Source organism: Glycine soja, chromosome 19, assembly GCF_004193775.1.
Source record: "Glycine soja cultivar W05 chromosome 19, ASM419377v2, whole genome shotgun sequence".
Taxonomy (NCBI): Eukaryota; Viridiplantae; Streptophyta; class Magnoliopsida; order Fabales; family Fabaceae; genus Glycine; species Glycine soja.
This window is the reverse complement of record NC_041020.1, coordinates 48,036,506-48,140,204: the sequence shown is the minus strand read 5'-3', so window position 1 is coordinate 48,140,204 and position 103,699 is coordinate 48,036,506. Positions and strand designations below refer to the sequence as shown.

The window sequence follows — 103,699 nt, the reverse complement described above, 5'->3', positions numbered from 1 at the left end:
GTATTTTCCATGTGCTACATTGTGATGCAAAAGGGACAACTCAACATACCAATTACCAAAAGTTTCTCAAATTACTATTATCCACCACCCATACAAAATTCTGGGTGTTGTATTTGCAAATTTATGTTGGCATGCAATGATTTGCAGATGAAGATGCATATCCATCTAGTAATGATGGAATATATGTTGGTTTTCATTCCCCACATATCACTCCATACTTATTTGATTTTGAACTTTGTTGGGCACGCGCTTGGATAATTTGTACGTCCATAGTGCTAACTAAGCACATCAATCTGTTTATATAAACACTCCACTTGTTTTAACGTAAAACTAACGTCAATTTCTTCGTCAAACTATGTGGAGCCTGCCTATCCCACTATTTGGTGTTAATTAATGTTCTGAGAATGATGTTCACGGTTCTTATTGGATTTAATGCATGGGAAAATTGAATAAATGAAGAGAGAACTATGGCTATTTGGCATTGGGCAAAAGTGGGGTCTATGCATCCGCATCCGCATCCACTGAGCCGAATAAATGATGACAAATTGAATATTGTTTGTTATGGAAACAAAGAGGCCAACAGAGGAAATTAGTAAAACGTTAGCATTGGTTTCATCGTTGACACTAGTAATGTTACATAATTGCAATATGATGGTGAGTAAACGTGTGGCCACCGAAAAGTCCATGGTCACGCGAAAATGAATTTTCTTGTATTACATTTGTAGTAGTAAAATTATACTTTTAATCTCATGTTTAAAGTTTTGATTTAATTTATCTTTTTTGACAATTTCGTCTATCTTGTTTTTTTAGTTTCATATTAGTGTTAACACATGAACATGATACATAAAGAGAACAAAAATAATTTTTTTTTAATAAATTATACATGTTTCTTTTGAGATTTAAGAAAATTTCACATGTCTTTTTTTTTTTTTTTTTTAAATTCTACACATATATCTCCTGATGTTTAAAGAAATTATATGTCTCCATTTTATTTTTAAAATTTACGTGACCCTTATAAATGTTGTTTAAATATTTGACGGTAACAAATCATATACATCGATAATTTTGATTAAAAATGACTTAAGATATATTTTTCGTCCTCATAAATATGAAAATGATCGAAATCTGTCACTACAAAAAAAATAATCTATTTTTTATACTCGTAAAATTTAAATATGTTACTTTTTATTCAAAGTTAGGTTTGGATGCATTCGAACCTATATATATGTTATTATAGAAGGATCATATTATTAAACTTTTTTACATCATTTTTAATCTTTTAATAATCAAAATTATCAACGCACATGATTTAGTACTGTTAAATGTTTGGATGATATTTAAGAGGTTTGTGTACCTATTAAAATTGATTCTAAGATTCAAAATCATCATGAAAATTTTAAAAAGTAAAAATAACTATTTGTTGTTTTGACTTTCAACATAACTGATACTTCTTCGTAATTGATTCAGAACTGGTGAGTTTGTGATCCATTTCATTGTGTAAAAGGAATTATGTGTATTCATAGAAAGAAAATACTGGATAGCAATCTTATTAGCGATCAATGAATGAGTAGTTTTTATATTATTATTTTAGTTTATTTAATGATTATTTAAAATTTTTTATATATCACAGTAGTAGTTAAAAACAGTCGAGTATTTTAACAATGTTGCATACTACATGCTCTCTTTTTATTTTGTCATTGTCCTCATTTGTTTTCAATACCTAAGCACAACTGATTAGACACAGAAATTCTACCGACAGGGATGCTTAACCCATATGGCCATATAGATTATCGCAGGGATTTGGGTCCACCATATCTTTCCTGATACACTGACGCAAATAAGTGAACTTACCACTTACAAAGAGACATTGTCTGAAACATTTTGTTTAGATCATACATATTATTTGCAAAGAAACTTCTATTCAAGTTGGATAGAATTTCTATGGATCTAAAACAGTTTTTTAATATGTAATACAATTGTATACTCATAAGGTAAAATTGAGATCACTGTTTAAATTAAAATAAACTTGGACCATTTGATCCACATTGAATAAAAGCTGCAAAATCAGAGGTTATTTGAGGACATGATTGTAATTGTATAATTATATAAGAATAATCATATAATTGCCTCCTTAATTATAATAGGGAGAAAATATAATTAGAATAACCTGTTAATATAAAACTGATCACACGAGAGGTAATTTAAGTAGCAAACAAAACAAACAATTGGTTTTGCAAGATGAGAGGATAAATTTGCCAAAAAGTATTTGTAGGGAGGGACAATCTCAATAGCAAAAACTAATCTTACACCAACGAATCGAAAAAATTTAGGTAATATAAGAAAACTTTACTCTTGATTTAATTCAATAACAAAATAATGTTGAACAATGAACTTAGTTGCAAAACTAAAAATTTACATGCACATGCAATATTACTTTCAACACCATCATTATCCACTACCCTTTAAGAAGTTTATTTCGTTCATTGGAATGTAGGTGAGAGGGGACCATGAGAATTGAGATCTAGAAAACTCACCGAGCTTTCCACATTTTGCTTTGCATGAGGGTCCCATTACCTTTTTGGAGGGGTAATGTCAAAAACAACTAAGAAACCAGCATAAGAATTCGGTGCAAATTTATTTATAGTTGAGTGGGTTTATATTTTGATTTTTAACTGCAAATTGCAAGACACAACTGGAAAATTCTCACATGCCAAATGCCCAACGAATGCTAAATAACTTGACGTGTGCTACAAAGACTCAAACCTGCCCTACCCTGCCAATGTGTGTTGTTTTGTTGTTCTTGTTTTAATTTAACCTGTTTGTGTGTGTGTGGAACTTTTGGTTTGTCTTTTTGTTACCTAAAACACACCCTAATGGAATGAAGGTTGAACAAGAACAGCCATAGGATCCTTGGCATTAACTTGTACTGCACGAGGAATCACATTAGCCGTGTCTAGTAACTAGGTTAGGAAAAATAAAAAAGGTTATGCTCTGTGCTGTCCAGCCAAAAAGTAAAAGTTAATTCAGGATACAAAGTAAGTGGTGTACTTAACCGGGATAGAGAATAAAAGTATCAAACACGTTTCTGAGTGTGAAATCAGAAATGTAGAAGCAGATAGATACAGAGCTCCTGGATGGTTTTTTTTTTCCTTTTCTCATGAGGGACTTAATTGAAATTGGATTTCCAATTGAAGCAAAGGGTGGCTTTTAATTATATTTAAGGAAAGGATACTAACTTTTGTTGTCTTACTCTGCCTTTTGAAAAAACTCATACTACGGTAAGTTGGTTCTTTTTTCAGTTCAGATCCTAATCCGTGGGCGCATATTGATTATTAATTGCGCTTCGACTTATATAGAATGCGTTTATGTTTACGCCTAACAATTTCACACGCAAAGGGGAGAAACAGTAGGCGTAAACAAAATTGGTTTTCCTAACTTAAAGAAATACTAATATATTAAAAATAACGGTGTAAATGTACTTATAATATTAGCTATTAATTTTTATTTTATTTTTAATTCCTTAACTGGTAGTACTACTTTAAAGATAAAGATCAATGTTCCAGTTAAATTCTCTATCACTATTGTTCAAGTAATTAATGCGTTAATGACGTGCACTGCATTGATTATCCTTGACAGGATGACAGTAAGCATTATTCCTAGTTGAGTGAAAGAATTATTGAACTAAAAAGAGTCTAATTAACCAGTTAAAAGTTAAAACGTGTACGCCAATTATATAAACTGTGTCTCGGATTATTATGTTCAAAACTGTCTAATGCCCAGTGTTATCATGTTATATTATTGGATAATCAATGCATTGGAAGTAGGATTAGTTGATTAGTTTGTTACGGTATCAAACATTTATTAATTAAAATATCAGTTGTTTATAATTAAATAAATTTTTACTTAAATTCTTAACAATATATTTATTTATTTATACTATTAACATGATATTTTTTTTGAACAAACATTACATGCATTTATTAGTAATCATAATTCTTGACTTTATTGAAACTTTAATTTAGTACCCCATCTGTTTTATAATAATAGTAATGTAAGAAAAATAATAAATTCAAAATAATCTAGGATCACAATTATAATGATACGGAAAAATACTTGATTTTGAAAACACTCTATTTTACTTTGGATATGAAATTGGGACCAAAGATAACATTTTATCCTAAAGTGATATGACCCAATGAGAAAGAATTGGTTATAAATAGAAGTCTTAAATACCTCTTGGTTATTAAAAAAATATTCATTCCCTAATTTACAAAATATTTAATCTAATAAAATTTGAATTAAAATTTTGATGGTCTTGGAATTAAATAAAAAGAATTTATTACAATAAATATTATGGTTCTAACACACTTCCCCCTTGAAGCTAGCTTAAAGATATCTCCCATGAACATCTTGTCAATAATACTATCAAAGTGTAAGAATATCTGCAATTTGATCCCTACTTAGAATGTAAGGGATGCAAATATGATCATTTTTCTATTTTCTCCTTAATAAAGTGTTAATTAACTTCTACATGTTTGATTATCATGTACAATTAGGTTGTGAGCAATGAAAATTGTGTCTACATTGTCAAAATAAAGCTTTATTGATCCTAGACTATTATTAACTTCAAGACCCTCTAACAACTTATTAATTCTAACACTTTGTAAATATCCTGTTTCGTTGATCTAAAATTCAGCATACTGTGTGACACAAGTGAATAGACACAAGTGAATAGAGTAGTATTTGAGGGGAGATGAATTTTTCCCTTAACTAGTATTTTATTTCCTTAAAAATTAATCTCATTAATTTTTACTATAGAAATACTTTACTTTCAACAAAAAAAAATCTAAAATCCAGCATTTATATATTATAAGTCACGATATTTGATTTTACTCGATTTAAACATAATTATGAAAATATTACGTATCAGTTTAATGTTAGTATCTCCTTGCTAGAAATGACCATCACATTTTAAAAATTTAATGTAAAAAATTTGAAAATAAGTGATGCTTTATTTTTCAAAAATATAAAATAAGTACAAATAACGAGGAAATTACATGTCATAAAAAAAGAAAAATTCATAAAAATATTTTAATTATTTAATTAAGAATGATAAACAAATTTATAGTATAAAAATTAATCATCATTGTAGTGGGAAATATTTTCATATAAATATGATATTTAAAAAAGAGATATTCTTCCTCTTTGTGCAATCTACAGAACACATATATAAATAAATTAGTTGGAAGGGGAAAACATAGAAATAGAGAACATGTTGCTTTGTTCATTTTCAAGGAATATCCCTGTTGCTGTCAAGGAAGATCCCAAATCCAAAATTACAAACAAGGTTTATTATTAACTCCGGCTGTAACTCTGATTAGGATTGGAACTAAGTATACGGATGACGATTACGCATCAATATACTGTCCAAAATTCTATATCATTCTTCCTCCTGTTCTTTTCTCGACCAAATTGCACCATATTTTTCTATTGCAATAAAATAATTATTTCAGTAGTGATTTAATATCATTTATTTCATTTTCTACTAATGAAATGGTTTCCTATGATTGGCTTAACCAGTAGTCACCATTAAATTTTATTCCACTCCGGATACCATCTACTTTTTATATATTTTATATGTTGATTAATATCAATTAATCAGATGTTAATGGTAAATTAAGGTTTTTGGGTGGTATTGGTCCATATTAGGAGCCATTCAACCCTAGGGAGACGTGTGCGTGTATGAAAATTTTAACAAACATTAAGCCATCGCTGACATACTCTTTAATTTTAATTCATAATTTTACGCACGCAAATCTAGAGGATGAGGGAAAGCAGAATTTGATCTCAATAATTGCATTCAAATAAAAAGGATTTTATTATTAGTATAGCTTCTTTTTCTTTTTTAACCAATTCTTTTTGTATTATCTACTAAACAGTTTTATTTTAATTAAAAAATTAAAGTTCGTTGCTACTGAATATGATTGAGTAAATATATAATCATGGTCGCGACTCGCGAGCTACAATTTTTTTTTTTTTTAAATGAGCTGCAATAATATATGTTCAGAATTGAGAGGAAACGTTCCTTCATTTACCTGCCAATCTTATACTGTAGGATTTTGATTCATTAGAAACAATAATGCCCGAATCTGCAGAACGGTATAAGAATATTTCAATAATATAAACGTTATAAAAATGTTCAAGTTTCTTCTAAATAATTAAAAAGATTCCCACTGTTGGGGTGTCCATATTTTGTTTCAAAATCTGCATTATGCCTATCTTCCACCATGTGGGGGGGAAAAACACATGACTGAATAATTTCCTACTTACACGTACCTGGTCCAGAAAAACAGTCACATGTGTACTACATGAGGACTTTGTTGGTACAACATTATAGATTTTATATGTACATTTATATATTTTTTATCCTAATTGTATATTTATATTCTTTTATAAAAGAAATAACATTATGATATTATTGGGGGAACAAAAAAAACATTTTTTAACACTATAAAAAAATAAAAATTCAATCGTCATATGTATATTTAGGGTAAAAAAAAATAAAATTGGTAACATTCTACCCTCACCCTTTATAATAACTATCAGATATAGTAGAAGTGTAGAAATAGAACATAGCTTAATAGAGATCCATTTTCGGTAAAAGGAAAAAGGGGCTGCATAACGCTTTGGAGCCAAGAAACTTGTCTGTGACTAGATGAGGTTGAGAGAGGTGATGGATCACTCTGGAAGATTTCTTCTCTGAGTTAAACACGTTAATAAGAGTTATATTATTAGAGATACAATTTTTTATTTATTTTTCTATATGACGTTAATTATCTTATAACACATTTTTTTTCTTTCTTTTTTAGTTTTTTTCTCTCTGGTATATATATATATATATATATAAAACAATCATATTAGAGTGATGTGTATCATTATGTAAAATGACAAAGTGATCCTATTTGAACCAGGTGAATCATAACGAAAAATACTGAATATTTAAGGTAACTAGGTAAGTATATTCAGAAATTCGAGACTAATGATTAAATTAGAATAAACTATGTCAGTTGATGAACTTGGTAGTATTGTTAATTTGTTATATGTTTTTATTGAAGAAAGAAAATAGTAGTAATAGGCATAAATACAAAATTATGTGCAGAGTTAGCTGGTATTGTTTGTTTGTAAAATGTCTTTGTATTCGTCTCCTTAGGCCATAGTCATAGATAAAAAGGAAGTGAAGAGACTAGAACCAAACAAAAGAAAGGTCCATTATGGATTACTCTGATGATCTCTCTACACCTTTGCTTTCTCGAAGTCTCAGCTTGCCTTGTCGGAATTCCCTCCTGTTCCGGTCATCACACTTCTTTCTCTGGTCACTCCCTCAGATTCACCCTCTCTAGCTAGTTCCCAACAACAAACTCCAAGGTCTTCATCCTTTCATTCTTCTTTCTTTCTCACTTTCTTCTTTCAAAACTAAAAAAAAACAACCAAATGGGGAGTTTTCAAATTGAACCAGAACCTTAGCAACAACAAACTTCTCTCTTTTTTTTCCTTAGATATTTTGTTTCTGTCCTGACTTTGATGAATTTGGGTGGAGGTGTCAGGTGTGGGACAAAGTCCTCAACGTGTTTTCCCTTCTTTCATTATTATTTTGCAGAGTTAAAGCAGATTCTGGTCCTCTTTTAAAATTGTGTTTAAACATGTTCCGGTGTATATGGGTTGTGACCTGTGACATATCATGCGTCTTTGAAATTTTGTTTTTCTCAGATGTTGATATTTTATTGTTTTTTCTTTAATTAATGTGCATAATCTGTTTTTAAATTTGCTTCGGATGTTCAACAGAGCAGTATGTTTTTTTTTTTTTACATGACAATGAATCCAACTAGAAAGCAACCCAGAAAGAAAAAACAATTTTTATTTTAACTTTTATGTCCCAATTCAGTTACCAATACACAATTCGATTTTGATCTTTGCGTTTCTACATCATTAAATAAACCAATGTATGGGCATGTAATGGGACCTATATATTAAGGATCCTTACATTATTTCCTTTCTCTTTCTCTATTCATATTTACTTTGTTGTGTGCGAATATATTTTATTTTTAATTCCTCTCGGCATAGTGAATTAATTCCAGGTGCAACCCTGGAATTCAACGTGAGAATGAATATTCTTAGTTCTGCATAATCTGTAGTTTTAAGTTTAAAATTTGTCATAAATATTAAATTCTGAGATTCTCAGCTTTCTGAGTCAGAAATTGTCCTTATGTTCAGTCACGGCACCCCCAACTTGTTTCAAGTTTCAAATTTTATTTCATAAGGAAGTATATAGGAAAATGCAAAGATACAAATAAAGAAATTGAAACGGTTCCTTCCTATGGGCTGTTGTAGAAATTCTCACCTGCTTCTCATTCTTTTTGTGCCGTACATACGTGTATGTGTATATATAAGTTTAGTAATCGTTATCTAATTTCAATACGCAGGTTCCACACTACATAATACACTTTAACGGGAAAACCAGAAAAGGTGTCGTGTAGGGAATCACATTATGGGGCATTTTTCCTCAATGTTCAATGGGTTGGCACGGTCTTTTTCAATGAAGAAAGGAGGAAAAAATGGGAAATGTGGAGGGAGGGAAACTGCTGATGCAATGGCAAAGGAAGCTAAGAAGAATGACATGATGTTGTGTAGCTCAGGCATTGTTCATGTCGATGGTTCAAACAACTTTGCTTCCGTTTTCTCAAAAAGAGGCCAGAAAGGAGTGAACCAAGATTGCTGCATAGTGTGGGAGGTATGCAGATATTAGTACTGAAATATCTTTATTTTCTTTTTCATATTGTTATGGGAAGAATTTTCTTGTGTGTCATAAGAATAGTAACCTACTTCAATGAAATTCAATTCAAGCTTACTCACATGTTACTGAGTGGTTAAATGTTAACATCATTGTGGTCCCTTTGTTTATTGTGAAAGTGGATGTGTTGGTGTTGTTTATAGGAATTTGGATGCCAAGAGGACATGATATTTTGTGGGATATTTGATGGGCATGGACCATGGGGTCACTTTGTGGCCAAAAGAGTAAGAGAGTCAATGCCACCATCTTTGCTATGCAACTGGCAGGAGACACTAGCCCAAACTTCAATTGATCAGGCTATTGACGTAGAGGAAGAGAAAAGTAAACAATACAGATTCAACATATGGAAGCATTCTTACTTGAAGACTTGTGCTGCCATTGATCAAGAACTAGAGCAATATCGCAAGATAGACTCGTTTTACAGTGGAACAACTGCCCTATCAATTGTTAGACAGGTAAAAACAAAATAAAAAAAACCAAGGACAAAACTTAGATACAATTCCTTAAATGCTTTCAATGTTGATTTTTTATTAAAAAAAAGTAGAGTTTCTCGCACAACATTACATTAAATATCAACATGGATTAACAAGGTGAAACTTCAATTCTGATTGGCAAATAATTTCAAAAATACCTAAGGAATTGTATCGATGTAGTTTTCTCCTAAAAACAATCCACATTTTATAGTATTCAATGATTACTTGCAACTTCCTTAGTTAGTTTCATATTCTTAATAGACCAAGCAATGCTAGTGGAGTTGCTTTGAAAATAATCCATTACTATATTCTATGATGGCCAGGGTGAACTCATTGTCATAGCAAATGTTGGTGACTCTCGTGCTGTGTTGGCTACAACATCAGATGATGGAAGTTTAGTACCAGTTCAACTAACAATCGATTTCAAGCCCAATTTACCCCGTTAGTTTTGCTCACTGTGTTTCCATGATCTTTTGTTAATCTCTAGTACTATTTTGGCTTCTCATTGTGGTGATGTGTAACATTCAATTTCGCGCAGAGGAGGCAGAGAGAATAATTCAGTGCCAGGGGCGTGTGTTCTGCTTAGAGGACGAGCCAGGGGTGCATAGGGTGTGGTTACCGGATGAAGAGTCCCCGGGACTAGCCATGTCTAGGGCCTTTGGTGACTACTGCATCAAAGGGCATGGTCTAATTTCTGTGCCTGAGGTAACACACAGAAATATAAGTAGTAGAGACCAGTTTGTTGTGCTAGCCACTGATGGGGTATGGAGTCTTGTCCTTGAAACTTTAATTGCAACTGTTTTTTGTGTGTGTTTACAATTACATATTCTGATTGAAATTAACAGTTAGCAATATGAACACATTCTATTGGGTTAATTTGTGATGCAGGTCTGGGATGTAATCTCTAATAAAGAAGCAGTGGATATTGTATCTTCAACAGCAGATAAAGCTAAGGCAGCTAAACGTTTGGTGGAGTGTGCGGTGCATGCATGGAAACGCAAGAGACAGGGCATTGCCGTGGATGACATTTCAGCTATTTGCCTTTTCTTTCACTCTTCCCTTTCAACAGAGCAAGTTAGCCAGGTTGCCACATTAAAATAGATTATTATCGTGTAAAATGGGCTAGCCATGTCATAGTTGATGATGTTGGGTTGATGTAGCCTTTGGTCTAATTGATTAAAAGTGCATGGTAAATTTGTTTCCTCCTTAGTTATTACACTTATAGCGTGTTTGGGTAAATTATATCTACCATCAAAATCACGTCAAACAACCTAAGATACACAACGACAATAGCTTCTGCAGGAATGTGGATCGAGTTGAACGTGAGTGATGATAAAGCAAACATGTGCTTCTTTGATTAGTGTCTATTTGTTTGGTGCTAAAACTGAAGGTTACGAACACGGCAGAAGGTGATTTTTGGTAGGTGGAACTCGGACTAGAATGAAGAGTACGGTGATAATAACTTGTAAGGGTGTGTTTGGATTAATTTTATCACACAAGCCTGTATAATGGTAAAAAGGACGAAGGTTAGTAGGTTGAAAGGTGACTCGATAATTTGAAATTTGACAAATTTAATTTAATAGGATTAATCTTAGATTTTAAATATAATTAAAATGTGTTTAAATTAATTTTAACCACAGAATTTTCTTTAAAAAGTGTCACAATAAAAATAATTAAAGGTTTGGTTACTGGTTGAAAAGGGTAGTTGCTAGTTGTTGTGTCCAAAGAGATCACCCAATTCTAGCAATTTGGTTAACAATGGAAAGTGGATCTTGAAAGACCAAACAATTAAAAAATGGCACAAATGATGAATAAAACAAAACCGTTCCTTGTATATATCAATCTCATCTAGCGTGTTAAGCAAACATGCTACGGTAATATAAGTAGGTATAAGTTGTACCTCTGCAAAGTAAAGAAATTGCATTACACACAGAGCCTTCAAAACCTAACAGTTTCCAGTTATATAATATTTAAAAAAAAGGGTCTAAAATATTGTGGAACCAAGTCTTTGTGTTGATCCTCATGTTGTCTTAAATATGTCCACCTACCCCATGCAAAGACACTTACAAAAATTCCCCCGTACATAAACTATATAGAGCCAACATACATATGCATGGATTGATCTTCACAAACAAAGTAAGGGTTGAGAATACCATTAAAATAAAGATATCGAAAATTTCTTCCCCAATTCCTTCATCCATCTCCAAGAAGTTAGTTTAATTGATTCCAACAACTATTTCAAATCTACATTGTCATTGTTGAAGACAATCGCATTCCTCATATTCCAAAGAAGTCAAGCCTCGCAATCCAAACAATTCACCAATGTTGCCTGTGTTTTGAGCTTGAGATCATGGCATAATGCTGCCACCAATGGGTTATCGAATCCGCAGGGAGCACCATTGAGAAACCAATCCATTTGTACAATCCCATCCAAACCTGATACACGAACCCATAGGTGAACAAAGCATGGACAGATGTTTCAATCTCCAGGTCATGACACATAGGCCAACCAAAGCGAACTGATCAACAACTTGTGTTCCTTTGGTTTAGATTGTATTTGGACTGAATCTTATCAAGCATGACTTTCCAAACAAAGCCAGATGTTTTGGATGGAACTCCAACATTCCATAAACACTTAAAACCCTCCAAATCCAAGTTCTCTAAAGAGCTAGGTTGATGAGAAGCTAATAGCTCATAGATCTCATGAACCAAGTTTGAATCGTAGGAGCCATTTCTTCAAGTCCATCTGTCCACAATGAATTGTTTGTCAAGGAAGAGCTGGACTGTGGGGGCTAACTTGTACAAAAAGTCATGTTCCCACACAAAGAGTTCCTTCCTCCACCTAAGGTTCCAATACCATGAATCCTCCTTTATCTCACCCACCTCACATATCCACTTCCTTTTCTGAAGAGAAATAGAATAAAATATAGGGAAAACTTCCTTCAAAGGCCTCTCTCCTATCCAATAGTGTTCCCAAAACTTTGTAGACTCTCTAATACCCACAAACTTGACAATATTACTTTTAAACTGAGCCTCCTCATCCTCCCCTGAACACAAATGTCTAACATCACGCCAACACAAAGATTCCACCATTTGGGGGGGGGGGGGGGGGGGGGGGGATCTTACTCAAGGGGTGCCCATAATTGGATAGGACAGGCTAAGGAGTTTTTCTCCTTCAATAGTCTCCAAACCCCATTTTCCCACTAGAGCCTTGTTAAACAAGGATATATCTCTAACACCTAACTCACCCTCTTTCTTTGATAGACGCACTCTAGACCACTTGACCTAAGAAATTTTCCTTTTTTCACCATTACCCCCCTCCCCCCAAAAAAGTTTCTTTGCAAATAAATCATCTTTTTCTTCACACTAACATGGATCTTAAAATAAGAAAGGAAGAATAAGGGTAAGAAAGAGAGTATCGACTTAAGAAGACAAATGTGGCCGCCAAAGGAAAGGAATTTAGAGCTTCGTCTAAAAAGGTTAGCTTTCAACTTATCGATCATCGAATTCCAAGTCTCTTGTCTCCTTGGATTTGCACCCACTAGAATACCCAAGAAAATAAAAGGGATATCCATTAGCTTGCAATTCAAGCAAGTTGCCAATCTACACAAGACATTTTGTTCCACTCCATCCCTAAGCTTGCTTTTAAAAAAGTTCACCTTAAGATCCGTAACAACTTCAAAGCACCTCAAAATTGCCTTTAATGTGAGGACGTTCATTAAAGTTGGTTTTCCTAGGAAGAGGGTATCATCCGCAAATTGAAGGATAGATAAAGAAAAGTCCCCTTCTCCTAAGGGAATACCTTCAAAAAAGATATTGTTTCACCGCTTCTCACATCAAGTCACCAAGACCCTCTGCCACCATGATGAAAAAGAAGAGGGCTATGGAATCCCCTTGGTAGAGACCTCTTTTACCCTTAAATTCTTCCGTAGGACTTCCATTTATCAAAATAGACTTATAAGTGAATTTCACGCAACATCTAATCCACTTAATCCATATTTCACTAAAGTTTATTCTATTCATAATATAGTTAAAAAAACTCCACCTAATGGGCCTTCTCCACCTAATCCACTCTCAATAAGATTTTCTGACATTTTTCATACATCTATCAATAATTCAAACTTCTCACATTTCAAAATTCAAACTCTCGCAAATTATTGTCGGCAGAAATTAATGCATGACATGAAATACGCCTTGCAGTTTTTGAAATGTGAAATGTTTACATGAATTTAATTCCCTCTAATCAAATGATTTTTTTTTTGGACAGGATGCGTACATGGGATCCACAACTTACTCCTTTGTTAAAAATTTAATTAATCTAAATGCCTAGTTTGAAAACTCGACACGTTGAAACTTCGGAGCTACGTTGCCTAGATATTTAAAAAATTAGTACTGTAATTATGAATATTTGGCATGATTGATGGAATTGGAATGGGAAACAGACAGACAAATGTTGATGTTAGACTGTTAGTAGATTGTTTGGGTATACAAATTATGTTTTTTTGCTACATATAAGTTGTGGAGCTCTGGGCCAGAAGAATCTGTGTATATAAAGATTAAAGGGAGAGACGTGGCCTCTTTTGATGAGTTTGGTGTTGGAAATAATCCAGCCTCGAATAGACCTGAGTGTAATAACGCCACAAATGGACTCAAAAACTATCATTGACCACAGATTCAACTGTGTTTACTTTATACTTTTTTAGCACTTAATTTGGCAGGTGAGGATTATGAATGGGTTATAGATACTGTCGGTAAATAAATTTTGTCTCTTGGTGATTGATTTAATTATACTTTTGATGTATTTGAGATAAAAATTTTATAATTAATGTGAATATTACACTTCTTCATTTTACTTTAATTTAAATATTTTATATTTTTTATCTTAATTTTCTTTTACATCTCTTTTATTTTTTTAAAAATCAATCGAATCCATAAGTTATGTTTGATTTAGGAAAAAAAAAGAATTTTTTTTGCAAATTTAATTAAAAAAATTCTTCTATGTTCATCCTCCAAGTACTTAGAGATTCAATTTTTAAGTTTGTGTAGATCGAAAAATACTTTTTTATAAGAGTTGTGAACATTTTAAATAAATGATCTTTAATTACCTTCAGTTCACTCAAAAGTGCGTCTACACATTATGATTAAGTAATAAGTAAATTTTTCTTTCTTTTCTTTAAAAATACTTAAATTATGTTATTTATTATTATAATAATTTTATTTTTCTTTTAAACCTTTTAAGGTTAGATTTTCTCTTTTATAACGATCAACATTATTAATAATTTTCTTTTAATCTTAATATATATATATATATATATATATATATATTGGATTTATGAAGATAAAATTGAGATTTTAAGTTAAGTTTTAAAATGAGAGTTTTGACACAAATGACAGTTGTGGGTTTGTACATTTTTTTTAAGATTTTAATTGATACAATGACTGAAATAATCATGTAACTGACTAATTAGTTTTCAGTCAATTACGGGCAAGTTCAGAAATTAATTAACCGATCAAAACAAAGGGCCTATATTTTTGCATGAACTGGAGTTTTTGTTGATGTTATTAATTAACACAAAGTGTAATCTATTAAAATAGTGACTATGTATTCTTACACAAACATGTTTCTTTACATGATGTAAATGATTAGTTTGATAGGTGATCGATTACAACAGTAACTATGTTGCTTCCCAAAATTGATTTAAACTTAGTGTAATTGATTACGAATTATTGTAATCAATTATTAGCTCGATTCAATTTCGAAAATAAAGTTGACAATTTTGGCTTAGTTCCTCTTTGGTTTTACTATGTTCATTTAGAGGGCACAAAATTTAATCCGGCCCTAACAATCACACATACCTAATCTAAACAAACAATACATTATATATGCCAACATAAACCATAGTTTAGCATGTAATATCAAAGCTAAGATCAAAATTAAAACCTAAAGAAATATACAATCTTCAACTTCGTTGATTGTGTTCCTTTCATGTGCAACAATGTAGACAAAAGTTATTCCTCTTGCACCATGATTTTAGTGTGATCATTTGGTGGGCGACGTTCCTCGGTAAATTGTTAACCAATGGGCCCACTTGTTCAATATCCATGGTTATCTAAAATCACAACCATATGGACTTGTATTGACGTTGGATATGTCATTCATATTATGATTCTAAAAGGGTTGTGAAATCTCAACTTGTGTGTGCATGGGCATGAAAAGTAGGCACTACGTACATTCTACACAAAGAGGTCGATTACAGGTTTTTTTGTCAATGGCATTTTTTTGAGTGGTGGATTTTTCTAACACGACACTATGCCCCTAACTGAGACGTCATTTTTTTTATTTGACCTCCAAATTTTATCTTGATAAATGGGCTAAATATCGTGAGAGAATGTCCTTATTAAAATCAATATCATTTTCTTTATTTCTCATGTGACTTTCTTTGATAGGTCATTAATTATCGTATCACATCTTGCAAATACTCTTCTAAAGACATTGGGAAAAAGTTTCTTACCATTATCGAGTTCCATTCACATGAATTTTTGTGCAATCAAAACCACTTTTATTCTTGAATGGAAGAGGTTACATTTTGCATAGTATCTTAGACGAGTTTAAGGTATGAAAGACAAACTTCTTTCGTACCATACACAAGTTTTTTTTTTCTCCTCCTTCCCCTTCCCTTGTTTTTTCTATGCCGGAAAGAAGCTTCTCCTCCTTTCCCTTCCACTATTCCTCTATACCAGATCATGCACCCTCCACGCTAGCGAAATTGAAGCCAAAAAAATTCCCATACAATCGCCTTCGTATCCACTCCTCACTCTCCAAGCTCACTCTCTGGTCTTCCTTCTTCCTCTTCGTTCTATCACCATCGCCGCCCTCTGCTTCCCCCCATCGTCGCTCCCTCAACGACTCTTGGGACAGCTCTTATTGGAAAAAGTGTGTCGCCATGTCCGCCCGCCACTCTTTCCCCTCCAACCTCTCCCTCCTTGTCACTAGAGTCATTGCCTTCGTCGGCTCCCATGTCTCCCTCTCCCTCAAGCGTTGCGGCGACGACATCTTCAACCTTAACAAGGATGTAACAAGAAAAAAGAAAGAAAAATCAAAAGCAAAAAAAATATGGCAAACCAATCTCATCCATACATATTTTTAATTCATAAATCTAATGGTCAACTTTTACTCTTGCATGGTGCGAAAGAAGTTTGTCTACATGATTTGATACAATTTTCTACATCTAATAATTTATCTAATAGTTGTTGCATGTCATGCTCTAATAAAGAAAGCAAAACCCTCCATATACATTATTTATATATGTATCCAAAATATAAACTAGTTTAGAGGCGGAGACTAGGGTGTGTAAGTGAAACTCCTTACACACCGTGCAAAAGTTATCAGGATGCGATCATAACTATTAGAATTTTGTTGATTTTAAATCAATGGTTCAAAATTTTATTTCTTTTTATTTTATTTATTTTCGTTTTTCTTTCTTTTCCTAATTTACCCTTGTCTTCTCTCTTTCTCTTTCTTCCCTTTCTCTTTCTGATTCTCTCTCACTTCTCTCCGGCGGCGCTGCCCTCACCGTCAGCCTCTCTCCTCCATGTCCCACGAATCATGGCGCTTCCTTGAGAAGCTTCAACAGCGGTGGCACGCCTCCTTCTTCGATGATGAGTTTCCCGTAACGATCATTGTCGCGAGCGAGGGAGACGAGGAAAGCGGCTGCGTCGGAATGTTCGTCCAAGGAAGCGCCGGAGAGAAGAATGGCGACCTGTTCCTAGATGAGGCAGAGGATGGGCTCGTTGGCGGCGATGGGAGGGAGGCCGAGGTACTTGTCGTCGCGCTCGTCGGCGGAGGCATAGACGCGGAGGTGCGTGGGACGCTCGTAGAGGTCGTTGCTGTTCCTGGCGGCCTGGCAGAGGAGGCCCGCCAGCTTCTCAGTTTTGGATTTCAGCTCCAGACATTCCTGCCGGAAATTCTGGGCCTTTTCCGGAAGCTTCGAAACCTGATTCGCCATTTGTATTGGGCTCGCCAGGATCTCCTTGACGATGCTCGACATGTTTGCAGCAGACCCTCATTAGGTTGTTTCAGATTGATTAATGATTGGATTATATTGTTGGAGATTATTGTTCTTGTCTTAAATCAAATGTTATTATGGCATGCTTGGATTGATTCGTGGGACATGGAGGGGAGAGGCTGACGGTGAAGGTGGCGCCGCCGGAGAGAAGTGAGAGAGAATCAGAAAGACAAAGGGAAGAAAGAGAAAGAGAAAAGGCAAGGGTAAATTAGGAAAAAGAAGAAAAACGAAAATAAATAAAATAAAAAAGAAAGAAAATTTTGAACCATTGATTTAAAATCAACAAAATTTAACAGCTGTGATCACGTCGTCATAACTTTCACACGGTGCATAACAAGTTTTACTTACATACCCTAGTCTCCGCCTAGTTTAAATTATGATTGGATTTGGTCTTGTTGGATTTTTTATGGTCTTAATTTGAATGGATATAAATAGTAAAATAAAAGAGAGGGAAATTTCTATCCATTTTGTTTGAATGAATAAAAGAATAAGTAAAAAGAGATAAACACTATATGTTGAAGGCATTTTGTCTCCTGGATAAAAAATGGATAAAAATAAAAGAGCCATAAATTCACACACACTTGAATCTATTCATACAAATAACATTTTTTTAATGAATTCTACATGAACAATTTCTCCATTTCATTCTAACAAAATTAAAAGAGTAGAATGAATAATTTTCATCATTTCTTCATTTTTTAAATCTTATTTCAAGGACATAATCAGTAAAAGTTCAAACTATGCCTATATCTCTTTGAGAGAAAAGAAAATAATGAGTAAAAAATTTAAAATTAAAGTTAATTAAAAAATTGAAAAAAATGTTAAAAATATTTTTTATTGTTTTAATTATTTTTTATATTAATTTTTTATTATTTTTTTTCTTTATGCTAATTTATTTAGCATTGCAATATATTTGTTTTCATTTGAATTAGTGTTTCAGAAAAATAAAAAAGTAGATAGTATTCCTGAAATTATGTTTAGGTAGGAAGAAGAAAACAAAAAATATAACAATATATTTTTCTTTATTTAGTTAAAGAGAAAATAGAAAAAATATTGATTTTTAGAATTTTTTTCCTTTTCTAAAATTTAAATTTCAAAATTTCTACTCAGACTTTTTCTTCCCCTACCATAGTCTCTAAAGTAATTGTGATACTTGTGAGTTGATTTTAGGGTGAAAGTGCATATTTGTCGGTTATAAACGAATATTTGAATTAAAATGAAGTTTGCACAAACATCTAAATCTTTTTTTTTTTGCAAAATTGAATTTATAGACCACTAATTTTTTTTCCGAATATCATGCATTATATTTTGAATTGAAATTCATATATATTTATATATATATATATATTAAATATTTATTACAAAAATCATAAAAAATATTAAAAAATTATAAACAACATAATTTTGCATATTTTAATAAAAATATTTCTTTTTAATTTTTTAATGAATGTTTGTAGCATGTTGGTTAACATTTGCCTTTTGCAATAGATTTATCCTTTAATAAATATTTTTTCTATGAAATATTGTTTAAATGGTGTTATTGTTAAATAATGTTATTAAATTATTTTTTAATTCATGTTATTAAAACTTACCTAATATTAACATTGACTCTGGATTGGTTGCCTAATTTGTAGACCAGAAAGAGATAGCTTAAAGCCAAATCACCTGGAGCATTAAAAGAATAAAATAGTCACAAAACACGACAAATTGTAGCTGTGGTCCCCAAAATAAATACTTTTGGCGCGTGGGTATACCTTGTTGAAAAGACTCCAACTTATGGCAATAAAGAGACGAGAGACAAAGAAGAGTTGAGTTGAGTGGGTAATTAATTGCATAATTATAGCTTGAAAGGGAAAGCACAGTACTGAACAGATGGGACCTAGTGGAGGTGTGTTGCAAATATTCACCAAATTTGAATTATCAGTTTGGAATCTGCCACACTCGTCATTGCCTTATCACAAAAGGATAGCGTATTCTGATAAGTAATCGTACTTATCAAATAACTAGTTGTACTTATCTACGATGGGTCAGTAAAAAAAGATAGACCCCTCTGAACAACTCATCAAGATAGCGAGACCGAGTCTCTCCATTCTCTCTCCTCCTCTTATCAGCAGCTTTTCAAACCCTAGAATTTCTCAAACTCGGAGCTTCTGCAATCCTCAAGAACTTATAAATTCTTGAGGAATTTGAGGTTGTGGACACTCCGTGGCTTGATTTTTTCTTCTTTTTTTTCTATGGTGTATTTGCGTTTGAAGATCGGTGTTTGAAGATCGGTGTTCGAAGATCGAGATTACTGACGCGTTTCCGATTTGAGGAGCAGCTATGACTTCTTTGAGCCGAGAATTAGTATTTCTGATACTCCAATTTTTGGAGGAGGAGAAGCTGAAGGAGTCGGTGCACAAGTAAGCAATCCTTTATTTTACTTTGATGTTATTTTGTTTTTGTTTTCCTAATCTCTGCTACCTCTTTCCCTGGCAAGGTTTATCTGTGTCTTAAAATAAAAATTAATGTGTAGGAGTCAGCAATTCGTGCCACAAAATGGAGGGAAACTTTTGAAATGTTAAAATTTTACTGTTATTATTGTTAGTGGGTGGAGTGCTTGTTGAAATTGTAAGTGTCATTATAAATTAGCTGTCTGTTTATTGGGAAATTATTGTATGATATGGGATCATCCCATGTCTATGGTCTCGGTTAATCTCTGACATTACGAGATATAGTTAACAAAAATGTGCCATGTGGTTTTTGGAGATTAGCTTTGACCATGAGACACGAGGATGTCTCGGACCATATAATAATTTCTCTGGTTTATCCTAGATTTTCCAAATTAAAAACGGGCACGGAGTTAAAAAGAAACACTCTTTAAGGTTTAATTGTCACTTTTTAATTAGGGGAATGTCCGCTACAAGGGAACACGTGATTTCAATCCCTGTTTGTGTAATTGCTTTTGTCAAGGATTTAATTTGGGGTTGCAGTTTCATTGTGATCTCTAATATTGCAAGAAAATTGAGAACAAATGTAGCTAATACGGCTGCATTGGCTCCCAAAAGCTTGACATTGGCTGCTGAAGATCGATTTTAAAACCTTGCATTCAGCTTAAGCTATGGTGTTCTAGACAGTGAATTGTATTGGAAATGAAAAATTAGAGAAATGAGAGGAGGAATGTTTTCAAATTTAAGTCTTAAAGCAAATAGATATCCTGGTAATGATTTAATCCAAGAAGCTTTTAATTTGAATGTGGATAAATAATTACAGAACCACGTGACAGTGAATTATCTAGTTGACGATTGCATTATAAAAATCCTATTGTTTGTCTACTATCTAATTCTGTGTTAATATTCAATCATCCTGCTGGATTTACATGGTTACGGTTTTAAATTGTGATCTGCAATCACCATTGTGGCCGCAGTTTTTCAAAGTTTTCTGCATTCACATTGCAACCCCAATTGTGGCTACATAATTGTTGTCAATATTAAGGTTTTGGAAGTCTCTATAACCATGGTCACAACTGCAATTACCCTAAAAAGGGGAAGACAATTATATACTGCACTTCTTTTGTTGGCTGTTACTCTAGCTGGTTTTCTGAAGTGTGGAAAGTCAATGAATTACTTGAATATGAAAGCTGAACTTGTAAATATTTTCATGGTAATACTAATATGAGAGTTCCTTTCGTGTAGAAGGCTGAGATGCATTGGAATTTTGATGATAATAAAATTAATTTAAAACTCTTTCTCTTCCTTTGCTAAACATTTCCCACTTTTTACATTTTCATTGCTGCTTATTTTTTTCTGGTGCAGGCTCGAGAAAGAATCTGGGTTTTTCTTCAATATGAAGTACTTTGAGGAAAAAGTACAGGCTGGTGAATGGGAAGAAGTTGAGAAGTACTTAACAGGGTTTACCAAAGTTGATGATAACAGATACTCCATGAAAATATTCTTTGAAATCAGGAAGCAGAAATATCTAGAAGCACTTGATAGGTATCTATTAATTTGAATCTCTTTTGGATTTTCTAATTTTGTTTGTGCTTATGATGGTACTTCACATGTTGTTTTTGTCTTTGGTGCTGTTAAATTTTAGGCAAGACAAGGCAAAGGCTGTTGAGATATTAGTGGGTGATTTAAAAGTTTTCTCCACCTTCAATGAGGAACTATACAAAGAAATCACCCAGCTGTTAACTCTTAGTAATTTCAGGTAATATCTTGAACATATAGTCTAACACAATACAACATTGTTTTAGTCTCGTATCCCATCTGTTATGTTATGCTTAATTACTGTTTTATTCCTTGAATTTGGAGGTGTACTTTTTTTAATCCCTGAAATTTAAAAATGCTTCTTTTAGTCCCTGAATTTTGAAAAATTAATTTTTTTAGTCCCTGACATAATAAATTGACACTTTGTGGCGGTTTTTAAGCACTTTGTGGCGGGCTTTTTAGCACTTTGTGACAGTTTTCAAATACAAATTCAAGTGGCTAAAAAATTAAAACTAATTTAAGACAACTAAACCACCACAAAGTGTCAATTTATTATGTCAGGGACTAAAAAATGCAATTTTCAAAATTTAGGGACTAAAAATAGCATTTTTTAAATTTCAGGGACTAAAAAAAGCACACATCCCAAATTCATGAACTAAAACAGTAATTAAGCCGTTATGTTATCAGAAAAATTGAAGTCAATCTGATTTTTGATTACGTCAATATTCTTGAGTCTTCATTAAAATTCTAGAAACAAGAGAGGATGGAGATTGTGAAGAACTAAGTTTACTATATTGTGTCATGTTGACTTTTTATTGTAAGACTGTTTAGTTTTTCCTTTCAATTTCAAATGCCAGGGAGAATGAGCAGCTGTCCAAGTACGGTGACACCAAAAATGCTAGAGGAATTATGTTGATAGAGCTAAAAAAGCTCATAGAGGCAAATCCTCTTTTCCGTGACAAACTTATCTTCCCTACCCTTAGGTCATCAAGATTGCGGACATTGATCAATCAAAGGTACAGATGCTATAGTTGAAGATGAATATGCAGTTTATTATTTCTGTCATACCAAAAAAAGGGCAAGTTTAAGATTTTAATTGATTCTATTTCTCACTCTCCTCACCAGCTTTGCTGTGTTTTTAATTCATTTTTTCATAGTTAATTGGATTCTTTTTTACATGGCAAATGCAAGCAAATTGTCTGGCCTTTGCCTTCTTGAACGTACAAATATTATATCTCTTAGACTTTTGCGTATGGTTTTAATTGATTATATGTTATTTATTATTAATTTAATGTATTTGATTTTTAACTTGCTATGCCTTATCATTGCTTTTATTAACCGATTTGTGTCCCTAATCAATGCAGTTTAAATTGGCAACACCAGCTTTGCAAAAACCCTAGGCCAAATCCGGATATAAAGACTTTATTCACTGACCACACATGTACACCTCCTAATGGTCCTCTAGCACCTACACCTGTCAATCTTCCTGTTGCTGCGGTTGCAAAGCCTGCTGCTTATACTTCAATTGGTGCTCATGGTGTATGATACCTTGCATTTCAAAAAATTGGTTGCTTATATTTTTAATTAATTACAAATCTAATTTATCATGTTGATTAATTAGTATTTTGTTTATTTGTTTCATATAGCCCTTTCTGCCTGCCACAGCAACTGCTAATGCTAATGCTTTGGCTGGTTGGATGGCCAATGCCTCAGCTTCATCATCTGTCCAAGCAGCTGTTGTCACAGCATCTGCCATACCTGTCCCACAGAATCCAGGTTTAAAAAAATCGGTGGTTACCTTATTTTTGCCAATAAATCTCACCATAACTTTTATTAAATTTTACGTGTTACACACCCTAGACTTTTTCACTTGTTTAACGTCATTTGAAAATAATTATTGTAATTGGTGACCTGGCAGCTGAAATTTTATTTACTTGGCTAAGCTAGCAGGAGAGCATGCTCTTAAATTTTGCTTGGAATCTTACATATTTAGTAATTTCACAGTGCAAGAGGGTTTCATGACTTAAATGCTCCTGCCCTTTTTAAACAGTGTCTATCTTGAAGTGTCCAAGAACACCTCTGACAACTGCAGGCATGGCGGATTATCAGAATGCTGATCATGAGCAGTTAATGAAAAGACTCCGGCCTGCTCCTTCTGTAGAGGAGGTAATTTTGATAATTTTGTGTTTAATTTAAATGTTATCTGGGTATTCTTGATGCCAATGATTTTTTTGCTTCTAAGCTGAAAAGGGTTCCTGACTTTGTAATGGTTTGAGACTTGTGTCACCATGATTTATATATATTGTTTTAGGTTTCATGTCCTGCTGCTCGACCAGCCTCTTGGTCGCTGGATGATCTACCAAGAACAGTGGCTATGACATTGCATCAAGGATCCTCTGTGACAAGCATGGACTTTCATCCTTCTCACCAAACCTTACTTCTCGGTAATTTCTATAATTTTTGAATTGTGTAATATCTGACTACTAATATCCTGACATAAACATAACTACATATTTCCATTGAGCAGTTGGTTCTAATAATGGTGAAATTACACTTTGGGAGCTTGGGTTGCGAGACAGGTTGGTCTCAAAGCCATTCAAGATATGGGATATCTCAGCATGCTCATTACCATTTCAGGTTTTTAATTTCATTTTCAACAAGTTTATATACTGTACAATATTTTCTTTTCTATAATACCCTTATTTATGCTAACCAGACAATAAGTGTGTTACTATGGTGGTCATTGGTGATTAAGAATTCAAAACCTTTGGAATTTTATAGTTGGTAATTTTCACAGGCAGCTATGGTCAAAGATGCACCTATTTCTGTCAGCCGTGTCACATGGAGCCTTGATGGAAATTTTGTGGGTATGTGATGTTTTCAAAACCATTTTGAAACTGTCACAGTTAAAATATCTAACTGATTGCTTTATTATAGGTGTTGCATTTACTAAACATTTGATTCACTTGTATGCCTACACTGGATCAAATGAGTTGGCTCAGCGTATAGAGGTGAGATTATTCTTATCATAAGTAACCAAAGTTGTGATTGCAATTTGATTTACATTTTCTTGCGGATACAGGTTGATGCCCATATTGGTGGAGTTAATGACTTGGCATTTGCTCATCCGAATAAACAACTCTGTATTGTGACTTGTGGAGATGATAAGTTGATAAAGGTGCACAAATCTACTTATTGTGATTTTGGATTATGCATAAATAGTATATCTATTTAATCTGAAGAAGAAACTCTTAATAGGTCTGGGATTTAACTGGACGGAAACTATTTAACTTTGAGGGGCATGAGGCACCTGTATATTCTATCTGTCCTCATCACAAAGAGAGCATTCAGGTACAGAGATGATATGATGTGATTTGTTTTCTGTGTTTATTCTTTGGATTTTGTAAGTTATAATTTGATAGACTATCACTCTATAATTTTACCTATGTGCAGAGTGATGTGTTTTTTTATTGTGAATTTGTGATATTAGAATATTACGGGAATAACTACTTCCTTCCCCTTCCACATATTGTGATCTTGCTTTCCATCTTTCTAGTGCCAACTTCCATTCCATATTTTTAATTTTTTTTCATTATTCATTTGGTTCTAGGAAAGCCCAAGAGTGTTCCTTGTATTTACATGAGTTACACATACATATTTCAATAATTGTATTATTCTAGTAATTAATAAACACTGCCTTTAATCCTACTGAATGTTGTCATTGTAACTTTGCAGTTTGTATTTTCAACTGCCATTGATGGCAAAATAAAAGCCTGGTTATATGATAATATGGGTTCTAGGGTTGATTATGATGCCCCAGGTCATTGGTGTACTACAATGCTTTACAGTGCTGATGGAAGTAGGTAAGAAGGATTTGGGTGCGGATAAGTATTTAAGTTTCATGTTCAATGGATAATTAAGATGTATTAAATAAAACCGTATTAACATGTCTTCCTATTTGTCTTCCATTATTTCTATAGACTGTTTTCTTGCGGAACTAGTAAAGATGGAGAATCATTTCTTGTTGAATGGAATGAAAGTGAAAGAGCTATTAAGAGAACATACAATGGGTTCAGAAAGAAATCCGCTGGTGTCGTGCAGTTTGACACAACCCAAAATTGCTTTTTGGCTGCTGGTGAAGATGGCCAAATCAAATTTTGGGACATGGACAATATTAATCTTTTGACAAGCACTGACGCAGAGGGTGGACTACAGGTGGAGATAACTTTTTTAAGTCTTTTGGAATATAGCTTACACTTTATAAGACATTCCTCATATAATTGTATGAATCTATTCAGGCCCTTCCGCACTTGAGATTCAACAAGGAAGGAAATGTGCTTGCTGTTACTACTGCAGACAATGGATTCAAAATTCTTGCTAATGCCAATGGTCTTAGATCCTTGAGAACAGTTGAAACTCCAGGATTTGAAGCATTGAGGTCACCAATTGAATCTGCTGCAGTCAAGGTTGTGATATTTTCTTCACTTTTTCTTGGTTTTCGATATTTAGATCAAAGTAAATTTTTATACTGTCCATTTGGTTTGTGGCATCTAGGCATCTGGCTCTTCTGCTGTTAATGTTAGTCCTGTCAACTGTAAAGTAGAAAGGAGCTCACCAGTCAGGCCTTCTCCAATTCTTGTATGAATTTGTCCCTGCAAACTCTGTATGCCTGATTATGATATTAGCATGATGACTATGATATACTAGTCATAGCTTAACAATTAGAAATTAATATTTAAGTATTATAACTAATGCTTCATTTCTTTTAATATTTACACAAGCATGTTGGACCAGCTTGTTATTTTCTTAATTTCTCCTGGTATCCTTAATTCCACTATGACATACCCTTGCATACCGTGGAGGACTTAACATCTTTTGGACATCTTTATTATTTGATGTCTGTATTTCTTTGTGAAATTATTTGGTTTAATTAATTTTTTGAAGTTACTTTATAGTCATGAATTTATACTGCATCTTAATACTTGTTCACAACTCATTGATTGGTTATGCCGTTTTCAACGAAGAATGGAGTTGATCCCATGGGTCGAAATGTGGAGAAACCTAGAACTGTGGAAGATGGAATAGATAAAGCTAAACCATGGCAGCTGTCTGAAATTGTGGATGCTGTCCAATGTCGGTTAGTTACAACGCCTGACAGTACAGATTCTTCCAGCAAGGTTTGTTGATTTTATGAGAATGAGATTGCCATTTTCTATTGTAAACTGTGTACTGTGAACTGCTTTAACTCTAGAGTCATACATAGGTTGTTCGACTTTTATATACAAACTCTGGTGCTGGTCTTTTGGCACTTGGTTCAAATGGTGTTCAGAAGCTGTGGAAGTGGGCTCGTTGTGAACAAAATCCCAATGGGAAGGTAATGATAATCCTTCTCTTATCCTTACTCTTCTATATGCTTGTTATTACTTTTCTGCTTTCAGTTGAGAGCAGAATTCTGAAGTTTTTATGATTATAGGCAACTGCTAGTGTTGTTCCACAGCATTGGCAGCCCAACAGTGGTCTTCTTATGACTAATGATGTCACGGGTGTCAACCTTGATGAAGCTGTTCCTTGCATTGCACTCTCAAAGAACGACTCATATGTTATGTCTGCATGTGGCGGAAAGATTTCTTTGTTTAACATGATGACATTCAAGGTACATGTCCAGAGATACAAGTACAACCATTACATTCCGTTCCGCTGCTATGTTTTCTGTTTACTTATGGTTTATTTTCTATCAGGTAATGACAACATTCATGCCACCACCCCCTGCCTCTACCTTTCTGGCTTTCCACCCTCAAGATAACAACATCATAGCCATTGGGATGGAGGATTCAACAATTCACATATATAATGTTAGAGTGGATGAGGTGATTACTATCTTTAACTGTTTTTTTCATTTTAAGATTTATGTTATTATTTTTAATTTGTCTCATATTTTCTCTTGGGTGTATATTCTAGGTGAAATCTAAATTGAAGGGTCATCAAAAGCGAATTACTGGTTTAGCCTTTTCAACCTGTCTTAACATCCTGGTTTCATCTGGTGCTGATGCTCAAGTATGTCTTTTAAGCGTGTTCCTTTCATTTTAGATTTAGGGTGATTTGGAAAACCTTGTGCATAATAATTTGTTTTGGAGATCTCTGTTAGTTATCTTTCTTTGGTTTATTTGTAATTATCCAATGTTACCTTAAATTTGCTTCCCTATGTAAAGGATAACAGGGTAGCCTTGCTTGTATTTTCTAGACTATTATGAAATTAAATCACAATTTACTTCATTGAAATTATTTTACAAGAAGGTGCCGATACTTAATTTGTTGTTCAATATAATTTTTTGTTTTGTTTTGTTTCTGTGAGTATATGGTGTGCCTTCCCATAACAACTTAATTGAAATAATTTCCATACAGCTTTGTGTATGGAGCATTGATACATGGGAGAAAAGAAAATCAGTTCCCATACAACTACCCGCAGGAAAGGCTCCTGTTGGTGACACTCGTGTGCAGTTCCATTTAGACCAAATCCGGTTACTGGTAGCCCATGAGACTCAGTTGGCAATATATGATGCCTCTAAGATGGATCGCATTAGGCAGGTAAGAGGATTTTCTATCTAGTATTGGTATTGCTGCTTGTTGCTGTCAAAAATATTAAAATGGAGACATCCTTATAAATTAATTTGTTGCAGTGGGTTCCACAAGATGTTCTGGCTGCTCCCATATCATATGCAGCTTATTCCTGCAACAGTCAGTTAATTTATGCTACATTTTCTGATGGCAACACTGGGGTTTTTGATGCCGACAGCTTGAGACTAAGATGCCGTATTGCACTATCCACATACTTTTCACCTGCAGCAGCTTTAAGTGGGTAAGTTTCTGCCCAACAGATCAGACCTAAATTTTACTTTCTATTGTATTAAAAATTGAGCATTTATTCAAGGATGTAGCATTGTGAAGATTTTCGTTGGTGGTCCATATTGTGTAATACTATATTGCAGGAACCAGTCTGTTTATCCTGTTGTCGTTGCGGCTCATCCACTCGAGCCCAACCAATTTGCCGTTGGATTGACAGATGGGTCCGTGAAAGTGATAGAGCCTAGTGAATCAGAAGGTAAGTGGGGAACCAGTCCACCTATGGATAATGGAATATTGAACGGTAGGGCAGCATCATCATCTACAACAAGCAACCACACACCCGACCTGGCAAAAAGATAAGAACATTCATTGTACCATACCAGCATATTCTTTCCATCTGTAATTTGATCACCTTAGATTTTTAGATTTTGATTTCCCCCCATTTGTCCCAAATCAAGGTCTTGTCAGCGTCAGCTCGGACATAAAAATGGCAAATATAAGCTCTTGTCTTGTATACCTAAATTTGTTCTAGTCAACTCGATTACATTATTTATACTGCACTGCAGTGTACCTCTTACTTGCCAACAATGTGAATCTGTCCACTCTCCTGACATTTGTTGTATGAAATCCGTTAGTGATAGAGCGATTATATATGATGAAATAATATGACCTGACTTTTCAGAGAATTATTTGTTATTTGTGTCATGAAGAGAGAGAACGTGCGATGTTTCAGGGTTATTTGTTATTTGTGAGGGAGAGCGTGTGATGAAGAGGGAGAAGCAGCTGTGCTAGGGTAGTTTTAGAGAATTTCAACGTAGACACTTGCATTATGGATCGGGTAAGTCATCTCTCGATATTCCTCATGATTCATGACACTCGGGACCCTGAAACATTTTAGTACAATAATCATAATTCAAAAACTTGCTTCGCACATTGTTGTTGGCCTGTTTTTGAAGAGGGTATAGGCTCTGATACTCCTTAGAATTCCATCACAACTTAGAGGAACGATATTCTTGCTGGTCGCTTGTGTTTTGGTTTTGGCAAGCATCGAGGCCTAATCCTTGGTAGTGGGCCTCAAATGGTGCGTCATTCCAATTCACGGGAACTCTATGGGAGGCCCATGGGCTAGTCCATCTTGTTGCCACAATCCTCATTGCTTTTGTGGGGTAGCTCCCTCCTTTCGTTGTAGTGTTCTTGAACACCCTGATTGGGGTGTCATCCAAAAAAAAACTGTGACATTTCATCAAAGAAAGGTTATTAGGCAAGGAAAATAAAAAAAGAACAGTGATTATATAGTTACACACACTAATTGATTTTGGCTCCAGAGAAGCGTGTAATTATGAAAATCTGTAGTGGGATCAAACCAAAGAAAGATTTGTTGCTCCCTGCCACCTTGACCTTTTGTGAAAATGTTTGTATGCAGTAAATAAGGTCGATCCTTATTATTCCCATCCAAAAATTCAAAGTCAATTTCATCTTGACCACCATCGCTACCTGATTGCAACTGCAGTAAATGATTGAGGAAATTTAACACTATATATAAAATAGTCGAGGAAATTAACACTATATTATATATATATATAGGTCTGAGTTAAGCTGAACTTCTTTACTTTGGTCAAGAATACGTATATTTTCTGGGGCCCATAAAGGAGGATAGTTTTTCTCAAAAGGAACATATTCATTATAAGCGCCATTGAGGTGCAATGAAGTGAGAAGGAAAAACAACAAAAGAAAATATGAATTACAATTCTTCATGAGAAAATATGAACTAGAATTCTCTGCTTTGGTTTCTCTTTAGTGTTGTGGTTGTTTATATTTTAAGACGGGTCTATTTAAGACAGAAACACACAAATATAATCAACATTTCTTACAGATAATTATGCTGGATTTGTGTGGAATTGAAATTTGCGTGATATTGTTTAGAGTGGAAGACACAAATATAAGGAACATTTCTTACAGGTAATTATGCTGGATTTTTGTGGAATTAATTGTGTATGATAAAATTATGAATTTCCTTTCCTTTCGTAGGTTTTTGTTCTTTCGGCTCAAATTCATCTTCACTTTTTTTCGGTGACATAATTTAAGTCCCAGCATCCTTTTTTTCTTTCCTCACAGGTTGCTCTAAGTTACTTTTATTAGTAACAATAAGCAGACAAAGAGCTGCGTTAAACAGATATTGTTTACTATTACTGCAATTAGAGTGTAAGCGGAACCAATGTTGTTGTGACTCCGGGTTATATAACGAAATGGCGAATGAAGCAAGAAACTACAAAGTAGGATCTTATTTTTACTTCACGTTACCCACTTTTTACTAATTTCTTTCTTTCTTTTTTTTCTTTTTCCAGTTTTGTGACACAACGAAATAAAATGTTATAATTTAATTTAAGGCAGCGTATCAAATAAGAACATTTCTTATAATGAAAAATAAGAACTAGAAATATAGACCATTAAATGTTATTTAAATGACTAAGATTTAAAAAAATACACTTAAATTTTTTAAGTGATTATGTAATAAAAAATCACGCAATAAATTTTAATACTAACAATCAATGTATAATTATATGATTGAGATTTAAAAATTTTACATTTTTTACCTTTAATATATATTTCATTTTGCTAGACCTAACTCTTCTTGGTATATATTATTTATCTGGGTACCTATGATAAAAAATTTTATTTCTTTATTATAATATTTATTAATTACATATAATATATAATATAATTTATATATTCAATTTTGGCTATTAGATACTTAATTAAATGGATAAAAATTTGATAAATTTTAGTTTCATAGCTCGAGAGATAGTCTTTTTTTTACCAACTTTCAGCCCTCTCCTTATGGTCGAGATACTAGTAACCTCCGCGGAGGCCACATTCAGCATATTAACAAGTTTTACATGTTCTTATTGATAAATTTTTTAATATAATTTAATTTAAAAGATAAAAAAAACAAGTTGAAATTTTTGAATAAAATAATTATTTAAATAGAAATCTCCAAAATTGATCAAATCAAAATCATAAAAAATTGATGCAGTTTGATTCAATTTTTGCATAAAAAATTATTCAAACTAAACATAAAAAATATGTTAATTTGAATTTAACATGTTGTTTAAAATCTTATAAATTTATAAAATTCTGTTGAATCTTATGAGTTTATATGTTATAAATTTATTAAAATTTAAACTATAAAATCTTAATGATAAAAGTCTTGTAAAAAAATTTTAAAAGTCAATATATTCTTACCCAATCTTTTAAAAGTATTTTTTTGATATGAAAATAACTTTTTAAAATCATAATCCAATGTAACTCCTAATTTTTTTTAACGCTTCTTAATTGTTACGAAAATCCTTTTATGGCCTGTTGGGTCGTACTAGTGTACTACTACACCGGATTTAAATATTGCATGTAGACGTAATTTCATGACACGTGTGTGCATCATGGAAGATTGTCATTGATTGTGTTACTCAAGTCACGGATGTTCTCCTAACCATCCTTATAGTAGCTTGCATGCATGCTTCATATGATTCAACATTTCTTTACTTTTTCGTCGAGGGTACAGATTAAAGATGTGAATGATACTTTCTGCAAGAAGCTTTCAATTAATTCATCTCTTTTTAAAATAATATTAATTATATTAAATCTATTAATCAATTGTAATATCATTTTAAAAATATTTTTTTTAATTTTTAATCCATTTAATTATTTTTTTATTAATGTTTGAATAGAGAATAATTAAATAAAAATATATAAGAAAAAAATAATTAATACATTTAAAAATTAAAAAATAATTTTATTAAAATAGAACAATCTTATTATTAAGCGGGAAGGGAGTGTGTTAATGAGGTATGATTAGATAATATTTTAAAAATACATGTTTGTTAATATATTTGTACTTGAAAAATAAGGTTGTGTAGGTTAGTAAATATATGTTTGTGGAATTTGTTAACATATATATTCTTATTTTTTAATATGAATATATTAGTAAATTATAATCAAATAATATTTTTAAATATATCAATAATGTAACTTATTAATATATTCATACTAAAAAAATAAGAGTGCATATTAACACATCTATATATATATATATATATATATATATATATATATATATATATATATATATTACTTGTTATTTTTTAAGATAAAATTATTTATATTTATACAGCTGTTTATTCCTACACATATTTATATTAATTCCTATTCCCTCATTTATATACTTATCAAAAGGAGAGAAACTAATCATATGATATGTGAAAGTCAAAATAATAAATGAGATTGGAAATAAATGACAAAATAAGAATTGTAAATAATTTTATGTATTATGATAAATAAAGATACAGAATTAATTATGTACTGTTTAATAAAAAAATATTCATTTTCCTTAATTTATGTAGTATGGTACAACGTACAAATAAAAAAATAAAGAATATAATTTTAAAAATTAATGGTAAAACTAAAAGGGCTAATGTCCACCTTATCCCGGCCGCTCTACATCCCTCCATGTAAATAAAAGAAGATAAGATTCAATAAAGATTATTGCATTTAATCATTATGACTTTTTTTTTTTTTTTTACCTTAGCTGGCATCTTCACATTTGAGTTTAATATTATACATTTAATTCTCTAATTTCATTGGAGTTTGGATTAAATTTTCGAATTTGTGCTGCTATATATGAGGAGGTAAAACTGTGGGTAATGGGCATATCCGATATGAGGGTGGAACTTATGGGTAGCCAGGTGATTTTAATTCTTAGATTAGAATGAAAAATTAAGATTAAAATATTTTAAATTTAAATTTAAATTTTATTTAATTATAAAATTTTTATAAAATTTATAAAAAAAATTAAATATCTTAAAGATTTAATTCATCATGTCTTGAAATATACTTCAAACTTATCATTAGACCATCATCACCATGGTAATTATTTCTATCATAAGCATGATCGTCAATCACTGTTATTATCATTAATATGATTGTTGTTGTCATCGTTTAACATATAAATCTTATGAAAATTTTATGTTTAAATAAAGTTTTAATCTGAAATTAAATAAAATATTTTAAATTCAAATTAAAAACTTATTTAATCATAATTTTTTAAAGATTTATCAAACAAAAAATTAAATATCTTAAAGATGTAATTTACATCAAGATCTTCACCGCAACTATTATCATAGCTGTTGCAACCACCACTTTTATCACTGTGATTATCGTCATTACCATCGTCGATATCACTACTAACATGATTGTCATTGCTGTCATTCACCATCACTAGTGATAGCGGTGCTATGTTCGTGGTGGCAACAATTCACGATTATGATTATGATAATGATTGCGATGACGATCATGACAATGATGGTGGTCATGATGATAATAGATTTGAGATGTTTTAAGACGTCATAAATTAATTTTTATGATATTTAATTTTTTGTTTGATAAATCTTACTTTATATTTTAATCTAACGATTGAGATTAATTATTTTCACATAAAATAATTATTTTCATGTGATAGTAGTTGAGAAATTCCAAAGTATGACCTCTCTCCTCTTCCTCTATCCTTCTCTAATCAGTAGAATGATCTTAATTATATTCCCATGCTGACTGGATATTATTGGCGCATAATTTAGTAGAAGAAACTAGCTTTTTTTTTTTTTTTCTGGAAAATATATCTATATTTAATGCATGTTTAACTACGTTTTGAAAAAAATTGTTTCAAAATTATTTTTAAATATATCTGAGGGGAAAAAATGCTATAGTGGGTTACAGCAGATTTGACGACAGGTGGTCGATCAAGATTCGTTCTTTAAGAATATTAAGACTTTTTGATATTTGTTGAAGATAACGCACCAATATTACTATGGGTACGGCCACGTCTTCAACATATGAAGCAGAACATTGTTTAGGTAAATTTTAAAATCCTTAATATCCAATTTAGAAACTTAAGTGGTTTGTCATTTCGTACTTTAGTACTGTTATAAACAGCTAATTATTGGAAGACCACTTCTGGAAATGGGAGCACCTTAAAGAGGCAAGTTGCACCCCATAGTGGGTCTGGTGTGCCATTTAACTCAAAACACTCATAATCATATATAATTGACTAAAATATTTCATGTACTACTTAGCAAGTGATTATGTTTTAATTAAACATTTAATTAAATTCGGAATCAGTGTTATACGCAACACTTCTAATAACTATCCTTGAAATGTTCAATAAGTATATATATAATAATATTACAGCCTGGGTTTCTAAATGATACTAGCCAAGTTGATCGTGGAATCAATTGTGTTTGGATGAATCTCCATTACAGGAAAGATACAAACATAAAAATCTTATATTTGTTTGGTTGACAAAAAAAAATTAATTATACCAAATCCCAATTCAACATTTATAAGAGTGAGACTAATAACTTCTATCCTTCCGGCCACTATTTTTATTTGATACATCATATATTTGATTAATTATGTTGATTTTTTGGAGAAAAAAAAAACTGAGTTTGAAAAATTATGTAAATGTTAACTATTGTATTTAAGTAATAGTGATTCAGTACATCGTAAAGTAAAAATTTGTCCATTATTTTTCTTTCTTACCTTTCATTTTTTATACTAAAATATATTTTTCCTACTCATAAATTAAAAATATTCAAATTTTGTTTCTATAAAACTTTTAGTATTTTTTTCTCTCATAAAATTAAATATTTTAAATTTTGTCTTGAAACTAGATTTGAATAAATTTAAACCTATATAAGGATTTTTAAGAGTTAAAAATTATTACAAATTACAAAATAATCACCACAGAATATAATTTGTGAAATTTCTTTTTTATAATTTGTGATGATATTTAACTCTTAAAAATTCAACCACCACTAATTGAATAATGTAACTAGGTTTGGATATCCAAACTTAATTTTAGATCAAAATTTGATACAAGGAGAAAAAATATACTAAATTTTTTACAGAAAAAAACCCTAATATTTTTAGTTATATAAGAAGTAAAAATATATTTTAATCTTTCTTGTTTTTTTCTTTATTTCAAATATACACTTTGAACCTCATAAAAAATACAATTTGAAAAGTCCATTATAAAAATGTTTGATTTGGGTCATAAAAACTCTTGAGCCCAAAAGAGAAATGCGTCATTTGGTAGTATAAATAGGTCACATGCTTGTGCATTAATCCTTACATTCCCAATCAGAGATAAATCTTCCTAGCTAGTTCCATATTCAAACAAAGATGATAGCCTTTCTACTCTTTCTACTAACTAGTCTTGGTCTAGTAATCAATGCATCAACCTTTAGTGCTTGTTCGAATTGTGGAGACTTTGTAGTCCCATACCCACTCAGCACTAACGAGGACTGTGGAGACAATAGGTACAAAGTCTACTGCAACGATGGAAATTTAGAGTTCTTGTCAGCAACAGGGACTTACTATAAGATCCTTAGAATTGACCCAAGTGCTAACAAGCTTGTCATTAGCCCACCTCCTATACTGAAAAACACTTGTTATTCTTCTGATCTCTATATGGGAGGCTTGTTGCTTGATGAAAGCTTGCCCTTCAATATATCTACACAAAACACGGTCATGTTGTTTAATTGCTCTTATAATATCCTTCAGTCTCCATTGAATTGTTCTTCAAATAGTATTTGCAGGCAATTTGAGGAAAAGGTGGAAGAAGGAACTGGGTGTATGGACACCCTTTGTTGCCATTACTTAAAGGACTCAGCCATGAATTCCCACAAGATTAGGGTAAAGGTTGGGAGTTGCACTGCTTATACTTGTTTGGTTGGTTTCAAGCCTAATGACCAACTTGAAACTTGGAATTATGGGATTGAGCTACAATGGTTGTCTCCCAATTGACTAATTAGATGCATGGTGTTGTATTGAAACAACAACGTCCCTTTTGTGTGATGCTTTGGTTGCCTATAACCAAGAGAAACTTGCAATAGTAGTGTGAGTTTGTTGCTTTTGAAGCTTTTTTGTATGTTAGAAGAGCAAGTCACATTGTCAAGTGTATGCTCTTATTGCAAATCACCGTTCATTTTGTGCTAAGTTATCTTGTTATGCTCCTTAGTTTTGCCTTTGGTTTTAAATCTCAAATTTGCTTGTTTGCTTTGTTCGGGTTCTCATTTGAATAAAGATAGGCTTCCATTTCTTGCTCTAACTACAACAAAAATTGTTCATTTCATTATATTTCTTGTTATGTTGATTGTTGATATTGTAACACATTTTAGTAATTGATCTTTTGATCATCAGTCACAACCTGCGTCATTGGAGAGAACATTCAACATTTTCAAAACAATATAGAGATAACAATGAGAGACCTTGTCAGGGCTTAGAAGGACACTGGTTGGAGTTGTTTTATGACAAGAAAGTTTCATGTGGTGTATGGAAGAAAGAGAACTCAAAAACCTAGTTATGCAGAACTAACAAATTCAAATAAAGTGCCCAACAACCAAGGTGGATGTTTAACACGAGAGCAACCCTATTTACATGCACGATAACAATAAATAGGAGCATAGACAATATATCTATTTTGGTAGTTGTGGATAATTAATGGTGGAAATACGTCAAGTAATTTGTTGAGAGTCTACAACCTAGACCTACTAAAGTATGCTCAACTTGACTCATTTATTAAAAAGGTCTAATTTTTTTAAAAAGAAATATTTAAATAAAAAGGTTAAACTTTCAAATCTTAAAAAAATTATTAAACTTGATAAACTGATATATATATATATATATATATATATATATATATATATATAGTAATATAAAAATGTATATTTATTAATAAGTCTGATTAAGTTTTTAAACTAACAGGCTTATAAACTAAACTAGCTAGATTTTTATACAGGTCAAATTAGATCTTTAAAAAAAAGTTACAATAAATAAATAAATTTAATATAAACTTTAACATTTTGACAAAAGTCATATCCCAGACCTATTAAAATTTCACCTGACCTATTTTTATACTATACTAGTAATATGAACTAGTGAAGACAAATGATCGAATAGAGTGAATCTCCAAATTAATCTAATGGCAACTTAAATTAATTCCCGATCAGATAGGTCGTGTAATTTAATTTTTTCAGATCATGGATCATTTTCCACGTCCGCTAGTGCTGGTGGGAATCCCCTGTTCTAGTACTCAGTGCTAGTTGAAAATAATTACCCACGTGTTTTTTGTTTTCACTAAAAAAGGCGAACCATTTGCTGGCCACATAACTCGATCGATTTCAGACATTCTCTTACATAGAATAGAGACAGGGATTAACTTCATAAATAAGTTTTTATATTTATTCTGTTTAATAACTTTTAATAAAATGCAAAATTTATAAATTTAACCGCTGGATTTATATATAATGAGATTTATTAATTATGCATATAATTTTTTTCCTAATTAAATTGAATATTTAAAGTTATGCTATCTTACCATCAACATTTATTTATATTTTGAAAAATATATTGTATGTAAAAATAAAGTTGATTGATGAAATATCAAATAATATTTTAAACTATACAGAATTTTGTATATTTAATCTACTTAATCTAATCTCTTAAACAAATAGTTGGATTCATGAAATTCAATGTTCATAAAAAATTAATAAATGGAGTAAGTTTTGTTTTTTTTTTTTTTTTGAAAGGGTTGAGTAAGTTATATATATGAGGTGGGATAAATTTACAAAAAAAAATTAAGTTGTTTACATTTACCCTCTTAATAATTTTTTATTTATGGATGCATTTTTTATAAATTAAATATTCATAAATTTTATAATTAACATTTACTTATATTTATAAAAATGTTTTGTACCATAAAATATAGTTAATTGATGAAATGTTAAATAATTTTTAAATTATATGAAATTTTATTTATTTGATCTACTTAATATGAACTCTTAAACCAACCGTTAGATTTGTACCAAAAAAATTAGGTTAAAGGATTATGGAATTATCTTACGTTTAAAATTTTAGATGACTTTAGTACGTAAAAAAAATGTATTTATCACTTTTAGGAGAAAGAGTTTTGTTAACATTAGCATTTAGACTTAATGCTATGTAATTAAAAGTGAAAAAAAAATTATTGAGAAAAAACACTTATTACATTAAAAATATAAAGTACAAGGGTATGTCTCATTTGGTAAAAATTATGATATTAGACACGATAATATGATAAGTGTTATGCATACGTTATTTATATATTGAAATCACATAGCAATTGACTCATTTTCTTTTCTTTTATTGCTACTTTTGTGTTAAAACAACATGAACTTAACTTCTTCTAAGTTTTTATACAAAAGATGCTATAGTTAATGATTTTATAATATTTTTTGTTGTATTTTTATAGAGATGAAGCACAGGCATGTAAGAGGATTGAAGAACTGAAGTGTCACGCTCAGCACAATATTTTCGCTTAGTGAGTCAGAATCGCTTAGCCTAAGCAAGTCCGCTTAGTGTAAGAAGTCACATTGGAAGACAACTATCATGAGCAAACGTGCATCTTGCGGCTTAGCGCATGACCACTTAATCCAGTTGGACATGCGCGCTTGGCGCGAACATCGCGCTCAACGCACAAGGAAGTTCTGATTAGCCAATCAAGTGGTGTAGATATAAAAAGTGAAGAAAATTTTCAAACTTCCTGAACGACGAAGAAAGACAAAGCAAGGACGACAAAGGAAAGCAAAGAAGCCTTGGAAGTCATTGTTGAAGGAAATCACTTTCTGGAGCTTTAGCCGATCCGTTTCACTCCACTTTCTTCCATTTCATTCCACTTTTTATATTTGTAAGTTTCTCATGACAATGAGAAGCTAAAATCGCTCATTGTTAAAAGTACTGCAAATCAAACTCTCTTTAATGTAATGATTCTAAAAAATCACATTAGTTTATATTTATACCTAATTAATAAACAAGATTTAATTTAAGTCACAAATTACTTAAACATTATTTATATATATATATATATATTAGTCGATTTAATTGTTACTACTAGGCTTTTGTTACATATCTCCCACTACATTTAAATTCTCATTATATATGTTAGCTGTAACAACTTTATGAAAAATCAATTTTATTAATATTATATATTTTGAATTCACACTGTAAGAATCCTATTATGTCATATATTTTTAATTAAATTCATATTTGTCATTAACAAATCTAAAATGTTGCTGCAAAAATAATTTTTACCAGCAAAATATTGTCATTACAGGTTGCTGCCTGAACAACTATTGCAACGACATTTAGTATCGCTGCCACCAACGTTTTAACAACGATTACTATCACTGTTATTTTATACATTTTTTTATTGTCTTAAGTAATTTGTAGTAATTACTGAAGTCATTGTCATATTTTACATATCTTAATGTGAATGTCGCTGTGAGAGACATAAATAACTTTACAATAAGACGTTTTTTTACACTCTTAGTTACTTAAAATCAATAATAATAGTAAGAACTAATATTAATAAAACCTTTGTCAGTTACTTAGCTTTATTTGTATTGTTCTTTTCATTTCATTCTTCATAAAAAAAAAAAAAAAAACGTTGTGAAAATATTTTTTTATACGATTTCTTTTAATAACCTTTTTACGTGAAAAACAATTATTTGTTTCTCTATTTATAAATATTTAAATTTTTTAAAAAGGTCCCACTTATTATAAAACATTTTATTTATTATTTGCTATATTTCATAAATGTCTGTATATAGTTATTATAAACTTAATAACTAAGAAACATTGGGTTGATAGGAAGGAGAAAACAGTACATTTTTATCACGGTAGATACTTGTGACGTGTTTATAGAATATTAGTATTACAGACTAGATTTAAAATATTACTCCTCAAACTTAAATCACAAATTATATAGCTCAATTTTGCTTCTACTCAATTATTATACTCTAGCACCTTGAGCCCCCAAACATCTCGTGAGGGAGGGATGCTCATCAAATGAGGTTTTTAGATGCTTTTAGGAGGATACAATCCTAGGCCCATGATGCTAAAATCATTATTTAACTTACATTACGACTTAAACTTTTAATTTAATAAACAACTTTTTAAATGCCTTTAAGGTAGACTTTAGTGAAGGAATATTAGGAAAGTGACATTAGAGTAAATTCTTTGTAAGATGTTAATTGGTTTGTGAATAAAAGTCAAAATATTTATTTACACTTTTATTTAATTTTAGTTTTTTTATTTATTTCTATTACCGTCATATATCATTATTATATTATATGATTGTCCATGTTGTCATCACCATCATATTTATATTTTATTATTATTATTATTATTATTATTATTATTATTATTATTACAACCAAGGTCACCACAATTAGTACCAAAGCTATTTTGATAGTTCACTTATAGTACTTTTTTATTCCAATTAAATGTTTTTAAAAATAGATTATAGATAAAAATATTTTATTTAAATCAAATGTAAATATACTACTTTACTAAAAATAAATACTATTCATAAAACTGCTAAATTACATCTAACACATTTATAACATTTTTAAAAAATTCTACTCTTAAAAAAATTTATTCTCATAAAAGTACTTAATTTGAAAATAAAATATTATCTTTTACCAAGCTTCATCTAAATTAAATCTTTAATATTGTGTTTGTTCTACAAATTTTAATTTGTTTTTATCTATAGCGTTCGTTACAAATTTTCTTACAAAGTATGAGTATCTTGTTCTTCAAGTTGAGATTTTTACTGGACCACTTATGCGATAATTTAGTTTATAATTTACATGTTGATTAATCATTTCCCCTTTTCACACGAATTTTATATTACTTCCGTACAATTTTTGTGTGAATAAAATAACATACAGATATATGCATACAGATATATCATGTTTAATTCTACATATAATTAAACTAATTACTATTTTTCCTCAATATAATAAGATAAAAATTACAAACAATTTTAATAAAATAAGAAAAATAATTATTTTAAATTTATGTGTATGGTATAGATAAAAAAATTAATAATGAAAGTAAAATTTAAAAGGTTAGGAGCTAAAGTCCCCTTTATCTCACTCAGGCGATTAGGTACATTCCTTCCGTGAATGAATTGGTAGATCCTGTAGTGGATCACAGATTCGGCAGTATTCTTAAAGAATATAGGACGACGCGTGATATTTATTGATTATACTTATACACCAATAAAGCTATGGGGGTACGGCAATATCTTCTATGTGTGAACCGAAACACTACTTAGCCAAAACTTTAAGGCCCTAATATCCTATTTAGAAACTTAACTAGTTTGTCTTTTACTACTTTACTGTTATAAATAGTATTATTAGGAGGCCACTCCTGTAAATGGGAACACCTTAAAGAGGCAAGATGCACCACACACATATATATATAGTGGGTGTGGTGTGCCATTTTATAATTATATAGATTAAAACACTCATAATCATAATTGACTAAAATATTTCATGTGATTATACTTTAAACATACGAACCAAAATTTTATGCAACACCTGTCTTAACAACTGTCATTGAAAAGTTCAAAAAATATATAATAATATTACAGACTAGATTTATAAATGATAGTAACCAAGTTGAATCAGTTGATCCTCGTATCACTTGTGTTTGACAAAACTCCATTACAGGAAAGGTGTAAAGATAAGAATCGAGCATTGATATTTGGCCTCTCAATTTTGGGGTGGATTGTGATGAAAAAAAAGTCAGGAATAGAGAAAAAAGAATAAAAAAATAGAGAGAAAATAATAGATGTAATAAATGATATAATAAATAGAAGGAGCCATGTATAATTAAAAAGGAAGAGAAAGTGAATGTGAAGATGATAGGTTTTTTTTCAGAATTTCCGGCCTCACTATTTTTATTTGATATATATTTCTCCACTTTGTGCAATGTAAATCCCTGCAAAAAGTATGATTTATATATTCTTAACACTTGATAAAATTATTTTGTTCGTGCCTGGTGGCTAACTCCTGTTTGACGTTTTATGCCACTAATGTCAGATATGATACAATATTTGGAAATAGGACACATTAAAATTATCGCATTTGGGCTAGTCAATGGTTGTGTCATGTTGGTTACATAGTTTTTAATTTCAGATTAAACAACTGGCAAGTATTTCAAACACAATACTTGATGAAAGATTATTTTCATAATATAAAATAAAATATAAAAACATAAGCATTTGAAATTTTTGGTTTAAAAAAATAAAAAAAATTATCGTATTTAATAGAAAAAAAATTTAATGACAATTTAGAAATATCATAATATGTCAAATTTCATTGAAAAAATTTAAGAATTAATTAAAACGAGTGAAAAATTGAATAAATGATTAAAGAGGAAAAAATTAATTTGATATGGTAGCTTAAAAAACAAGTGTCTTAAAATAAGAAGATACATAGTTAAGTGCGAAAAAATATGTATAAATTATTTTTATATTATAAAATATTATTATTTATTAAAAGAATTTAACTTAATTGATTAAGTAATATGTGTAAGTTGTTGTAAATTTTATATTTGTCTTTAATTTTTATAGATAAAAAAATATTTATTTAACTTTTTAAATACAGATAAGTATCATAAATATAAAATTTAATTTTTCTTTTATCTATTGTAACAAAAATATTAAATTTAATTTTTTATTACCAAAAAAATTAAGAGGTGTATTGGATTAAAATTTTAAAAGATTATTTTAACATAAAAAAATCTTGTATATTTTAAAGATTATGTAGGAATACTATGACTTATCAAATTTTTTTACAAGACTTTTATGATAATTTGTATTTTAATGAATTTATATCATAAGAATTTATAGGATTTAGAAGATGTTTATAGATTTATAAGATTGAAAAGGATTCCCTGAATTTTTAAAAACACATTCAAAATCACAAAAGTTAATGAAAAAATAATAAGAAATGATAAGATTGGATAAAAAAATAAAACCAAAATAATTTTTTAATAGCTATATTATTCTATCTTCATATCCTCCTATATTAACATTTCTTACAATAACATCTTCTCATTCTCACTTTTAGATTTGAACTATACATTTAAAATTATATGTTTGTTTTCTATTTTTTTTAATTACTACAATTATTTCATAATAAATATAATGATATGTTTAAATGAGATGCAATAATAAACATATACTAAAAGAGAATAGTGGAGATGAAAAATTGATATGAATAACGAAATTAAGGATGATAATCACACAAATATTATGTCAAACAAGTTATGGGCATACTCAATTTAGTTTTAGCACATAAAAATGAAAATTAATTTAATTTAGAAAATAAAAGAAAAGGTGCAGAGATGAAAAGTATATTTGATATTTCTCTTATTAAAAAAAATAAAAAAAATATATGACACATACATTTTAAAAAATTATATATATATATATATATATATATGTGTGTGTGTGTGTGTGTGAGAGAGAGAGAGATGAGAGAAAAAGAAATATGTTAACCAATAAACAAAGAAAGAAAAAATCTAATAAAATTTCAAAGATTTTTGTGAAATTGTTTAACATATATTTTATACTAAAAAGTATGATAAAATTTATTGAAATTCTTAAAAAACAATTCATCAAAATCTATATATTTTTAATACTAAAACACTTTTTATAAGTTATAAAAAGTCATAATTAAATACTACTGAATTTTATTAGTTTCTTTAAAAACTTTAAAAGTCTCAATTGAATAACACAAAACTTATTTATAGTATTTAAAATTTTTGATTAAATACCACAGATTTTTTTAGAAAAAAAGACTTTTAAAATCCTAATCCAATAAAACCCTAACTAATTAGTTATAAATTATAAAATACACTGGATAATGGATGGGATATACTCATAAGTAGCACTTAGTTAGTGGTATCCATAGATAATTTTTTACGAGGGGCAAAACGTAGATAATTTTCTAAGTGCGACGGGCTCGTTTAAGGTTAACCCTTAATCCGTGATTTATCCTACTTCATTAGTGAGAGACAGTGTTCACAAGAATCTTCTTACTCATCGAATTCACAGAGACATTCGAGACATGTAGTTGTATTTGTATAACATAAGTTTAAAAGATACAGATGCATTTGGGCTGTGTAGCATTGAAGCACTCTCAAAACAGAGGCAGCCACAAAAGCTTCAGTTTACTTACAAATACAAGCCGTTAGCAGATTTCACTAGAATTTTTTTCTACCAGACACAACTTTCTTGTTTGTTCTGTCAGTCAGTCCAACTTCCAACAGCTGAGCACAAGCCAGAATCAAACTTGCAGCAACCTCCAAAACACCTACTAGCCCTATCTCAATTCTCAACCTCATTTCTTACACATCTATGGCAATAACCACCGAAAATGTAAAGTCAAGCATGCTCACACTGCCAGGGAAAAATTATACTAATATTTACTATGCTACTACTGTAATACTAGATAATCATTATGCTGTAACGGTGGGTCTGCTAGGCTTTTTTCCTTCCATGGCATCCTTCTTCTTCCAACAGTTTGTGCAGAGGAATGGGCCTTCCCATGGATTAGATGCAGGAGAGAAAAAAGGCCCAGAGTTCATTGATAAACCATCACCAGGGGGTTGGTCCATTTGGCAAACCGCACAACGGAAAATACCAGAATTCTTGTTAAGCGGGAAATCCTTACCTAGCCTGCATTTTAAGAAAATATAGAATTTAAGAAATTGCCCAAGCATATACACCCAAATGCAAGAGAAATCATTCAATTCCAGTCACTTGTTCAGTTAAGTTGCTATTGCATTTCAAGAGATAGGTAAAGGCTCGAAACTCACCTTTCTGTAAGCATTGCAGAACCCTCTTCAAATAACTCCTCCACAACACCAACTGCAGAAAGCTTATTGGTAGCTTTGTTCATAGAGTTCTCAGATTTCTTTCCAAAAAATAGAAGCGAAGTTAGCATATTATGTTTCTTTCTTGGAATTGGTGGTAATACAGGGAGGTCCGAAGGAATAATATCTACAACAAGGCAAGTTGTATCATCCTTGAGGCCTCTTGACCTTAGAGCTTCCTGGAAAAAAAGAACAAAACAATGAATGTACTAAATCACGAACATCCATTCCTAGCACGGGAAGAATGCCAGAACTAATCATCACCTTAACCACTAGTTTTGCAGCAAGCTCTGCAGGTAGACCCCGACAAGACTTAGCAGCCATATCAGATGATAAAGCATCCCAAATACCATCAGAAGCTATAATAAGCCTTCCACCAGCATTTGAAAGCTGAGAAATCAATAGACAAATGTTTAAGAGCAGTGAAACTTAGAACTAAAAGCTTTCACATAAACAGGCCACCAAACAAAAAACATAATAATGAAACCAGCTCACCTTCACTTGCTTAACATGTGGTATTGGCACAATAAATTCTCCCACGTCTGTGTCACCTATAGATCTAGATAGGCACAATCCACCTGGCCAGCAGCGAAGAGGCCCAACCTATAAACATAAAGCAAACCAAAACTACTAAGTTTAAGCAATCTTTATTAGAAAGCACAATGGTGATTGCATCATACCTCATTGCCTCCAAATACATTGAGTCTTCCTACTTCACCACCGCTGGCAGTAACGCGCTCCCTCTCTTCTGCATTCTCTTCCAGCCTGTGATCAACTGTCAAGAGAGAAACAACACCTCCCTGAGTATCTAATATGCAGCGGGAATCTCCCACAGATGCAACAGTGATAGTCCATCCATCAACCAAAACAAATGTAGCTGTTGTTCCAGAAGTTTCCCCTGCAGATGAAATTAAAACATCAGCTTAAGCACACACAGAAGATCTGTGAGGCAAGCAAAGAATATTTTGTATGTACCCTTTTGCTGAAACTCTATGTCAGTCTTCACAAAACCAACAACCAGAGCACGAGGAAGAGCCTGAAGCCAAGCATCCCTGCTAATATCTTGAGGTATTGCACTCAAAACATTACTTAGCAAGTTTTCCTTCGCAAAAATAGCAGCTGATATACCGTTATGCCCATCAAAGACCTGCCAATCAAGAATTCCTTATGAATATCACAACCATTGTGGGAATAAATTGACGCTCCATTTGATCACTGAGAAATGCAACAAAGAGAAAAAAAATGCACTTCAATTCCCATTAGAAACCTACTAACCCTGAGAAACCACCATGCAAAACTAACTACCAACTCAGTCTTAGGTCTTGTTAGGTAAATTTCTTCATAAGCACTTATAAAAGAAAATAAAATAAAATAAAAAACAAAATGAATCAAACTTCTTTCTTAAGTTAAAATCAACTTATGAAAGAACTGCTATAAGTTGATTTTAATTTATGAGACAAGTTTAATTTATTTTACCTACTTCTCTTCTCCTATAAGTTATGAAGAAATTTATCTACATAGGACCTTAGATTTAGATCATATTCTCATTTCCTAATAGTATTCAAATTTTCTTTCAGACAGTTCCTTAAAGTCTAATAAAACGATATTAATAAACTTAAGTAAATATAGGCGTAAACCAAGAAGAAAAATAATACCGCAAAGACAGAAAACGCCGTTGATGCATCCCCGGGAACCCTGAGGCAATCTGTCTTGATCAGAAAGTAATCTTCTCCTTTCTTGGCCAATCCAGCTTGTCCATACTTCACAAAAGGTTTTTCAACTTTTCCATTTCGAAGCTCACGACCAATCAGAGTCCCCAATGGAACCGGCGCTGACTTCGCCCTCGATAGTTCTATCCTACTCATTTTATCTCAGTTCAGAATTCAACATTTCCAGAACCGCAGCAAGAAAACATACCTATTCGAAGAAAAATTAATAAAAATCCAAAAGACTAGCTGTCATCTACTAGATCTACGTGTGACACATCAGTCAACGTGACTTATTTATATCCAAAATAAGATCTAGCATGAAGCAATTAATCTAGAAGAACGGATCGAATAAGCATTACCGTGAAACAAACCAAAGCCTAAGTTTCAGACAAAAAATAAATAAAAATAAAGCTACTTTAATCCGGAAAAGTGAAATATCAAAATCACCGCCAAAGGAATTAATTACGAGCCAATATATCAGCAATTACGATAATGCAGTTCAAAGAGAAACATTTCGTCGGTAGGCAAAAGAGGGGAAAAAAACCGATTCACACAAAACATTGAACAATTTAATCGAGAAATGGAAAATTGAGGAAAAGCTAAAGAGAGGTGAAAATGCAGTAGATCGAGGAACGAGAACGAAGTACATTGCACACCGGCAAAAGCAGGGGCACTAGCGGTCCGATTGTGGAAGAGGGGGAGACGGCATTTTGGGAAGAGAGCTTGAGATCAAATGGCGATAAACCCTAGAGAAGAGAGAAGAAGAGACAATGAGAGTGGCAGTGACGGAGAAGAAGAGAGCCTTGCTTTGCTCCGTGACTGTGATTTGATTGGTAGAGAGAGAGAACGCGCAAAAAGGAGGTCCTTTTTGGTTTCTTGGGTACAGGAAGGAATCCTCATAATGACTTTTTTGTCCTAATCTTCCTTGTAAATTGTAACACACGGAACGGAAAGGACAAGGGCTAATCCTGTTTTTTTGACAATTACACACCCAACTCCCCTTTAAAAATAAAATAAACAGATTTTTTTATTTTTACCGTGTTACATGTTGAAATTTATTTATAGATTTTGTAGCTGACTAAATTTTACTGAAATTTTATTTCAGTCATTTGAATTTTGTTTCCCTTGGATGGCCGTTATATTTGTAACCCGGTTCTTAAAAACATTGTTTGAAAAAATTAAAAATATTATTTTTATTAAAGTATAATGAGTAAGCCTCAACTTGGTCACTAAACTTGGTCAGCATTGTGATTGTAGTTTCTGAATTTAATTAAACAAAAAAAGTAGTCTTTAGATATGTAATTTTATTACTTAAAAAATATGTAATTTTGTCATTCAAATGAATCATTTCATTAAGTCTTTTTTACTAATTTTAACAAAGTATTTATGTGTATTAAAAAAAACATTTACTTGAGAAATAGTCTCCAAATCTATATTTCATCATTCACATTCATCCATATATTATCTCATGTTTATTATCTTTAGGGTTGTGCACTTTTACAACTATCGTGTCTCTACATTGTATTATTATAACTACTTCTATCCGAGGACTCAAAAAGCTTTAGAATTGAAGGAACTTCTCTAACTAAAACAATGAAGCAATTTTAAAATCCAACTTAGGAGTTTTCTCATCCTCATGGGTGACAACGATCTCTATTGACGCGTGACAAGGAACTTTACCATGCAATTCCACTTTTTGAAGTTCGAGTAGGATTTGAGGTCAAAGAAATAAGTGGATGAAGAGCGGAATGTGTCAAAATCTTGTAAGGTAGGTTTAAAATTTTGTTTGTTGTTTCAATTGGGGAAATCCCTTAAGTTCTAAAGCTTTTAGCCTTCAAAGGCATAGATAGTAATCATAAGCAATGCAAAATGAAAGCTTGACAAATATGAAAATTCTTAACTCGTTCTTGTTGACTAGGACACGAAGGTCATTCCCTATGTGTATCCCCAATGCACTTAAGGTGCCAAATAGGAAATTTGGCTAACATGACAAACACGAGTTAATGTGAAAATGAAATATATATTCAAAGGATTTAAAAATATATATATATCAAATTCGGGGGCTAATATGACCGTGAATGCCAAAACTAGGGATTAGCATGACAACATATACCAAATTTTATTTTAGGACTAAATTAAAGTTCTGCGACTTTTACATCTATCCTTAAATTTTTCCCAAAAGTCCATACACATTTGGATTGTACAAACATGACATGTGGAGTGCACTAAGGTTCCATGTTTGTATGACTTAGAATGCTTTGTTAAAGTTAAAATAAAAAAACTTAACGAAGAACTAATAAGAATGACCCATTATAGACTCAAGGCCATTTTTTAAATTTAGTGTGTAAATTAACAGCGTTTGCCAGATTCAAGGACCAAGTTGGAAGTGTACTCAAAATATAATATTTAATACTAGATTTACACTGACAATTAATTAAAACATCATTTTTTATAATACTTTTAAGACAAAAATTATAAAACTCAACTAACTTATCAATATGGTGCATGTTTGATGTGAGAAAATCAAAGGTACACAATAATCATTGAGTAATAATATTATGGTATTCATATGGAATATAGTTTATAATTATCAATTTATCATAATTTTAATAGATTTGCATTCTCACTTAATCATTTATTAGATAAATTTAATTGATAATTCATATATTCTTTAATCACTTTTCCTTTTCACACTATTTTATATACTTTCATACAAACAATTATAACAGAGACTATGTTCAGATAATATATACTAATCAATTCTATCTCACAAAACCATAATAATATTATAAAAATATAAATAATTATTTGTTGTTTTGCCTTCACGATGAAAAATGAATGGATTATCTATCACCATAAAATTAAAGGGCAACCAATTTAAATACAGAATCCTTTTTTAGGAAGATTTGATTTTCAATTTGAAATCCCTTATTTTACTCTAAATTAATAGCATTATATATATATATATATATATATATATATATATTAAGTTTTCAATTTCATACAAACATAGAAAATCTTATTTCTTTTTCATTTCTTTTCTTTTGAGTTTTTTTTTATTTTCTATAAATTATATTTGAAATAGTGGTAAAATATCAAAATTAAAATGGTCTTTTATGCATATTTTTTTTTCAATTATTGGTTGATTATTGATTTGCATAAACATTATTTGTGGTTGGTACAATACATAACATTTTACCTTTCAAAATGCAATTGCTCTCCAATGTTAATAAATGTTTATTCTCTTTAATTGTTACTTGTTTGACTAATTGTACACTATTCCATTTTCTATTCAACATATAATTAACCTACCACATGCTTTGTTTTGATTCCACTCTCCCGTAGTCCCGTTTAACTTCTCTCTCTCTCTCTTTTTTTAATACAGTTATTATTTATATTTTGGAATATTTATTTATTGCAGTTTTTGTGTAATGGAACAAGTATCATCTTATAATGCTTATCAAGTGTATAGGGTCCCTGGTGCTTAATCATGCTGTAAACCTTCCTACTAAAGCAAATTTAAAAAATTACAAAACCATTTTATGCTAAGTGGACTACTAAAAGTCATCCAAACTGGTAAAATTGCTTTTTTTTATTTAAATTTTAAAAATTAAAACTTCTAATTTTTTAATTTTAAAATTAATTAACGAAAGTCTTAATCAAAACTGTCCATTAATTTAAATTTTAAGAATTTACCAAAATTATCAACTAAAACTTTACAGTTTTTTAATTTTAAAAAACTATGAATTTGTTAAATATTTTTTAACTTGAGCAATCTACCAATATGTTAATTTTTAAAAATAAACCAATTTATTACTGTTTATTTTTTAAATTGTAAAATCCTATCAATTTGTTAATTAAACCAACATAAACTAAACTATTTCTATTTAAAAAATATTTTTTAATTTAAAATTTTAAACTATCCCACTATTCTCATTTTAGCTTTTTTTTAAAAAAGAAATTACTATTTTTTTTAAAACTGTCAATTTTATTTTATTTTAAAATTCAAACTACTCCAATTTTCCATTGGCTTTTTTACGCTGTCCAATTTTTTATTTTAATTTTAATAAACTAAGAATTAACTATAAATCAAAATTTTAAAATAATTGTTGGAAGATTCATATTTGTTAATGATTGTATTGGATAGAGTAGATTTGTAACTCTTTTAAGCATCAGCATGTTAACTAACTATTGTAATAGATTTAGAAAGAACAATATTTTTATAAATTTATGATTTCATACCATCCCACTATTTTATAAACTTTTTCTTAAATAAATCAGTATTACTTAAATATTACCTTATTTTGTTTTTAAAATTCCAAACTATCTCACTACTTCCTTTAATTATTTCTATTTTGAAAAACATGAAATGTGTTTTTTTAAATAAACATGAAAATTATTTTTCCAACAATAAAATAAATATACGATAATGCCTATGTTTTTTTCTTTTTAATTTATACAAAATATAATATAATATAATAAAAATACGGACACACAACCATTGTCACTAATGTTGATTTAGCCGGGTAAAAATGTTATCGAAGGCAGTGAAGCAAGAAAATCAGGAAAGCCTTGGAAGAGCATTCTCACTTGGCATTCCCAATCCTTCTCTTTACATCAATAGACCCAGGAGTCTTTCTTGCTGGAGTAACTAGGGTTGGTTGTTTCCTTGATGGCACGGGAATGGGGATTAATGATGGGATCATGCTCCTATTTGCATAGAAGATTGTAGGAAAGACAAAAAACAAACATAGTTAATATCTTTGGCAACATAAAGTAACTAACATAAACTCTAATTAAGAGGGCCAATTACCTGGCTTCTAGGCTCTTTGTTGGTCTGAGATTAATTGGTTTCTTCCTTGCTTTAATGCCTAATCCGCTTGAAACGGTGATTGGTTTAGGTATATGTGCTGGCCAATGCAAGTCTGATTCTGAAGAATCACTAGTTGCAATCTCAAGCTCATCAGATTCATCTGTGATGGCCATATCAAACAATTCTTGGTTATCCTTTCTATGCAAGGAGTGGTCCATGCATATTTTAGAAGGCTCTGAGAGAAAAGTGGGACTTAACATTGGAGAAGATTGTTTGCTTTCTGTTTCCCACTGCCCCACGAGACTATCATCACTAGTTAAGCTGTCATTTCTGTTTATCGAAATCTTATCAACCCAATCCCCAGAAATTGATTCTTTGTCATCCTCCTTTCTATGACTTCTAACGGGTGGCCACGGAGGTGAATTCTTACGCATGTCATGGAGATCTAGGCTTCGTCTTTTCAACTTTGATGCAGCATTTTTCTGGCCCTACAAAAAACATTATACATGCATGTCAATGATTAATTTATATTATTATTTAGTAGTATTAATGTATTATACATCATACCATTAAGCATGTCTAGTGTATTTTCAAATTACTTTGACTGAGAAATTGCTATGTGGTAAAGGATCACGGGTCTTAACCAATCTTCTAGTGATAAGTAATTAATTTTTTTTTCATGATTTGAAATTTTGGTTACATGTTAGGTAGAGATTGATTGAGATCACATGATTATGGACCATCTAATAATTTATCATTTGAAGGGATTAAAGTAAATAACATGTTACTTACATTCAGGCTACTAGAATCATCTTTTGGTAGCTTACGGGCACCACCTATCAAACTACGTTGCATAGGAGGAGAAGATGCATATGATTTCAATTTGGGTATTTCATGACTGCTACTATTGGCAGATTGTTGGAAGTGTTCTGCTTCTCCTCCCTCCTTTCTCGCTAAGGCTGCCTTCAAACTAGCAATCTGGCAAACATGATAGTACAGAAATACTCAAACACACTGAACATTGTATTTGAAGATACAATGATAAAAACAATAAATAAATGTAAGAACCTGTTCTTTAAGCTCTTTCACATCTGAGTTATCTTTATTAACTCGCGCAGCACCGAGTTCAACAGTGGAGACTCGTTCAGCGAATTTGAGTGTGCTAAGTGTTTCTCCAAGAGCTTCTGGCTCCGGACTTATATGAACAAACATGAGAGTCTTTGCTTGCCCTCCTGAGATACAGAAAGCACTTCACTAATAACCAAAAGGAGAAAAACTTTTGCAGTATGTGGTCAAAGAAATATTTAAGAGACATCATACCAAGAGAATCCTGAAGCAGCTGAGTAAGTTTGCTGTTCCTGTAGGGAACATGTGCATTCTTTTGGGCAAGGGAAGAAATGACATCTCCCAAGGCAGAAAGTGACTTGTTGATATGTTGAGCCTCCTTCATTCTATCCCCTGTGGCCTCAGTTTTATCAGCTCTTTCACTTCCTGCCAGGTCAACTAGATGCATACTACCACGAATAGTACTTCCTGATGTCAGGTTCTTTCCTTGAACATGAACTGTTAGGCAGCTGGAATAATATACCATAACTAGTTAGTAATATAGTACCAAATAATATGATGATATAAATGGTCAATGTAGCTAAGTGAGAAAGTACTTGAATGTGTACATACGCTAAAGTCTAAAACTAACCACAACAATCATGGAATTAATTACCTGTGAGAGCGACTACTACGATCATTCATGGCAGTAGAACCAACAGCACGATTCTTCTGTCCCAAGTTCATCAAATTTATGACATCAGAAGTGCATGAAACCGGAACAAGGTCGGCATCTGGCACATTGATGCCATTATGAGAACTGTTACGAATTTCTAATGTATGCAGGTGTTAAGGATTACATTAAGGGACAAGAGAATCAACAATTGAATATTGCATTTAGATAACACTATTAGTCTATATTAAAGAAAGGATATCTTTTAGCACCATCTGTAGTAAGTAGGTCTCTGACTTGCTCATTGTAAATTTCAAGCATCTGAACAGAGATTTCATAAGAAATGGTGTCTTTCCTCTGCTCTGAGAGATAGAAAAGATCTTTCAGCGCACGGTAGTTGACACCTATAGTTTCCTCGTTAATATCATCTGGTCCAGACTGCATCAATACGTAGTTGCATTAACTAATGAAGTTGTTTACAAGTGAGGGGTATAAACAAGGTTGTTTAAATATGTTACCATAGTGAATGTTTTTCCTGATCCTGTTTGACCATAGGCAAATATGCAGACATTGTAACCATCCAGAACAGAACGAATCAGAGGTTGTGTGTCTGCGAATACTTCCCCTGCAAGAAAATCGTAAAGATCAACAACGATGAAAATTGAAAACACACTAAGTAGCAACAATTTTAAAGGAAGGACAAACTAAGAGTCTAAGATCAACCTTGGGTTGCAGAAGGACCAAATACTCTATTGAAATTAAATGTTTTCTTCCCCTCTTTGCCGTATTTGGAAGGTGTTATGATCGAGATACTTCCCTCTTCCACGTTACCGACGGAGCTATAATGGCTCAGTTGCCCACCCAAGAAGGGTCGAACTCTACAGTACACCCTAATATTTCCTACCAAAATGCAAAAAATTTGGCCATTCAATCATTTAGAACATGAACAATCCAGGAGCAAAATTATATATATAAACATAAAAACTCTTGAGCATTAGAATTCACCTTTCAAATCCTGCACTATATTGTATAGCTTGCGGTTTTCGTCAAGAACTTTATGATATCCTGAAGCAGCAGAAGCTAGGCTATGCAGGTGCTTACCTATTAAGGTGGCAAAGCAAGTAGATTAGATAATTGATATTTTTGTCAAATATTGACTTAGAGGAATTTCTTTCGTTATTAAACTTACTTAGATTAATGATCTCTTTCTGATGTTCATTTTGCATGAATTGCATCCCTAATTTTGTTTGATGGACGATGCTTTTCAATTCCTGGAGAATGTTAACATCAAATTAGTTAGTTAGTTTACCTCGTTAATTCCTGAACAATGTCAAAATCAGATTTTTGTATATGTTGAAAATTACCTGGATGCTTCTATTTTGTGTTTCGACAATGTTTTGCTGCTTCAAAATCAAAATCTGGCGGCTTGAGTCTTCACGCTTGTTGTACTTCTCTTCATAATTTTCCTCTTGCTTATCTTGTATGTTTTGTTCATCTTGTAAGTCATGTTCATCTTGTTCGTCCTGTTCATCTTCCTTTTCTTCCATCTAAATAATCCCTCAGACAAAAAAAGTCAAGCAGTTGAGATTGTGATTATGATCAATCTAAACAATTCATCAAAAACTTGCAATACAGAATTATTTTTGGAATATGAATTGTACCCTTTCATTAATTGAAGCAGCTTCTGAAATTGAACATTCTGTTTCAGACGGTGCTTTATCTCCTTGAGTTGTTTTACACTGTCATAGTTAAAATTTTGACATTAAATTCACAAAGATTAAGTAATATGAATTTTTTTGCCACCAAGTATGAAGTTGAACATTGCTAAAAGAGACACAAACCATTTCCTGTCGGATTTGCATGTGATGCTCAAACTCCTCCATGACTTTGCTAAGCAGGGATTCCACTACCTGTTATAACAAAAGATGTCATATAATTAGTGTAAGAGGTATAAAAATAAAACCAAAGAAAAACGAAAAGTTCTGGATAAATTCATCGAAGAAAATTTGCTACATACATAATGGTGTAATGTACTTGTGTTATCTATTAAAAAATTAATAGGCCTTACAGTGGGAATTTCTTCTGGTTTCTTGTCAGACAAATATTGACGAACTAGTGAATTTAAGGAAGAAACAGAACCCTGCGGATACCAATTCAAAAAGCTTAGCCATACGACCCTCACCATCTTGACAAAAAGTAAAAAATTATAAACAATAAAGCTCCCTAACCCTTTCATTTAGATCATGCCCGGGATCACTCATATAACCATCTCTGTCCCCTGATGGCATAGTCCACATAGACTTCATAAATGGTTCCGAGTTTTTCCTCAAAAGTGTTTTACCAGTGGTAGGTGGCTTTGCAACCCCGCTATATTTCGACGACCCATTTCCTCCTCCAAATTTCCTTTCAGCATGGGATTTGAGCGCTAAAACACAATTCACTATCCTTGAAGACTTTCCTCCCTGTAAATACAACACATGGAAGGAAAACAAAAAAAGAATGTTAAATCAAAATAACAATTACTTTACACTATAGTAATAATAACAATGTCAATGACATTGATCTCAATCTAATGAGTCCATCAAAGTGCTAACAGAAAGTTCTAAGTCTTGCCAATAATCACCTGTTCCAAATCAGAAGCTTCAAAGGAAGGAAGCCCCATTTCCTCCACAGCCACAAGAAAATTCCTTACATTTTCAAAGTATTGATACACAGACAGTGCTGCCCCATCAGGAATAATAACAGAATCACAGGGGCCTTCAACTACCTAACAACATAGGTCCAAATGTCAAAGGAAAGTAAATACTTAAGGAGACAAGACAACATTAAGCCAAAAAACAAACACATATAAATATAATACAATAATACCTTGGACACTGCTCCAGGTTGAATTTTGTTAAGAACATTGCATAGAATAATCCCACTACGCAACCCAATCCTGAAGTCTTCTTCAGAAGGCTCGGCCGGCAAGTCTTTCCCTCCAACAACTCCAACTGTCTTCCGCAGCCACCCAGCTGCTTCATACCTTCTCAAGGCTGTAACACGAGACACGTAATCCATGTTATTCTTTCATGAAGATCATTCAGATTTTCAATGTTTCATGCAATTATTAATGGACAAAACTTAGATGTGGTTCTTAAGTACTTTTGTTATTGTTCTTCAATCATAATTGGAGTTTGATTGCAGAACAACACACTACAAGCATTAAGAACTGCATCTAAGTTTTGTCCATTATAAATTTGTCTTTCCATCATTCTAGAAACAATCAATATCCTTTGTTGAAGCCAAAAGAATATAGTTTTCAACAAAACAAGTGTCAATTATGGGTTGAAACTTGAAACCAACATTCTTGGCCAAGAAAAAAGAAAAAGAAAAACAACATTAGCAATGAGTTTCACACACACACAAAATGAAATTGATTTACATAATGATATTCTTAAAGTTAAAAAAAAATGGAATTGATGCGTAAAGAATGGAGAGAAAGGATGATATATACAAGCTTCTTCAGCTTTTCTTGATGCCAAGTTGACGTCCAACCGGCCACCATGTTGTTGAAGAACATCTTTCACCACAGAAGCAAGAGAGAAGGTTAAAACTGGTTCTGCTGCCATAACTTGGCCTCAAGAAACTCAAAAAAAAAAGGACCAAGCAGATGGCAGACCCAGAAATGAATTGAAATTCTATATATTAACCAAAACAAAATAACTCAAAACTCGTATGAAAAAGCCCGAGTCTTGAGGAGAATGATACAGAATTCTTAGCTATGAAGGAAAAAAGTCTAGCTGAATTCTCAAAGGAAGACAAAATGAATGAATCTATAGACACTGTGAATCTGACAAGAGATTCAAGATGAAGTAGAACAATCACAGAGAATGTGAAGGAATTGAAGAAAGCAAAGAGAAAGAAAATGGCTTTGGAATTTCTGGTCCTTTCTCTCGCTTTCTCTTGGTTCTCTGGTCTTTCTCCCTCTAGTTTCCTGTCTATATTGACGTAGAAAAGCTAACACCGAACCTGGTTCCGAGCCTCTCGCTATGTCTCTTGTTGGTTTATATTTACCGGGTGATAAAAGACAACAGTTTTTAGTTTATATATGCTCTTCAATTTTGTGAAACTTTATCTATTTCCTATCTTTGATTATACTAATGGTGGTATAATGTATTAGTACTGACTGAGACTATGCACATAAATTGTAGAAAGTGTTTAAATAAAATAATTGAATATAAAACTATTATTGAATAATGTTTTAATAGATTGAGTAACTTCGACGAACAGTAAAATGAATTTCTGAAATAAGTTATAAAATGAGAAACTAATTAAAGGCTATTTATAGAAGTAACTATTTCACATTCTTTCTCTTTTTACGGAGACAATTTAGTGCTGAAAACAAATTTAGTTTTAATTATGGGTTTCTTGTCCCCCTCCTTCTCCCGACGGATGGGAGGTATGTCAGTACGATTGTAAATCTGTTCAATGTATTTAATGTAATGTAAAATTTTCTGTTTAGGTGAACGTGCTTATCTTTAGTTTGCTGTCATAACAAAATAGAATTTATTTTACATGAGATAAAAAAATTAGGTTCTGGATCTTACAAGTTACAACTAAAACTTTTTTATTTCTTTTAACTGACATGTTTGCAATGAGATGAAACTATATTTAGCAATAAATACTGTACCAATTTGATTAAACAAGTTCTTTATTGGCAGACAAAAAACAAGAGTTTAACAATTTTTTGATAGATCATCAGTAACAGTCTAATTGAATCCAAGTAATATATATGATCTTTACTAAAAAAAATTATCTGTGTCGGATTGAGTTCCTACAAAGTAAAGGGAATACAATAAACACTTACACCAAATAGATATTATCATTAAATATTTTTCTATATACAAATTGGTTCCATTTATAAATTATCTCAAGTCATTTAGTGAATGGATATAACCTTTTGAAAAGAGACATTTTATGTTAGTAATTAAAAAGATATAAAACCCTTCAAAAAGATATTTCTTTTCATAAAAACATACATTTTTATGAAATGATATAACCTTTCATATTTGCACATTTTCATGGGAAGATATAAAAAGATACAAACTGTCATTAATTTTCAAAATCTCTCAAATTAATGATTGAAAATTATGATAAATTCTAATACATATATACAAAATTTAAAGTTTATTTAGAGATGACAAATCCCTCTGTATTTGAGTTGAATAGGACGTCTTAATTGAATTTTTCATCATCTAGTTAGCTAACTTGGGAAAATGGTCTATGGGTATGTTGATTTCCATTTTGGAGTGCTATCCATTGCCGTATTAATCATAGCCATAAACTTTCATGGTAACTCTACGACTACATAGAATGGATGTTATTTTACTGATTTATTGCTCTAGACTATTTGAATAGTTCACACTTCTAACAATTTTGTATGTCAGTAAAAAGCAGAAGTGTCTTTGAGAATGGATACCGATATTGATTTGTGCAAGATAATTAACCATGTCCGGGACATTATTCTAAGAAATACATGAGGAATAACTTTTTTAAAAAATAATTTTCTTGGTGAGAGGGAATTGAACAATCGTGAATGGCATACAAGGTTTATGCACGCATCCATTATCAAAAGCTGGACCAATTGCTTGGTGTATTTACTAATCTAGCAATTCATTTTATCATTCATTAAACACTCCAGCTCCTCACACATCAATACAAGTAAAGCCTTGAACATGTTGTCATCATTAGGTTTTAAAGAATTTGGATACATTGTAAACGAAATCTAACATAAAATTAATGAATCATTTTGAGACCACCCACCCACAGTTGCCCGCCATAACAATGTATAAGTAGTTAGAATAACTTTCTGTACATTCATTAATTTGTCGGTTTCCCAACATAATCTAATTTTCTCTTTATAAATGGTTATCAAATGGACGTGTCAACATGAACCTATATATATATAAACCATGTATAGGGGCCTCGTATATGGATTCTTTCTGTTTCCTGCACTCTCCCTTTTGTAGATTCAATTAATTTTTTTTTAATAGGTTGGAAGTGATATGCTTCAACATTTATATTAAAAGCTTCAACTTTTCTGTCATGAGAAAGGCATCAAGAGCACATGAGTTACTTTGTGTCAGCTTATATTTTGGTCACCATGGACCATGGTTTCTAGTCCAACTTTTAAAGAGTTAATGTCTAAGCATCAGGAGCCTCTAATCCCCAACAGGCCTTGCTTCCTAAGCTATGGAATTGTTTTATGCATTATTTGTAAAGCACGAACATTCAGAAGACGAGCACACATGCAATGTTGTAAGACAACTAAAGTAGTGACTAGCATTAGCAATTTGTAATTTAGCTCCTAAATATAATTTTGTTTTCTGATACTCATCCTCAATTTTTTGGAAGGACTGAAAGTGAATGGAAAGAAAACACACATAATTATGTCTTTTTCTTTGTTTTGTTAAAGATAACATGAAAGGAAAATTTGATTCAAAAAATAAAAATAAAAATTTTTCTTTCCTTTTGCTTTTCCTCCAATTTAAATTCAGAATTTTCTTTTCTCTCTACCAATCATATTAGAGACCAAGCAAACAGAAAGAAAAGGTCGAGGGGGGAAGGAATAAGCACTATGCTTTACAGATTGTCGCCATAGCCTAAACTATAGGTCCCAACTCTAGCCAAGATTGAAAAAGGTTGGGCTCATCACATGATAATATAAGCACATCGTATAGAAAACATCCATTGAGATTAGAGAGAAGAACAAAAGCATTTTCTTTTCAATCATTCGCTAAGGCATGATTTGCTTGTGGAAAATTATGCATAGACATTTTTATGCCATTAGATACTTAGAGAGAGAAATAAGAAAATAATATAAATATGATAAGTGATATAATATGATAAACAAAAACAGATAAAAAGAAATGAACAGTGTTAATTAGATATATACTTATCATTACTCTTTCTAATGAATTATAAAGGAGTGAAATGCAAGGAACCGAAATAGGATAGATAAAAATCATTTACACTTGTTTAGTAGAAGAGTAATTATTGAGAGAGAAAAAAGTAACTTATCTGTGTCCACACACAAATAATTTTCTTCCGTCATAGGCGTAAAATGTTGCATAAAAGGAACCAGTTTTTTTTTCTTAAATATAAATAAAAATGTTGTAACATAAATATATAATTAATTTTATATTATTAAAGTATCATTTATTTGTTTCCAACAATTTTTCCACTCATTAAAATAAGTAAAGTCTGTAAAAAAAAGTAAACAGAAAATTTTCAATTTTTTATTTTTATCTATTTAAATAATTTTCACTCTGCTTTCTTTTATTTTTATTCTTCTCACTTTTTTCTCTCAATTTCACTTTTAAGTTTTAACCCAAATATATGATAAAATAGTATCACCCAAGTCACACACAACATCTACAAAAGAAGATAAGTTTAATACTATTTTACAAGAAAATAAAGTCCAACCAACATAATTCATGTTTATAAATTTGGTAAAGCTATAGAAGAGTATACTCTTCTAGAAATGTGTATTTTTACGACAGTCATTTTACGACGGTTTTTTCGAAATCGTCTTAGAAAACGAGTTAGTGACATTTTTGTAATTATCTTACTGAAAAAAATCTTTTATGACGCACATTCTAAGACGGTTATTGAAAACTGTCTTAGAATGTGTGTTGGTTATAAAAATTACGACGGATTTTATTAAAAAACCGTCATTATCTCAATTGAATTTAAAAGCCCTATATATGAGTGGTCCACGCGCAGCCAGCAAAACTAGCCTCTGTCAGCAAGTTTGTCTCTTGAACTTTCGTGGCCATCCTCCGTCAACAAGTTTGTCTTCCCTCGATGAAGAGCTCCCTCACGTGTGAAGCCCTTCGTCGAAGCGCTTAGTTCCCTTCAGTAAAGCCTTCCCTTGTGCATCATCTCTCTCTCACTCGCGACATCGTCTCTCTCATTGGGCAAAAACCCTAAGCCTTAATCCCGCGAAGGATCAGAAGCAGAGGGTCCACATCCAGTCCCTGACCAACCCCTTCTTCTTGGGCTCCAACTACAACCAGCTTGAACCAATCCAAACCTCACTTTCTCCTCGGTTTTTTCAGAGATAACATACGCATTAAACAACATGTCTGATAGCGCGCTTCTGTTGAGTGATAGAGTGGAAAGTAGTAATAACCAAAAAGTGAAGGTGCTTAGTGTTCTTGATACCTTGCCTCCTATTGCGGCAACTAGGAGTTTTGTTATTATGGAGAGGCACGGGGTTAGGCCTGAGCATGGTAGTGTGGAACATGGAGGAGGGTTGTCTCATGGGAAATTCGGAGCTGAGGGGAATGGGAAAGTTATTGGGCCTGAGCAAGTGACAAAATTGTCGCAGAAGGCGGTGGCACGTATTTTGTTGGGTGTTAGGTTTGAAGGTGCCTCCACTTGACGTACGTGGTGGCTATCCAGGCCTAGCTACAATATGAGGAGGATAAAACCCACAATTGAGATAGTGTCAAGCTTTTAAGCCCTGACCTTAAAAAAAAAATCTATATAATATCATGAGTCGTACGTGAGAGGCATGGATACATAGTAAGGTCTATCTTTTTTACCACTAGAGATATTTTACAAGTAGCTAAAAATAATGTTAGTACTAATATCCATTGTGCCAATGTGACAAGTTTTAAGAGAAAAACTCAAATATCTACTATATGTCATAATTAAATCGTGGCATATACTCTCTAGCAAGGCCCAACTAACTCTTAGTGCAGTAGAAGCTTTAAATGAAAACTCATATGCGACAAATAAACTCCAAAAGAATATCTAATAAAATGATTACTTCTTGCTTGAGTTAACATAAATTTGTATGAAATTTGCTTGAGTTATATGTCCTGTATTAGAAGACTAATATGATTTTTTTAATTCTCTAGTATTGGCCTATGATCAGGATTTTGTCAAGAGCTTTTTTCTTCAGAATATTGGTGGAGAAGATGTCAAGGTTCTTTATTTCTTCATATCTTCTACTCATCTTTAAGTATGCAAGGATATATATTTCTTTTAGTATTTCTTTTGTTACACATTAGAATGGTCTGAATGAATGATTGTTATAATATACTTAGAGACAAAAAGATTTTTCTTACACATCAATTAGTTGAATGGTCACACGTTTTTATCAATTATTACGTGGCACTTAAGTAGCAGTGTATTGGTGTTAATCATTGTAATATAGCTGACATGAAGATGACTACAAAAAATGAAATTATTTTCTTAAAAAAAATAATATATTCTAAGACGATCTTGAGCAGGAACCCGTCTTAGAATATTATACATTCTACGATGATTTAATACAATCGTCGTCGTAGACATCCACACTTTCTATGACGTCTGATACGACGACGATCGATAACCGATGTTGTAAGTTACAAATAACTGATGTAATACGCTTTTATTGTAGTAGTGGTATTTAACCTACGCTAAGAGAAATAACTCCCTTAGTGTGTGTTTGGATAAAATGTTACAAAAGTATGTTTACAGAAATATTATCATCCTTAATTTTACTTTCAATTTACTTTTATTCGTTAGATTTATATAGAAACTTATGCACCACGTTTCCAACTTAAATCCAAACACAAACTTTATTACTTTTGTCCTAAACGTACCTTTAATGGAATGAACAGATTTCCAAACGTAGCCATAATAAGCTTACGAGATGCACACTGAAAACCCATAATTCAAAATACAAAATCAGGAGGTTTAACTTAACAGCTATCGCAATGGCTTTTCCGTCAATTCACAGGAGCACCATTTCCCTCCAAAGTCCAAAGCTCGCGCTATGCTTCAAAGACGTGGTTCGGAGACTTGCCTACCTAACAGCTTCGGATAAAAACAAAATTTTTAATTTATTTTGATCTTGAGATAATATCAGCGGTAAGAAATACTGTACAGTACATGTTTTCAGGTGGGCCCAAATAACATAACGCCGCCGGCGTTCAATAGTAATTGTTGCCGGCCCAATAAGAATTTGGATTTATTATATTAACACTGGATCAATAATAATGAGCCAGCAACTTTTTGATTTCTACATGTGAATGGTCGATTTTAGTATTTTTTTTTTTGGTAATGATGGTCGATTTTTGTATGAAATGAAATTAATAGTAATGATGGTAAAAAAAAAAAATAATGGTAACGACTAATAATAATCTATAAAACTTTCTGCTTCAGAAGTTCATTATTTTTTTTTTTAAGGAGGAAGCCTGAGTTCCATAAAAAAAAATCATACAGTTAAAAAAAAAAAAAAAAAGGCTGAGTTCCATAAAAGAAACTAATAATAACATCTACAAAAAGAAATTTCTCACCTAATCAATATTTTAACTAACAGCTTTCGTAGCTCAGTTGGTTAGAGCACCCGTTTAGTAAGCGGGAGGTCTTGAGTTCGACTCTCAACGAAAGCATTTTTTCATTTAGATTTTATTTTGATATTCGTTCCTCGTTCTTTATAGAAAACTTTATACTACTTGATAATATCTCTTTTTCCCCGCGATTTTATAAAATTATCAGACAAACCCTTCAGTCTTTACCGGGATGCTTTCCACTAAAACCAAATCAGAAATTCTCACACTGAAGTAAAAGCTCAGAACTTGGTACATATTACATAATTGTAAGATTTTATTGAGAACAACCCGTTTCTTTTCTACTTCAACTAAAAATTTAGAGTTCAAATTTTCGTTACAAAATAATTCTTTTGTCACAACATCAATGCAAAATACAGTCAGAAAACTAGTCTAGTTCTTCTTTTTATTCTTAGAGTTGATAATATCTGATTCTGTGAATGATTTTTTGACAAGGTCAGATAGGGTCAACTTCAGATCAGAGGTCAACCTGGAAAGAATCAAGGACAATGCGTTCACATCTACCATAGCCCTGTGAGCTGATCCATCCACTTTAATTCCGTAGAGGTCACGAAGGGCAGCTAGGGATGTTGAAGAAAGTGTTGTTCCTGTTAACATTGCAAAAAGTTAAGGTTTTCACACGAAAACAAGTATTTGTGTGTGTTACGAGAAGCAGAGAGAAAGAGACCTCCGGACTTGATTAGTTCACGGGCTAAAGGAAGGGTGTCCAAAAACAACCAATTAGGAGGAATCTCTACAGAATAACGTCGTAACTCATTAATGATGAAGGGCACGTCAAAACAGCGAGCATTATGAGCTACAAATATAACATCTCCCCCAGGCTTCTCACGACTTCGAACGTATTGCAATAAAATGGGAATTAGGTCCTCCATCCTGCAGAAAATTCCCAAGAGCACAAAAATACTCAATAGCTACCCTCGAAAAATTACAAGTGTCAATAGATTCAATCATCAATGTCAATAACAAATCAGTTCAAAATCAAATGGTAAACGTGATAATTACTAGAAAATATGATGTAAACAACTCAGATTAATAGCATATAGAACATATAAAACCAGAAACTTGAAATAAAATTCAAAAACTGCATCTGAATATGTTACGATTGTTGAAACTCAACTTCCCCTTATCAGTCTGTTTATTGATAGTGAGAATCTTTCCTAATTGGAAAATAACAAAATCATGCATTTTATAGCTAGTGGATGAATAGAATTTTAGTATATTCAGAAATTAACAAATTTATACAAATCATTAATTATGTAAATATTTTGAAGTAAATCTACAGACCATAAGGTGGTACCTAGACAAGTTGGGTCATAGATTCTTATGTCCATCATGATGAGTATATTTCTACCCCTTTTATCCTCAAGTTGTTGTGAACATGTGATGTGACACACCAAACTCCTCATAAAATCAAACATAATAATGTGAACTTTCCTTTATTATTTCCATAACTAAAATCCACTCATTATATATAACAAACATATAGTATCCGCTTCAACCTTAGTACATGGTTAGTAAAATCTTCTTCAACAACTGTTGTAGCTCTCTTGTCGGTTTAAACCATAGATTCTTGCCCAGTCATGCTCTTTAGACATATACCTCAACAAGGAGAAAAACAGAGGTGCCACTAACCTCTATTTATTGAACTGATAAGAAGACATGAAGAACTTCAGGACAATTCTACACCCATTTCATAGTGAAAGATGAATAATAGGACCTTGGAAGGAAAGGCTTAAAAAATGTGCAATGATCCAATAACCACCCAAAGATACTCCTATGAAAGGCATTTCCAATAAGATAAATATGGGGTGATTTAATATGCTGCTTCTCCAGTCTACAACCCAGTTTCTCAGGTTTCAGCTGTTTTTTTTCAGTCTGGATGCTTGCTAGACAGGAATACAATTTACTAGTTTTTTATATGAAATTATCATAGGCATGAAATAGGAGGAAGTATATGATAACAAATCAAAATTGAAGAGCTTAACTTTTTAACTCCCCAAGTAAACTAGAGAACTAAACTGTTGTCACAAATGGTCATACTATGACCCTAAGAAGACTAGGAATTAAAAGAAAACAAAAACACATCTCTCAATCTGTGATAGGAACCCCTTTCAGTAAAATGTAAACTGTATTTGCAAATGAAACTAACAAGGAAGAAACAAGAAGAGCTAAACGAAAGCTCCCAAGAGGCTTGGCTCCCAAAACTATCAATCATATACACATGACCCTATTCTTTCTCTCCTCTCTACATATATCAGACCTCTCTCCTTCTCTCTATAACTAATTTCCCTCCATTGGGCTCAATTTCTTGGTTCCTAACATTCTGCCTAGTTTCTTTTGGGGGTGGGGGTGGTCTTTTCTGAGGCACTGCTTCATCCATTGGGTGTGAGACTAATCTATGAGGCTGTGTTGTAAAGACATGATGGAATACTTTTGTGTAGCAAAGGTAAGCATAATCCTAGGACCCAAGATATACAAGAGCTATAAAAGTTTAGGTTACCTTGGAACACCAGGTTTGTTGACCATATGAGTAGTAATGCCATGAATATGTGAATTAGGAACTTTGCATTGAGGGTTTACAAGAGTCTGAAAAGTGCTGTTCTCGCCACCCTGAAGATCTCGAAGTGCAATTTCAATGATTCTTTCATTCTCTCTGCTAAACCCTGTGGTCTCGATATCAAAAACAATAACAGTATAGCTCGACAAGTCTTTATTCTCAGCAATCTCTTGTTGTATGTCACAATACTGAATTTCTTGGGATTTATCTAGCTGTCTTTTATTTACATTTACTGTAGCATTTGCTAAAATGGTTTCACTCAAAATCTCATGCTTGATACTTTTTGATTTGGTGCTTCCCTTGCCTTCTATATTTGTAGTTATAGGTCTTGTCCACTTCTTTCTCTGTCCTCCCTGAAGACCATAAATTCTAGAACCAAGCAGCCTGACGTTATAATTGTTTCCACAAGTTGTACTGAAACTGTGGAAGGTTTCACCCCAGCAATTAGCTAAGCTTTGTATTCTAAATCTAGGTACATGCAACAATGAAAAAATCATGGAGCCTGTCTTCATTTGAATTCAATTATGACGAGTTATTTGATCAAGAATTCTTCATCCAATGAGTCAGCAGCTACAACCTGAAAGTAAATAAAACAAAAAAAAGAAGGTAAAAGACAAGCTAAGAAAAAAACTCTAGAAGCAAGAATTAGCATACAAATCTGATATTATAATGCTAAATCCAGAATAACAACATGCCATAAATATATAGTTGGTAGTTATATCTTGCAAACTTTTGAAGGATTAAGAAACATATCATATTAAAAAGGACAATTCAGGGGATGGACCAATGAATTTATCCAAAATAATTTCATGCTAAGAATGACAAGTTGACAACTAGACCCTGTTCAAACCCCATATACAATTATATATCAAATCCCAAGTCTTTATGAAACTGAACAAAGAATTACAGAAAAGCATTGACCAAGCAACCACCACGGACTAAATGCATTACAAATTTACAATGATATATGGCTTTTTCCACACAGGGCCAGCAACAAAATCCCACAGAAAAAATAGAAGATGTTATTCCTTAAGAACAAAATAGGTGAACTGAAAAAATGAATTGAAGTGATTTCACGGGAAAAACTCTCACAGGTTTATCATTATCGTCACATGAATTCATTATTCCAGAAGGATTACAATTCTGACTTAAAAAGAAAAGCACTCCAGAATCAATTTATAAAACAAAACGCATACACTTGTAACCGTAGGCGAACTGCGGCGAGGTAACAATCCGTTTTATCAATATGATATGAATAACTGCAATAATGTTCAACTCTCTAGCAAAAATAATGATCGGGGAAGCTTACATTATAGTATCAATTAAACCTATTATTGAAACAGACCAATCAATTTGACAAGGGTTTATGAGATGGAAATCATGGGATACACTAATTAAATCAACCAGCCTCGTACAATCTTAAACTAACAAATAAAAACAGGAATTGTTTATCCAATAATATCTTAAGCAAGCAAACAAAAAAAGGCAAGACATTTTCTGCGGTTCATAATCTCAAACAACAGACAGATAGTGCCACGAGTAAGTGGATACAAAATGCCATCCGTTTCAATAAAATACTACCAATTTGTTTTCTGAAATATTTTCTAAGCAATTTGAACAAAGATAAACATTTTCCAAAAGGTTGTGAAGGATTGGAAATGATTCAAAGGTGAAAAGAAAATGAGTTACCTGAAAGAGGGTGTGATTGAAACTGAAGAAGAAAACCATTTGGAGGAAATAGGTAGTTATAGTGTATGAGAGAGATGTTGGGATCGTGCTCCGTTCAACAACAACGTAAGTTACGGATCGCCTATTGTTTCACTCTAACTGTACTCAACTTCCCTCTCTCTCTCTCTCTCTTTATATTGTCCTACTACTGGGTCATGTGTGATGCAGGGTAAAATTAAATTTTAAAAAAAAACATTATACTACATGTTAATTTGTGTTTGTAAATTAAATTAATAATTAGTAATTGGAAAATAAAATATTTATAAATAAATATAAATTATTAAAATAAAGTGAAAATGTATTAATAAATAAAACATAAATGTGAGAATTTATAAAAAAATATGTTTAAATTCTTGTAATAAATAAAATTTAAAAGTAATTTTCACTTGGGCCTACTCAGGTGTTGAGATTGTATTATTGTTGAAACTTCAATGGATGCAAAACTAAAACCACTCGTTTCCTGAAACGAATAATTAACAACCATAAAAATGTATTTTACTAAATATTTTTAATTAATTGCTTAAAAACAATGTTTATATTTTTAATATAGAACTATTTTTTTCTTCTTTTTTTTTTTTACTTTCTTAACACACTCGTTGACATTTAATTAAAAAAATAAAAAATTGACTTCAGTGTGTTGCATTATTCAAGATAATTTTATAATTGTCTAAATACTATATTGTAGCTAAGCAAATAGGGCGGCGGATTATGAAGATAAGTGGAGGATGGAAATTGAAGTGTGGTTGTTCTCTTTCATTCCGGTTTAAGTAAAAGATGTGTATACTTTAAAACTGTTTTGGTCTCATAGGATCTATTGGTAAGAAATCATGTGCGTTTCTTCTGAAAAAAGAATCATGTGAGAATATGCGTTGCTTGAGATGGTTGTTGATGTTTGTTGCTTTACAAAGTGTTGCTAACAAACTTCTTTCTACTTTTCTACAATATCCCTTCCAAATGTGGGCATTAAACAGACCGCAGGAGTGGCTTCAGACCCTGCAGAGCCAGAAAATTCAGCTAGTTGGGCGCAAAAAAACACTTTTGGGCCTGATATGTGTTTGTGACCTATGGTTGCTTCATTCCTTTTTTATTTTTGGGCCTGATATTCGACCCACATTAATGTGGATTGCAAGGCTATAATGGACCAGATCAACAAAAAATACAGATATAATTGAGACCTAATAATGAAACCCAAGCACGGTGAAAGGCCAATTTCATGGGCTTTTAACAGGTTTTTGCGTGCTTAATTTGCATTGGACCGTGATTGAATATAGCTAAAAATTTTGAGTTAAAATCTTACATTTCATTCAACAGGACTATTCCAATTCATTTTATCAGCTTTAGAGATAATATCCATACCACACTAATAAGCAAGTTCCTTCTAATTTTAAGCATAAGAATAACTAACTTTATCTCTAATTTTAATATAAGAATAAAGTGCTTTGTTTCTTACATGATAATCTACCAACAAATAACTAACATTTAACTCTAATTTTAATAAAATACAAACGGTTTATTATCTCATTAATGTCTCATTAACAATTCTAATATTACTTTAAATTTATCGTTATCCAGAAGAATCCTTTTCCCTGTTGGTTAATACAAACGAAACACGAGTGCAGAGTGCTCAATCGATAATTAAGAAGAAGAAAAAAAGGTAATGGTCCGAATGGATGACCAAAAATCTTGAAAGATCCTTGCATCAACATTCTCAGTTTATAATTAAGTCATTATTGATCACTCAAGTGGTTAAACAACAATAATCGTCGTGAACGCACAGAATTAGAGGGGGAAAAGGGAAAGAGAATCGAACAAAGGAACAGAGAACACTATATTGTAATAATCACCCATTAATCTGAAATACTTACATCACTAACTAACTGAACCTATAATATCATATCATCCTCTATAAACAAAGAAAGGGGAAAAGCCTAAAAAGAAACAAAGGCTACACTACGTTTCACATTTTGAGCTTTACAACTCCCAAAAGGGTTAGCTATACTATACGTACGACATCAAAAAGGATTGTCTTAGGTTACCTCGAATGAGCTAAATTAAGGAATGCTCAAGCGAAAACAAAACCACAGGACAGGGCCATCAAACACACCGCCGCTTGTTCCTCTTCCCCCAGCATCTTCCACCTCTGTTTCTGTTTCTGTTTCTGTTTCTTCAACTCTCCCTTCCTCCAACATGCCCTTCTCTTCCGATACCTAATTCCACAAGCGTTGCATAGAGTCTGCATAAACCAAAAATAATTAAACAATTGAGCCCATATATGATTTAATGAAATAGAAATGGGTGCTGATTGGAATTGAACCTTGGGTCCAGCTGGTCCTCCTCTCCAGAGTGGGGTCTTGGTGGTTTTGCAATCAGCGCAACATTTCCTGTTCACATTCAATTCCTCAGAAGATGATGACCATTCCTTCAGATCCATCATTACCAATATTATATTCACTTGATCAATCTGCAACACCAATCACAGAAATACTACTATTAGCTACCGTACTATTACTAGAACAAATTAATTTACAAAGCCCCTCACTCGCATGCACCAAAATAAGAAATTGGAGCAACAACAACCGACTATGTGAATGTACCCCAAAAACCCTAGTACTACCCTACGCAATGACCGAAATGCCCATTCTCGTTTCGTAAAATGCAGTGGCAACCCTGCCACGTGTCCGTGTGACGTGTCTGCTTCCCCTACTCACACTGCCACAGGCGAAAATGGAAATTTCAAGACCCTTGTATGTGCTTGCTAGGAATAATACTTTAAAAAATTAGCTTAATAGAAGGATATCCATTGCAACACCTAATTTATGTATGTATAACCATATCTTAGAGATGAGATTTCGTTAATCATGAAAGCTTGAGGATGTTTGCGATTACTATGTATGGTATGATTAATCATAAAAGGATCTTATCAGTTGCTATACATTATCATTTTCTTTGCTACTATTGCCATTTGTCCTTATCTACTCCACTTCGGCTGAGTAACGGAGACCGAATTGAAATGAAAAATAATCGAACGTTGGGATAAATGTGTCAAGTGGTGCGATGGCGCCCTAACGTAACAGTGCTGCTGAAGCCGCTAGACATAGTGGCTCTCATTACCTATGAAGCACCAACATAGACACGGACACCGGATACGACACGGACACAGACACATGGACACCTATAATGGACACTGACACGGACGCGTGTCGGACACCGGACACGACAAGGGGCTGAAGTGTCCGTGCTTCATAGCTCATTACACGATAAATAGATTAAAAAGTTAAGAAAACATGATAACCAATGTCTTTGAGTATCGCTTAAGAAATTAAAAAATATATATATTTTTTTTAAAATATGCAAAATTGTATTATTTATGATTTTTTTATAATTTTTCTAATTTCTTAACCAATATCTTAAAATCTTAAAAGCACACTATTGATCATCAAGATCCAACCAAAAGTTATTTAAAGAGGAAGTAGATCTCTGTGTTAGTTCCTAACCGGCTTTGCCTATTACTAAAACAAAGGTTTATGGTTAAAACATACATATGCACGAATCATTATACTAGTTTGTTTCAACATAGTAATAATTAGGTGTGTTAAGATATATATAATCAACTTGAAATGAATAAATTACTACAAGTCTATTTATTTTTAATTTGCTAATTATATAACAAAATAGCTAATTATAATAGAAAAAAAAGAGAATATGTAGACGTTAAAACTCATTTTGTTAATTACATGTTTAAAATTTATTTTGATTTTAAAGAAACAAACAGTATTTAAAAAATATGAATTTCAAAATCAATTTTAATAAAAAAAATTCTACAAAATAACATTCATTTAAATTAATTTTATCAACACCTTGCGATTTTAGCTATTTATGGAGGACGAGCCCTGATGCAGCGGTAAAGTTGTGCTTTGGTAACTTGTTGGTCATGGGTTCGAATCCGGAAACAGCCTCTTTGCATATGCAAGGGTAAGGCTGCGTACAATATCCCTCCCCCATACATTCGCAAAGAGCCTCTAGACAATGGAGTACGAAATTTTATAAAAGGAATTAGTATATTGCGAGGGTACGATATCTCCTGCCCAGTGATTGATATTTGGTAGTAAAAATTCTGTCATTAGCTCAATCAATCAACAGTCAACACAGCAAGATACGGGTCCAGAACGATTTTGCCTACGCCGGTGCTAAACCTAAGGCAAGGGGTTGACTAGATACATTTAATAAAGGACATCAAAATTCTCAAGTACAAACAGTAACGGTTATTGCATATTTGCATGTATAAAATTAATTTGCACAACTTAAGCAATTGAATTGAATTTAAAAAGATTCCAATAGTCCAATAATTCAAATATATTGAAATTAGCTTTACATAATTAAATTTTAAGAGAACGGTAAATAATTTAAAAATTATTCAAACAAAACATTAAACAGAATCGGAATACCAAAACCCATACACCTGATTAATTAATCAAAGCAAAATTAAAAGGGGTCGGGGAGCAGGGGGAGTAGATCAGCGCTCTTTCCGATTACTCAAGTAAGTTTTAATAAACTCTTAAAATCTAAACATTAACTAAACAGATTTGAAGGCACAGATTTCCTACAACCAAATGGCTTACATAAACCATTTCTCAATCGAATTAGCACAATTTTACAAGAAGGTAATTCATCTTTATTTTTCAACTTTGTTATGGTCAATTCTCTAATTAGAGAGATTTCAGAAGTGATAGACACAAACAAACTACTAAGGAAAATGTCTAATAATCACCTTATGTGTTATACAACACCTAGAGAGAGAAAAAAATATAGGTATGATAAAATTTATGATATGATAAAAAAAGAGATAGAAAAAAATAAAAAAATGTTGGTGAGATATTTAAAATGAAAAATAATTTATGTATCATTACTTTACTAATACTAACAAACCAGATTCTACATGTTTTGTTCTACAAGCATAAATACACAAAGGAATACCAGATGTTAGAAATTGAATCTTACAGTTTTTCTTGACAGCAAAAAAAGTTTGACTATCCTTTTATAAGTTCCATACGCAACATTAAAACACTCGAAGCCGAAGGCCACAAGAAGCAACGTTCAATGAAAATGTAAATAACGGAAACCTGACAATAATAATTGAGCGCATATGATAAAATGCATGAAAGAGATAACAAAGTGGAAGAGAAAATCCCACAGTGCAACAAAATACAATGCCCGAGAACAAAAGACATAGTTGCATACTATCTTCTGTGTAAGACTTCTTCCCAGACCAGATTAGTAAAACATTACACTACGAACCTGACCTCACCTGAAGAACATAATGAATAGAACTTCACGGTAAACTTCAAAAAACTTACAAAGGAAGGGTAAAAGAAAAATTCCACCTTGTAACTATTAATATGAAGCAAAGATAGTAGCATTTGGTATTTCGCCCAAAACATCCAGAATCACAAATGGTACTTCCTGATTCCAATCTATGACAGAAAAAATCACAAAACTCAACAACAATTTTATAAAAGCCAAATCACTCGGAATGATCACTTGGCAGAAAGCAAACTCTAGTATATATAAATATAACTCTTTATGTGGCCAAGAAAATCAAGCCACAACCCATCTGTCCCCGTGATGTACGTAAAACCAGCCATTTCAAAAACCCAAGCCGGTCCAGCCACCCTCTATTTACCAAGGCTGGACCTTGTAGGACCCAAGGACATTGACTTGACCCCCAACTGTTGGACTGTCAAACTGGAGGACTTTAGTCACTTTACTGATAGACCAGCCAAAGCTCCTGCAGTTAACAAAATTCAAAATAATGTCCACACGATAAAGGAAAGCACAGAATACAAACTGCCAAACATTGCTATTTCAAATAAAAAAATTGCAGAGAAAATGTAACAAAGCCAAATAAAACATGTTATCTTAGTAAAGCATGGATACCTTCTAATTGAAGTTGAATCCACCAGAAGGCACAGCAGGAGGTTGAGCGCCACCAAAGTTGAACCCTGATTGAGAAGCATCCCCTGGCGGCATAGTCTCATCGTCTTCCTCCATCCAGTATGTCTCAAGAATTTTCACTGCCTTTTCATAAATCTCAGTGTTATCATGACTCTGGAGGTTCTCGATTTTCTCCAACCCCTCAGCATCATCAATCATTTGAGCATATAGATTCACACCATCAGTATTGCTAACATTTTTCTCAGCTTCACCTACCTTCAAGATGTTTTCAAGCCCTTCCAAACAAACTGTCACAATCCTAGGATCAGGACATATGAGAAGATCACACAAGGGCTTAATACACCCTTGACTTACCAGGAACCTGTCAACCAAGGAAAAAGATTCAAAACCTCTTCAAAGAACACAAACTATAACCCCAATAAAATCTCAAGGAAACATTCTAAGCACAAGGATCTCTCCATACTTGATTTGTTCATGAGATCCACCCGAAGTAGCATTTGAGATTGCCCAAGCAGCCTCTTTCTTGATATCAAACTCAGCATTTTGAAGCAAATGGACTAAAGGAGCAATTATACTAGCCTCAATTACATCCTGTAGATTGTCAGAAATTAAAGAGAAATATAATTTAAGATTTTAAGTTCAAACACAAAGATAACACATCAAAATTTAACTACATCTGATGGACAAATACAACACAATGAAGACCCCTAAAATAATCTATACCTGAATCTGCTTTTTGTTCCCAGCTGTGATGTTTGATATGGTCCAGCATGCTTCCTTCTTTATGCTTTTTTTATAATTATTAGTCAAGAGATTCAGAAGACGTGAAAGAGCTTGATGGTTGATGATAACCTAAGCAATAAAGTACAACAACAACACAAACAAACAAAAATTCCGTGAGTGTGCATGCATGTCTATACACTTTTAGCTAGTCCAAGCAGAAACATACATATATTCCGCACAATGATAGAGTCTCTGAAGAAAAATAAGCAAAGGAATTGACTATATTGTACTCAAGAAAAAAAAAATCCATTTTCTGCATGGTTAACTAGCCAAGTCAGTCTGAAAAAAGGTTCTGGCCTGATCTTTGGCTGTAGCAATAGTATTTCACTTTGGCACTGAGCATATTAAAAGGAATCAAAGAAAATATTACTAGTCTTGAAAGGACCTAGGACTTATTAACATGTAATAATTTCATAAGGCACTAAACACCTACGACTTTGACAGAAAAGTTAACAATGCCATTTTAGTAACATATACTGCTGCTGGTAAGTGTTAGATGAAGGGAAATTATGTCTTTATTAGAAGGTGGGACAGGTAAAGCTGCCAGGCATAAGGAGGAAACGGTAGAGGGAGTGGAAGAGTGTAACAGAATGTGCACAAAGAAGCAAGGTATTGGACAAGAGAAATGTGCAGTGAAGGGAGACAAAAAAAAAACATGGGTAGGGATGGGGTGGTGGGAAATAGTAGAGGCAGAAAAGGATGTGTGAATTGGAGGGAGGTTTAATCTGGGGATTGATATATCTTCATTTATTCTATTATGCTATTTCTTTGTTTTTCAGCAGTATTTTTCTCCTTTGTGAATGAAATTTCCTCCGTGAGTTCATTTCTGTTTCATGATTAATACCAGTTTGTCAGGAGTTAGGAAGTTAGCTAGGACAACTATTGTAGCTAGTTAGTTGGAAGGGATTTGTGAGGCAAATAAATAGGAGGACACAAGGGAAGAGGCATTCATCTTGTATGATTTGAGAGTTGGGTTTTGCTCTTTCTGAAATGACAAATCCTTTGCGAGGGGGAACCCTTGGAGGAGAGAGATCTCATATTTTCTATTCTTTCCATTTAATTCAATAAAATCTTGCGTTTCTTATATCTATTTTGGTTCCTATCACTATTACGATATCCGTTAACACAGATTAGCTAGAGACATATAGTAACCTGTATATTAAGAATCTAAAAAACAAGCCCTGAGAAACTCGTGAACTTAATACCTCTGTCTGCAAATCATCTCCAGTAACAATATTTCCAACGGTACGAAGAGCAGGAATAAGCACTGAAGGGGAAGGGTGCCTGAAGAAGAGTAGAATAATATTTAGAATTTGACAATACGTATATTTCTGCACATCCATATTTGCATTCATAGTACTCACAATAGAAGCTCAACAAGCCGGCTACAAACACCAGCTTCAATTACACCTTGAATTTTGTCATTTGTACCGTCAGAAAGATATGAAAGTGCCCAACAAGCGTCAGTCAATACTTCTTCATCAGTTGACTGGATAAGACTGGCAAGAGCAGGAAGTGCAGGCTTTACCTGTAAAAAAGAAGGATAAAAATCAATCAATCCTCAGTCAAAACAGAGCCAGCAAATAAAAACTGGGAAAAACAACTTGCATTAGCTTCACATATCAGCATGAGATACGTATCTAATACCGCTATTCTTGAATACTTTACCAATACATATCTATGAAGTATTCAAGATTTAAAAAAGTTAAGAAAATTTGATGTGGCCAGAGATGAGAAATAGAAATCTGAATAAGATAGAAACATTATCTTTTGATGAACCACACATGGAAGTTATCCTTATGAATGATGCTCAAGGAGGGAATGATATTAATGCTACTCCTGTTTGTAGGAAATAACCAGTGATTTATGATGACAATCATTCATAATTTCTATTTTGTAATGTACAAGAAGCACACTCTTAGTTTCAACTTGCAAAGCAATTATATTTATTATGTTGGCTTAAATAACCTTTAGTCCCTATAATATATAGGACTATTTTCACTTTGATCTTAAAAAAAAAAAAAAATCTATTTGCATCCCTATTAATTTTTCTTTAGTCCTTAACATCAAGAGTTTACTGGGGTTGAGTGATAGTGTGGTTAACTGAAATAGGATAACAAAGACTAAAATGAAAATCTTCCAATATAAGAGGGACCTATATAAAAAAAATCTACAACATTATAGGGACTGAAACTATAAGGTGAAGGACTCAAAAATAATAATAGGGACATGAACAGGAAAAAAATTAAGGAGAGCAAAATGAAAAAAAGGCTTGTTATGAATTTCTTGTACATATAATATCCTACACATGTCACATAGCACATCCAATATATGTTAAGAATAACCTTATCATATACATATCCAATACACATACCGCATATGTGCATCATAGAAAACCAATGATAGAGTCAATAATTAGTTCTACAAGTTTTCTATTCAGTGTAGTGTGATTTACAAGAGTGAAGTGTGCCTATTACTTGTTGAATATTATGGCCATTATGAGCAAATGATAAAATCATAAAATTTAATCAACTATAATTGCCACAGGAAAAAAAAAATGACAACACACTACAATTTCCTAATATTTCTATATAAACACAAGAAATATTTTATTCTATATCAAAATGAAGAATAAAAAGACGAAGGAAGGTGCCAAAACTTCAATATTTAGACCATGCAATGCATAACAGATAACTTCATACCTGATCAAAAGCAGGCTGTGGTTTCCCCCTGCAGAAATTCGATAGTGTCCAGGTAGCATTTCTTAGCATAGAAAGCTTGGCATGCTCATTCAATTGTGCCAGTAGAGGAAGCAAAGCTCCATCACCGAGAACAAGATCACGGCATCTGGGTGAATCTCCGGCAACATTTCCTAATGCCCAAACAGCCTGATTGTCCCCAAAACACAGAAAAAATGTTAATCTTTAAATGAAATATAACTGCAACTGCTAGGTACTGTCATCCTTCTTATGCATAGTGTCAACTAAAACTTTAAAAATAACAACACTTGAAGCAGGCACTAAATTCACCCCACTTGCACAAACATACAAACATCATATCATTATACCAGCAAATAGCATATCATCCAACACCAAAATCAACATAAACAAACACATTTTCTGGTTAAACAACATAAAGAGTAATCTGTTCTCATTTTAAGAATGTGTATAATTTTTATTGATAAACAAATATATGATAAGGTACACGAAATGTACCTGTTCACGGACATCATCATTGGGTGAACCAAGGAGCTTTACAAAAATTGGGACAGCACCATGATCAATTACCACCTTGGTGTTTTCAGAAGTTCCAGAAGCTATATTTGTCAAAGCCCAAGCTGCCTCAAACTACAACAAACATTAAACAAAGTCAAGGAAATAAATAAGCAAAGATAAATATATCGATTAAATAAAGTAAACAAGGCAGATAACAAACCTGCAGCTGTGGAAAATCTTCCCTCATCAAGAACTCAACAAAGCGTGGAACTACACCAGCTTGAATAACCTCCTCGATAGGTGGGCTACGTTCTGGTAGGAGATAAACGGAATTCATCAAACATCGTTTCACATTCAGAACCATAAATTAAAAAATAACGAAAAACGCCATAGACAAAATATCTAACCAATCGAAAGCAACTTCCGAAACTGAGTTGTGGCCTCAAACTGCATGTTATTGTCATCGGTGAAAACACCAGTAACCATGGCTGGAAGGTGTTCCAACTGCAGCAAGGTAGAAAATAAACTACGGTTTCAATAAGCTTTAACCTATTTCCAATTCTCGCAAATCCAACATAATAACAATCAAACTTTATAGGTGAGTACACAAGTACAGAGCAAGATAAAGAGAACATGATTTATCACACATTTCGTCACCAACGACTATAATCCTTTCAACATAAACTCAAAAACCAGATAGGTCCTATAACCTAATCAGTTGTCTAAGTTGGCGCAGTGAGATGAAGATTTTTATTATTAGAAATTGAATTTAGACAAGGTATTTAAAAAAAAAATAGTGAAAGAAAACAGTTACTGAAAGATGATAGGAATTGACCTTCTTCTCAATTACAGTAGAGTGAAGTGACGAAGGAATCTGCTGGGATTGGAGACCCTCGCGTCTCTTCTTCAGCAAACTCTCTTCCCTACGGTTCTTTCGGATCTCCACCATGGTATCCTCTCGGCGCCGGCGACCTTCATCGGCGTCCACGGCGACCTTGTAGCGGTTCCGCCGAACCTCGGTCCTGGCGTTGGCGGAAGGTCGATACGACATCGTGTTGGATTTGGATTTGGATTCGGGTTTGAGATGGCAACGGAGTGAATGAAAGTGAAGAGGGTTTGGGGGTTGTATTGTTTGGGAGTTTGAAAAGTGAGGGTTTATTGAATTGGGGACAGAAGCAGAAGTGGACCCGGATCGGCGTGCATTTGCGGAAATGCCACTGGTTTTTTTGAATTTAAAGGCTGAGGGAAAAAGTTGCTTTTATTTAATTCGAGGAAATCTTTCGTACGGCTACCAACAATATTCTTCTTCTCTGCATTGGGCCTGGCCCCCACTCCACTACTTGGACTGTTCAATTATGGCCCACAAAGAAACCAATGTTTATTGCTGCCTACAGCTTTTTCTACTCCTCGGGTAAGCACTTTAGCACTCAATTTAATTGGATTTCTTTTTCTAGTAAAAAAATACTGGATATAAAAAAGTTGTTTATCAGTAGTAGTTTGGAATAATTTTTGTTATTGACAAATACTTTATCGAATATAATTGTCTACTTAGTTTCTTATGAAGAGTCGCGTTAGTTAGCCTCACTACTAAAAAAAATACTCCTATATATGATGGCATTGTCACATGTGAGAGAGTTCATATTGAGCGGTTATTGTCAATGTGATTGCTTTCCTTTTGGCATGTGTCATTACATCTAATCAAATCAGAAAACATACGAAAAAAAAAACATTATATAAAATTTGGAAAATAGGACTCTCAACCTTCTCACTTTCTTAATTATATATTTTCAATGTTTTCTTTTTTACTTTCCTTGGACCACCATCACAACTAGTTAAAAAAAATATCTCAAACTATCATCTTATAAAAATATTAAATAAAATAATAAATTAAAACTAATTTAAAGTCGTTAAAAAATAATTTTAAAATAAAAAATTTAAGATGACTTTTGAAGTCGTATAACATTTCATGACTTCAAATAAATAATTAAAAAATTAAATGACTTTTAAATTATTAATTATTTTACGGTTTCTTATAAAAATTTAAAAAAAAAAACAGAAACAGTACATTTTTTATGACTTCTATACAAAAGAAAACTAAAATTGTCTATCTTTTTATAACTTATTATCAGTTAGTAAAAAATCTTACAACTTATTCGTATTTAAGTATTTAAGTATTGATTCAAAATTTACTTGCATTTAGTAAATTATAAAACGAACTACTCCCTTTGATAACTTTCCCCAAAGAAATATACCAATTAGAAATATTTTTATAAACCTTGCACAACGGTCCCCAGGATCACCCCTCTCTTTCTCTCTCGTACACTTGCACAACTGTTCACACTGCAGAGGAAAGACACGCCAAATACATGCATAATAGCAACAGAAGATTTTACTCACTCTAAGCCACTAAATCATCCTATTTAACCGTTGGATCAACATCCCTTACTTAGAGTAACCATTTTACTAGGGATCTTGTTAACTATAGACATGAGAACATTAATTAAAGAATTAAAAAATATATTTAATTTTTATAAAAAAAAATGTAAAAATTCCTTTACTAAAAATATTTTTATTTTAATTTCCTTAACCAATGAAATTCAGGTAGTATTTAACATTTGCCTTTTATTACCACCAAAAAAAATAATTCAATTACACCAACAAATTGAAAGACTTTTTATATTATTATTATTTTAACTAATTTTATAAATAATAAACTATAGTCTAAAATAAAACAAAAGATTCTAGTATGTTATTTTTTATCTTCGACCGACAACCGTACTTTTAATTCAATGGTGTTGCATGTTGCATGTCGTACACGTGTCATCCTTTTGTTCTGGCGTGGCATTGGGAAAACACAAAATCCGGCAAGAAAATGTTAATCATCTGATCTGAATTAGTATTATATTTTTGGCAGGAAAAAAGAAAAAAAAAAAAAAAAAAGAAGCAGCCCCAAGGGCAGTACTAGAATGCAAAGCACAATTTGCACAGTTGCACTTGGTGTATTGTATTGTTCCATAACTAAGAAAGAGCATTACTAATGTACTAGTAGTTGTTCAGCAAATTTAATTTAATCCCACCAAAAGGATTTTCATTTCAATCATCATCCAATGTCAAGTAAGAAAATTACAAGACGGATTCAGTACGGCGCACTAACTGCGGGAGTTGCTGCGCTTGGGCGCGTTGCCCTTTGATCCATTTACGCGTCCTCGCTTCCCAGCCGTCTGATCCTGGTTCAAGTCAAAGCCGATCCCATGGCCATGATCTTCCCCCACCATCTCCACGAACATCCTCTGTAGGTCCTCCAAACTGTCCCCCTACAATCACAATCAAACACATTTTACCTACGATACATTCCATTTATTCTTTTCCCAAAAGCAAAAACAAAACCCATCATCATAATCACTACCTCGTCTTTCACATTGTTCATCATTGAGATCATCTCTTGCATGAAGTCACAAAAGTCCTGCTCATTTAAAAAAAAAAAAAAACATTTTTTTTTGCTTAAATTACAATAAAAATAGTAATTAAAAAACTGAAATGAAAAAACTTTACGGACTTGGTCTTCTTCCTCCAAAGGATCGTAGAGCCCCGCATCGTACATTGACCTTTTAGACTGATCGGAGAGAACTGCTACCCAATCCAAAACATTACTACTAATTAATCAAATTTTGCAGCAATTTAAACAATACTAATTAAAATGATGATGCAATTTGCAAGGTAACCTGAGTAGGCTTCTTGGATTTGCTGAAACCGCCGCTTGGCTTCGCCAGCGGTTGCAGGATTCTGAGCCCACTTGTCCGGGTGCCACCTCTTCTCAGCCCGGCCCAATTTTATTTTTTTTTTCGAAAAATCAGGAATTAATTAGTATAAATAAATAAAAAAAAAAGAGGAAAAGAATGAAACGGTGGCGTATACTACTTTACCATAGCGAGTTTGCGGTAGGCAGTGCGAATATCAGAGAAGGAGGCGTCCCTACGAATCCCGAGAACGGAGTAGTAGCAAGATCCGCCGTTGGATCCTCCTTCCCGATCCATCGAACGGCAGAGAAATGAGAAACCCCCACCCACTACAAAATGAAGGTTTGGATGCAGAAGAAGGGCATGATATTAATATGAATGCTGGGGAGACAAGAGTAAAATAATGAGGCAGAGGAAAGACTTTATGTAGCGGCGAAGAGGAGAGAGAAAAAAAAATCTTCTCATTCGTGGGGTAAAGATAGATAGATATATCGGAAGAAACTTCGAGATGCCTTGGCTTGGACATGGGGAAGAAGAACTAGAAGATATTTTTGCGCTGCCTAATGGAAATGCCACCTGAACTTCTGGAAATTACACCACCGTGCCACTTATCATTTTTCTCATTTCCTATTTTGTTGAATATCGTGTGCCAGTAAATCAAATCTAATTATTACTGTGTGGAATGATAATTAGGTATCTCAATGTACCAAGAAGATCACACTGGTTGCAAATATTATAAGAAAATCGCTTATATTTTTATTTAAATTTTTTTTAATTATTTTAGTATTATATAGCTCTTTTAGTATTAAACCAAAAAAGATTCTTGCAACTAATTGATTGTGGAAGTATAATTATGTTTACCATATTTTTTTTAGTGATTTACAAAGAAAACCATTACATCAAAAATAGTGTTTTTTTTAGTCGGTAAGTTCAAAATTAATAAAAAATATAAAACAATACAAATTTACACAAAAAATTAATATTGATGATAAGTTATAAATAAGATAATAATATAGTAAAAAAGTATAAGTATAATAAAATCAACATAAGATGGTAAATATTAAAAAATTTGAAAATTAGCATGAAATCTAAAAATTATCTCAAAAATGACTTGGTTCACTTGTCTCTTGATAAAATATTGAACCATGATGTATTGATGTATATTAACAAAAATTCTAAAAATTACTATAGAGTTGAATTTAGTATAATTAAGACTAATATGACATAGATCATCAATCAATTGCTTGCAATCTAATTCAATAATCACATTTTACGACTTCATATGATTAATTTATTTTAGAGTAAAAAGAAATACAGTAACTTTAGTTTTATCAATGAGATCCCTAACACGCAAGTACTCCAGACCTTCAATTAAATTTAAAATTAAAAATGGGTTTTAATCTCTCAACCAAGGTTTATTTCACACTTATTTTATCACCATTTTCAAACAATCTTCTAACCTTTATTGATGACAACCCTTAAAGCATAGATACTACACCAAATTAAACTAAAGTTATATCCTGATCGAGTCCCTAAAAAGTTTCCCTATGACAAATATTTAAATTTGAAAATCCTAATAATTATAGTATCATGGTCAATCAAAAGTTTTGAGGCAGAGTGTGGCTATAGCCACACCAAATTTTTTGACATTTTTTGAGTTTTTTTTTTTGTTTCAAAACGACGTCATTTTGATTAATAGGTTTTTTTAAACAAAATTTCCTTCTCTCTCTCGTTCACTCCTGTTGTGCTGCACCTGACCTAGGGTTCCTCTTCCTCTAAAATCTGAATGTTAAACGGTGAACTGCGCCTTTTCTTCCATTGCGTCGTGTGCTGCCGTCGCCGCTGCCCCTCTCCACCTCTTCCCTTCCACCATTCCATGGCTTTGTTGAGGTAAGGTTTCCATGAAAGGCCTTGTTTGCTTTTGTTCTCTTTCCTTCCTCTTTCAGGGACTTGGTCATTTTCCTTTTTCACCAAATAAACCTTAAAATTCAACTTCTTGCAATGAATTATTAATGCACAGCTAAAGATAACAGTGGCTTTGAGTTAGATAATTAACTAATTTTAGTGATTTCATTGTCTCTTTATAGGATGAAGAAATTTTTTCCTATACTTTCTAGAGACAAAGCTACTTCTTCAGTAAATCTAGAAGCATCAGAAACTCAACATCCAAGTGAGAGTATTAAAGTTGTTGATTATGAATTGTTGGAAACATATCCAGGAATTAGGCCTCTAATTTCAAGCTACCATCCTGGCATCCAAAATGAGGTAAGGAAAGCTTATTTAAAAATAGGTCGTCATCAACCTCCTCATAATTTTGTTTACACTTGGTCTCTTAAAGGTAATCAAAGACTTATATTTGGAAAAAATTGGTTTGATTTGTATGATTGGATTGATTATAGTGAATCTAAGGACCTAGCATTTTGCTTGCCATTTTTTTGTTTAAGAATGTCTCTAAATACGGGGGAGATCACTTTGTGACGTTGGAAGAATTCTCCAAGATTGGCTAATCATGCTACTTCTTCCAATAGTCATGTTGATTGTGTGCATATGAGTTATGTTCTCATGAACCCAAACCAAAGTATTAAGGCTGCATTTGTTAATCAAACTAAACAAATGAATTCCAAATATCGTGTTCGTGTAAACACATCTCTTATAGCTACTAAGTTTCTTTTGAGGTGTGGCATTCCATTTAGAGGGAGTGACGAGTCCTTTAACTCTTTATTTAAGGGGCCATTTCTTGAGTTGGTGGACACTTTAAAGGAAATTAATCTAGAGATAGCTAATGTAATAAATTGTGCTCCGGGCAATAACTTTATGACTGTTCATATGATTCAAAAGGATCTTGCTGCTGCTTGTGCATGTGAAATAACTCAACAAATTGTATGTGATATTGCGGATGATGTATTTTGTGTTTTGATTGATGAATCCGGTGATGTTGCTGGTAAAAAACAAATGGTTGTTGTTATTCGCTATGTTAATAGTGAATGTTTGGTAAAAGAAAGGTTTCTTGGGATTGTTAGTGTTAAAGAAACAAGTGCTAAGTCACTTAAGGAGGCACTTGAGAAGTTGTTGTCTATTAATGGCTTGAGTTTATCTAGCATAAGGGGGCAAGGATATGATGGAGCTAGCAATATGCGAGGTAAGTTTGGTGGTTTGAGAACTTTAATTCAAAATGAAAATCCATCCGCTTATTATGTGAATTGTTTTGCCCATCAACTTCAATTGGCACTTGCTGCATGTGCTAAGACTCACAAAGATGTTAGTGGTTTTTTCGGTAAGGTCAATATGCTTGTTAATTTCATACGGTCTTCTAATAAGAGACAAGAATTGCTTCGGGACAAACAAGTATCTCAATTTGCTAAATTGATTGAAGATGGTCAAATAGAGACTGGTTGTGGATTAAATCAAGAATCGTCTATTGCTAGAGCGGGTGACACTTGTTGGGGTTCCCACTTTAGGACTCTCACTAGTTTGATGACTATATATGGTGCCATTATTGAGGTACTTGAAGAAGTCGGGAAAGATACGTCATTTGAAAAATATGGTGAAACTATACTTTTGCTAAATGTGCTTCAGTCCTTTGATTTTATTTTCATGTTATACATGATGGTTGAGATTTTAGGATTTACAAATGATTTAAGTGTAGCGCTACAAAAGCGTGATCGATCAAGATCTTTTGAATGCTTTATCACTTGTCAAAGCCACCAAAGAAGAATTACAAGAAATGAGGAATGATGGATGGGAAGAACTTATATCTAAGGTTATGGAAATTTGCAATAAGCATGATATTGATGTGCCTGATTTGGATGCACCGTATGTGCAAGGGAAGAAACCTAGACGACATGCTACCACTTCTAGTGTTTCTAATTTGCATCATTATAAGCATGATTGTTTATTTAGTGTTTTAGATTTGCAGTTGCATGAGCTCAATGCTAGGTTTGATGAAGAGAATACTGAACTTTTACAATGTGTTTCATGTTTGAGTCCCTTATCATCATTTGAAGCTTTTGATGTGAAAAAATTGTTGAGGATGGTTGAACTTTATCCAAATGATTTTGTAGATGTGCCGAAAGTGGTGGTGCGGCATTAGCTTCAGAATTATGTTAGAAATGTTTGATGTGATCCAAAATTTGCAAAGTTAAAATGACTTTTTAGACCTTTGTGCAAAGCTTGTGGAAACAAAAAAGTGCAACACATTTGATATAGTTTATAAGCTTCTGAAGTTGGCTTTAGTCTTGCCGGTAGCAACTGCAAGCGTGGAATATGTTTTTTCAGCTATGAAGTTTGTGAAGAGTCAACTATGTAACAAAATGGGTGATCAATGATTAAATGATCCTCTTGTAACTTTTATAGAAAGAGATGTTCTTTGAACAATCAACAATGGTGTTATTTTAGCTCATTTTCAAAAAATAGGTAATAGACGATTTTCATTGTAAATACATTTTATTAAACAACATTATTTCTTATTTTTAATATATTTTAGTCTATAATTTCTTTTATATTTTAGTCACACTGATATTTATTGTTCGGATTCGTCCCTGCTTGCCTGCCATATCCAAATTAAAGCTGTTAAAATGATAGAATTTCATACCTCCAACCTTCTTATGCATGCAAAAAGAGAAACAAGAATAAACGAAAAACATTAATGAAGACCTAGGGAGATTTTTATTTCTTCTATTCTCCTTGAGTGCGCCAAGTCTCACACAAGAAAATGATGTTACGATCGATGATGCGGCCGAACAAGATCTCTCAGGGATTGAATGGGTTGTCCAGGAAAAGTTCCTGGCAGTTCCAATTGATGAAAATTATTATCCCTCACGAGCTGGCTATCAGGCTCTGGCATTAGAAAAAGGTCAGCATTGGGAGTAGCCTTTGCAGGATCAACGTTCAGAATGCTTGTGTTTCGGTCGAAAGCAGTAGGCAGATTTCCCACAACCACAGCATTTGTTTTCTTTCGTTTCGTGTCCGTCTCACAATCACCTCCATTTTCATATTTTCAGCTTTTGATTGATTGCCTTCAACATTAGCAATGATTGTGCCCCCATTATTAGTGGTCAGGAAACTTATAATGACAAAAAGAGTAAGAATTTATATATCATTTATTTATAAGATATTGCACTACAAAATTAGTATTATACATCTTCTGTTCGCTTTAAAATAATGACTAAATTACTATTACAGGTCTCTTGTATTGAAATATACACTTTCTTAGTATGGTAAATTTGAGTATATGATAGTGTAAATTTAATGTTCAATGCATATGTATTGATATGGCATAAAATAATTTTGAATTTATATTTATTATAAGTTATAAATTATATAATTTTTAAAGTAATTATTATAAATAATAATAAATTTATCATACATAGTAACTTATAATTAAATGATAATTTTTCTATGACAAATGCAAATATATTACGTATTATTCTATTTTTTTAAAATAAGTCTGCGACTAAAATATTTTTAACACTTTTTTTTAAAAAAAATTATTTCAATTCATACCACTTTTTCCTTCAATAGATGAAAAACTCACAAAAAATTTCATTATTTTTGTTTTCTTGTAAAAATGTATTAATTTTTATTAAATCATACTTTTTTTACTACATCACCATTTGTTAGTATATTTATGCATTTTTTACAAAAATATATTATGCTACTAAATTATTTGACTTTTATAACATATTTTCAGTCATTAATTATTTTTTCTCTGAATGATGTCACTATGAGTCTTTTCTGTTTTTGATTAACAATAATTTTTATTACACATTTTGTCACTCTCATTGTCTTAATCATGCACTGTATCTTAGAATCATATGATTAGCCCCAATAGTGGTTTCAATTTTTTTTCTTAATTAAACCAAATGAAACAAATGTATTTTTGCTTGAAGTAATGTTATTCAAATCGAAGAAGAATTATTATGTACAGTTAAGTTATTCTTCCAATTATTTAATAAAACTTCATACTAAAAAATTATATTTAAATTATTGGTTAAACCGAAATAATCTTATATTAAATTAATGCATCTTTTCAGTGTTGTATAATTTTAAGTTGATGTATTTATAGTATTTTTTATTGTATTTCTTTTTAATTTGATATTATATGTGGACACCTTTTAACTTTGGGATTTGTATTGCAATTAACTGTTACAGTCAAGTTATAAAAAAAAAACACTGTTACAGTCAGTTAGTTAATATTAACTTAGTTAAGAGATTAGATATAGGCTTCCTCGTATAGTAAATATGCCTAGTAAAATGTGATGTAATCTATGCTACGCGCCCACGACATACATTTTTGTAAAAGAAATATTTTCCTGGTCTTCATATATTTTTATGAGTTTTATGTTTATATATTATAGTGTAAATCAAATTTAAATTATTGTTTGATTTATTTTAAAATAATTATTTTAAAAGTTATCAAATTTATTATACATAAATAACGGTATACAGTTTTTTAGACTTTTAATGTATATTTTCTTTATTTTTATTAGAGACCTGTACTTTAACCACAAATGGAAGCAGTTTTAATAAATAAAAAAAAAATGAAAGCAGTCTTCACTGAAAAAAATGATAACGAATACTCTTATAAACGGTAACATTGATAAAATGCAATAGGTTAGCGTGGAACCGTTAAATTCCAGCTTCACTTTTTTCAATACAATGCTACAGGAAAGAATTAACAAATAGATATGAAATATTTAGAAATTACATACTTGTAATAAATTACATATAGCGGCCTTCATCCTTGCAGAGTCTCTTGATTGCGTTGAAATTAAAAACACAAAATAATTGAGAGAGTTGAAGTCAATAGTGACGGCGATAAAGCTGCATGCAGTGAGTGTGATCTATTAGAATCTTACGTCAAACCATCTTGCTTTTCCCTTTGTCTGATTTATACATCGCAGAGTTGGGAAAAGAGGAACGATTGCTACATTCTGCTTCAGGTGGAATCATAGAGCAACTTAAATTTTGATCATCAATTGCAACAGGCCATATGTTTCCATCAACAAACTGCCCCTCTACTGACCAGTTTAGTGAGTCCATTAGTCTAGAAATTTCTTCTGAAATGAAAATACAAACAAAGATGTATTCAAATAAATTAAAACATCCTTCCTTGCTAAATAAAAGGGGCTGATATGCATGAAGATGTTGCACAGTACACAAGTGTTTATGCAGGATACAGTTATGTATATATATGTAATAGTACCTAGCTTGCTTACCAATTGGAAAGTCAAGCTGTTGCACATCTTGATATGGAGCACTGTATTGTGCTGTAACTGGTGTCAATGCTTTCACTAACTCATGTGTTACTGTCTCAATTGGTACCGGATCCTTCAAATTTTTGTAATGCTCCTGCCAGTGAAAAAAGTGTGATTATTTTATCTTACTATCCTTTTCGGTGATAGAGAGATAGTGAGAAACAAAAAGTAAAGATATGTTTGATTGAGGAAAAGAAGAGAGAAATAAAAAAAGAAAATAGATAGATTTCATGTGTATTTTACATCTCTTTCATTTTACTTTAATTAATTTTTTTTTTATTTTATTTTTCTTTTATTTTTATCCTTTAAATCAAATAAGTCCTAAAAGAAAATAATAAATGTTATAGATGATAATCTTTAAAAGGAAAAAAGAGAAAAAAAAGAAGAAGGAATAATTATGTTATTTAAACACTAACAATAATACTTATAATATTTATATTTTTTTCACTTTTATCTATCTCACTAGATGTCAAATGGTATATTGAGTGTTAATGTATAATTTTTCAACAAAAGCAGTAATTATAAGGTGAAAAATATTTAGAGCTATAATATTATTACGTCAAGCATTAAATCCAAGATACAAAAATATTAGGCAGCGTACGTACCCTCTCGTCGGAGATGAGAATATTCTTCCCTGAATGATAATTTTGTCCTTCAAATGTGGCTTCAGCAACACAAGTCTTGTCATGCTTTGCTTTCTGAGCATGCTTAATAATTTGTTCCAGTTTCTTTTTTGAAATCTTGCCAAATTTCTATCGTTTGCAGATCGAACAAAAGATTCAGATGAAATTTTACGAATCAAATTATACTTTTAAGCGCTATATAAAGAAGAAAACGATAACAATAATAGCAATTGTTTTCTTCCATAATACCTCTGGCAAAGATGATGGATTGGTTTCATGCTCCTTCAACAGATCCTCAACAGTGTTTATCCCGTGCTTAGACAGCCGCTGACAAACTTCACCACTTTTTGATATGTGTTTCAAACGCCATGTTTCATCATTGAGGGATGGAGTGTCGTGTTTCTCTAAAATGACCAAATCACGTACTTGTCAGTGATTAAGGCTTACAACTTATATAATAATCAAAATTAAATTAAGGATAACACAACCAATTACAATATTAATAATTAAATTTGTCGATACAAAAAAAAACTCACTCTCTCCTCTGGCATCCTTGACGATAAAAGGTTTGCTTATACCTTCCCTGATGTTAATTGCATCTTTCAGATTTGATTGTGCAACCTTGGCTCCTAACCTGAAGCGTCGGGTTCTTATCCAGCTTGAGTTGTCAGTGATCTCAGGGTTGGTGATATAACCAACTCCATTTTCAAGTGTAATAATCGTATCTCCTTTCAGTAACTGCCCTTTATTGTCTCTTGGAGGTAAGATTTTGGAGTTAAATTGATCTGAACTCCAATCTTCAAGGCCATTTGAACCGAACTCACCATTAAGGACACATATCTCTATCTTGATCGAAGACAGTGAACCCTCAGTGACTGTAGACTGAGATTCAATATCAAAAAGAGCAACCTCGAGAGGAGTGTTGCCTTTAGCTTGGATCTTGGAGTTAGTATAAATTGTAGCAGGCAATTCATTCTTAAAAACCAGGTGATAGGGTTTGGTTCCCGATATTCCAATCTGATTATTAATTGTTCTGCAACAAATTTAAAATACCCTATTAGTATTAATTAGATAATTAACAACTATCATAATCGTAAGGCACACAATTAATTGTTTCTTTTGATGAAATGCAAGGACTAATTAATTAATATTAGAAAATTTAGACAAAAGAGAAACAAACCTTGTAAGTTGGCATTCCAACTCCTCTCGTACCTAGTTAAGGAATAATAATATGAATCAATAAACAAATTAAAAGTCCATGATATGTGTATAAGCTGCTACTTAAACATGTTAAAAGCCAGTTGTTGAGTTGAATATCCTCGTCAACTTCACTCTTTCAGAAAAAGAGGGTTCTTACCAATCTTTGAACTAAATTTTCCAAGCACGGCACTATGTCATTCTTTAAGTGAACCAGAGACCTTAAACTTCTAACGATACTGCACAATAAAGTAACCACAAAATTAATTAAACCTTTACATAGAATTCCTGTAATTAATTGAATGATATATTGATGTATCCTTTGAGGCCACTTATGCAAAGCATTCAAGTGTATTCTGCCTACCTTTCTAGCTAGTTAGTTTAAGTCTTTATTCCCTAGTAACACACGCTACTCCAAATCAAGGATTAGTTTATAATATCGTGGGAAGAACCTTGTTTTCCCCCTAGTGTGTTAACATGGGGGATCAAATTTCATAACATCTTTTAAAAGATTGGATCGATTTGATCATTGAACTTAATTTAAAGATACATAATTCTTCGGTCTCAAACCTAAAAGACAAATAGGTGAAGTTAAAAATAATTTTTATTATAGATTAAATATACCACAAAATCGACTCAAAAGGTACAAGTACAAATTTAAATGATGAAGATTTTTAATCTATATATACTTACCCATCAAATTTGAAAGAAAAAAAAGCCCCGCATATCTTACAAATTTAAGAGATCTAACTTTCAAAAGTATTCAAGTAGATTCAAATTGATCAAACAACAAACAATAAGATAGATATCATTGAACTTAATTATTTTTGGTGTTCATCCTAAGTAATCCAACTATCATTTAATTAATTAATTAATTCATTATGTATGAAAATTTAACATATAACTCAAACGATATCGAGAACAACAAATTAATACCGGAAGGTGTCCGATTGTTGTGAATCTTCACGTCTCCGTTTTGAGCCGTGAACAAGAATTTGAACACCCCTTTCATCACCCTCCTGCTGAGATTGTCTTTTTGACTCCATTTAAAAACTTAATCTGTTTTGGAAATTTTGATAATAGGGCAGTGTAGGTTAACAGTGCCTTATATAAGATTGCACATGATGGACGGGGTTCGAGGAATTTGACCAGAAGGGTGAAGGTTCGAGGAACATACTCATGAATTATTTATATGTAATCTGCATTTCAATTGAAATTTCCCTCCCTTCAAATGCCTCTTTTTCTTTGTCTCTCTCCTTGCATTCCATACACGAATTGCTGCAGACACGTCAGTAACACAACGCGTTTTGTGAGAAGGAGAAGGTAGCTTATAAGTATTATTAGGTTAAAAGAAATCCATTTCAGTCAAGTTTATGCACAGTTAATTAATTAATCTCGTTGTTCAGTAATTATATTCATGCAAGCATGAAACTAAAAGGACCCGTAAAACTTGTATGTATGTGTTTATATATATATAGTGATGGTGTAAAGTGATAATTTAATTAATGATTCAGACGCGTAAGGGATTTGGGGGACTTGGGAAGGGAGTCAAATGACAAATTTTTCCATAAATAGACGTCTGATCAGGTCTGGTCCGTGTCACTGAAACATGAAGTAATTAAAATTATCCAAGACATTTTTGCACCATTTTCTTATTCTTAATTTTGCGCACCCTACCTATACAAACGCAAAGGGATTTTTCATTTCGGCAAGATCGAGCTAGGCGGATCAATTTCCAGGTAATTTTTTGGGGAGGAAGTTGCTGGAGAATTACCTAGCTAGTATTTTGACAGTAGAGTGTTTTTAGTTCATGCACGAAGGTACATTTTGTAAGATGACAACAAATCTTATATACTCATTAATTAATCAAGACACAAGGTTTTCCTATAGCTATCCAAAGGGATTTTTAATAATTATTATACGTCTTAAGTTATTACTACATGCGCAGGCTTTAGAGCGTACGAAAATGCTAATAGTACACCTCATTTTGAGGTGAGTGGGTGTAAGGAACATAGAGTTCGAGAGAAAAAAGACAAAATTCATAATCTAATAAATGATGTATGAGAAATAAAAAAATTAGGATAAAAGATATATCTTATATATAATGGATTTATATATTACAACACCCATAAGATATATCTTCTTCAATTGATAGTGTTTTTTTTATATATAAAAAAAAAGCAGTAGGCTACGATCGTAATAACGTGAAAAGGGTTTTTTTCTTAAAGAGTTAACTTTAAAATAATTAATTTAAAAATATTTTTAATACAGTATTTTAAAAATATGTTCAAGAGAATTAATTTTATTTTATCGGAAAATTAAATTGCATTTTAGAATATGAATAAAGTATAATTTATAATTTTTTACAATCTAATGATATGCTTGGTTTAGGAAAGGAAAAGCAAAGGGAAAGAAAAAAAAGATTGAAGTAGAAAGTGAGATGATTTTATAGATTATTTAGTAGAATATAAATGCTTTCGTATTTTTGCTTCCCCAGAAACCAAAACTCAAAAAAAAAATACCATTTTTTTTTGTTGTCGCTTGTTCCCTCTCACTTTTTGTTGTTTCAATTAGAGCCTTAATCAATCTTAGTGATTTTTTTTTCACTTTTTTCAAAATCAATTCCACTTTCCGTAATACTGATTTTTTTCCACCATAATTTGAACTCGAACATGTATGGGGGCTCCTGTTTTTTTTTTTTTAAAAAAATTAAAATACTGATATTCTTCAATACCAACTTATGTTTGAGAGAAAACCGAAAAAATATGTGTAATGACAGATCCAAATTTTTTAGGTAACGAGGACAAAAAAAGTTGTTCAACAATATAATCCACAGAGAAGTGGAATATTCAAATATAATCTCCACAAGTTCTCACAAACCGAACGTTAGTGGTATTATTGTAATGAATTTGATGCTCAAGTAAGTGCTTGCATAATATTAACTAAAAAAAAGTGTTTGCATGCATGATATAAGTATAATGTAAAATACCAAAAGAGATTATACCTTAGGCATTTTCGTCCTATTTATACCACTCTCAATTTTGTTATTTTGGTGTTTCTTACACACGGTGAGGTGGGAAATTCCTCTCAAGGCGATTCTCATAACAATCACTACCTCTGGCAAATTTCAGGTTATCATCCGGTGCTTCACGGTTGTAACAAGGTTCATCCTTTATTAGGATATTCTTGATATAGGCTTTTGGGCCTAGCTATTGGGTTTAGGTTATTAGGCCTACACATTAGCTTAATTTGCCACATTAGGCCCTAATCCTCTGAAGATTGATCTATAACGGGTTGGTACTTTTCTACAGTGGCAACTTCGGGTCATTATGATTACATTCTTTCGGGCTCCATCCTGTGTAACGTTGTACCCTTGCTTTGCTTCCTCAATCCTCAATCTGGACTTCGATTGATACATTATCTACCACGTCTTTGTTGGATTTTGGTTGTGAGTTGTTACTACCCATTTACTTATTTCGAAATTTTGGTAGCATGCATATATACTTTCATTGACTATTTAGTGTTTGCCACTTTTTGAAGATCTTGAGTTTCGTTGTTTGCTTTTCCTTTTCGAGTGGATGAGATCTCTTTGATTACATTGTGGATGGGTAAGGTCACCTGTGGTGTAATTGACTCTTCACCTGTCGAGGGAAGCTAGCCTTTCATTTGGGACTCTGAAATTAATTTGTCAGGTCTTATATATTAGGGTTATTCCTCTCTTATTTGCACCTCCTGGCTCCTGATTTCCTTAGTTCTTCATTAATTTCTTAGCCGAAGTCAAACAACGAATTAACTTTCCTTCAGTCAAGATTCTTTCCCTCCGACCTCTCCTAGGAGTTTAAGCTCTTAACAACGAATTAACATTGTGTAGCTTCCATATCTTTCTTTGAATCAACGAGAAAAATATATGGGATATTTGTGTCATCAACGAGATTCCTAAAACACTAAAAAAACTATAGATGTATATTGCCAAGTGTATTCGAAAACATTTCTAACTGGATGAATTTTGCACCTTGCTCATGATTTTCATCTTGTCCAGGTTTGAATATCCGTTTCGAATATAAGACTCGTAAGTCGTAACTAAATTTACATGATCTTGATATTAAGTTTTGATCATTTGGTTTGGACCTCTTGCATCACTTACAATTGTTCTACTACAAGGGATGATTTGAATTCGAGGACAACCAATTCAAAGACAGAAAACGGGTAAGAAAGGGATAATCGACCCCCGGGGTTTGAGGACATTGTTGAACTCTTAAAATTAAATCAATACTTTAAAAATAAAAAACATGAATATGAGTTTAAGCACAAAGTTAAATGTTAGGAATGCATCACCCTATAGAGTATAAACAATGACAACATGAATAATAACATAGAAACAACTACAAAATTCAACTTAAAACAAAATAGTCCAAACAAGTGCATTAGACGTCATTACCAAACTTATACATATGGCCTACTAGTACCTTGACCAAATCAAAATATAAAAATTTTCATAACTCGCAGTACTCCAGTCTGGCTATGGCCGCTAAAGAAAAGTATGAATAGTCCTAATCAATGCAAGGGATGAACGCGTAAAAAGTAATCATTTTCAAGGTTTATTCAACCTTTCTTAACCCGCTTTAGATTATTACAGTTTTATATATTTTTGACAAAGATCTTATGAATCAGAAGTCAGGACGGTGAAGGAATTCTTATACACTAGTCAACTAAATCATGTATGCTATTAGATTAAATTAAAAGCTAAATCTCCGTTGCTGAGAGAATATTACTTTGGGTCACAAATAATCTCTGTAGGCCCATGATAAATGTCCTATGATCCAGTATGAGTGGCTATTAAAGACAGTCCATGTGTTGACCAAAAGATAGAGAAAAAATCATCTAAGTAATTTTTTTTAGAATTCTTTTTTCAATTTCAAACATAAAGAAAAATAATGCATTGGCAGATGCGCTGTGAAAAAATATTTAGCAGTGGTTTTAGATTCATCCTAGCAATGTCAAGTGTTGAGAAAGAAGGACTAAAAACCTTGAAGTTTCATTATTTTTACAGGAATGTTAAGCGTTGACCTAAATTAAGTGGTACAATGCTCTGAAGAAGAGCCAACGTTTACCGCGAAGATTTGATTTAAGTTTTTGATTTGTTAACAAGATTTAGAAGCTGATAAATATACCGTGTGTGTAATAATGCAATTAAAATATGAAGCAGAATGATAACTGACCTGGGCAGAAGCTATTGCTAGGATTGAACTTGACTGAAAATGCACATCCTTCATGCGCTGTAGGGGGATCTGTGTATGTGTACACAGTAGTTGAGATTTCAAGGATGGTTGTGGCCATTGGTTTATGGTGATGGAGTGAAGAACAACCAAGAAATGTAGGTCAGTTTGGGTTTTTTAAGGTAGCAAACATGAATTTGAATCGCAGAAAACTTTAGACCTCAAATAAAAAAAATCTCGGCAGCTTGACTTGCCCGGTCAACTTATACTATTTAAATTACTTTCTTGTTTTCTTATTGGTCTACTTTCTTTATTTACTTCTTGGGTTTTGTAATTTCTTTCTTTCTTCTTATCTCTTCTGTGTTGGGCTGGACTCTCGGTGTCTTACTCGACTAATTCAGTGCAGGGATTTGAATGTAAGTATTGCATTCCCCATTTCTATTTGAAAATATTAAATTATTCTTTTTTAATTCTAATACTTTTTTGTTTGTGCAAACTACTTCAATAATGACAATTTTTTCCCAGCTTCACTTTCTTCACGGTAGCCGTGACCTCCTCCTCCTCAGGAGTCAGGATGCCACAAAATGTACTCCCTCCTCCCCCTTCCTTTGCATGTTACCATTGAAGGTAAGAATATGATTCATAATATGATGTTTTGTCTTCTAAAACGATAATTTTAGAATATATTTTATTTTCAACATTATTTAGAAGATATGATTCTAGAAGTTATACAGTAGATTCATGAAATAGTCATCCTGAAACATGAATTGAATTTTAGAATAGGCTTTCTTGAATATATAAAATGTTTTTTTAATCATTATTTTTACAATTATGAAACAAACATCTCGGAAGTTATTTTTTATTATTAGGAAACACTTATTCTGAAAGTTATTTTTTATTGTTATAAAATACCTATTTTAAAAGGTGAAAACTATTTTTTATTGTGACGAAATACTTATTCCAGAAGCTATTCTTTTACTGTTACAAAACACCTATTTTGGAAGCTATTTTATAATGTTATAAAACACATTTCAGAAGCTATTTTTTATTATTGTGGAATGCTTATTTTGGAAGTTGTTTCTTACAGTTATGAAACTTTTATTCTAAAAGACAAACTTATTTTTTATTTTTATCAAACACCTATTTTAGAAGGCAAAAATTATTTTTTACTGTTATAGAACACTTATTATAGAAACATCTTTTCTGTTATAAAATACTTATTCTAGAAGTTATTTTGTTATTATTATACAATACCAATTTAAAAAGGATAGTTTAAGATTTTTAAAATTTTGTGAGGGTCCAGGTTCAAATTCCTTTGGTGCTTCTTAATTTCCAATCCAGTACTTTTCTTTTCCTATTTTCATGAAGTCCGGATCTGATGATGTTTACAAAGAAAATAATGTAAAAAAATACAACACTGGCGATATTGAATTGGAGATTTCCAAAAACTTAACCTGTTTCTTTTAACAATATTAGATAATTATTTTCTTTTTCTAAAACAATATTTATTGAGTAATTTTAACTCTGTTTATGGAGTTATGCTCCCATAATCAGTTCTAAGCACGGATAAGATGGGAATTATGTTAGGTCTTTACGTGTGAATTGAAGGTAGATTTGGCTAGGATGCTGTCTAGGGTTGAGGGAAAAGCTAAGAAGCTCTCTCCCTTCCTCTTCATGATTTTCCCACCATTTCTTTCATTTTTTTTTCTTGTGATTATGTAGTTATGTAATTAAATTTATTTATTTTGGGTTGATTTAACTGAACACATATTTATGTTTATTATTTATTATTAAGTGTTATCTTCTATACGTTAATATTTGTTTTGACATCATCACCATTTGCTTGATGTTGTGTTTTGAATTGTCATTAGAAAATATTTTTGAACATAAAAATGGAGATGAACACCTAATGAGTTGTGTCTAGGGATAGAGAAAGGTTTACTAGTTTTCTTTTAACTCTTCTTCTTAAAGCAAACTACTTGATTAGATTAGTCAAGGGATTAATAGGTTTGTCAAGGAACTTAAATTTTTTCCAACTGAAAGATTGGGGTGAGTTTGAGTATTTTAGTGAGTTGATGATAATAATTGAGTTTTGAGCTAAACGAATGGTCTTTGTTTGCATGAAGAGGTGGTTTGATGAAATAAATCTCAACTCTTTTATTCTTTGTTATTTCATTTCTTTTTATTGCACTCCAAGTGTTAGTAAAAATTATCCAAAAAGAGTTTATAGTTTCTTGTTCTTTTAGTCTTGAGCTTTATGTTTGTTTAATTTCTTGTTGTTTACATTGTCACAATTAAATTATAATTGTTATTTTTGAAAGTAACAAACAATAATCATATTCAGCTCAGCTCAAGCAAGATCACTCATTCATATATATATATATATAATGTTTATGGGTCCTAATAATAAAAAAAAATTGGCAGGTGTATCAAGAAATCATCATTAAGATGGTAAAATGTATTTTTATTCTTCAAGATTTGATTAAACCATCGAAAAAAAGGACTTAAACCATTAAAAAAAAAGTTATAAACTAATAACATAATTGGTGGATTTTCCAAAAAACAAAACAGATTTAACCCTAAGTAAAATAAACTCTTTTATCAACAACTCTTTTTTGGTTAAACAAATTTCTAAACTAGTGTTTTTTATCTCTCATAAGGTTTTAAAATTTAGGAGTTTCTTGTAGAAAATAATTTATCTGAAGAGTATTTGCCAAATGTCATATTTAATATTCAACCGAACATTTTTATATGTAGTACGAACAGAATAAATTTTGAATTGACGACAACCACAAATTATACATAACACTGGGATGTGCAGGAGGACCCCATCTTACATATCTCTTTAGTGCAGTAGAAATTGAAGAAGCTAAACTTGAAGAAAAACAAACCCAACACTGACTATAAAAGACATCAGGAACTAATACTAGATTTTGTAGGCACATTCTATCTAGTAATCAATCCGCAAAGGGCATAAAACAGAGTCTAATAGTTATAGTAAAACAGCTGAGCATTCTTTCTGGCAGCTGCATCCCTTTTCACTGATATGACCCATTTGAGAGCAACACGAATCTTATACCACACTGCTTTGGTTTTGCCACTGATTGATGTATCCTCATCAGAATTGATGAAAGTCGAATAGCTGCTAAATTCTGCTCCAACAGGAGAACCCAAGAAAATGCCAGTTTCTGGTTCCCATGTTGTGTAAGAAGGGCAATCATCTATGAATTGAATCTCTGACCATTCATTCTCTGTTGAATAACCGCCTCGCACGAATGGAAATTGAGATCCATTAAGGTGACAACTATCCTCTTCAGTGTACATTTCAGAGGAAAGTTCATCTAACAGATGACTGTTTTTTGACATTTCTGTTATGCCTGACAGTGGATCAGCATAAACTTGGTGGTCATGCATTCCTTCATCAGTATATGAAGGAGAGATAGATGGTTGACCACAACCGGGGAATGTTACTGATTGATCTGCACAAGACAGATTAAAAAGATTATATATAGAAGATTTCAACAGAAAGAGCACAATTGGCTAAAATTGGACAAGAGCAGAGAAATAGGTAAATTTTGAAGGTAGTGAAAGACATAGATTTATCAAGTTTGGTGTTGTGTTTGTGTAAGGAATAATAATGATATTGTGGTGGAAATCAATATGGCATGATATATTCAAATTTCCCCTAGTCTTCGTTCATCCTTTGGGAGTTTCTTCCTATATAAAAAATAAGTGAGGATATACATCCCCAGTTTATTACTACAATTATATAAAGTAACAAAAGCCTTTGTGCTTGAATAACTTAGGCAATATTGCACAGTGACTGTTTATGTACTCTCCATCACGTTTTAATATTTCTGCAAGACAAAATATTCTTATGGCATAACCTGTCCCCTCATAGCCATTGCTTAGTGATTGATCGCTTGTAAGTTCAAAGTCTTGATGAGCGATACAGTGTAAGAAATAATGAAATAGCCAAAAAAAATTACCTTTAAATATACCTTGTACAGTTGAGATGTTAATATGGTGCAGACCTTGATCTGGAGGATCAGATTCTCTTGCTTTTAGACATGCAGCTAGATTTAAATAGTTCAATTTAGTGTCATTAATCAATTCCAAATTGTTGACGTTTTTATAAGCTTGCTGCTTCACTATTTCCACCAAATGCTGCCAAGGAAGAAGGAATCTGATCACTTTTGACCCACAGGTATAATATGATATATAAAAATGATAATCCAATCACTAATTTAAAGAAACCAAAGATGTGACAAGAAATTTTTCTTTAAACTATATTTACCAACCAATTCTGAACAGGGTATGAATACATACCTTTTCTCTTGGGGTGAGAGTATCTGGTGAGTAATAATTTTGCCAATCAAATGTCACTCCCACAAGGATGTAGATGGAATTGAATAGCAAGCCTATTTGCAGTTCTTGTGAATGATAGCTGTAAAGCTGGTAATCATCTATCACGCAGGCTTTGGCATGTTCAGTGATTACTAACCATGACTTCTTTGGAATATTTCCAAACATCTACATCCCGAGACCCAAAGTTTTAATAAATATACTCATATAATGGAGGGTACAATAAGTAAAGAATGTTTACCAATAATACATAAAAGAAGATAAGAAAAAGCAAAAGAAACAATGTTTTACTTCATATAATGAAGGTTCGTTGGTTATGTACAACCGCAAAAGATCCTTAACATTGTGAATTCCACGCGAAGACAGCTGCTTGTGGATTTTTCCTTCCTTAGCAATTTTCTTCAAACGCCATATATCATCATTCAACTTCAAGTACGGAGGGTAGTGTTTCTTGTAGGCTTAAATGACAAAATTACATGTCAGTTTTGGAGTTGTACTAAAAGATAAATTATATTGAAAAATAAAATCCAAGAGGCACACAAGTTTAATGGAAACAGTAATTATATCTTTGGTTGGAAATAGAAGTAAACTGCTAAGACTCACACTCTCCTCTGTTATCTTTGACCACAAAAGGTTTACTTCTACCCTCCTGAATCTTTTCTCCGTTGGAAGTTGGTTGCACAACTTTGACTCCAATGCTGAACCTTCTGCTTCTTAGCCATCTCGAGTTGTCAGAGATGGCAATTTTAGGTATACAACCAACTCCATTTTTTAGACTAGCAAACCTCTCTCCAATCAATAGAGGCTCTTTACCTTCTCTTTCGCGTAAGATATTGGAATTGAACTCTTCTTCAGTCCAATCCTCACTGCCTTGAGATCCAAACTCTCCATCCAGGACACAGATCTCTATCTTTAGTGAGGAGAGAGGACCATCATTTACTACAGACTGGGTTCTAACATCAAATAGGACAATTTGAAGGGGTGATTTATCTTCTGCTATTATACTAGACCGAGTAAAAATTGTTTCGGGCAGCTTATTAATAAAACACAACTTAAAGGGTTTGGCTCCGGATATGCCAGCCTCACCAACCCTTTTTCTGCAACAAATTTGGACAAAAAAGAAAGGTAAACTAAAAGTATTACTCAAATAAATGGAGGAGTAAATATAGGATGAAGTCAAGAACAGAAAAAATTAACCACATAATGCCTCCAAGGCTCAGTTGGTACAGGGTATAAACTGAGGAATAAAATGAGCCTTAAAAGATTCATGGATAAATTTTCAATATAACTTCACAAATAAGATTGATCTATGAATCTTTCTGATCAATTTTTTAATCACACAACCATAGGAGATGAGTGCAACAATTGTGTGTTGTTAACACAGAATGTGAAAATGAAAAACTAACCTTGGAAATAGATGAGCTTGGTCCTCGAATTTTTGTTCCACCACCTCGCTTACCTATTTGAGGAAGACAAACGAATCAACCAGATTGTCCCTTCAAAACAAATTAATGATAGGGGATACTTGAAATTTATCCCGTTTCCATAATCATTTAATGATTTTAAAGACATCTAAATAAAAGAGTTTGTCCCATTATATATATAACGGCCATCAACGTTGTACCTATCTGTCAAAATGCTTCTTGGACTATATCAACCAAAAAAAAAGGGAAAATAGGATGAAAAGCAAAAGAGCAAAAGGAACAAATAGTCTGGCTAATCACTAATGCTTCTCTTTCCTTTCCAAATCAAATAGTAAGCATAACTAGGAAACCATGTGTGAGAATCACAAATATATTTATCAATGAGCACTGAGCAATTGCAGAAACCTGGGGAACATTGAGGATGGTATACTAAGTACTTTAGAACTGGTGCTTGGTTGTGAAGTGATAGATACTTTCACATGAGAAGATGCTCAAAAGTCAAAACAAGCTGAAATTTAAAAAATTAAAAATTCTCAACACCATATCACCAACATGCTAATAGACTCAATCATTAATTACCACTCTTCGCAGAAAATTTTCCAAATAGGCAGAGTGGTCACTCATCCATAGCGCGTTGATCACATTTCTAAGGCCACTGCACAATGAGCAGAAAATCAAACTTAGACCTCAGAGCTAGCCCAAAACACCAGAAGAAGTGTATAAATAACAATCAAGCACCTGATTGATGTTTGTTTTTGCTCCTGAATTGGAACTTTGCCACTGCCTTCGTGCCTCTGACCAGATTGCCTTTTTGATACCATCCAGAATGTTACAAAGCAAATGAACAACTCAAGGTTTTCAAAAGTGCTCTGAATAATATAATAACTCAACCGAGCGAAAAGAACTAGCGTAAGTTATTCAAGCCACAAATGCGTGTATATATACACATATATGCTCAGAAGTCAGAAACTGGTATGTTCAGTGCAGGAAGAAGGAAGGATGCTTCGTTCGAGTACAGTGCACTAATAGGACACGTTAATCCCAGAAAGTCAATCTCGCATTTCCTCCTAAGATTCCCAGAAAGTACAAACAAGTATTAAAAAAACAAAACAAAACGGTTGGATATCTTCAACTTAAAACGGCCAAACTGATAGTTTTCCGACATATTTTCTTAAACTAAAAATGATAAGATTTTTAGCATGTTATTGCCTCATCTTATTTGTTAATATGATTCATTAACAAGGTCATTTTTATTGGATGCATGTAAAACAAATATTGAAGAGTAAAAGTGTAAGAAAACTTTTCATTAGACCTCTTTAGTACATCTAAAAAGAAAAATAAAATAAATTTAGATAAAATTAACTTTCCGTTAGTTCATTTATAATTTTTTTATATAATTTCTCTAAAAAAACAAAAAAAAAACACTTACAAAGTAATTAATGAAAAATTAATATTAATTATTAAAAAAACTATTTCATTTTTTCTTCTTATTTTTTTATAAATACTATAAATAAACTTACTTAAACATGTCATAAAGAATTATGTAAATTAAGATGGTTGACTTTTCTTATAAAAATTAAATTATTATTTTTATCTCTCTCTTTTTTTTTTTCCTATCAAATCTCCTACTTTCTCTTCTTTTTATCTGTCTTTTCTTCGCTTATCTCACATCCTGATATGAAAGAATCATTAATCATCATAAATAATAGCGAATACTATTGACACTATCTTACTAGAACGTAGTAGTATATCCCATAAAATCCACAAGATAAGTAATAAGTACGAAATTGCCGCGTCGTTATAACTACTGATACGCACCTAACCTAGTGTACTGACGATGAATTTGGAAAATTAATTAAAGACAACGATTGTTATATTTGGGATGGATATCCAAATAAAACATGCAGGGACTTTATTTTCCCCCCCTACGCGACGCGTTTAAAGGAGACGCTATACAAACGAATAACGTTCACACAAACTTAATTTTCTTTAATATTTTTTAT

The 103,699-nt window shown here is 32.2% G+C and overlaps 10 protein-coding genes, 1 non-coding gene and 1 pseudogene across 16 annotated transcripts; 4 read left to right on the top strand and 8 right to left on the bottom strand.

Annotated features, from left to right (window-relative positions):
* The first annotated feature begins 7,174 nt into the window (after positions 1 to 7,174).
* Positions 7,175 to 10,539, top strand: LOC114398001 (probable protein phosphatase 2C 34). Its single transcript, XM_028360104.1, has 6 exons — positions 7,175 to 7,425; positions 8,481 to 8,788; positions 8,992 to 9,303; positions 9,645 to 9,762; positions 9,860 to 10,083; positions 10,210 to 10,539. The coding sequence occupies exons 2-6, from the start codon at positions 8,546 to 8,548 to the stop codon at positions 10,420 to 10,422; spliced, it is 1,110 nt and encodes a 369-aa protein (XP_028215905.1). The 5' UTR covers positions 7,175 to 7,425; positions 8,481 to 8,545; the 3' UTR covers positions 10,423 to 10,539.
* Positions 10,540 to 19,448: 8,909 nt separating this feature from the next.
* On the top strand, positions 19,449 to 28,884 carry LOC114400580 (topless-related protein 3-like). The gene is made up of 25 exons (XM_028363095.1): positions 19,449 to 19,789; positions 21,182 to 21,361; positions 21,462 to 21,575; positions 22,213 to 22,371; positions 22,720 to 22,894; positions 23,002 to 23,131; positions 23,406 to 23,521; positions 23,667 to 23,799; positions 23,883 to 23,992; positions 24,153 to 24,222; positions 24,293 to 24,366; positions 24,438 to 24,533; positions 24,614 to 24,706; positions 25,091 to 25,218; positions 25,336 to 25,570; positions 25,654 to 25,821; positions 25,910 to 25,993; positions 26,380 to 26,532; positions 26,619 to 26,729; positions 26,829 to 27,008; positions 27,094 to 27,222; positions 27,314 to 27,409; positions 27,758 to 27,940; positions 28,033 to 28,211; positions 28,342 to 28,884. Exons 1-25 carry the CDS (start codon positions 19,710 to 19,712, stop codon positions 28,556 to 28,558), a joined length of 3,393 nt encoding a protein of 1,130 aa, XP_028218896.1. The 5' UTR covers positions 19,449 to 19,709; the 3' UTR covers positions 28,559 to 28,884.
* Positions 28,885 to 44,188: 15,304 nt separating this feature from the next.
* LOC114400513 (probable protein phosphatase 2C 5) lies at positions 44,189 to 47,604 on the bottom strand. 2 transcript variants are annotated; one of them, XM_028362995.1, is made up of 8 exons: positions 47,373 to 47,604; positions 46,672 to 46,873; positions 45,992 to 46,163; positions 45,697 to 45,914; positions 45,512 to 45,619; positions 45,281 to 45,406; positions 44,960 to 45,195; positions 44,480 to 44,819 (listed from the first exon to the last, which is right to left on the bottom strand). In XM_028362995.1, coding segments are annotated over exons 1-8 (1,284 nt in total). In that variant the 5' UTR covers positions 47,375 to 47,604; the 3' UTR covers positions 44,480 to 44,599. The 2 variants fall into 2 exon arrangements, with proteins under 2 accessions (XP_028218795.1, XP_028218796.1); XM_028362994.1 differs by lacking the exon at positions 47,373 to 47,604 and having other exon boundaries at positions 44,189 to 44,819; positions 46,672 to 46,881.
* Positions 47,605 to 51,147: 3,543 nt separating this feature from the next.
* On the bottom strand, positions 51,148 to 57,197 carry LOC114399461 (kinesin-like protein KIN-14I). Its single transcript, XM_028361658.1, has 19 exons — positions 56,752 to 57,197; positions 56,124 to 56,290; positions 55,879 to 56,022; positions 55,484 to 55,717; positions 55,324 to 55,395; positions 55,097 to 55,165; positions 54,917 to 54,994; positions 54,620 to 54,802; positions 54,445 to 54,526; positions 54,261 to 54,356; positions 53,979 to 54,155; positions 53,774 to 53,880; positions 53,518 to 53,693; positions 53,259 to 53,420; positions 52,859 to 53,112; positions 52,607 to 52,770; positions 52,331 to 52,516; positions 51,539 to 52,026; positions 51,148 to 51,435 (listed from the first exon to the last, which is right to left on the bottom strand). The coding sequence occupies exons 1-19, from the start codon at positions 56,864 to 56,866 to the stop codon at positions 51,312 to 51,314; spliced, it is 3,078 nt and encodes a 1,025-aa protein (XP_028217459.1). The 5' UTR covers positions 56,867 to 57,197; the 3' UTR covers positions 51,148 to 51,311.
* Positions 57,198 to 63,611: 6,414 nt separating this feature from the next.
* On the top strand, positions 63,612 to 63,685 carry TRNAT-AGU. The gene has a single exon. It is a non-coding gene; the product is annotated as a tRNA-Thr (tRNA).
* A 143-nt stretch (positions 63,686 to 63,828) lies between these two features.
* Positions 63,829 to 68,042, bottom strand: LOC114399101 (exonuclease DPD1, chloroplastic/mitochondrial-like). Its single transcript, XM_028361206.1, has 4 exons — positions 67,890 to 68,042; positions 66,144 to 66,777; positions 64,311 to 64,516; positions 63,829 to 64,230 (listed from the first exon to the last, which is right to left on the bottom strand). Exons 2-4 carry the CDS (start codon positions 66,710 to 66,712, stop codon positions 64,016 to 64,018), a joined length of 990 nt encoding a protein of 329 aa, XP_028217007.1. The 5' UTR covers positions 66,713 to 66,777; positions 67,890 to 68,042; the 3' UTR covers positions 63,829 to 64,015.
* A 1,692-nt stretch (positions 68,043 to 69,734) lies between these two features.
* Positions 69,735 to 70,509, bottom strand: LOC114399534 (GATA transcription factor 17-like). The gene is made up of 2 exons (XM_028361732.1): positions 70,243 to 70,509; positions 69,735 to 70,161 (listed from the first exon to the last, which is right to left on the bottom strand). The coding sequence occupies exons 1-2, from the start codon at positions 70,360 to 70,362 to the stop codon at positions 69,991 to 69,993; spliced, it is 291 nt and encodes a 96-aa protein (XP_028217533.1). The 5' UTR covers positions 70,363 to 70,509; the 3' UTR covers positions 69,735 to 69,990.
* Positions 70,510 to 73,136: 2,627 nt separating this feature from the next.
* Positions 73,137 to 79,102, bottom strand: LOC114400211 (importin subunit alpha-2-like). Its single transcript, XM_028362548.1, has 11 exons — positions 78,714 to 79,102; positions 78,286 to 78,382; positions 78,099 to 78,190; positions 77,879 to 78,010; positions 77,366 to 77,551; positions 76,028 to 76,191; positions 75,869 to 75,947; positions 74,604 to 74,732; positions 74,344 to 74,471; positions 73,863 to 74,241; positions 73,137 to 73,713 (listed from the first exon to the last, which is right to left on the bottom strand). The coding sequence occupies exons 1-10, from the start codon at positions 78,927 to 78,929 to the stop codon at positions 73,866 to 73,868; spliced, it is 1,599 nt and encodes a 532-aa protein (XP_028218349.1). The 5' UTR covers positions 78,930 to 79,102; the 3' UTR covers positions 73,137 to 73,713; positions 73,863 to 73,865.
* A 1,651-nt stretch (positions 79,103 to 80,753) lies between these two features.
* Positions 80,754 to 82,135, bottom strand: LOC114397926 (chaperone protein DnaJ-like). Of its 2 annotated transcripts, none has more exons than XM_028359991.1 (5): positions 81,802 to 82,135; positions 81,601 to 81,688; positions 81,435 to 81,508; positions 81,285 to 81,341; positions 80,754 to 81,192 (listed from the first exon to the last, which is right to left on the bottom strand). In XM_028359991.1, the coding sequence occupies exons 1-5, from the start codon at positions 81,910 to 81,912 to the stop codon at positions 81,028 to 81,030; spliced, it is 495 nt and encodes a 164-aa protein (XP_028215792.1). In that variant the 5' UTR covers positions 81,913 to 82,135; the 3' UTR covers positions 80,754 to 81,027. The 2 variants fall into 2 exon arrangements, with proteins under 2 accessions (XP_028215792.1, XP_028215793.1); XM_028359992.1 differs by having other exon boundaries at positions 80,763 to 81,192; positions 81,435 to 81,505.
* A 1,308-nt stretch (positions 82,136 to 83,443) lies between these two features.
* LOC114399146 lies at positions 83,444 to 86,051 on the top strand (annotated as a pseudogene).
* A 2,115-nt stretch (positions 86,052 to 88,166) lies between these two features.
* On the bottom strand, positions 88,167 to 96,131 carry LOC114399182 (calmodulin-binding protein 60 B-like). Of its 3 annotated transcripts, XM_028361312.1 has the most exons (10): positions 95,911 to 96,125; positions 91,869 to 91,969; positions 91,628 to 91,750; positions 90,852 to 90,930; positions 90,675 to 90,706; positions 90,031 to 90,527; positions 89,744 to 89,898; positions 89,477 to 89,623; positions 88,833 to 88,965; positions 88,167 to 88,673 (listed from the first exon to the last, which is right to left on the bottom strand). In XM_028361312.1, the coding sequence occupies exons 3-10, from the start codon at positions 91,735 to 91,737 to the stop codon at positions 88,474 to 88,476; spliced, it is 1,353 nt and encodes a 450-aa protein (XP_028217113.1). In that variant the 5' UTR covers positions 91,738 to 91,750; positions 91,869 to 91,969; positions 95,911 to 96,125; the 3' UTR covers positions 88,167 to 88,473. The 3 variants fall into 3 exon arrangements, with proteins under 3 accessions (XP_028217113.1, XP_028217115.1, XP_028217112.1); XM_028361314.1 differs by having other exon boundaries at positions 88,167 to 88,670; positions 91,628 to 91,969; positions 95,911 to 96,131; XM_028361311.1 differs by having other exon boundaries at positions 91,628 to 91,969.
* A 2,485-nt stretch (positions 96,132 to 98,616) lies between these two features.
* LOC114400842 (calmodulin-binding protein 60 D-like) lies at positions 98,617 to 102,626 on the bottom strand. Of its 2 annotated transcripts, none has more exons than XM_028363487.1 (8): positions 102,435 to 102,626; positions 102,276 to 102,351; positions 101,679 to 101,731; positions 100,876 to 101,369; positions 100,564 to 100,730; positions 100,237 to 100,440; positions 99,909 to 100,074; positions 98,617 to 99,386 (listed from the first exon to the last, which is right to left on the bottom strand). In XM_028363487.1, the coding sequence occupies exons 1-8, from the start codon at positions 102,515 to 102,517 to the stop codon at positions 98,893 to 98,895; spliced, it is 1,737 nt and encodes a 578-aa protein (XP_028219288.1). In that variant the 5' UTR covers positions 102,518 to 102,626; the 3' UTR covers positions 98,617 to 98,892. The 2 variants fall into 2 exon arrangements, with proteins under 2 accessions (XP_028219288.1, XP_028219287.1); XM_028363486.1 differs by having other exon boundaries at positions 99,897 to 100,074; positions 102,435 to 102,625.
* Between the last annotated feature and the right edge of the window lie 1,073 nt (positions 102,627 to 103,699).

Bases quoted from the DNA above. Each gene is read 5' to 3' on its own strand.
- LOC114400211 (XM_028362548.1), bottom strand. From the start codon at position 78,929: ATGTCGTATCGACCTTCCGCCAACGCCAGGACCGAGGTTCGGCGGAAC. The intron at 76,192-77,365 runs GTATGAAGTTAT...TCTTTTTTACAG, and splicing joins CACAGCCTGCTTTTGATCAG to GTAAAGCCTGCACTTCCTGC. The intron at 74,242-74,343 runs GTATGGAGAGAT...CTTGGTTGACAG, and splicing joins GGATCTCATGAACAAATCAA to GTTCCTGGTAAGTCAAGGGT.
- LOC114400580 (XM_028363095.1), top strand. From the start codon at position 19,710: ATGACTTCTTTGAGCCGAGAATTAGTATTTCTGATACTCCAATTTTTG. The intron at 21,362-21,461 runs GTATCTATTAAT...GTTAAATTTTAG, and splicing joins TATCTAGAAGCACTTGATAG to GCAAGACAAGGCAAAGGCTG. The intron at 23,800-23,882 runs GTAATTTCTATA...TCCATTGAGCAG, and splicing joins TCACCAAACCTTACTTCTCG to TTGGTTCTAATAATGGTGAA.
- LOC114399461 (XM_028361658.1), bottom strand. From the start codon at position 56,866: ATGGCAGCAGAACCAGTTTTAACCTTCTCTCTTGCTTCTGTGGTGAAA. The intron at 54,527-54,619 runs GTAATTTTCAAC...AACATTCTCCAG, and splicing joins CACAAAATAGAAGCATCCAG to GAATTGAAAAGCATCGTCCA. The intron at 52,771-52,858 runs GTATGATGTCTC...TCTGTATCTCAG, and splicing joins GCTGCTTCAGGATTCTCTTG to GAGGGCAAGCAAAGACTCTC.
- LOC114400513 (XM_028362994.1), bottom strand. From the start codon at position 46,881: ATGAGTAGGATAGAACTATCGAGGGCGAAGTCAGCGCCGGTTCCATTG. The intron at 46,164-46,671 runs GTATTATTTTTC...CTTGATTGGCAG, and splicing joins CGGCGTTTTCTGTCTTTGCG to GTCTTTGATGGGCATAACGG. The intron at 45,620-45,696 runs GTATGATGCAAT...TTATGTTTATAG, and splicing joins ATGTATTTGGAGGCAATGAG to GTTGGGCCTCTTCGCTGCTG.
- LOC114398001 (XM_028360104.1), top strand. From the start codon at position 8,546: ATGGGGCATTTTTCCTCAATGTTCAATGGGTTGGCACGGTCTTTTTCA. The intron at 9,304-9,644 runs GTAAAAACAAAA...TATGATGGCCAG, and splicing joins CCCTATCAATTGTTAGACAG to GGTGAACTCATTGTCATAGC. The intron at 10,084-10,209 runs GTATGGAGTCTT...TTTGTGATGCAG, and splicing joins TTGTGCTAGCCACTGATGGG to GTCTGGGATGTAATCTCTAA.
- LOC114399534 (XM_028361732.1), bottom strand. From the start codon at position 70,362: ATGATGGATCTGAAGGAATGGTCATCATCTTCTGAGGAATTGAATGTG. The intron at 70,162-70,242 runs GTTCAATTCCAA...TGGTTTATGCAG, and splicing joins GAGGACCAGCTGGACCCAAG to ACTCTATGCAACGCTTGTGG.
- LOC114399182 (XM_028361311.1), bottom strand. From the start codon at position 91,737: ATGGAGTCAAAAAGACAATCTCAGCAGGAGGGTGATGAAAGGGGTGTT. The intron at 90,528-90,674 runs GTTTGTTTCTCT...AATTTGTTGCAG, and splicing joins TTGGAATGCCAACTTACAAG to AACAATTAATAATCAGATTG. The intron at 88,674-88,832 runs GTAAGCAAGCTA...TTTTCATTTCAG, and splicing joins ACAGCTTGACTTTCCAATTG to AAGAAATTTCTAGACTAATG.
- LOC114400842 (XM_028363486.1), bottom strand. From the start codon at position 102,517: ATGGTATCAAAAAGGCAATCTGGTCAGAGGCACGAAGGCAGTGGCAAA. The intron at 101,370-101,678 runs GTTAGTTTTTCA...AATTTGTTGCAG, and splicing joins CAAGCTCATCTATTTCCAAG to AAAAAGGGTTGGTGAGGCTG. The intron at 100,441-100,563 runs GTAAAACATTGT...CTCGGGATGTAG, and splicing joins ACGAACCTTCATTATATGAA to ATGTTTGGAAATATTCCAAA.
- LOC114397926 (XM_028359991.1), bottom strand. From the start codon at position 81,912: ATGGATCGGGAAGGAGGATCCAACGGCGGATCTTGCTACTACTCCGTT. The intron at 81,509-81,600 runs GTTACCTTGCAA...TGGATTGGGTAG, and splicing joins AATCCAAGAAGCCTACTCAG to CAGTTCTCTCCGATCAGTCT. The intron at 81,342-81,434 runs GTCCGTAAAGTT...TTAAATGAGCAG, and splicing joins CTTTGGAGGAAGAAGACCAA to GACTTTTGTGACTTCATGCA.
- LOC114399101 (XM_028361206.1), bottom strand. From the start codon at position 66,712: ATGAAGACAGGCTCCATGATTTTTTCATTGTTGCATGTACCTAGATTT. The intron at 64,517-66,143 runs GTAACCTAAACT...AATTTTCTGCAG, and splicing joins AACAAACCTGGTGTTCCAAG to GATGGAGGACCTAATTCCCA. The intron at 64,231-64,310 runs GTCTCTTTCTCT...CAATGTTAACAG, and splicing joins TGAACTAATCAAGTCCGGAG to GAACAACACTTTCTTCAACA.